Here is a 121896-nt window from a genome sequence, read left to right on the forward strand (position 1 = left end):
TGTGATTGAAGCTGAAGAAGTTTTCAACAGGAAGAACATTGCAATAGATGATTCTATGAGTTAAACACAGGTCCTGTCGAAGGCAGCGGAGTTCTAAATTTTCTAAACCCAGGATTTCAAGTCTGGTGGCATAAGGTATTTTGTTGTATTCGGAGGAGTGGAGAACTCTTCTTGTAAAATATTTCTGGACACGTTCAATTGTGTTGATATCAGAAATGTGGTATGGGTTCTAAACAGGCGAGCTGTATTCAAGAATTGGTCTAGCAAATGTTTTATATGCTCTGGTTAGTTGTGTAGTGTTTTTGGAAAAGAAGCTATGTAAGATTAGGTTTACAACTCTTAGAGCCTTTTTTGTGATGTAGTTGCAGTGGGCTTTGGCACTTAGATCATTTGATATTAAAGCTCCAAGGTCTTTAACAGGGTTAAAGAATTCTGGGAGTCAAAGTCAATACCCCTTAAAAGGTTGATAAACCCTCAAACCTCCCCTCCCCAAATCTTTTAATCAAACATTTATGACTGGTTACTTCATATACAGCCATGAAAAAACCTCTTTGTATGAGTATTGGTATCTACTCTCTGATGTGAAAGAGGGAAATGATTTCAGAACCAAACCGCAATTCTTCTCAAGAAAAGGTCACATATTCCGTACTATATAATTTGTGTAATGGAAAAGAACAAATGTATTGTTGACTTTCTGGCGAAATTATGTGTCCATGACAGAAACCAGAGGATCTAATTAGATGTGATAAATTTACCTCAGTGGCATGTTGTTATGATAATCTGCATTTGTGGTTCTGGCAACTCTCCAATAGAAGAGTCAGAGCTGAAGAAGATAATAATTCAGGAGTATCTGAATGGGTACATAGTATTAAGCTTTTATTGCCTATAGTGTAACACCTTCATTCTCCACAACACAAGTATGCTCTTTCATACTGCACAGTAGCTTTCATTACTGTATTCACCTTTGTGACTTGGATGTATTCACCCTCTCAACATAAGTAAACGTCATTATCTTGGCCCATTCAGAGGTGGTTAAGACTGTAGTACTCTCTTGATGAAACAGAAATAAATCAATGGTCATTGAAAATAGCAGTGGTGAGAAATAAAATGCAGAACACCAGTTTTAATTTCTTTCTTTCTTTTTGCACCTCTTTCATTTTGATTTCAACTGTAATATGCTAGGCGTGCAACAACAATTTCTTCTGTTACAGTAATATAAGGAGATAACCATCAAAGTTGACTTTGGCTACAAATATTATTTTCTCCTTGGTTTTTTTTTAAATAATTATAAAGCCAAATCAAAACAGGTTCTTGAGAGAAATATAATTTGCACCCGGAAATGCATTTGGTTTAGAGCAGAATGTATTTATCCTTCTGTAAAGGATATGGATATCATGATTTAAATATTTAGTTCGTTTCACATGGGAAATTCTTTCAGTCCAAAGAATCAACAAAAATAAATTGTGAAAAAGCACAGAGAAGTTTATCCCCCAAGGCATCTTTTTGAAGTAAACATTCTAATGATCCCTATTTAAATAGTAAGAATATCAGTAGATGTGGGTTATATCGACAATATATACCACTGCAATGTGTCAAGAACCTGTGAAAGCCTGGGGGAAAAATGGTGACATTATTTAAAGGACTCCTTTAAAAAGGAGGTTTGGAAACGCATAGAACTTCCTTCTTTCTTCATTGGTGAGACGGGCCATGCAAGTATCCTGGAAGAGTCAGATGAACTGAGGTCCTTCGTACAGTTACTCCTCAACATACAGCCATCAATTTAGTGACTGTTCTAAGTTACAATGGCACTGAAAAAAAACTGACTTACAACCAGTCCTCACACTTGCAACTGTCACAACATCCCCATGGTCACATGATCAAAATTCAGGCACTTGGCAACTGGCATGTATTTATGATGGTTGCAACATCCCGGGGTCAGGTGATTGCCATTTGCTTCCTTCCCAGTCAGCTTCTGACAAGCCGAGCCAATGGGGGAAACCTGATTCGTTTAACGACTTCATGATTCATGTAACTGCAGTGACTTGCTTAACAGTTATGACAAAAAAGGTTGTAAAATCAGGCAAAACTTACTTAACACCTGCTTTGCTTAGCAACAGAAATTCTGATCCCAATTGGGATCATAAGTTGAGGAATATCGGCATGGAATTTTGACACCTTGACTATTACTTCAGCAAGATCCCCATTTAAAGCAGCAAACGGGCATGTATTTACTGGAGGCCATTTTGCTTATATATTGAGAAAAAAATCCCAATCTTACAGCTCCTTGCTGGTTATATAGCACTATAAAAATGCACCAGTAAGAGGGAAAAAACTCAACAACTGTAGCTTCAAAGATGAGTTTTACTCTCTCTCTCCCACTCTCCCTCTCCCTCTCCCTCCCTCCCTCCCTCCCTCTCTCTCTCTCTCTCTCTCTCTCTCTCTCTCTCTCTCTCACACACACACACACACACACACACACACACACACACAAACACACACACACAAACACACACAAACACACACACACAGAGTTATCAGATGCAGGCGTTTGTTTTGGGGGTAAAAAGTTTGCTAGAGAGGAGGAGGGCAATAGACTCAAATAAAAAATTATTTTTTAAAAAAACTTACTTTCATGTGTGTTTCACAGACAGTATCCAGTGCCAAAACAAATTTCAACTAAGGCCAAGTTCAGAAATATGCCAGATTCCACCCTGCTAATACAATGGACACTCCAAGAAGAGTATCAATACAACTTGTTAGAATATATAAATACATGAGGTTCCCAAAATGTGTAATTGCTCTAGCATTAGAAAGTATACAAAGCCCTTTCGGGTCCCAGGCTTGTTAGACTGGGGATATATGACAAAGCAAACGAGATCTTAGAGCCCAATTACAAATGCGCTGACTTAATTTAGTAGTGAGAATACCCTTGTCCCAGCACAATACTTGCCACTTACTGCTGGCTCATGAGGAGATAAGATACAGACATTCAACAAGACCAACCTAACACACAACCTGAAAAAAGTCTGCAAGAAAAGGTCCCACCATTTTTCTGCCTTGAGCCTTACCGGGAAAGGCTGCATAACATCGCCTCATGCCACAATCCAAATGCATCATGGACAGCTAGAAAATAAGATCAGCATCACAGCAATGGGAACAGAAGAACCGTAAAAATAACCATAGAAATTTCTCTTCTCTCTGATTACAAAGATACAAAAATGTATAAAACCCTTCCCGCACCCACATCTTGCAGCCATCCCACCCTGTCGTGTTTGCACAGAGTACAGAAAAAAAGGAAGATTTCAGTTGGTCCAGTTTGGAGATGCTATTAATGGTGAGTTTCGCCCATGGTGTGGTAGCTCCCCTCCTTCCCATTAGGGTGTCCCTTTGAATGGGGAGAGGGGACCTCTAGCAGCACCCAGACACCTTTCTTCCACAGTCCGGTGAGTCCATCGTGCTCATTCTCATCCCACCAAATTCTCCACCACCGAATGCTGGAGGAGAGCATAGTTGGTCTCGGCTTCCACAAAGCCTCCCTTCTTTCTTTCTTGCAGGCCCTCTGAGGGATCCGGGTCCTCTGCTGGAAGTGCCTGGTCCTGCAGTGCCTCTTGGTTCTTCTCACAACAGCTGGGCCCCTCAGGAATGACCCTCACTTCTTGTTAATCTTCTCAGGGGGGAAAAAACAAAAGGCATAACTGAGACAGCTACTTCTCTTGAGGAAGTTAAAAAAACAAACAAACCAACACTGCATTCAGAATCAGCTACAGTGATTAGTGAGGGTGCAGAAACACCCCTCCACTCCCAATGTGGTGACAAACATGGCGGGAAGATAATAAACAGAACTAAAGAAGAATTAAATAAGTACACTGTGGGAACGTAACCCAGGCCACTAATTCTTCTCCAAACCACATGTCAAAATAAGGCAAAAGCATTGCATTGTGCATTGTCAATGTGGCTGAAATGCACAATAGCCTCATACAGTGGGGAACATAAACTGAACACCCAAGAATGGCCAGAGGTTTTTCTTATCTCGTGGTCAAATGGAAGGAGAGCCTCTCTCCAATCACATCTACCATTCCATCAGGCAGAAGAGGCATGCTCTGGGTCCTATCTGCCAGGGACCGTTGTCTGGCAGGGTCAAGAAAGGAGGACTTTTCTACTATGGCATCCCCACCCCCCCACAAAAAAAATTATCCTTCAAGGCAGGGGTCTTCAACCTTGTCAACTTTAAGACTTGTGGACTTCAACTCCCAGAATTCTGGGAATCCCAAGACACAGTAAGGTAAGGGATTGCCTTCCTTCCAACTCCCATCACCTACCAACTTCTTCCCCCAATGGGCCCTTTTGGCTGCCCTGCATCCTGTCTTGCCCGGTCCCAGCTACCACTGCCACCCTGCATTCTGAAAAACGGGGGAAGCCAACTTGCCACAGGCAACTTGCTATGGCCAATTCATCACAACCAACTCACAGTGGGACAACACCCCATGGCCAACTCGCTGCAAGACAACTTGCAGCAGGACAATTTAACAATTCAATTTAATTATTTAAAATAAATTAACAAACATTTTAATTTTTGTCATTCACATTTCATTCTGTCCCTCCTTTTGCATCCTTTCTTTAATGATTCTATTCCACCATTTCTTTGATATTAGTGTAACTCTTTTCCTACAGAAAATTGTCCCGTGGTGAGTTGACCATGACAAGTTGTCCATGGCAAGTTGGCTGTGGCAAATTATCATAGACCCCTGCCAGGCTGGGTATGTCTTGTCAGGGGCAACAAATTGCAAAGCTGAGTTAGGGCAGTGGGACAGAGAGTGGCAGGGGGTTCCAAGGGCATTGATGTGGGGGGGGGAGATAGGTGGGCAGGGGGGAGTTGCGGCACCCCTGTGGACATAAGAGTGGGCAGGTTGCCAAGTGGCCACATTTTGATTGTTTGGCCATATGGGTGCTACAATGGCTGTAACTTTGGGCACAGGTTGTAATTCCCTTCATTCAGGACTGTCATGAATGAATGGTTGTTAAGTACAGGACTACCTGTAAACTGAATGAAGGAATAAATAAATGACCAAGTATTCGAGCTGCTTTTAGTTAATTTACATCCATAAACATAAACAGGTAGGTCTCAGAATTCTCCCAGGGCATTTTAAGATTCTAAGGATGAATGATCTGTTTTAATTTATTAGTGAGATTTACTATCAATGTGTATGCTGGATTTCTCTGGAGTATTTGTTGCCAGCTACTTTTGGCATATGTCTATGGAGATTCTCAGTCATCCAGGTCATGGCTGTCTCAAAGGTGCTTTTTTCAACAGACAATTGGACTTTCTGGTTTTTCTTTGAAGACATTTTGCTTCTCATCCAAGAAACGTCTTCAGCTCTGACTGAATCCTTCCATTCCCCACCATCCAGTCAGAGCTGAAGAAGCTTCTTGGATGAGAAGCAAAATGTCCTCAAAAGAAAAGCAGAAAGTCCAATTGCCTCTTGAAAAAAAACACCTCTGGGACTACTTTTGGCATAGCTACTTTTTTTTTTTTTGAATTTATATCCCGCCCTTCTCCGAAGACTCAGGGCGGCTTACACTATGTTAAGCAATAGTCTTCATCCATTTATATATTATATACAAAGTCAACTTTTATTGCCCCCAACAATCTGGGTCCTCATTTTACCTACCTTATAAAGGATGGAAGGCTGAGTCAACCTTGGGCCTGGTGGGACCTGAACTTGCAGTAATTGCAAGCAGCTGTGTTAATAACAGACAGACTTAGTCTGCTGAGCCACCAGAGGCCCTAGTTTGAGGGCATTTAAAAATGTGGTTATAGATCACAGAAAATGAAGTGAGGTTTTATGGATCAGCCAGCAGCGTTATTGAGCATCTTCCATTGTGTCAGGACACAAAGCCTTGCAGTCAAAACAAGAAAGAATCAGGAGCTGACATGACAGAAAGTGCTCAGCAACAAGATAGTCACATTGGGATTTAGGGATTCACAGAGAGAGAAAGGAACATCTAGTAATGTCCCAACTATGAATCCCCTGAACTGTAGTTAGTGGTGCTGGAGTTTAGCATTTCACTAATTATAATTTGCAGTATTCTTTGGAAGAAGCTATGACAGATATGGTGAATTATAAACAGTTGGCATTTACACTTTACAGTTTGCTGACTGCTAGTGGTGACTGCAGATTGAAAATTCCCACCAGGAACTAATTTTTTGGTTTCTTTGTTTTTATTCTGTGTATGTCATTTTATAGACATTGGCCACTAAATTATATCATTTTCTGAAGGACCTCCCCCCCCAAAAGGGAAACCTGGCGCTATTCTCTTCTTATCTCTCCCCACGGTGTAAATGACTTTACATTATGATGTAGTAGCATTATTCTAGTATGTTCTGGAGGGAGTAATTAGACTGCATCCATAATGTGGAACACTACAGAAGTAGTGGCAGCAAAGGAAAAAAAAAAGCAGTGCTGCTATGCAGTCCTTTGCATAATCTTGCAGCAAGCGTCTGAGGAACCATCTCACCCCAGTGGGACTAGTCTACCTCACTCGCACCAGTGAAAGAGGCCTGCTATGGACCTCTTGTACTGAGGAATTCCATTGGACAGGGTCAAGGAAAAGAGACTTTTCTGCTGTGGCCCCGACCTTGTGGAACACTGTATCTATCACCAGAGGTAAGAATTGCTCCCCACCCTTTTGGCCTTCTGGAAGGGAGTTAAAACTTGGTTTGGGTGGTTGGCTTGGGGTCCCGAAGGCAGTGCTTGGTGCTGAAGGGGATTTTTGGGGTAAGAAGATCTCATCCCTGTATTGTCTTGTGGTTCTGGTTTTTTGCATAGTTTTAAATTTCTAAATTGCTTTTCTATTTATTTTTCCATGATCTGTAAGCCGCCCAGAGTTCCCTTATCGGGGAGATGGGTGGCCTATACATTTAATAAATACATAAATAAACTTATTAGGTCTTGTGCTGAAAGCTTCCCAGCAAGAACTTTCAGTCGATCCTGGTATGTCAGACCGCTTTGGATCATGGTGAACTTCAATTATGATTAGCATTTTGAATACAGGTCATGCAGAGAGAGAGAGAGAGACCTATGATAAGACCAAAGACCTCTTGAAATGCAATTACCTTTGCAAGTCCTTCAACCAGAAAATTAAGCTTCTTCTAATTTAGCATGTCTTGTTCTTCAACAAGAGGGTTTAAATTTTGAAACATACTCGTTTTACTTGGGTAGTCAGTAGAGGGGAAACACTTACTCAGAATCTGGTGACAGCTCGGAAATACTGTGGGATGTTGCAGACCGAGGTGGTGAAGTGCATGGCATGGAAGGTGTAGAAGATGCCTGTGCCACAGAAGGGGTGGGGGTGGTCTGTGGGCCTGAGGGGGTACTGGATGACTGCACTGACGACAAAGCCGAAGAGTTAAAAGAGGCTAGGATAGAAGAAAGGATGTCTAATTGCTCTGTGGAAGGGTGACGGCTAGGGATTGCTTCTAGATTTTCTCTAGAAGTTGGTCTTCTGGAGAGAAGTTCAAGATTTTCTCTAGATGGTTGCTGCCTAGAAAGCGGTTCAATATTTTCCCAAGGAGCCTGCCTGCCAGGCACTATGTCCAGATGCTCTCTTGAAGTATGCCTAGTTGATGTTAGTTGGTCCCTTGAAGGTTGCCCTCTAAGAAGCAGATCCAACTGTTCTCGAGAAGTATCTCGGGCTGGCAAGGTGTCCATTCGATCTCTAGAGGCCTGCCTAAGAGGCATTGTATTAAGCCATTCTCTAGAGATTTCTCTTACTGCCCCACTGCAGTCTAGCTGTTCTCGTGACCCAAATCTACAGGGTAAAGAATCCAGATGGTCTCTAGATGTCTGCCTTCTGGGTAGAGTGTTCCTGTGATCTCTTGGATCACGTTCAGTAGCTATTTCACCTATTTTTTCTCTAGACCCATGCCTGCTGGGTATGCTTGCAAGGTGCTCTCTAGATCCATGTTGATCGAGGATTGTGTCCAGATGTTCCCTTGACCCAGGCCTGTTCATAAGGGCATCCAATTGCTCCCGGGACCTGTGCCTGCTTGCCATATTTTCTAGGCATTCTCCAGAGGTGTTTCGGCTCAGTTGATCTCTGGACATCTGCCTTCTCATCAGCAGATTAAGCTGCTCCCGGGACGAGTAACGACTTGCTGGCTGTGAGAGGCTGCCTGTTCCAGAATAGATTCTGCCATAAGAAGCAGCCGGGACCACCCTGTGACCCAAGGTGGAGGTTTTATACCAGGAAAGATCATTGGTCATTCTGCCCACAGATGACAGGCCTTGCAAAGTTGGAGGGTACTGGAGGCGATTCTTCAGGATGCCTACATAACAGAGTAGAAGCAAGTGAGAAGTCTAAGGCCCTCTCCTCTTGGAATTATTTTCAGGTTTTTTTGTATTGAGGTGATACACATCCCTGCAACAATTCTTTCTCTCCCATTTCTATAATTTTACTCTATTCCTCCTTATTCTGGATCAACTTTAATCTGAAATGCATACATGTTTTTCACTGATTTATTGCTCCTCCTCCTCCGCCTCCCCCTCTCTTTCTGCTTTGCCCAATCCTTGACATCACTGTCAGTCCAAATCATATTTTTCTGACTCTTGTTATCAGGCTCTATCTTGTTTGGAAAAGCAATAGCACTTAGACCTATATACAGCTTCACAGTGCTTTACGTCCCTCTCTAAGTGGTTTACAGAGTCAGCATATCGCCCCCAACAATCTGGGTCCTCATTTTATCCAACTCAGAAGGATGGAAGGCTGAGTCAACCTTGAGCCTGGTGAGATTCGATCTGCCAAATTGCAGTCAGCCAGCAGTCAGCAGAAGTAGCCTGCAGTACTGCACTCTTAACCACCGTGGCTCATAGTTGCCTTTTCCCAAACAGTCTGTTTCTCTTGTCTATTCAAAGCCTTCTCTAAGACCTCCTCTTTTAACAGCATTTTAAAAAGATGATTCAAACCAATATCTCTTCCTTTGCTTCTCTTCCTTAAAAAAACAAAGGTGAGGAGGAAGGAAGGGAAAGGAAAGGATTCCTTGCGGATTTTACTTTGCTAGTCATTGCTGACTATAAGGGGGGGCACTCATCTCCCATTGAAGGTGAAAGAGAAAAAACAATAAACCCACCCTGATTGCTTCCCGCTACCTGATCCACAAATGACTATTCCTGTTTTGCTTTAATATCTCAATAAACATAAAATTATTCATTCAGCCATTTTATATACAAAAACATGATTTTTTAAAAATCAGAGCAAACATTTATTAAGGAAAGAAGAAAGGAAGGAAGGAAGGAAGGAAGGAAGGAAGGAAGGAAGGAAGGAAGGAAGGAAGGAAGGAAGGAAGGAAGGAAGGAGCAGTAGCATGATGATTCAGATTCTAGATTCTAGCAACTTGACATAAGAAATTTAAGGAAGCAAGACAAAGGAAAAAAATCTTGGTGCCTATTTCCATATCTGAGAAAATGTTGTTCTGGAGCTTCAAGCTATAAGGAGGAGTGTTTTTCAGAATGATGCAGTTCTGAATTAAAGCTCATATAGCAACTGGTAACTTTATGCATTTCTGAGGAGGTACTAGCATGTACTTTCCCTTCCATATAAGTAAACTGATGTGCCAGTGGACCTGAAGGCCTGGTGTTCTGCATTTATGAGCCTCTGAGAAGGGGGATATCTGAGCATTGTTCTGCAAGATCCCAAGTGATTACAGATAGTCCTTATTTAGTGACTGCTTTGTTTATTGACCAGTTATGACAGTAATGAAAAAAAATATAATCCTCATATTTCTTCACAGTTCTTTGAAGAAAAGCGGAAATAAGATTATAAATATACTCATGGTTTTACTTAGCAACAATTTTGGTTCATGACTGAATTGTTGATCCTGACTGTGATCACTAAATGAGGACTACCAATAGCATGGAAATCTATTTGTTGTATGGATGTGTTTTCAGCCACTCTTTCTGCATACATACACACTTGAAGCAATGACTCCAAATGTGAAGAAACAAAACAACACTCTGTGGAACCTCTGGTGCCAGAGTTCTGAACATATTCACCTGCATATTGTTATATGCTACCAAGTGTAAATAAACAATGGTGTTCCAAAGAATTGTTTTGAAAGCACCACTTCCATGCTGGGGGTGGGGGGTGGGAAGAGATCCTGTCTCTGCTGTCTTGTTTTCCTAGACCCAGCTGTGTTTCCTGGATGTCAGGGAAGAGCTGGAAGTGATGTTCCTTTCAAGTTCCAACTGAGTTGTCTTATGCCACCTATGATATTTGCTGTGAGAGGGGCATTTGTCTCCTATGTGGTTGCTTTCCTTCCTTTGTTTAGTTCTGAAGGATACTTTCTTCTCACAGACCTTCTTGGCAGGGAGATTGGTAAGAGGCTATTAGCCTGAAAGGAATGGCTTTAGAGCCGTGCTGAGACAGATAGTGGGACTAGGGTGGACATCAATGAAGCTGACGAGTAAAGAACTTGTGGAAAATGGAAGAGTGATAGAAGGGAGGGAAACTTCAGGGACAAGCACCTCAAGAGAGAAGCTTGTAAATTCTGATGCAAATCATGCATTGGATTCCTGACCATTTATCATTTCCTCCCTTTGCTCTCAACACCCTCATTGCTGCCTGCTCCACAAATGGGGGAAAGGCTGCTGATGTCACGAAACCTTGTCAGTGTTTACCTGGTCCAACGGCTCATGGGATATCATGCATTGTCTGGAGAAATTGATGGGGGTCCTGCGTTCCAAGAATAGTAACTTGTTACTCTGTTGATGAATGACTGATAGTTGTTATTGAGCTGTATTGTATAGACAGGTTCCTTGCCCACACATTTACAGCCAGCACACCTGCAGTGATGGTCACTGCTTCAAAATGATAGGCATGATCAGGTGACTGAATGGCCACTCCTTTTTACCTGAAAGTGACTACCTACCTCAAAAGTATCCTGCAAACAGCCATGTAAAATAGGTTAGTCCAGGGGTCTGCAAATTTGGCTCTTTTAAGACTTGTGGGCTTCAACTCCCAGAATTGAAGTTGAAGTCCACAAGTCTTAAAAGAGCCAAGTTTGCAGACTCCTGGGTTAGTCTAAGAGAGAGTAACCCCAAATTAATTGTAGGCTGATTATGCTTTAAGTCACCTCACCTTTTCTCTGCCGTTGGGTCTGAGTGAGAGAGTTCTCATCCCCACTGGTTAAAGCCAAGTCTGGCTGGTTATTGTTGGCTGTATCCTTATTAACATCAAATCCAAGCTTCCTCTCTGAGCCCCATTTCTGGAGAGAACAGGAGTGCACCTCACATTCTCCCAGTGCTGGCCAATAGGACATCAGATCATTACCGTCAACATCTAGGGAAGAACATTGCAGGTATACAGAGGGAGAGCACAGAACATCTCATAAATTAACATAACACTTTGCCACAGTATATTCTCATTCTTGAGTTGATCAAGTTGTTTTCAATGGGTGGAGTGAAATTATTAGGACCTAGCATATTATGCTTCAGAATTACTAATTGCCCAACTATATATTTCACACTTATACTACAAAAATATACTGAACATCTCCTTGAGAAGATCACAACCTTTTTTTGCAAATTTCTATAGTTGTTATGAATTCTATATGCAGAGGAGCCATAAATTAATCAAGTTTATTTGAATACATACTTGTATTTTACTTTACAATAAAATGGAGTTCAAAAAGATCCGCATGTATACTTATTTATTTTTAACTCACTTCCAATATATTACGGAATTATGAATTCCAAAATTTTGGAACCTATCGAAGTATGAAGAAATTTGCATTTGTTGTACTTTGTTGTACATTTGTTGTACTAATATAGTCTTAGTCAATGTTGAGAAAGTCATTATTCTTTCTGTTTCTCATGTGATGCTTTGCAAAATGGCCCCACAATGCTAAAAGGAGCACCAAACAAAGAGCTTTGCTTCATCATAAATGTCAGGAGTGTTTCTGATATATTCTAGTGTTGCTCTAGACCAAACTCGATTTCATTGAGGGCCTCATCAGGGTGCGTTTCACCTCAGGGTGGTGGTGGCCAGGGGACATGGCCAGTTCAATGTCACTCAGGTTGAAGGCACCTGTGTTGGCCCGAGTGTTTTTCCAGTGAAAAACGAGGTCTGTTTTAGCTGACAGAGAGTTGCAGGAGGCTATTGCAGCCGAAAACAGAGCTCAGGAGGGCCGTGCATGGCCCTCCCGAGCTCCATTTTTGCTAGCAGAAGCACCATGGGCCAGTCCTTCACTATTTCTAGGGAGGCCCCTCGGGCCAGATCTAAGCACCTGGCGGGCCACATCCGTCCCCCCCGGGCCTTGAGTTTGACACCCCTGCTCTAGGCTGACATAGTATTGGTTTAATATTCACAGAACTGTAAACAGAGTGATTACAAAAAGACAAAGAAGTAAATGTGATCTTGAATTATGAATTCCAAAATTTTGGAACTTATCGAAATATGAAGAAATTTGCATTTGTTGTACTTGTGTAGCAGCAGCTAAAAAAGATGTTTGCTCCAATGGAATACCTTTTTACATCTTCTATATATGAGCTTGCTTCCTATCAATGCTCTGGGAAATATGATCAACGGGATTCCATTTGGCTGAGATTTAATTGGCTGTTTAAGACTTGAGGCCATTGTACTATTTACTTAATAGTTCTAACACATTGTCTTTTCATTTTATCCTTTATGTTTCTTCCTTTGCTTTTTGCTCTGCATTTTTGTTTTCTGATTTATCATAAATATACTGTGTTACTTTTCTTTTCCTTTTCTTAATAGGTGAAAGACATATAAACGTATAATTATACATATATGTATGTTTGTGTATATTGTTGTTATTGTAAAATATAGTTATGTTGTACGAGCCTCATACAACATAACGAAATGAAATCCAGATGAACAAAACACAGTTCCTGAGTTCATACGCCATGCTATGTCTAAACAGGTTGATTGCAACAAGAAGCTAAGGCAAGAGGTGAATTCCCTCTTCAAATCCCACATTCAAGTGAACCTTGACCTTCCTACTCTGATGTTAGCTATGCTAGCATGTTGTGTCAACCCAGCCCCTGGCCATCCTGAGCCCTGCTCCCAACCAATCCCCCATGACTCAGCATGTTCTCAGAGTCCTGGGACTTGCCTTTGGGTGCAGTATCGCTAGGGTTGGTGAGGAGCCTCTCACTGTGGGCTGCCCTTTTGAACGGGCGCTGGAATCTGCCCCGGAGATGCACGTTTTCCTCACTCTCTGAAGAGGGAATTGAGAGGCTGCGTTCTTCATCTAGGGAGAGGTCACTGTCGGAATCAGAGTCTTGATCTGGATAAGATAGGGGATATTTGAAGAGGGGGAAGAAGAGTAAGGAGGAAAAGCTTCCCCAGATATGAATCACCCAAAAGTTAAATAGCTTGCAAAATTGAAAGGGTGGGTTGGCCTCATAATCTACATTATAACCAACATTCATAATCACAAAGCATGTCATCAGTCACAATGATGCCAAGTCAGGTCAGTTTCAGTAAGAAAGACCTGGTTAGGCATAAACCTGTCCTTCCTTAGGAAAAGCTGCGGATACTCACAGTCTTTGATATCAGAAATATTTGATAGACTAAATATCAGTGATATTTCTTGTCAAGTTGGGACTTCTGCTTTAGATCCTGGAACGAGACCCCTCTCTTTTATACCCATTAGAAGTTACCCTTACCTGGACCTGCATCACGATGGAACATGGCTACGTCAAGGTCAGTCGGGCCAGCATGGTTGAGCAAATTGTGATCCAGAGCCGAGCCTTGATGTGCTATCATGTTCTCTCTGAAACTCAAAACACAGAACATACATAGATCCACTGAGAGCTGGCAAAAAAGTTCCAGGTACTTCTGAGTAGTTTCAGAGCCAGAATCTATTCTAAGCCCTAAAAAAACTGTTGTGCCTTAGATAAATACTGTTCAAAAGCAGCAGCTACCATTCTATCAGAACAGGGAAGGCTGGTGTGAGGAAACAACAGTAATCTTACCTATGCTGCATAACAGCAAAGGAAGCTGATATGTAGCACACAAGCAATGATTCTATTGTTCTTCATGAATTGGCACTGCCATATGTCACAAGTTGGTGACTTGCTTCCTTCTGAACTCCCATCCTGCTCCTCTTGGGGAGGATAGAGTTCAGGGGTGAAATTCAGCAGTTTCTGACAGGTTCTGGAGAACCAGAAGCAGAAATTTTGAGTAATTTGGAGAACCGGCAAATATCACCTCTGGCTGGCCCCAGAGTGGTCTGGGAAGGGAGATTTTGCAGTATCCTTCCCCTGCCATGCCCACCAAGCCACTCCCACAGGACTGGTAGTAAAAAAAATTGAATTTCACCACTGGTGGAGGTAGGCAAACAATTAAGCCATATTTTAAGTACATATGTATCATCTTTTAGTTTACATTATAAAAACACAGGGCACATCATAGTACCACACACACAAATCCCATTGGTAGAGCAATTGTATCTGCATCAGTTTTCAAATGACCATGAATAAAAAGATTTTCAGTATATGGTTCAATTTTAATGAATATTCATGTGCTTTCTTTCTGGAGAGAGATGTCGATGGAGATTGCCAGTCATCCAGGTCATGGTTGTCCCAAAGGTGCTTGGAGAGAGGGCATTCCAAAGAAAGGGCTCTTTTCTTGATTCAAATCAAGTCAAAGTCAAAGGATGTAGAGCACGTGACATAGTTTGGAGAGCCAAATTCTCCAAATTAGTGGTTACAAAGATCTATAAAGGGGATAGATAGTAAGGCATTCTCCTGCATTCCAATCCTAAATTGTTTAGGGATTCATAAGTAAATGTCAAATATGTAAATGTGACATATTTGTAAAAATGGATTGTAGATGTGGTGATTGATTTAAAAGGGGAATTTTACATAATCATGGTCATAAAGCTAGCTATGGCTACAGGAGAGTAAATTGGCTTGCTACCTTCAGGGGCTACCTGACATTTTGTATAAATTGATGAGAAACGACAGCAGGAAAAGGCTGCCCCTCTGCTTATTAGTTTCTAAAGCCATCTGACTGGTTAGTGCGGAGAAATGAGATGATTCAGATAAGTTCATATTTATTATCTTTTAAAGGGTGAAAATATATGTGAATGGGGGTGGGTGCGAGAGGAGAACTTTTTTAAAAGTTGTGATTGGGTCAGAATCACAAAGTTTGCTTCTTTGTACGATTCATCTCCCTCTGTCAACACCCATTTTGTATACCTACTAGGCCTCAATGAAACTCTAGCTGAACATATATTGGGGATTGGAGGGAAGAACAATCAATGGAGCTCCTAATGATGATATTAGTGCATTATTACCTAAGTGGCTTTCAAACCCCTGCTCACATGCAGAACACAATATTTAAGGCCCAGGAGTCTGCTATGGATTCTAAAAGAAATGGTACCCTTACTAAGCCACAGTCAATTCTCCTTAGATTTATTTATTTACTTTTAAAACTTATCCCACCTTTCCATAGGAAAAAAACAAGGTGCCAAATCATGGATTCAGACATGACTTGGAGAAGCTTCCTACCTGAGGTAGCCCCGCTGGCTAGAATGAGTACGGCCTGAGCGCACGCTGCTAACAGATGAGATTGTGGAGGCTCCCAGGGTGATACGAATGAGACCACTCTCCTCAAACAGTGCTGTGTTGTTGTAGGCATTGTGGCCCTGACATGGAAGAAGAACATAGGAAAGTGACAAGAGGGATCTATTTGACTGTCTGTATATTATATTGACTGTTTCCTAATATGATTTGATTGCTTATTTGTTCCCTATGACTATCATTAAGTGTTGTACCTTATGATTCTTGATGAAGGTATCCTTTCTTTTATGTACACTGAGAGCACATGCACCAAGACAAATTCCTTGTCTGTCCAATCACACTTGGCCAATAAAGAATTCTATTCTATTCTATTCTATTCTATTCTATTCTATTCTATGCTATGCTATGCTATGCTATGCTATGCTATGCCATGCCATGCCATGCCATGCCATGCCATGCCATGCCATGCTATGCTACGCAATGCTACTCTACTCTACTCAGATGACAACCTGCTTTGAGCACCAGCTTCAATAGTAGGAAGAAGGCCTGAGTCACTCAAGAATATCAAAGCCTATAGTAATCAAGTGAATAAATAGAACAAAGTGTAAAGAATAACTAGCAATCAAGTGAATAAGGCACTGCTTAAGGACTCTTTAGGGGAAAGGTCTATTTGAATGGGGAGACGTACAACAAATGAACCTCTTTTTATCTCCACCCAGTCCATACCTGGCCACTTCTGGGAGTTTCTTCGCCTTTCTTGGCCAGGCAGGCCCCTTTCCAGGCTTCCAGGAATTCCTTGTTCAGTGCACAGAATAGAATCAATGTTGCCAAACCCTGCAGAGAAAAAGAGAGAGAACCACTCAGGATCATGGGAGATACTTCCAGACAGTAGCCTCCCCTGGATAAGTATGCTTCTTGTCTACGGAGATTCTCAATCATCCAGGTCATGGTTGTCCCAAAGGTGCTTTTTTCAAGAGCCTTCTTGCATGAGAAGCAAAATGTGTTCAAAGAAAAACCAGAAAGTCCAGCTGCCTCTTGAAAAACCACCTTTGGGACAAGTATACTTCTCCCCACCTCTAAACAGATTTCTTTAGATAGAAAAAGATTCAGGAAATACATGGGAGAAGAAGACATGACTTTTGTTTTGTTTTGTTTTGTTTACTTTATTGTCACACAATGAAATTAAATGCCATCTTCAGTGTACATTATAACTATAAAAAAAACATAAACACACATCCTTCACATTCTATACAATTGAATCAGGAGTGGATTTCAAAACCCATCGCTACTGATTCGCTTGTGCATGCACAGAAGCATCCGGGTGACTGGGTGGAGCCTCACGCTGCTTCCGGTTCACCCAATCTGGGGGGAACCAATAGCAACCCACCGTTGAACTGAACTGAAATAAATATTGCACTATTGTAAATAAAATAGTGGTCGCCCTAAACCACTAACATAAAGCATCCAGATCTGATTGCCTGTATCACCAGACACAGGGCCATTTATATTCATGGCAGTCATTCTCAGAGTCTCAAGCCAGGATTTAGACTTAGCTCAGCCTTCCAACCAATACCATTCATGAGATACAGAGGTGGATTAACAAAACTGATCATCTAGCATCCTATCATATGAATGTGACAAACAAAATATTCCTCCCTATTATATAACCCACATATAGGAATAAGAAAAAACTGTAGCCCTCCAAGGGTTGTTGAACTCAATGCTCAGCAACCAAAGGTGAGCACAGACAATGGTGAGAAATGCTGAAATTTGTAATTAGGCAGTTTCCAGAGGGCATCTTCCCATCCCCGTGTGTTTAAGCCGTGTTATTCTTAAATTCTGTAGCAAAAAGAAATGTAATGATTTATTTTCCACTAGAGGGAGAAATTGGCTTACTTAAGAACAATAGACCAGAAAAAAAAAATCAGAACAGAAGCATCTTAATCTCCTGTATGCTTGTAGCACTCAGTAGAGTCAGAGAAAGAAAGTCTTAGTAAATTAGCAAATGAACAGTACTGAAACAAATTGACAGCCAGTTATCATCAAGTAACTTACTGTAAACTCAATGTTTACACTAATAAAAGCATAAAATGCATGCTAAAACAACAAAGTAAATACAAAAAGCTAATGCAACAAATAAAAGTGCAATAAAAATGCAGATGAGTACAAATAATGGCATGCTTCAGTCCCCAAGTGGCCTCTGAAATACTTTGGTTTTGAATGATTTCGGTATTGTCGACAGAGAGGGTGCTAATCTAGTTTCAAGAGGGAAGGTATTCAGAATATGGAGACTGCACCTGCAAAGCATTGTCTCATTTATCTCAGGAAACTGGAGGACTTTTCTGGGGTACATGTAAGAGGTGTACAAATCACCTCTATGGGGAGAAAGAGGTCATGCAAGTAACCAGGTGCCAAACCATATCAGGTTTTATAGATTAAACTCTTTGAGCTATACCAGAAATATACTGGCAACCAATGCAGTGATTTTTCAGTTCAGTATAGGTGTTATACAGGGGTGGGTTTCAAATTTTTTTACTACCGGTTCTGTGGGTGTGGCTTGGGTGTGGCATGACTTGGTGGGCGTGGCATGACTTGGTGGGCGTGGCATGGTAGGCGTGGCAGAGGAAGGATACTGTAAAATCTCCATTCCCACCCCACTCCAGGGGAAGGATACTGTAAAATCTTCATTCCTTTCCCAATCCAGGGGAAGGTTACTGCAAAATCTCCATCAGCTGGGACTTGGGGGGCAGAGAATAGATGGGGGCGGGGCCAGTCAGAATTTTTACTACCGGTTCTCTGAACTATTCAAAATTTCCGCTACCGATTCTCCAGAACTGGTCAGAACCTGCTGAAACCCACCTCTGGTGTTATATGATTATTGTGACTCTGGTCTAGCAACGTACAAGCCACTGCATTTTGGGCCGTTTGGCGTGAACTTCAAAGGTAGCCCTCATATAGAGTGTAGTGTTGTAATCCAGCTAGTGGTGTTAAGTGCACAAGTCACTGTTGCCAGGGCTTCCTCTGGTGCAGCAGCTGAAGTTGGGAAAAGCCCTCTTGACCACAGCTTCCCACCTGCCTATTTAACAACAGCCGTGAATTCAGGTTGTAACCCAAGTTATGGACTCCCTTTTTCATAACTGGAAGTTATAACTGGAACTGATAGAGAATCCTTCTACATGACCAATAGCTCTGCCTTGCTTCATCCTTCATCAACATTAAGATATAAAGTCAAGATTTCCAGAGCATTTTCAGCATTTTATGTGATGAAGATGTAATGCTGTGTATCACCCGTGTGCTGACTATGTCTTGCCCTAAATTAATAGATTATCCCTCCTAGCGGTCTCATATAGATGCTAAACAGGACAAGAAGAAAGAGCCCACATGTGAACATTCCTTGGGCGGATCTTTCTTTGCTACCAGCTGGAATTCTGTCCTCTCAGGAAGTTGTGGACCTATTGAAGTACAGTGCCCCTAGCTCCAAGGTTTCACAGTATCAAATATTACTGAGAAATCTAAAAAGATTGAAAAGGATGCACTCCCTCAAACCAGAACCCAACAAATATAATCAATTACACTGACCAATGTCATATCCACCCCTGGCTTGAGTTTGAATCTGGGCTGATCCAGTCCAAATAATCTGCTTCTTCAAGAGTGTTCTATATCAACTCCTACCCTCAAAACGACGCTACAGAGCACTGCATACCAGAACAACTAGACACAAGAACAGGTTTTTCCCGAACGCCATCACTCTGCTAAACAAATAATTCCCTCAACACTGTCAAACTATTTACTAAATCTGCACTACTCATCGTTCCTATCACCCATCTTCTCCCACTTATGACTGTATGACTGTAACCTTGTTACCAGTATCCTTAAGATTTATATTGACTGTTTCCCTATGACTATCATTAAGTGTTGTACCTTATGATTCTTGATGAATGTATCTTTTCTTTTATGTACACTAAGAGCGTATGCACCAAGACAAATCCCTTGTGTGTCCAATCACACTTGGCCAATAAGTATTCTATTCTATTCTATTCTATTCTATTCTATTCTATTCTATTCTATTCTATTCTATTCTATTCTATTCTATTCTATTCTATTCCATTCCATTCCATTCCATTCCATTCCATTCTATTTCTGGCTTCTCACTAAGAGCAGGTTGGGGACCAGACCAGAATTGTTCAAAATTGGTGGATCCTTGGAGTGAGGGTACCATCCACACATTCAAGGAAGGTGGCAAACCGTCATCCCTCAAAGAGTGTTGGCCACTTTGGGGGCCCCACCCATTACACTCCTCGATAGTACCTTAAAGGAGCCATGAGAACATGAATCAAGTTTTTAAGTGGCAGAGATAACAACTAGAAAGCACCCCCTTCACTTCACTATACTCCATAGGTGGAAATGAATTTCAGACAACATTGTAACACCAGATTATGTTAATGAAGAGTCGCTAATAAGTGAATGAGAGCAATTTTATTGGCACAATATAGTTTCAGTGACCTGGCTACAGCTCTTTACAGCCATCCTTCCCTAATAGGGAATGGGCAATCCTAAACAAGGCTACTGAATGCAATCTACCGATGCAGTAAAAATGGAGAATCATCTGCATTTTACTTTTCCTATTGTTAGGGTGCAAGTTCAAGCATGAATTCATACCCACATTCAGTCAAATTCACTCTTCATTTTCCCCTTACTGGCTTCTGCTATTTCATCTCTTAGAGATTTTCCATTATGACTGTTACTTTTAAAAAATATATTTAGATTTTATTCTTCCCTTCCTCTTCACTTAATCCTCAGTTGCTCTTTCTAATGATAATTAAATACTGTATATGCAGCATTTTTATTTCCAATTGATAGACTATCATCCTTCATCCTTCCATTTGCTATGTGATTGGTGCTTGTTGTCTAATGATACTTATGAAACTAAAAATAAATAAATATTGTGCTCCTTGCTGCCTTCTGCGAATATTCAGCTCAGTTTGCAAATTGGTCATACTGTACATCATTAGCCCAGAAAAATGGAGCAATCAGCCTAGCTCAGCACAGAAGACCACCCATGAAAACATGCAGGGAGATTTGCAGACACAGTGCCTTGGATCCAGGAATAGTTCAATATCTTTAGCATAAGTGAAGGAGAAATGTTTCTCAGACAGCAGCTTCAAGGTTTGTCTGGAGAACTGCTGAGGATTAGCGAGCTCTGTAGGAATAGTTGCCAGCAGAACAGAGACACCTTCCTCTCTTGACGGCTTCATAGTTTTCACCCAACCATCAACCTAGTCGAGAGAGTTACCTGAAGACTGCAGAGGATAGTGTAGAGGTAGTGGAAAGCCAGGACACTGTTGTTGATAGCCAAGAGACCAAAGAGCCAAGCAGTGCTAATAACTAGAAGCAGAACGAAGGAGCTTCGCATCGTCATGCTAGAGACAGACAGAGAGAAAGAACCCCCCAGAGAGGCAGACATGGAAATTAGAATATGTGGTTAAACAACAGGTTGCAGAAAGATCAGTAGCGTTAGCCCACTCATCATAGTTCAGACATGGACCCATAAAACACACCAAGAAATGTCCCCAACATACATGGCTCAAGCAATAAACGAGCAGTGTTAAGACACACAAGTTACTGCCTCCAGCAACATCATTTTTTGAAGAGGCAGAGGACATCTGGAAAACTGGAAAGCAGAATTTTTCAAGACTGACAGTAGGCAAAGTGTTTTATATTTTTAATTAGAAGAGGGGGAAAAAACATTTAAGGAGAAGGTGAACATTGATGAACAAATGTTTGCAACAAAGTTACACTGCAGAGCAAGTTTTTGCCTTAGCAGATCATTGTAATGACTGTAGTTAATACTCACAGCACAGCTTTCTTCTTGGCTTCCTTTTGTCCTGGTGAGCAGAGCATTTTTGCCACCAGAAGAAACATAACCCCATTCATCTGGAAACAAAGTCGGCGGTTAGTAACAGTAGCTTTGGCACTAAGCAAAACAGATCAGTCACCAACTTTATCCTCCCTATGCCATTCCCCCTCCAGACATACCTTCCTTGGAAGGAATATCTGGTATAGCTAACATGATCAGACCCTGAATACAAGCCTTCTGTGCACTAATTCCTTTCTAAAATAGATCCCAAAAAGTATAGAAAGCACAACAGAGGAGTTGTGGAGTCCCCCAGTCCTTCCAAAAGATTCATTAATGCTAGTCTCCAGGAGCAGCATGAGAGAGATGTTAAAAGGAAAATGAAGACAAAGTGGTAGAAAGTAGAAAAAAAGAGCATGGTGCAAAAACCCATGTAGTCATGGCAAAGAATGGAAGCAAGGGGATGGCAAATCAGGGTGCAGATATGCTGAGAATGGAAAAGGAAGGGCTTCAGCCTAGCATCCTGGCTAAGCAACTGGACGCACTTGCATGGCTCCAACTATTCAGGAGTTTTGCAACTTAATTTATATTAAATCGACCACGAGAAGTGCTTACCAGAATATAAATCGACCACGAGAAGTGCTTACCAGAACGACAAGAGCTATGGGCCCTGCAAAACTCCAGATCAGTTTGTCATGGATGGAAATCCAGCAGAAATCTGGGTTCCCGTAGCCTTCTGGATCCAAACCAACTGATAATCCTGATTTAAAAAAAAAAAAAAAGATAAATTCTGTACTACAAATTCCATGCTCCTGATCAAGGTATGTTGCCTCTGGAAATGCTCCTTTTTTCCTCCTTGGATTTTCTTGGTTCTGATGAAGAAAAAGCTGGAATGTTGCAAGCAGAACCATCCACAATCTTGCTTAAGATTTCATTTATCTGCACAGATACTGAGAATCCTTATCTGTGGCATTGTTCCTAATCACCTCATAAAAGTAAACTGGATCTTGAACTGTGAAAATTGAGAATACAATGAAGAGTCTTGGCATGTTTTAAGGACTGGCAACCAATAAAACATAATTTGGGAATGAAGGATTTATATCCCCTAAATTTGGACAGCTTTCCAGCTGCAACAACTCTCCCTCCCTCCCTCCCTCCCTCCCTCCCTCCCTCCCTCCCCTCGTACACAAACACTACAACTGGTGTCATCTTCAACCAACTATGCTGGCTGGGGGCGGTAATTAGGAGGGCAGTCTGAATATATCTTGACAGCAGAAGCAGGGCGGGAGACCACAGCTTTACAATGCAGGTTTACAATGCCGTGAAAATATTTGCAGATCCCTCGCATCCTGGACATAAACTGTTTCAACTCCTACCCTCAAAACGACGCTATAGAGCACTGCACACCAGAACAACTAGACACAAGAACAGTTTTTTCCTGAAGGCCATCACTCTGCTAAACAAATAATTCCCTCAACACTGTCAGACTATTTACTGAATCTGCACTACTATTAATCGTTTCATAGTTCCCATCACCAATCTCTCTCCACTTATGACTGTATGACTATAACTTGTTGCTGGCAATCCTTATGATTTATATTGATATATTGATCATCAATTGTGTTGTAAATGTTGTACCTTGATGAACGTATCTTTTCTTTTATGTACACTGAGAGCATATGCACCAAGACAAATTCCTTGTGTGTCCAATCACACTTGGCCAATAAAAAATTCTATTCTATTCTAACATATCTACTGCAGGACCTATACTGCCTTTCTGAATCAAGCTTTTCCGATCCAATGTTGGGACTGTAACTACCAATTTTCCAGAATAGGATTTTGAGGATTACTAGATGAGCCGTGGCCTGTGGTTCATCGTTTCAGATATATTTCCTTACCAATTTTCTCAATATCTTCAACAATGGCAGAGCTTCTAATGCACTTGAAAAGTTCTTAAAAATTCAGTCGAAAGTAAGCCCATGTTTAACTGTGAAGCACAGTCGTTGACCATAAAATGGGAAATATTTTATGACATTTTGTATCAAGTCATAAAATGTTTTACCACAATATTATGTCATAAAACTTTTTATAAAATTTGCCGAATTTCAATTCCACAAGAGTCATGGGTCCTGGATTTTGCACACATTCTGTATGTTAACCATTCTGAGTTATCTTAGTTTAAAAAAATTGCCCTGTGAGGTACCTTTTCACCAAGTTAAAGGTTACAGACATAAGAGCTTTAGTAGCATAGAGATCTATGGAGTGTGCTAGAGTGTGCTTTTGTTTTAAGCGCATCTGTTACTTACCAGTGATTATGGCAGGGACCCCCCAGCCAATGGCATAATAGAACCTCATAGCTCCATAGTTAATGTTGCGAGCTTCAGTCTGCATGCGGTAAATATGAAGGCCTTGCACAAAGAGCCAAGCGAAAGTAGAGAGAAAGAAGTAGTGCAGCAGGATAGCGATCACAGTGCAGAGGAACTGAAAAAGTAAAATCAACATCATCCAAACTAAGTCCTCTAAACATTATGCTTCTAGATGACTAATTTGTTCTGGAATTAATATTGCAACATTCTTTTCTTAAATTTTTCTTTGAGCTCAGGGGTGGGTGGGGTCTGTGAGATTGCAGTGCCACATTCCCTCTGACCTAAATTGTTTCATTGACATGATTGACACTGGTGCACAGAGTGTGATGTTTGGTACTGACATCTACAGAGGAGGACCAGGAGCAAGAGTCATTTCTGGGGAGTATACATTTGCTAAAACAATAAACAAGTAAATAAAATGATCAGACGTGTATCATGACTTACATCCGTGGGTCAAACATCAGACAAGTTATGTTTGATACATACAAGTATAGAATCACAACATTTATGCATTATATCACCATGAACATTATATTTTGGACATCACCACAGCTAGTTGCAGAGACTGCTGGATACTGAATGAGGATTTCAAAATATCCGATCATAAAATGAATGTCTAATAAATTTATATCCACAATCTGGGGAAGGTGTTGATATATTTATATAGACTTTTGAATATATGAGCAATTTGTCCAGTTCCAAACTCACTAATTTTATAACTCCAATTTCCTACTTCTCAAGTTCCAGGAGATGAGATTTTCTTAGGCCTATTGTTTTCCATCCAATGAAGCTCCCATTCGCTTCCTAATATGTTACCCACCAGGACTCTTACTTCTCTTCTTTGTTCCATCTCACCTGATTTTCAGTACGATTGATACCGAAGAGGAACAGTAACTCGGAGAAGAAGAGAGTGACAGAAATGTTGCAATGGATTCCACGAGTATTGGACTTGAGACCTTTCAGGCATATCAGAAAGAAGAAGGTCAGCAGCAGACATAGAAGAGAAAGAGATGTCAAGGAATAGGTCACAATGGCCAACGTCTCCAAGTCACCTTCCAGTTGCTGTAAGAAAAATCCGAACACAAGAGGATAAGTCAGGTAGTTTGTTGGCACCATGGATGTCTATTACATCAACATCTTAAAATCATTATTCCATCACAATGAAGAAAACAATCCATCAAACTCATTACAAATAAAGCTTTGTATTAAAAGGTAATGCTTCTTTCAAGTCAAGTTTGACTAATGTCAGGTTAGTTTGTGAACACCTCCATGTTGTTTTCTTAGCAATGATGTAGCAGTGGTTTGTCACAGTCTTCTCACAGGGTGTCTCTTTGACTTATCAGTCTAGCTTTTAATCTTGATGTTCTCTGATAGTTTCCCACCCAAGAACTAACTAGGTTTGAACCAGTTCAGGGAAAGGACCTAGGAAAGGCCAGGCAGGTGCTGCTACCTGCTGAAGCATAAATCCGTATATATATTGTTTAAAATATTTCTATCTCTAATTTCTTCCTTATAACCAATGGTGGGTTGCTCCCTGTTCGCCCTGGCTTGGGTGAACCGGTAGTGGCAGCGGTGGGAGGCTCCGTCATCAAAAATGATCTGCACATGTGCAGAAGCGTCTGCGCATGTGCAGAAGCACTGTACACTCATGAAGCGAGTGCACGTGCCTGTGCACTACTGATAGTGAACTGGTAGCACTGGGTTTTAAAACCCACTACTGCTGATAACAACTCTGCAAATAAAAAATACATATGCATCACATAGCATGATAAATGGCGATGGATGCAGCAAGAAGAACAAAAGTGTCAGTTATGATCTTTCTAAGAGTAGACATAGAGACTAGACATAGAGTATGCATTGTTTACTCAAGTATATGTCCTATTCAAGAATGACAAGCAACATATTAAGACACATGCACCACATACACATGCACCAATTTCAAAGGAAGAAAATACAGGAGGAAGTCTAATTCCAGATTTAAGTTTTGATAAAACAAATTGCGCAAGTGTGCTAATACATCTCTTATTTCTCCTCATAATGATAAGGCAAAGTAGCTTGCTGGGTTTTTTTCATACTTACATCCATTGTCCATTGGAAAACCACTTGTCTGAAGTGGTGTAGAGTTTCCTGCCTAGGCAGGGGGTTGGACTAGAAGACCTCCAAGGTCCCTTCCAACTCTGTTATTCTGTCCTTAAAATTATTTCTTTAAACTGCCATCTATCTAACTACCAGTATGTCCTTTTTTCAGCTCTGTTCTTTCAGGACCAAGTGAGATGCAACACAACACTTATATATACAATGGATACACAAAGTTCTGATTTTATAACCAAAAATGAAAATTGTGAACATAAGTGAATTCTGTTTTTCCCAATGATCTTAAACAGCAAATGTTGTTAAAGGGTTTTTTTTTCTCCCCATCTTGTAATAATACGAGATGTAAACAAGGTTGTGGGGTGAAAAAAATGGTTCAATATTAATTACATGGTAAGAAGAAGTTACACATTCTCTCATGTAGTAAATTTAGTTCAACATCCAATCAGCAAGCACATGAGGGACCAAATACCGTATTTTTTGAAGTATACGGCGTACTTTCCTTCCCTAAAAGTGGGTGAAAATTTCGGTGCATCTTATAGACTGAATACGGGCCTGTTTTTGGCCTCCTGAACCTTCTGTGAGTCGCATTTTTGCCCTCCCGGCCCCCAGAAGCACTCTGTAGTGCTCCACACATCCCGGTTTCACAAAAAATGGGCCCGTTTTTAGGCTCCCGAACCCTATGCATGTCAAGTTTTTGCCCTCCCTGGCAGAAACACTCTGCAGGCCAAAAATGGGCACGTTTCTGGCAAAAATGGGCCTTTTTTTGGTAAAAACTACAGAGTGCTTTTGGGGACCGGGGAAGGCAAAAGCATGATGTGTGGAAGCCAAAAACTATTTTTTTTCTTGTTTTCCTCCTGTAAATCTAGGTGCGTCTTACAGCCCAGTGTATCTTATAGTCCAAAAAATACAGTATATTCTATGATTACAGGTACTGTAGACCTCAGCTTACAACCACAATTGAGACCAGAATTGTTGTTGTTAAACAAGGCAGTTGTTAAGTAGGTCATGACCGATTTTTATCTTTTTGCCCTGGTTGTTAAATGAATCATTCCAATGGTTAAATGAACCATGCAGTTATTAAGAGAATCAGGCTTCTTCCATTACAAAATGTTTTATAGATGGCATTCCCCCACCCCCGGCAAGATTGGCCAAAATGTTTCCCAACAAATCACCAAATTGCTGGAAATGTAACCACCAACAAGGGGCCTATTACCACATGTGGTGGACATGTCCCATAGCCAGGGATTATTGGACAAAAATAAAAAAATGGTTGGAGGAAATTGTTGAACAAAAAACTGATATGAAGCCAGAGTTATTCCTTTTGGGTATAATAAATCTTTTTTTTTTCATGTACCCTGAGAGCCTATGCACCAAGACAAATTCCTTGTGTGTCCAATCACAGTTGGCCAGTAAAAAAATCTATTCTATTCTATTCTAAAAGGTAATATAAGCAAAGAAATCCAATACATCATGCTCCATATAATCACCGCAGCCAGAATCGCATTCACCCCAAACTGGAAGCAAGAAAACACTCCATCAAATGCAATGGTTATAAAAAAGGTGCTAGAATATGCAGAAATGGACAAATTAACAATGGAATTAAGGGACAGAGAGGAAACAGTGTATTATGAGACATGGAACAGGTGGTATAATTGGCTTGAAAAGGAGTCTAAAATTAATTTATAGTGAATGTACAGAAAAGATAATAAATGGATAAAATGTATATTTTAGGGTGTAGTAGACATGTAAATATTGTATATATTATAAAAATAAGTACCGTATATACTCGAATATAAGCCGATCCGAGTATAAGCCGAGGTCCCCAATTTTACCCCAAAAACTGGGGTAAACTGGGGACTCGAGTATAAGCCGAGGGTGGGAAATGAGGCACCTACCGGTTGGGGAAACCCTCCCTCCCTCAGCTGAGAAGGCTGGCGGCTCCCCCGCCCCGCCCTCTCACTGCACCGGCAGGGCTTCCCCGCGCCGTCCGGTAAAATGTGAAAAAGAAAAAAAACTCGAGTATAAGCCGTATATACTCGAGTATAAGCCGAGGGGCTTAAAAAAAAAAAAAACTCGAGTATAAGCCGTATAGACCCGAGTATAAGCCGAGGGGACGTTTTTCAGCACAAAAAACGTGCTGAAAAACTCGGCTTATACTCGAGTATATACGGTAACTATGAAATAAGAATGTATATCTATAAAATAATAGGCCTGTGGATAAGTTGAAATTAAGAAAAAAAATCTGATTACGGAAAGCTGTAATAGTGTAATTGTGATTTTAAAGGTTAAAAATGTTGAATAAAAAATATTTACAAAAAAAAAAGCGAATCAGGCTTCTCCCATTCGCTGCTTGTTGTGAGCCAGTTGGAAAGGTCACAGATTGTAATCCTATGACTCTGGGATGCTGCAGCCATTGTAAATACAAGCCAAGTGCAATTCTGACCATGCAACAATGGGATGTTGCCACAGTTGCAAGTCTGAGGACTGGTTGTAGTCACTTTTTCCGGTACCATTGTAACTTTGTATGGTTGTAAATTAAAGTGTACATCTACTCTACTGGGGCATTTTCTTCACTAGTGTCTTCACCCCAGAGGTGGGTTTCAGCAGGTTCTGACCAGTTCTGCAGAAATTTTGAATAGTTCAGAGAACCAGTAGTAAAAATTCTGACTGGCCCACCCCCATCTATTCTCTGCCTCCCCAGAACCAGCTGATCGGGAGGAAATGGGGATTTTACAGTATCCTTCCGCTGCCATGCCCACCAAGCCATGCCCACTGAACCGGTAGTAAAAAACCCACCACTGCTTCACCCCTATAAAATACTTTTTCATGTGCTGCTGAAGAGCAGATGCTCTTTGTTTGAAGAAACCCAGTTACCTCTCGGTGGGAGCTGTCCATCAGCACCCCAAAAGTACCGAATTGGGAGCAATGGCAGCGGACATGAGTGGTGTTTCGGTGCACAAGTTCACAATCCCGTGCCGTCCAGAAGCCAGTCGGCTCAATCCTGCAGTTACAAAGAAATCCATAAAAAGATACAGTTCAAAGGAAAGATTGTTAATGTTTGGGTTTTTTTTAGAGACAAGCATACATCGCAGTACAGATACTATAATGAGTGTGAGATGATGACTATTTAGCATTTATGCCAGATATGGCTTCCATTATCGTAGGTTAAGTCAGGGTTTCTGAACCATAGCAACTGGATAGACCTTAATTGGCTGGGGAATGTTGGGTTGAGTTGAGGCCTCTAGGAGTAGATGCCTGAATTTGATTAATTACATTCTCAACAGAGTGGATTCCACAGGCAAGACCAAAGAGAACTAATAATCTTGCCACTATGCTATCTTAATTCACTCCACACCTATAGTCCGTAGGAGACAAAATTCCAAAACACACCATAAAAAAGATAAAAGAAAACAAATCTATCTCCTTTTCTGTTGATAAGTAATTGTTATTATGCAGGCTGAAATGAAACTCAGTTTTCAGTTTAATTCATTATGTTAATGAGTTTGAAATCTGTATAGACATTTCCATCTGCATTCCAAATGAGTGGTATAATGTTGCATTACTTCACTGGTTTAAATCTAGAAGCCAATAACTTGTTAGAATTCTGTCCCTTTTTCCAAAAATGTTTCCACGTTCAGTGCAATCCAAATTGCTTCAGAAACTTCAAATAGATCAAAGATTTATATCAGTCTGGAAATGGATAAAATATATAAATTATATTATAAATTATATTTTTCATTTTGAGCATCAACCTCCTTAATTTTGTCCTTTGGCCTGACAATTTGTAATCCTTAATTATTAGTGTCTGTTTCTATATTATATACAGGTAGTCCTCAACTTACGACTATAATTGAGCCCAAGATTTATATTGCTAAGGGAGATGTTTAAGTGAGTTTTGCCCCATTTTATGAGTTTTCTTGCCATAGTTGTTAAGTGAATCATTGCAGTTGTTAAGTTAATAACAGTTAAGTATAAAATAAAAAAGCTGGTGATTAATAAATTCTGAATCAGTACATCTCATTAGCCTGAATTCCAGAAATATTTTCCATTGTTTTCGTTTCTTCAACTTATACTAGATTTCTTGCCAGATTCCCACTGTTTAGTACTTTTGGAAAATATTCTAATTGTTCGTAATCACTGGTACTTTACTTTAACTCCTTTTGTTCTTATCCAGATGTATTGAACAGGTTTCCAATATTCAGTGACCTGTATTTTTTCACAGATACACAATACCTTCGCCTACCATGCCAACCCACCTCCTTAATCTTGGGTCTATTTTTTTAACAGATAATATTCTCTATTAGTTACAATTCCAAGTAGTATCATCATTTCCATCATATTTCTGCAATATCTATATGGCCAAAACTATTTCTCCATGTTGGGAATTCCAACTCCTTATCAGTAAAATGTTTACACTCTGGAAATCAGAAATGATATTGCTGTGAATCCCAAAACATAGCAGTTCTCATTCTTTGGAAATTATTCATATTTAATGAATTACCTGAGGTCACTGCAGTAGAGGAGAATTCAGTGAAAGCATTTTCCACAAACTTGCTACATCATACCCATTCATATAGCAATGCTCATGCAATATAGCAATGCCCATTTAATATAGCAATGCCCATTCAATACAGCAATACCCATTCAATATAGCGATCATTGAATTAGCTGTGAGCAATGGGATTTGCAGTTCAACTTATCTGGAAAATACTAGCCGGGGAACAACAGAGTATAAACTATGTTTTCTATCTTGAAGGACAACAGTCTGGACCATGGCTTCCATAAGTCTTTCCAGAAGCTTGAAGATACATGGATACATGGCTCCATTGAAGAGGGACTTGACCCACAGTCAACTTACTGGCTAGAGTGATTCCATTGAACGCAGAGGGGCTTGCTGCGATTGGCTGTCTCAAGTAGGCGGAATTCTAGCATGAGTGGCTCTTCCAAATTGTTTTGCAGAAAAGTGTGGTTGCTGAACAGAGATACAGTCACAATGGGGGAGTTCATCACAGGGTTTTTGGGCAACCTGTATGGAACCAAGAAGCCTTGTTACTTGGCAACACCATCAAGGCTGGATTGTTTCAGACAGCGATACTAATATCCAGTGTCACAACAATCCAGTTGTGATATCGTTGATCACAAACAAGTTTGCCTTTATCCATAAAACAAATCACAGGCATTTAAATTTGGTAGGAACATGCCTAGAGTTCTGCAAAGAACTCAGTAGAGAAGGAAGATTAATACCTAAGGTTGCGCCGATCCACCTGGTAGCGGGCAGGCAAAAGTCCACCCAGGGTGCGATAAATGATGAGAATGAGGATGGTTACAGCAGGCTCAGGTTCTTGCAAAGAGTGCTTTGGGGGAGGACTTTCCATTGTGACATTGTTTTCAGTATTAATTGATGCAGCTACTGTCATGGTGGGAGCTGGAATCAAAACAACAAAACAAGAACGAATCAATAACACAGTTGCCCTTGAAGAAAGACAACGACCAAGGAAGGAAAGACCTGAGACTGTTATTTCCCAAGAATCTTAAATCAACCTTCCCAATCTGCCTGCTCCTGATGTGTTGGACTGGGAAAGATGGGAAATCTAGTCTAACATATCTGGAAGGTGGTTCCAGGTAGGATAAGTTAGTTGCATATTCAGATCTCAGCTGTATCTTGGGAGCATAATAGGCCACATTTAGTCATTCTGAAGTAAAATGAGTCCCCCCCCCCAAAAAGAACTCTGGAAAGCCATCTTGCCAAATAAATGCTATAAGGCTGAGTAGGTGGTACTTCCTGATCAGGGACCAGCAGTTCAATTAGGACCTTCTCTAATGGCAGACAAAGCTTCTGGCTCATGAGCTATTAGTCACCTATGCAAGAAGTTAAGTCACAGATCATTCTTCATGTCCAAAAGGGACATGAAAACCCTCAACTTTGCATTTTCTTTCCTCTATGGCATATCTCAAAGAACAGCAAAAAAAAGAAAAAGAAAAGAAAAGATAGTTTCTAAAACAAATTTTGGGAAGCATGGGGAAAGGATGTTATTTCTTTCAGGGGTTTTTTTTTGGGGGGGGGGGAACCAGGCTTGGGGGAGTTCAGAAAAAATGGTCACTTACCTTCTATTTTGTGGGGGGTAAGGATGGAATGAGGGAGGACTATATGTGTGTGGGGATCCCACATGGCCTGGCCACGGAAGAGGGTACTGTGATAACGTGGATAGCGTCTTCTGAGATGGGTGTGATTCTCCATGCGATCAATGTTGAGCACTGTGAGGGGGAAAGGAAAAAAAGAGGCCTCAGGCATTAGGTCTGACAGACATGTGCCATCTTCAGATTTAAACAGAGCTTAATTGTATCTAAAGCTGGGGGGTAGAAATGGCAGGCTTCTTTCCTTTAGGAAGAAGAGGTAGTCCTTGCTTACAGACTGCTTTGTTTAATGTTCAAAGTTATGACGTATAAATGAATAGCTTTGCAACTAATTCTCACATGCAAGTCATGTGATTTCCATTCAGGCACTTTGCAAATGGTTACGCATTTACAACCACTGCAGCATCCCATAGTCACTTGATCATCATTTGTGTGCTTTGCAACTGGCTTGCCACAATCAGAGTTAATAGAGAAGGCGGAAGTAAAATTTAAAGCTTTGGGCCCACTTAGCAACCTAAGGGGAAATGAGATCATAAGTCTCTCACAGCCATGTGATGCTTTGTTTAACAAACGCAGCGCTTATCAACAGAGTTGCTGGTCTCAGTACTGGGCACTAAGTGAGAATTACTTATATATTTTATGTTCTCAGGCTACTTTTCAAAGTGCTTTTTTAATTGTAGAGAGCCACACATAGAGAAAATTCACTGCATCAGGATTATTATACAAAATAACATACCTAAAATGTAGATGGGAACACTGAACTGAACACTGAACACCAAACTGAAGAGGAAGTTGTTCATTTCAAAGCTTAGCTATTCAGTTCACAGCTCCAAAAATAGGAGAAAAATGTCATTAAAAAAAGTGCCTAGTACAAGAACTTTCAAGACATGTGCAGACTTGAAAAACTGCACAAAAATATTTATATTTCAGAAATTTACATAAGCATGTGTATGAATATTTGTGTTGATTTTTTAAATGGGCCAAACAGAAGTCCTGTAGTCAAATACATATTTCAATAAAAACAGAAATGAAAGACTTTCCAGTCTGTTTAATGCTCTTTAGGCATTCATCCAAGCGTGTGGTGAGAGAGCAGGGCCACACACCAAGCCTGTGTACTCTAATAATCTCGATCTCCATATGTTCAACCAGATATCCAATGGATAACAGTATTTGTATTGCTTGATCCTGTGGATAGCTTTCTGCTCAGATTGCAGAGTACAGTGGAGATATTCAGATTCATACAAATTGCACATTTGCACAAGGCTGGGAAGAGTCAGGGACAGGGATAACATTTTTGCATAAGATCCTTGTGTGAGACTGTAGTTTACTTAGGAACACTTTACATATGAGTATGAAGTTACCCCTGTGAGGTATGAATATGTACACGTCTATATTTAAAAATAACTCTGGAAGTGACTCTCACTTTGCAGAAGCTTGCCTACAACATTAAGAAGAAATATGTTATTGTGCAGCTTAAAAAATATGTCCATTTCTGATCTCAATTGACTGAGCTTTATATGCAATGACAGAAGCGTCTGTACTAGGATTGGAAGCATTCATCAAAATCTTGCATCACTCTAATGCAATCTCTGCCCCTTTCATGCATGTGTGCAATACCTCAGTGCCAACACGAAAGGAGTGGAGTTTGCATTACAATGGCAAAGTGCTGCATTTGTCATTTGGCTTCCTTCCCTTCTCCATGGTTGATCCTGCCATGAATTCAGGAATGTATCATCCATCCCTTCTAAATGGCGGATGCATCTGCCTTGCAGCTTCTGAAATCAAGTATTCTTGTGCTACAGTACAAGTGTGGGGAGCAATTCCCTAAAGCAAAGGGCAAGCAATGCCCTGTGGAATCTATTTATACAACATCACTTTGCAAATAATCAGGCTGGCAGTCTCATGCCGACCAGCATAGCCAGGAATGGTAAATTAGTATGTCTGATCTGTGCCAGCTGACCAGAACCATCACCATTTTGCTGGCTATTGTATAGAAAGGGTAGCTATCATTTTTCCTTTCCTACTTCCTCCTGAACGTCTTTTTCAAGCCCTTCTTCCTCCTGGACATCTAACGGCCTCTTCATCCCATGTGGTAGAAACAGGTTGAGATGCTTCTTCTTTCCAGTCCCATTCAAATAATAATCCTGTCTACTCGCTTTGGATAAAAATGTAAGGCAGCAGAGAATCTTTGATAATACTTTAAAAAGTCCTGTTGTATCCTAGCACTGAACAGTTCAGCAAATCCATAGCTGCCTGGCAGCCAAGGATTCCACAGTCATGGATTGCTGGAGAAGCATGATCAGTTCGTACTGACCTCAAGAGGGACCCATGAGATATTCTTTCAAAGTTACGAGGTGAAGATTTCCTCCTGGCTTCTACTTACCAATATTGGGGGTCACCACACCAACAGGATTGAGGTAGGTGAGCTTCATGTTGCTGGCCAAGGTGCCTGAATAGTCTTTCAGTTGTTCCATCAGAGCTGCTGTTCCCTGATCATTTTGCAACAAGGTATCCCAGTGTTCCTGGTTTTCCAATGCAAGCACTGAGCTGCCAGCTTGGAGGAGGTTCTAAAGAGAAGATCAACGTTTAGGTGGATTTCAGTCAATATAACCACCTTCTCCATGACCTTTAATCACAGAAACCCCTGGATACTTTGCTAAGCTAAATAAACCCCAACAAGTTTAATGGCATAAAACAAAAGGTTGCTGGCTTTCTAAACATCTTTTCCAAACAAAAGAAAAATGTTGCTCCCAAAAGATTCCTTTTGGTCTTAGCATGTAATCATTTTGTATGAAAAAGAAAAATAGTATATCAATTGGTTGACATAATCTTAAACTAGAAAGAAGCAGCTAATTACTGGTACTTAAAAAAAGATCCCACGGATAAGCAAACCAACAACCAAAGCTATCAGGGTAGAGTGTTTTTAAATTATCATTTCTAATTGCCTAGCTATCTTTTTCCACACCTATATATATTTATCCCGAGGCTTTGAAAATTATGGAAACCTAAAGCTACCGGGTCTGATCTGTAAAAAGCCAGCTAGTCACTGCTACCGTAGATGAAAGCAAATAAATAATGAAAAACCAAACTATTCTTAAAAGGATTTAAACCTGGGGTCAGGGTGCCTAATCTAATCAATATTTTCTTGGGTTTCATTCCAAATGAGGTGTAGAATGAAGATAAAGAGTGTGAAATGCCTTTTCCAAGTTAATTTGTGGCACCTACAATGTGCTTGGGATGGGGCAACAGGTATTCCTAGCTTAAAAATTTGCTGTTCTTTTTAGATCTCTTATATAGATTTTGCTTGGTTTTACACTGTTTGGATTTTAATTGCATTTTATATCTTTAGATGACGACTTGTACTATCTTGTAAACTACTCCAAAACTATAAAAACTATATTCAGGAGCACAGAAATATTGTTTACAGGAGAAAAAGCAAGATGTTGGGGAATCGTAGGGCAGCAATTGCTGTAGCTAATGGCCACTAGTTTAATATCATACAGCAGGGGTGTCAAACTCGCGTCATCACGTTGTCATTACGTGACATATTGCAACTTCTCCCCCTTTGCTAAAAGAGGGTGGGTGTGGCTAGCGCGTAACGCAACTGGCCCACAGGCTGCAAGTTTGACACCCCTGTCATACAGGATTCATCTGTGGATTTATATGTATATAAATAAATGTTATCATAAGCATTTCAATACAAACCAAAAAAAGGTATTTTTTTTTCTCAATGATTCTTAAGGCATTAGAAATAACCGCATAGCACAGCTGACAGGACACATTATTTTGAATTCCTAGAGGTCTTCTAACAGTAGCATATCCTGTGCTCACTTTACTAAAATTATACATAAATATCCACACTGTTCTTCAAGGGAAAAGCCTACTTAATAGGATTCTGTGCCACTTTGACAATATCACAACTGAAAAGGGGTTTCTTACCTCATTGAAGTGAGCATCCTGGGTAGCAGTCAGCCCAAAACCATGTTGTCTGCTCTCAAAGGCCATCAAGTGGGAAAGCAGGCGGTAGGTAATATGAATATCATTCCCAAAGTAGGACTCCATTTGTTGCGTCACTGCCCGTAGTTGATGGGCCAGCTTTTTTGCTTCTATGGTGTTCAGTTCTGTTTCGTTCTTCTCCAGGCTTTCCAGCTATCAGAACAGAAAATAAGAAGAGTATAGTGATGTGGTGGCTTAGTGGCTAAGATGCTGAGCTTCTCAATCGAAAGGTTGACAGTTCAGCGGTTCAAATCCCTAGTGTTGCATAACAGAGTGAGCTCCCGTTACTTGTCCCAGCTTCTGCCAACCTAGCAGTTCGAAAGCACATAAAAAAATGCAAGTAGAAAAAATAGGGACCACCTTTGGTGGGAAGGTAACAGCGTTCTGTGTGCCTTTGGCATTTAGTCATGCTGGCCACATGACCACAGAGATGTCTTTGGACAGCGCTGGCTCTTCGGCTTTGAAATGGCGATGAGCACTGCCCCCAAGAGTCGGGAACGACTAGCACATATGTGCGAGGAGAACCTTTATCTTTATTCTCTCTTTGCCTCTCAGAAGTGATTTTTTGTCTCCCTCTCCTCTGTTAAACAGGGGTACATTAAACAGAGATAAAGGAAACTTCTCAAGTTACTGATGGAAATCTGAAATCTGGATTCTGGACTCTGCTATACATCATTGGCAGAAAGTACCACGCGAACTGCATTCATTATCAGTTGGCTTCTGAGATGCTGGTCATCACTTTTCAAGCCTTCTATCATTCAGGGCCTGAATATTTTTGTGATCTCATTATCTGAACTGAACTTCCTTGTCTAGTAATTTTTGGGAGAGATAGTTTGATGATGGTCCCACTGTCATTTCATTTATTTGATTTTTTGATTTTGGTGGTTGGACCTTCTTGCTAATAGCCTTCTGTGTTGGAACCATCTAACCGCCTTCCTGCTACCTTTTTGAAAAACCATAAAAAATAATCCTTCAGAATGGAATTTAGGAGGAGTTCTGGCATCCCCATGGCCATATGATCAAAATTCAGATACTTGGCAATTGACTCATATTTATGACGGTTAGAGTATCCCGGAGTGATGTGATCACCTTTTGCGACCGTCTGAAAAGCAAAGCCAATGGGGAAGCCAGGTTCACTTACCAACTGGGTTACTAACCTAGCAACTGCAGGGAGTCACTTAACAACTGTGACAAGAAAGGTTGTAAAATGGAGCAAAACTGACTTAGCAAATGTTTCAAATAGCAAAAGAAATGTTGGGCTCAGTTGTGATCGTAAGTTGAGGACTACCTGTATTGCTATTAAATGCATTTATTTTTGTTACTCTGGCCCTTCCTCTTATTAATATAGTAAGCATTAATAAGATGACAAATGATACATATGTTGTTAATATAAATATTAGACTTTCAAGGGGTATCCACAGGCAATGATTTCATTGTGGGAGCTAAATTCCTCTTTATTACTCAAACGCCCTCACCCAAAATAAATATCTGGCTAATTATACAAAAAAATAGAAGAGGCTCTCTGCAAGGAGGCAGTTTTCCGCTTTCTTAATTTCAGATTAACTGCCTTTTGGGACTCAATTGAGTGGTGAATTTGTTTTCCCAAGAAGGCACAGTTTATAGCCTCATTCATTTTAATCTCAAAGACAAGCTTTGTACTTTGAATGCTCTATTTATACTAACAACCACCGCTTGGACTGCTAATAGAATCGATTTGCCCAGTTTCCCCAACCTTGGCTTTATAGAAAGAATTTTCACATATCCTACCTAAATTAGGGTGTTTTTGTATTGAATTTTCAGTAGACAATCTCATAGAAATACCACATTTCTGGAAAAGTACGGTATGAGGGAAAACAGGTGAATGTAGAGAAAGAAGGAGAGACGAGAAAAGAGGGAGGGAGGGATGGAGAGAGAGAGAGAGAGAGAGAGAGAGAGAGAGAGAAAGATGTACCAATGTCGAGAGCTCCTTGAAAGCGGGTGAAGTGCAATTAAACAGATCCGGTTCCAGCCAGCCTCTCTCCTGGTCACAATATCGAACCGCTGCACCTGAGTCAAGACAAAATGCCAACTTAAAAGTGGAAATGTACAAGTGCTAATTGGAAAGGCTCTTTTCCTGTGGTTGCTGCGCAGGAAAAGATCGTCAGGGCTCAAACAACAGCACTAGACCAACAGTGCAGTTTTGGCAATGGCGTTTCGGCAATTTCACTAATCCTAAAGACCAACCAATGAAGGGAACAGATCCAGAGGAGGATCGAAGGACCACACACTTCAGCAGCAGCTGTATGTTGCTCGCTGTGATGGCAGCTTTGATTTCATTTCCACTAGTTTAGGTTTTATGAGACTCTCCCAAATGCTGAGTTTAAGATACGATATGGCACAATACCATCTAAGTATTTGGTGGTGAAAGAAAGAAGGAAAGAAAGAAAGAAAGAAAGAAAGAAAGTCATGTGATATGTGAACCTGCTATTTCCAATAATTTATTTCAAAACTGCTGGAAGCTTTACTGAATACACATATATTTACTTGCTATTTTTTAAATCAGTCTCTGAATGCTACCTTTCTTTTTCCAATTTGTGGATGCTTGAGAATGAACTGTATCTTACAGAAATTGGAGTTGCCAAAAGAAAACTTTCGTTCCCGACATTTAGATCAAGTCAAGGGTTATTGAAATTCAAAAACACATATTCCATAGCAAATTTTTTTGATTGGAATGTTTTGTTAAAATAGCATTAGCAATATTTCACTGCTGACGTAGCTCATTGTATGGAGTAAATATGGTGAACACTATTGGTTTAAACTTAATCTTTGTCTAAGAATGAGTAAATTAGGGGAGGAAATTATGTAATACATTCAAAAGGAATTATGCAAGAGAGTGCTAGAAATCTGTCTCTAGATGTACATAGCTATGGGATTTTTTTAAAAGAAGAAAGTGTTTTTGTGCATTCAAGGTAAACTCACAACATCTCTTCCTATGTGTGCCTGTATCCCCCTACACTACTATTGCTGTCATTACATGTTGTACCAAGTGGCAAGATCTGAAGAGGGTCATATTCACTTTAACATGAATAGAGTGCCTGCTGTAAGTACCAACATCACTAGAGTTCTGGAGAAAATGACTCCAGATTCTAGACTTTGCCACCCAATGTAGCAAGTCCAATGACTGAACAGATAAGACAGGTGCACTTGACATGTTAGCATCCATACTGTGAGTGCAGCCTCACATTTCCATCCGTAAGTATTAATGGCTCAATAGAACTGGACAATTTAAAGCATAAAATTTTAAGCACTGACAAGTTTAGCATGATTTTTTCCCAGTTACTCTTCTGTGCCACATCACGATCCCTGGAAGTTGCTTTTTACGCAACAAAAACATTACAACAATGAAAATAGTGTGGGATATTTATGAAGGAATTAGCCAAACCAGTGCCTGCATTCCTCTTTTTCTTTTTTGAAAAGGCTTAACTATTCTACAGATTCAGTATTTATGAGTCTAAAACAAAGAAATATGACAGTCCCAAATACTGTTTAAGATCTAGGATGCAAGGGTGCAAGATATGTCCATATCTGCAGCTTTCTAAAATATTTAAACACCACTAGGAGCACAAAAATAGAAGATGCAGCCCTTCTATATCTATCTATAACTACACAAAAGTAGCACAGGTGCCTAATGGGGGCACTGTGGCATTCGTAATGCTAACATCAGTATCAGAAACAGCGACATTTTGTGCATGATATGCACCATCTGCTATCCCATCAGGGTTGCTAGAAGTGTGTTCAGCAGTGATCTGGATGGGAAAGACATTTATACAAGAACAATTGAATGTTTGTTAATTTCAAACGTGGCAGGTCACTTCGCGGCTTTACAAGATGAAATGTGTATGTTCTGCTAGGGTCAATCATCAATAAAGGATGAAATCCTAAAAAGACTGACATATATATATGTTTTCTGAGGTTTTTGCGGGTGTTTGTATGTTTGGTTATTCGGGTTTTCTCCCGCGTAAAATTAGAAGTGTCTTGGCGACGTTTTGATGAAGTCTGATTCATCATCTTCAGGCTTCAGCTTCGTGCTTCTAGGAGCAATGTGTGATCACAGCTGTTTCTTCCTTTTTATAGACTGTTTCTTCCTTTTTATAGACTTTATATATATAGACTGGAATTTATTATAAATACAGATACATTAAGATTAGGAGATGGAAGACTAGGATTAGGTATATTTAAAGGTATTATTATGATCAACAGGTTGTAAAAAATATACTGGAAAATATAGTTTTTAAGGACTATAAATTCAGGGGACTTAGAGATATACCACAATCCTGGGATTGATTAAATCTTATTGATAACTGGTTTTATTGGTATTTATAGAAAGTTGAGAAATTGAATATGTGGTGGAACTCTGAGTGATAAATTCGGGAAAATAATAAATATTGATTGATACACAAAATAATATATTATAATTATAACGAGCACATTAAGGCTAGAAGTTAGAAGAGAAAAATTCTGTATATGTAATTGTATTATTACTGTGAACACTGTGTGAAAAATATGTCAACCCAGTCATTATACTGTCCACAAAAGATGTTGGTTGTTAAAGAAAAACTGTAAATGAAACATATACAAAAAGAACAAGAAGAACTGATGAGACTTATTCTGGGATTTTAGAGAATCAAAACTTGGACTGCACAATTTGGTCACAAAACAATGCCCAACAATTTTTAAAGAAACTTTAAAGAAAAGAAACTTTTTGAGCAGAAAGAAAAATGTTTTGAGCAGAAAGACATCATCCCTCAGTTAGCCAGCCTGATTATCTGAAGAAAATATCCTTGTTGTTAAAATATGAAAGAGATAATGGTGTCCAAAACTGAGTTTACAAAAGAGCAGACAAACTTCTATTTGTTCTTATAGGAAAAAGAATTGTCAGTGTGCAGGCTTGTTCAGCTTCTTTCCTTCTTCACTGGAAAGTGGCAGCTATGACAATTTCATTTGTGGTTTTCAAAGGTAAACCCTACAGCAGGGATTGGCAGTGTGTATAATATTTTGATGAAATGAAGCAGCAATTTCTCTACTTTTCGTAACCAGTTGAACTCAAGACAGCAAATTCTATAGAAAGCAGTTCACTTCTTCATGAAAGTCCTACTTAGTTTCTTCAGGTTTTCAACAACATTCGAGTGCCAAATGTCACTCTTCTTTTAACTAGAGCCCATAAGCAAGCAGGGGAACCAAATGCATCCGCCACCAAAATATGACATCCGTCTATTAGAACTCCAGACTTCCCCAGCCAATTAAAATTTCTATAAACCATAAAAAGCATCAAGGCACTACAAATAAGCGTGAGCAGGTTGCAGATGACTACAAGGGATTTTCTGCAGATTAGTGTTTTGTGACAAGGTAAAGAAGCTGAAGGTCAGGCAGGATTACAAAAAAACCAGAGCCAGGCAAGGCAATCAAAACAGAGCCAGCAGCCCGTGGAGTATCTGAGGGAAATGTGGATCTGATGGTGCCTTAGGCAGGAGCAGGGAATGGAAAAGCCACACAGAGCAGTGCTGACAAAGCAGGAGGGGAAAAGGGGAGAGCCACAGGCCTTACCTGTACCTCGCAAACCTGCACAAAAGAAAAACGTGGAGAAAAGGGACAACATTAAAAGCTTTTAAGCAATATGTTTGATGGAGAATGACCTTCCCTGGAATGGGTTTCTGTACTATAGGAAATTCCAACTTTTTTGTCACATTTAGTGGTGTGAACCAACATGGGATTCCAGCTCCCAAATATTTCTTGATTCAAGCAGGCAGTGGGTTAAACGAAATGATTGTACTACCTATTCTGTTGGTAAACGTTCTGGAGAGTGTGTGTTTTGGGAGCAGGGGGGTAGAATATCATATCCTTGGGCCTAATAGACCAAGTTAATCTAAGGCAGTACCAGCACACCCAGATTTGGGAATGCATATAGTGTGTTGTCCAATTAACTGCAGCCCAGGAGCCGTGATGGTGTGATGGTTAGAATGCAGTATTGCAGACTAACTCAGCTCACTGCCAGGAATTCGATCCTGACTGTCTCAAGATTGACTCAGCCTTCCATCCTTCGGAGGTCAGCAAAAGGAGGACTCACTTTGTTGGGTCATATGATGACTCTGTAAACCTGTTAGAGAGTGCTATAAAGCACCAAGAAGTGATATACAAGTCTAAGTGCTAATGCTATTCCCTCCAAACCATGGCTAAGAACAAAAGGAAGACAATTAGGATCATTTCCTGGCATAGGAAGTGAAAATATGTGAAAATTTGACCCATTTAGAGGTCAAGATGGCATCATGTTGCCAATAATAACAGCGGGAATATAAAAAAACCTAAAGGCCTCCCTCTAATAAATCCTTTTACCACCAGCCTTCCTTGCTAATGGCTACCATGACTGGTGCAGTGGCTTTAATAGGGGCTTTGGTGGCTATTGCCATCTCATTCTCAGAGCAAAGTTTTTTTAGACGTTTCATTGCCCACAGTCTACCAGGGCTTGGAAGTTGCAGTAGCCCTAATTGGCTTCCTTTGTACTGCTATCCCCATCACCAGTAAGGTAAGAGGAGGAAGTAGTTATGGTAGAGGAACCTCTGCTACTGAGAGCTTATTAAACTATTAGTTAAATTTAATCCCTGTGAGTTTTAGCATGAGTTCGTAATCAACAATATGGTACCATTGACTATAGCAATCAATCAAATAAATTGCCAGGAAAACACTTTGGGTTTTACTTCAAAAACTCCAAGGCCTTCAAACCTATGTTAACAATATTAATTGCTGACAATCGGCCAGTGCTGAAAAAAGAAGCTGTGTGGAGAGAAGAAAGACATGGAGTGCCTTAGTGAAAAAGGAATGTGTACTGTAGTTCCTTGACAAAGCTGAAATCCAATGGGATACAGCTCTTCTGTCCATAAACTTTATTACAACAGGAAAGCACTTACCTAGTGAACCTTTTGGGCAAGGCAGTATAGCTGGCAGGCCAAACTTGGTTTGAGGCCACCATACTCCAGCTTTCAGAGACTTCGGGCAAGCATCATAGAGTACTGTGGAATGAAACAGAGAAAGCAAATCAATTGTGATCCATAAAATAGCATTCCATGAATACTCACAAGACAGGGACAGGGAGAAACCGCTTCAAAACCAACTTCTGCAGTGTGTGCTGTGGCCGGTTTGGACCGGTTTGATTGAACCGGTAGTTTTGACAATCAGCAGGCCCCACCCACCCCACCCGTCCCTTCTTTATCCTGTCCTATATTTCCTTCTTTCTGGCTCAACTCATTCACTAGGCACAGCTGATTTCCACACCTCCGCTGTTCTACTTGCCGGGGCTGCCTTAGAAGGTAAGCAGCTGAGCTTCAAATTGCTGTATTTTGAATGCTACGTGCAAGCGCGTTAGACACGCACTCACAGAACCGGTTGTTAAACCTGTTGCAGCCCACTACTGAAATTTTATTATATTGAAAAATGTATGGAAACCTTATGATTAAATCCAAATTTTATTTGGGAAAGTTTTAGAATAAATTGAATAATGATTAGGATGCAAAAAATAAAGTGATGTGTTCTACTTTGGAACAATGTATAGAAACATAAATTTTGTATTTGTTTTCTGATTTTGTATGTGTATATTTCTTGCAGCTAGAACATGTATAGTAAGTGAACCGAAGGATGATTTTTTTTTAATACAAATGAGTTTTTCAAAAATAAGACAGTTGGGGAAATGGTTAAAAATAGTTATTTTTAAAGAGAGGCATATATTACCAAAAAAAAAAATACTGAATTTTCTGCAATTTGGCCTCAGGAAACGAATTTGGTATGGTGTTCTGTGTTATCTTTGAAGGGATGCGGTGGCTCAGGGGCTAGGACATTGAGCTTGTCGATCGAAAGGTCGGCAGCTCAGCGGTTCAAATCCCTAGTGTTGCCATGTAACGGGGTAAGCTCCCATTACTTGTCCCAGCTTTTGCCAACCTAGCAGTTTAGAAAGCACATAAAAATGCAAGTAGAAAAAATAGGGACCACCTTGGTGGGAAGGTAACAGCGTTCCATGCGCCTTTGGTGTTTAGTCATGCTGGCCACATGACCACAGAGATGTCTTCGGACAGCGCTGGCTTTTCGGCTTTGAAATGGAGATGAGCACCGCCCCCTAGAGTTGGCAACGACTAGCACGTATGTGTGAGGGGAACCTTTACTTTTTTCTGTGTTATCTTTATTGAAAATACATAGTTAGAGTAGCTGACTCTGTTTTAGAAAAGCCAGCCTCCTATTTGAAATTATTTCCATTTTAGAAGTGTGGAACTTGTGGCTTTTAAAAGTTGCTGAAATCCATCTCCAGCATCCCTTATCTTGTCTATGCTGGCTCAGACTATCTGGAGTTATAATTGAGCTACATGTAAAGAGTTATCAGTTTCTAAACTTTGCCCCAGCTAAAGGGCTACCCAGTGCACATTATTAGTCAATTTACTAGCCTAATGAAGAAGAGAAGGACGAAGGTATGACATGTTAGCAATCTTCCCATGTTTGAGGAGCTGTCCTTAGAAAGGAGGAGTCAACCTATTCTGCAAAGCACCTGAGGGCAAGACAAGAAGCAATGTATGTAAGCTTAGCAAAGAGAGAGACAATTTAGAATTAAGGAGACATTTCCCGGGAGTGAGAACAAAATTAGTGGAATGGTTTGCCTCCAGAAGTTGTGGATGCTCCATCACTGGAATTTTTAAAGAGATTGGATAGTGATTTGTCTGAAATGGTATAGGGTTTCCTGCTTGAGCAGGGGATTGGACTAGAAGTCCTCCAAGGTCCCTTTCAATTTGGTTATTCTGTATTTTAAAGATTCCCAAAAAATGGAGAATAGGAGGAGTCTCAAAGCCCTTCATCAACACACACACAGTACTCGCATATCTGAACAGGTATCTTATTACATTCATACATTGTATTTCAATGTCGGTTATAGCAGTTATGTCCTATATATGTCCATGAATGTATTTTTTTAATTTGGTTTTTCAAATTTGAGGCTACCTGACTGCAGAAATTCTGGGCATCTTACCATCCTTCTTTTGGGTAATGTGTTTCTTTTTTTCTGACAATGTGAAAATAGTCTTCAACTATATTAATTATTGGGTCTGTTTTCCAGAAAAATAAAATACTAAAGACAGTACATCAGATATTTTAGACTTAAAAGGGAATAACTGATCTCTAAGATTGCTTCCAACCCTGTCATTTTATAGTTAATTTTAAATTGAATGACTAAAGCTATCTGTCTGTCTGTCTGTCTGTCTATCATCTATCTATCTATCTATCTATCTATCTATCTATCTATCTATCTATCTATCTATCTATCTATCATCTATCATCTATCTATCTATCATCTATCATCTATCTATCTATCCATCCATCTTCAGCACACACTCACCCCGGCAGCCACTGGGAGTCACCTCTGCGAAAGGATTATCACAACTGTTGCATTGTCGGCCGATCACACCTGGCCGACAGTGACACTGGCCCATTTCCTGATCACAGGACCGTGAGGAAGAACCAACGGGATAGCAGTCACAAGGCAGGCAGGTGTCACTCCCTTTAGGGTGGTAATGGAATTCCTATTGGAAGAAGGGAGAGGGGCGGGGAAGGTGGTTAGAGAGCTGGGTCATAGGAGGAGGAGCAGTAGGGGAGAAGGATTGACAAGACTGCAGGCAGGGGGAAAGGGCCAAAATAAGGAGCCTAGTGAAACAGCAGGAGAAATGGGGAGGCCTGGTGGGATAAAAAGAGGGCCATTATTAGGAAAGTAATGATAGCCAATCCAACCAGTAAGATTAGGAAGACATAAAAAGCAGCACAGACAGATTTTTCTTAGATTACAAAAAATAAAAATAAAAAGGTTGGTCCCTTTGGAGCTCCTACGGTGCTTTCAGATATCTTCTGCTATGGCTCTTCCCCATCCATCACTGTTTTAAGGCATCAGAATGAAAAGCCATTTCCCTACAGATTCATTCCCACAGGACACTCAACCACTTTAGATCTCTTTTCTGAGTCCTGCGACATTGGACTGAGGACAAGGAGTAGTGTGTTGACATGGCAGAAAGACAGGCTGGGAGAAGAAGGAAGAAAGGAAGATGGACGAGACCCCATATGGGTTCCAAAAGGAGGGCAGAGAAGAGACAGAAACTAGACATCAGGGAAAGCTGTAGACCCCAAAGCCAGGTATGAATGGAAGGTGAATGAAGAGCCAAGAATGGAGATGAAAGGCAATACTGCAGGTGACCGGCAAGTGAATCGTATGTTGCATCAGAATCTATCAATTGCAGAGAGTTCCAGAACAGGCATATCTCTCCCCTCACCTTACAATGACATTGCCCGTTGGTTTTATTACAGTCCGGGTCAAATCCCTTGGCCGCATCGCAGTTGCAGGGCCCACATGTTGGATTCCCCCACCAGCCCTTGGGACACTGTTGATCCATCCTGCAGGGAAAAAAGTCAGGTGGATGGATGTTCGCATCCAGGCCACTGGTTCATTGTTGGTCTTGCAGCAAGATATGTTTGCGATGGGATGTTTGATAAATTTCAATTTTTTAAAAAAAATGTTATGGGCATTGTACTTTGGCAGACTTCTAGAATGCAAGGGAGTATGGAAAAACCATCCCTTTCTGTGTTTGTCTGAAGGGAGGGAAGCAATCACAAAAAGTGCCCTGTTGAGGCCAGGAGTTCTCAAACAATGAGGTTCTATGATCATGTAACATTTGTCTGACACCTCTGACCACATGAATAAAACTAGTGATGGGAGGGGGCTAGGACTGGACAAGAAAGGAATGCAGGTAGTCCTCATTTAGCAATTACAGTTGGCACCAGCAACTTGGTTGTTAAACGAAGGAGTTATCAAGTGAAACTGTGTTTAGGGTCTTACTTCAGCTTTTGTTTGCTTTTTACAGACCTGTGAAGGTTAGAAATGTGAGGACTGGTCACCTAGTTTAATTTTTCATCACTGTTGTAAAATTGTGAAAGGTCGCTAAGCAAATCCCAGCTAAACAAGGATTACCTGTATACTTTTCTAATAACTGAATCTGATAGATCAGATAAACCAAGGGTAGTGCTTCACAGTTTTATAAAATATTTTTTCATTAAAAATTAACAAAGTAATTAAAATTCAAACCATATTTGAAGAGTGAGCTTGCTTAGTTTTTCATTATTCCTAAAATCTGGATTTTTGAGACGCTCCTGTGTTCGTTGTTGTGTTCATTGCATATTTGCTTTGGACTGATATTTGCTTTTTATAGAAGCAACTGTAAAAAATATTTTAATTTTACTGTGGGCTTCTCCAGGAAAATTGGGAGCGACTTCTGAAAAGGATGCAGCACTGCATGTGCAAGTACCAAAATAGCTGCAACTTCTATTCACATTTGATCATGACCTCTATGGGTTGCAACCTACAGTTTGAGAACCCCTGCCTTAGGCATTTTTAAAAGTTAATGTTAACAGAACAAAATATTTGCCCAATCCAGAATTAATTAGTTTCATCTCTGTCTTTGTGATGTCACGATGAAATTGATTCCTATAATTTGCATGTTTCTCAGGACTGATAGGATCACTGTGGAACCCACAATCAACAGATGTAACTTCTTGATTTTTTTATTTACTTGTTTTGTTTTTGAATGGTGCAGAAGCAACAGAACACTGGACAAATAATAGCACTAAACAAGCATTCTTAGGGAAAATGCTTCAGTCTTGCTCAAAGCATTGTTTTTGTTCCCAACACAAAATGCAGACATTTGACAAAGCAGCAAATAACAGCAACCATGTACTCCTTGCTCTGGGTCAACAGAAATTGGGGATATGGTCTATTCATTGACTGGAAATGGCATGGACAGCAACTCTAAGGGATGGCTCCCTGAACACAAAATTTCTTTTTCAGATAACTGAGTATATTCAGCATGAATAAAGACATATGTCATTGGTTTTCATTATTTTTCATTAATATTCCCAACTTTCTCCCCATCCTCCCATTAGACTAAACAATCACCCAAGAAAGAAAAATATTCTCAAAACAATCATTTAATTTTGCTTGTGACAACTGGGCAAGAAGGCAATGAAGGATGATAAAATGCAGAGACCTGTTTGCCTGTTGCCTTCCTTATAGCCTGTCATCATGTCTTTTATTACCAATTACGCACATTGAAAATACTGGCTAGGGGGTATACTATCAAACGCAGGAAACATTTTTTTTAACCAAAGGTTTATAGACGTTTAAGGTCTTCTTTTTACACGACAATTACTACCATCTTCCTTTATTTATTTACCTATTTATTTGCTTGATTTATATAGCTGCCCATCTCACTTTCATGCAACTTCTATATCACATCATAATATCCAATCTTTACTCTATTGCAGGACCTATTAAGCTGAACACAGACCTCCTGACCATGAATAGCTTGAGACTCTTCTATTTTGGCTATTTTCAGGCTATTTTCAGGATTCTCAGGCTTGAGACTCTTCTGTTTTGGCTATTTTCAGGAGCTTTCAACATGCAAATTTATTGTGTCAAATGTTATCTAAGTCAGGTGTTAGATGAGAAGCAAAAAGATACCCAGAGAGAAAAAAATTATGATCAGAGGCTAATTTCCCCATCATTCTGCCCCTAACTGCTAGTGACACCAGAGTCCCCGGAGTAGAAAATTCTATCTCAACATGAGAATAGCATTTCTTAGATCCACAAGAGGCTAAAACCCACAAACTGTCCTTGATCTCACCTGTGCTCACAGTACTGTCCAAAGTGATTTTCTCCGCACTCACAGATATAACCATGGGGAGCACCTGGCTTTCGCTTACACACTGCCTTGTTCTTGCAGGGGTTCAGCTGGCAGGCATCCAGACAACTCCCACCGTAATATCCTAGAATAAAACACAGAGAGTCACATCTCAGCATTAATGCCTCACATCTCCACCATAAAAGTTTTTTAAAGAGGGGCAACATGAATAAACCTGTTTTTTTTTTATTAAACTGGGTCATAACAGGGCATTGTGAAGCCTATACCCATTCACTTTCCCTTTTCTTTTCCCAGCCTCAAAATCATCATCACCTCTTAACCACCCCATAATCTCTTGCGGGGTGGAGTCTGGGCAACTAAATGCAGCTAGCAGAATGTTTAATGGCCGGATGCCCTTCCTGTCACCAATACGGAGTTTTGTTCAGCAGATATATTCCCATTGTGCCCAGAAAAAGAAATATCTGCCTCTACCTAGGATTGAACTCCCAGCCTCAAATTACACACACACACACACACACACGTAGGTCTTGGCATATTCGGGTCTTTTGCCGTGTAAGGTTGAGTGTATCTTGGCGACGTTTCGATGAGGTTTCACTCATCATCTTCAGGCTGGTGCTTTCAGCTTCGTGCTTCTGTGAGCAAAGCTGAAAATCCCCCTGCAACTCAGACTAATCTGAGCACAAACAAGCCCCCACCCAAACAGGACACACCCCCAGCCAATCAGAGCACAAAAAAAAACCCATCCAATCAGAGCACAGCCAAGCTCCCACCCAATCAGTTCAAACCCCCACTAGCAGTTAAAAAGGAAGAAACAGCTGCAATCACACATTGCTCCCAGAAGCATGAAGCTGAAGCATGAAGATGACGAATGAGACTTCGTCGAAACGTCGCCAAGACACTTCCAATTTTACGCGGGAGAAAACCCGAATAACCAAAGACCTACATACAAACACCCGCAAAAACCTCAGAAAATTATATATTTATTTATTTATTTATACATACATACATACATACATACATATATATATCCAAAGGCACAATAAGTATATTATTTTGGCTTATTTGATCACTGAACTGGATATTCATTCTAATTTCAGAATGGCTAAGTGTCATGTAAATATCTTGGGGAATGAAATTATTGGGAGATGAACAAAAGGAGGGGGATGATTACACATTCAAAACTAAGCAGATATTTCCCTCATGTTGCCTACCCCACTCCACATCCTTCATTCTCTGTAATTCCTGGTAGATTTTTGTCAAAAGCCAACATTCTGAAACTACTGTGTGTTCACATTTAAAAGAAAACACCATTGCGGAATAAGCTCTTTATGTCTACTCTTCTGGGTAGAAATGGGTGGCTTTATTGGGGCACAGGGAGAATCTTAGGGAACAGCAATAATAGGAAAGACAAGGTGGAGGGTACAAAAATACATGATACAAAATATACAGAAAAGGACCACAACATGAAACAAAATGGAACAAGAAAAAAAGGGGGGAAATAAACACCAAAACAAGATTTGTAGTCTCGACTGTTTATCCATCTCCTACCTGGCTTGCATACACAGGAAAAGCTTTGCCACTGATCCTGACATATACTGTTGGCAGGACAAGGGTTGGATTCACAAAGATTGGGCACAGTACATCCTGCCTCAACGTTCACGGTACTGCTGGGCTTGGGCAGTGCATTTCCCATGGCTGTGTCACCTAGGTGAATTCCCTGAAACCCAAAGGAAAAAAGGAAAACAAAACTCAGGTTTTGCACCAAAAGTTTGGATTCTAGTGGAAAGAACTTCAGAACCCTGAATTATTTAGGCTACCACAGCCTACCAAGAATACTTTCTACTGACATTTAGCTCCCCATTGCAATGGATGATTTAGTCAACATCTCCAAGTGGGGGCAACAGGGTGGAGAAACTACTGAGTAACTTTTGCAAAATTTCTCATGGTTTTCTGATTATTCAGAGATCATAATTATCATGAAGCAGAAAAGTCTACTGCCATTTTAAAAGGAAGGATGGATGGATGGATGGATGGAAGGAAGGAAGGAAGGAAGGAAGGAAGGAAGGAAGGAAGGAAAAAGAAATAGAAAAGAAAAGAAAAGAAAAAAGAATCAATGACAATTGTTGCCTTTGGCTTCTGAAGGAGTTTTAATTTCCTTAAGTGAATGCTTGCTCATCTCTGAATAAAAAGATAAAAAAATGGAGAAACCTTGACATTTGGAAGTTTGCTGGAACTCACCTGGATGCAGCCTTTGAAACCATGATGCACTTTACCAGACACTAGGATTCCCCCAACATGGAGATGTTTCACCTTCAGGCCTTGAAGCTCATTGCCAATGACCACCGTATCCTTTAGAAAAGTAATACAAGGAATGCAAATGTTATGTGTTCACCACTGTTTACTTGAATCTAGGAGTTAACTAAGCTTTAGTTCCCCATCATCCATACTCTGTGAAATGACGGAAACAACATTTCCTCAAATGCCACCAAGAAAAATGCAGACTAAAACAGGGACATCAGCTTTGATCCCAAATAGATAGATAGAAAAAGAGTTAATTGTCAAACTGAGGGACTTGAATCTATCAAAAACACTGTTGGAGAAGGGAAAATATAGAACTACAGGGAAGAATACAAGCTCTAATCTAGATAGTTTTTTCCCCAGTGTGGATACTTTCCCCTTCAGCCTCAAAGCTTACCTGGTAGAATCCAAAATCGAGACTGAGGGTGATAATGTAACGTCCATCGTGGCCACTTCGAGCATCTTGCAGATGAAATTGGAGGTCATGCCAGACCCCATCATTCAACTGCATTTGATCCAGAAGAATCTTGGCAGTGCGTCCAGGTCCCCTATTCACCATGAAGGAGAGCAGGCCGGAATCCAGCTAAAGATATGGTATAGTCAGCATGGAGCAAATTCTGTTTTATGAATAAGGCTATGACAGTTCAGGCACTTCACATAATTCTTCACAAATGCTCTACAAGCAGATGGTGAGGTTTTTTTTAGCTAAGAGTAAGTCTTTCTACTCTAACACTAAATAGAGCAGTGCAATTAAATACGATATTACAAATCTGGGTCCCAGTATTCCATTACAAAAGAGAACTATTGCTGCTATACTTGTTCCAAATCTGATACATCCAAAGAGCTCAATTTAAAAACAAACAGATAGGATTGCCTCACAGAACATCTGATGCACAGATCCAGAGCAGCTACAGTGTAGGTACCTGACAGAGTATGGTGGTGAACTGGCCAGCATTTGCCTGAAGTAACACTCCATTTGCCTGGCGTGTCCGGAATGCTAGGCCCACATACCAAGGTGTGGAAATCTTAACTTCATTCCTGAAGTCCCAGAAAAGGATGCTGTTGCCATGGAAATGGTGAGGATGATGCATAGCTAGAGAAAAAGACGATAGAAGATGCTGGAATTCAGTGAAGCAGAAAGAAGCTCAAGGTGGGGGAAGCTTGAAGTCCCTACTTTTACTGATAGAATCTCTGAATCACTTCAGAGACATTTATATCATAATTACCTGCATGGGGTCAGAAATATAATCTCGCTTAAAATGCCCAGGCTCCTGTAGCAGGAACTGAGGAGTATGAAATACAGATGCCGAAGGTTTTGTTCAATTTGCATTTTGAAACAACCAACAGATTGGCACATTTCCAATTAACATGCAAACAGATTGGAACACTGTTAACCCCTCAGATTTCACACCTTTGCATTTTGCGATGCAGTTCTTAGCTCAAAATGCATACCAAACTGCATATAAAAATGCGTATTTTAAGATGGAATATGTTCAGAAATCTTGAGAGAAAATACATTCAGACTATGTGTTTTGGGAGAAAAGATTTTCTTAAAAAATGTATGTATTTAAATAGTATTTCTTCAAATGGCAAATTACTGTAAGAAATGATAGAATTATATAATTGCTTAGAATTATGGATGTGATAGGGAAGATGTAAATGTTTAAATAAATAATAGGTACATGAAACTGGTAAGAAATAAACTGTCCACTCCTTGTAGAGAGGCAAAGTCATATCTGAAAATCTACAAAAAACCCACAAAACTTTTAGAACTTCAGACCATAGAGTTTCAAATGACTGAGATATTTTTTGTTCTGTATTTTGTATTATGTTTATGAATACCTAAGTAAACTACCATGTGCCTATTTGGTCTACAGGAAAGAGCACATAAATAGGTTGAATTGTGCTTTCTTCCAGCTTCAAAATGAAATCCTTTCTGAGTGTCTAATGTTTTATCAAGCTACCATTGATGGACTGAGGTGATGGGAAGTTAAAACTCTTTTCTATCCAAAGTTTGCACTAGGAGTTCAAAAAATGAGTCCAGATAGAGTTGTTGTTGTTGTTAGTTGCGAAGTCGTGTCCGACCCATCGCGACCCCTGGACAACGTTCCTCCAGGCCTTCCTGTCCTCTACCATCCTCTGGAGTCCATTTAAACTCATGCCTACTGCTTCAGTGACTCCATCCAGCCACCTCGTTCTCTGTCGTCCCATTCTTTTTTTGCCCTCAATCTTTCCTTTTGCCCTCAATCTTTCAGATAGATAGAGTAGGAATTCCAACTTTTACAAAATTAACTGGGAGTTTAGTAGATAAGGTTTTCTATGTAGATAGACTCTATTGATAAAACGTCTAGCAATTTATAGAAGACTAACTATTGATCATGAAATATCTCTTGGAACTTGAGAAAATATTTAACAAAGCCATTTCCATTTATGTTTCTTTTTGACAGATTTCAAGAACACTATCAGCTATCTTTCTCTGAAAAGTAAGCTTTTGGTCACCTGGCCACTTCCTTCCTTTCTTGGGGCCCTATTTTCTAGTTTATATTCCCATTACAATGTCAAACCATCTTCTCCTATGCTCAATTGTCCATTCAGCTTGCTCTGTATTATACTCACCATGTCTGCAGTCCTTGCCTCCAAAGCCTATGGGACACTCACATATAAAGGAAGACCAACCCACAATACAGGTGCCACTGTTCTTGCAAGGATTTGAATCACAGAAGGAGTGCTTGGCATGACAACCTGCAGACATGACAGAGGAACAGCACAAGTGGATATAAAGGACCAAACAGTTAACATGGAATAATTTCTCTTTTAGCCTTCACCCCAACTTTTCTAGACTATGAAAATATGCTTTGGAATCTTCAGCTTGATGATAGGCGGAAATAACTTCTGTTACCAAAAATCCCTGGTGTGAAATATTATCATTATTTCCAATTGGAAGGATCTAGACTTAATTATAATTAGGGTAGATACACTGCAAACAAGCAGCAGAGACCTCTAAGGCAGAAACCTAAGGATTGAGCTGGTAATTCATTCTTGACTTGGCATATGAAGTATGTGATTCCCAAGACATTCATAATGGAGATGGAGAAGGTAAAATTCACACTAGATGTCTGGATAAGATACAGTGTCTTTTGCCATCTGGTCAACTTTTCTTGTGCCAGAATTCTTAGTGAAAGAAGTCAGCTAACACTGCTTTGGTCTAAGATGATGACTTGGGAAATCACAGTTGTTGTTTCTTTATTTCAAGAATTTTTAATCCAGGTATTTCTGATACTGGATTGGAAAAAAGAGAAGATGTAGAAGAGGAAAGCTCATGTATTAACGATGATTAAACAGTTGACCTTACCTATGGAAGTCCCATTGTTTGCGATATAGGAAGCCAGGTCAATGTGTTTACTATCAATGTACAAGTCTCTCATACAGCCCACAAACTCTCTGTGCTCCACTGGGAAATTTTCAGGCAGATTGGGGACCCCTCCAAGCAGCAAAGGCCCTGTAAGGTCCAGAGATCTGGAGGAAAAAAAGACCCAAGAGTAAAATTTGTAACAGTTGCTCTACACACACACACACACATGCACATACTCACACCCCAATGCTACAAAGACATCATAAATCTGTTTTTACAATGTTGCATTTAAGTCCAAAATGGAAAAATGTGGTCAATCAGCACGTTTTGTTTTGTTTTGTTTTGTCCGGTTTCCGGCCCGGTCACAGTACAGAGACAGCTTTGGTCGCCTTGGTGGATGACCTCTGGAGGGCCAGGGATAGGGGCTGTTCCTCTGCCCTGGTCCTATTAGATCTCTCGGCGACTTTCGATACCATCGACCATGGTATCTTGCTGCACCGGTTGGAGGGCTTGGGAGTGGGAGGCACCGTTTATCGGTGGTTCTCCTCCTATCTCTCCGACCGGTCGCAGACGGTGTTGACAGGGGGGCAGAGATCGACCACGAGGCGCCTCACTTGTGGGGTGCCGCAGGGGTCGATTCTCTCGCCTCTCCTGTTCAACATCTATATAAAGCTGTTGGGTGAGGTCATCAGTGGTTTCGGGGTGAGTTACCACCTGTACGCTGATGATACGCAGCTGTACTTTTCCACCCCGGACCACCCCAACGAAGCTGTCGAAGTGCTGTCCCGGTGTCTGGAAGCCATACGGGTCTGGATGGGGAGAAACAGACTCAAGCTCAATCCCTCCAAGACGGAGTGGCTGTGGATGCCGGCATCCCGGTACAGCCAGCTGCAGCAGCAGCTGGCTGTCGGGGGCGAGTTATTGGCCCCAATGGAAAGGGTGCACAACTTGGGCGTCCTCCTGAATGGACGGCTGTCGTTTGAGGATCATCTGGCAGCCGTCTCCAGGAGGGCTTTTTACCAAGTACGCTTGGTCCGCCAGTTGCGCCCCTTCCTTGACCGGGATGCCTTATGCACGGTCACTCACGCTCTTGTCACTTCCCGTTTGGATTATTGCAATGCTCTCTACATGGGGCTGCCCTTGAAGTGCACCCGGAGGCTGCAGCTAGTCCAGAATGCAGCTGCGCGGGTAATAGTGGGAGCAACTCGTTGCTCCCATGTAACACCAATCCTGCGCGGCTTGCACTGGCTTCCTGTGGTCTTTCGGGTGCGCTTTAAGATTTTGGTCACCACCTTCAAAGCGCTCCATGGCTTAGGGCCCGGGTACTTACGGGACCACCTGCTGTTACCTCATGCCTCCCGCTGACCCGGACGCTCTCACAGAGAGGGTCTTCTCAGGGTGCCGTCTGCCAAACAATGTCGGCTGGCGGCCCCCAGGGGCAGGGCCTTCTCTGTGGGAGCTCCTACGCTCTAGAACGAACTTCCTCCTGGACTACATCAAGTGCCTGATCTTCGGACCTTTCGCCGTGAGCTGAAAACACCCTTATTTATTCAAGCGGGACTGGCATAATATTTTTAATATTTTTAAATTTTTAACTGGGGTTTTATTATTTTAGGGTTCATAATTTTACATTTTAAATTTTTTAAATGTTGGCCATTTTTTCTAATATGCTCGGTTTTAAATTGTTGTTTTAATTGTATATTTTTGTGTTTTTTATCTTTTGGCTGTACACCGCCCTGAGTCCTTCGGGAGAAGGGCGGTATAAAAATTTAATAAATAAATAAATAAATAAATTTTGTTTTGTTTTTTTTTGCTAATGCTTATTGAAAGACAGAATCCACATAGCCAAAAAACTAAGGTATATGAAGAGGCTATTGCCCATCTTTACTGAGTATACACAACCAGCTAGCTGCTTCTGAGTGCGTATAAGCCAGAGATCGAGATGTATTCTTCTCCTGCCACTAACAATTGTTGACAATTGGGTGGCCTAAAAATTTGATAAATAAGTTCCATTTGGGGCATGCTAATTCTGACACGGTGATAATGCTGAAATCCTCAGGATAGATAACCCTTGACAAACCTCTCCATTTATCTGATTCCCCTTGTCAAATCATCCACATTAGTGGCTATCATAATGTCTTCGGACAACAAATTCTACAAGTTAATTAAGCAGTGTGTGAAGAACTGAGGTTTTCTGTCAAAAAAACTTCACTGGATATCCCCTAGCCTTGGCCTTTTGAGAGAGGAAGATCCACTAATATTTAGTCAATACTGGCAAATTGGTAATGTTGGGTTAAAGTATTAGAGTATTTTGTTGTAAAATAACTTTTTCTCAACCACCTTAAGTGCTCAAGCCCAAGCAAGTCTATTGCCCCACCAAGTAGGAAGTTTCAAGATTATGTGCCTGACAGAATAGCATATTTTCCCCACCCTCCACCCCGGGCAGGTATGGAAAAGCAATTCAAGACAAGGTCACCAAAATTCAACTACAGTTGCTTTGCAAGCTCCCTTAGTTAGGCAACGGCTGAATAACTGCCTGCAAAGGTGAAAACATGGCTCACCCTGCAGAGGTTACATATCATGGAGCTTCCTCTTTCCCTTTTCCAGGGCTCACTTGAGCATGAACTAGAGCAATGATGGCTACCTTTTTTTCTTGTTGTATGCTGAAAATGCACGCATGCGCATGCTGGCACCTATAATGCAATGTGGAGGGGGGGCGTGCATGCGTGCACGATCCCCCACCTCCCCCCACCCCCGCACATGCATGCATGTCCCCCCACCTCCCCCTACCCCCATGCATGTACGTGCAACCCGCCTAGTAGGCCTCCCTGCAGCCTCCTGGGCCCAAAAACAGGCCACAGAGGGGTGACGCCGCACCCGCTGCGCTCCCCCTGCCCCCTGTGCATGTGTATCCCCCCACACCCCATGCATGCATGCATTACCCCCTAAATATGCACATGCATCTCCTGCACATGAATGTGCATCTCCTGCATGTGCCCCCCCATGCATCCTGAAAATCAGCTGGCCAGCAGGAGGCATGTGCACACGCGTGGTGGAGCTGAGCTGGGCCATGGCTCGCGTGCCCGTAGAAAGAGCTCCGTGTGCCAGCTGTGGGACGCGTGCCATAGGTTTGCCATCACGGAACTAAAGTGAAGCTGTGAAAAAAATACGTAAAGGAAAACAGGACAGCACAGGACAGGGAAATGGACTCAGCACCTTTTTACTTTAGCTGAAAAGACGAAAGACTCACTTTTTGGAACTGGACTGTACTCCCTCTGCTGCACAGGAATAGTTCCCAATCTCATTGCCAAACTGTAGTGCCAGAGAGCTATCACATTTATCCACTGTTAGAATGGCCACTTTGTCTGTGGAAGGTCCTTGCACTGAACCCAGGGAGTTTATTTTGGGCTGCAATGATAAAGCAAGGCTGAATGGGCATTGCCTTAATGCCAATGGTACATTTCATCTGGTTTAAGGAACACTCCACTATCCTAATTCAGAATTCATCTAGATTATATCTTTCTACTTAATTTTTTTTAAAAAAATAACCCTACACTTAGAGAACTAGCATACGTACACACACACACACACACACACACCCTGGTGTTTCTTGATACTCCATAGGAAGAGATATCGCCATATTTGTTTAATCATTCAATAGATAGTCAGTGTGGTTTCAAGTTTCCCCCCACAAGTAGAAAGTTTTATACATGGTTGCCATTCTCATGGGAATGAAAAGTCTTTATTCTGTGTTTCTTGCTTTAATACACAAAAAAGAAAAAAAACACAAAAAGAAAAAGAAAACAGAAACAATAAAAACATTCAGGAACTTATTCAGCTTATTTTAAAATAAATCATAAATAAAGTAAATCATTAAATTTTGATCACATAAAAATATTAATTAGTATTTCCATTTCATTGGTAAAGAATCCACTTATAAAATTTAAAAAAAACAGCTCGTGTATCTGTGAATTTGGATTGTACTATTTTTCTAACACTGAATGTACCTTCTTCGTTGTTTCCCAGCCCCTGCTTGAAAATCTATGTTTTTTTTCAGATAGCTATATAAATGTAAGTATATAATTGAAAAATGGACTTACATGTTTAAACTCTGTTGATCTTTGCAATGCCATACTAACAGTCTTAAAAACATTGTACCTAAATAGGGCAACATGAGGACAAGCCCAAGGTGAGATAATTTAATAGTGTGAGATCACTACAATGTACTTTCTCACACTCCTAGCCTTGGGGTCCAATTGTCCAGTGACAGCAAAACTCAGAGCACTGAAAGCAAACCTATGACACACAAGTCAAAGGTGGTACACCACAATGTTTTGGATGACACGTCAGTGTTCACCAACACCCAACTGTTATTGAAAGCATGTCGCATTCTCACATGGTTTTCACGGGCTACAGAAGCCATCCAAGAATGGAGTATACTCTCAGTTGGCTTCTGAACCCAGTGGAAATTATGTGAGAGACTGTGCTCTATTGCTTAACATAGTGTAAGCCGCCCTGAGTCTTTGGAGAAGGGCAGGATATAAATGTAAACAAAAAAAAGGGGCTTCCAGACCCTCCAAAAATCACACAAGAGGAGGTTGTACTTTCATAAGTTTTCAGAGGCTGCAGACGCCAAAAAGGACCATTCTCCAAAGCTGCTTCAAGAAGGAAGGCCTTGTATGATCTGGAGCAGCCTTACTTTCAGAACTTGCCTGAAAGTAAGTGGCATATGACAGATCCTGAGGAATGCTGGGCTACAAGGGAAATTGTGCCATTCCCCAAGGTTCACATGCCTTGGGGAATGACACAAGGCGGACTTTTGGGGTGTCAGCAAATGAGCTGGGGCTGAAGTTGAGGGGCTAGGGCTGCTGGGCCTCTACTTCATGCCCTGCCTTGGAGTTGTTGCCAAGTTCCATTGTTTGGGATAGCCGAGAGGAAACAAAGACAATTCTGTTGGGGATTGTGTTTGTGTGTGTGTGTGCGTGTATGTGTATGTGAGAGACAAGCTAGGAGAATCAAGTTGGGCATTTTCGGATTTTTAGAAATACTGAGCACAAAAGGTTCACCACCATTGACCTGGAAGAAATGCAAAAAGTGCCAGCGGGGAAGAATTTGATGGAGTGCTATTGTTTTCTTTGTAGCATTGTGTTATTTGTAATTTGTATGTTTACCAATTATTTACTCTATTTACTTAGCTCATTTACATTTCACTGCCTCCTGTGGAAATCATAGTACCAAAAGGACATACAAGCATTTTTTTCCAGGCTAGCATTGGCCCAAACCAATTTGACTTATTTTTATCAATGTTTTTACACCGAATACCTCAGACTATGCCAGCCCTTATTGACCTGGCTTAGGTTCACCCATCTGCTAAGTCATAACCAGGTTTACATCATTTTGCTTTTGTGTGTTGTGTGAACCTGGCCATTTTCATTTGTACCCAAATGAAAATATACTCAAATGAGATCTTCTCATTATGTGTCAATGGTTTGTCTTACAAAACATAGTTTAGTATAATGTTGAAGGCTAGTCACTTTCTATGTGACCAAAGAATTTGGGAGGTGTCCTGGGGGAAAAAGAAGACTGAGCACATGGAAGACAACTTGTGCTCCAAACGCAAGCAGGGTGAAGAAGAAAACTACCACAACACAACAATGTTTGTGCCTACCTTGTTGTAATAATGAAGTTGCACCGTATGCCATTGACCGTCACTAACCCCTCCTGGTACAGATGGAGAAACAACAGTGCTTGATTCCCCTGCAAGGCAGAGGGATATTAGACCCACAGCAAGTAGATTGGGATGACATTTGTGTCTATGGAGATTCTCAGTCATCCAATTCATGGTTGTCCCAAAGGTGCTTTTTCAAGAAGCAACTGGAAGTTCTTGTTTTGTTTCACTTCTGATCTAAGAAGCTTCTTCAGTTCTTCTTCAGAAAAACCAGGAAGTCCAATCGCCTTTAGAAAAAAAACCTTTGGGACATGACATTTGTGTGTTCTTCCTTCTCTACTCATGGGGGAAAAGCCCAGATCAGAATTGCAGCCCATAAGCTGTTAAAAAAGTAACACTCTTTCCTATGTAGGGCAATCCTGACCCTGAAGATGATCCCAAGAAAAAAGAAAAGAAAAGAAAAAAGAATGCCCTAAATTCTAGTATAAATTCCATTAATTTGACTTTTTGATTAATCCAAGAGAGCTACATTAATGTTTGGCAGGAACACCATTCGTCAAAGTCTGGTTATATAAATGTTCATATGTCAATACTAGTGTGATGACAATACTACCAAATACTAGCGTAAGCCAACCTTATAGGAATGCTCTGTACACACACACAAATACACAAGGAAAAAAAAGAGGTTGCTTGGATACACAATACTCCTTTAATGTTTTCGGCATTAAAAAATCCAGAATGTTGTGAAAGAAAGCATATTGATTTTACACTTGGTATCAATATTTATGAGCATTACTCCATCTGGATTCATTAGGGAAAGTAACAAAATTGCCTTCCTTATCAGTGTTGGCTATATGATCCCTGTCTACCAAATTGTCCCCTTTACAGTGCAAAACAGAGGAAGAGCACCTGGTGTCCCACTTTTCAGCTCTATTCGGCTACTTTTGTATACATAAAAATGGCTTATGTATGGAATAACCAAGGGCTACCCTCTTTCAGATTGTTTATGCTAGTTACCTACAGCACTGTTCCAAAGCTCTGCACCTTTTGAATGAGATTTTAGAGATAGAGAGATAATGTAAATTCTCGCCTGTTGTTCCTTCCTGCCCCCCCTCTTTTGCAGTTAACTGTTTTTGATGTTTGGTAAATCAACACCAAGGTATATTTTTTTCGCTAGCTGAACTTTCATAAGGAAAACTGTAGATCTCCACTTCTTAATCTGTTCTTTTTCTTACTTGAAAAGGTGAAAACACAGCAGATCTGATTTTTATTTTCTGCAACTAAGCAAGGAAGAATGCTGCAATAATGAGACTGCAGTCTGCCTTACTGACATTTTTAACTCCCTGGAAATGAAAGCCAATTTCTGTAATAGTGACTATATAAATATAAATATAGTGACTATATTTAGGTGATTTTCTGTTTTGGACTTCATCTTTAAAATTGAATAGCCCATCATATTTTTCTGCATAATCAGATAGGATCTTGTGAATAAAGGATGTGGTTTGGAGTATTATGACAGTAAAGGTTTCAAAACGCAGCTTAAAACAGAACATGGCTTCCAGCATTAACATTTGTTCTGACAGCACTTGAATCTTTGTAACCTGTAGACTTGATTTGAGCAGGTGACATACAAGCAGGTGAATTCAGAGCTGCATGTATACTAGCTTGCCACCTTCCATGTTCCCCCCTTATTGTGTCATTCAGACATACATCTTTATGTTGAGAGACATATAGTTTTAAATTTTTCTGGTTATCATCCCAGAATCAGTGAGATGACCCAACTAAAGTACAAACTGGCATTTTTGTACAGATCATCCATGCAAATTTAATAGGTGCAAACACATAATCTGGTATATTAGCCTACAGACTAATTCTCTGCAACCCTTGCAATTGATTAAAGCAAACATTCATACAAAGATTAGCAACACCTGCCAACTACAAATTTGCATAGAAAGGTTTTCTGAAAGTTGAATTATGGACCACATTAGAAGTTGCAGGCTGAACTGCTTTTTTTTGAAATGAAATACCTGAAGGTTCACCAACCTCCGAAGCTTCAAAATTAGAACACCGACTGCCCATTGTCCACAGCAAATGACTAGTTCAAAAAAACAGGAATGTTGAAAGAGTGTCTAGTGCAAAATACAGTATTTTGTTTCTTTGTGTTTGCCTGGTGTCTAAATTTTCCCATGGTTGGAAATGTGACTACCACTTTGTAATAAAGGACTATTCTATTTGGCAAGGGACTGTCAAGGGTCCCAAGTGTCTTCATGTGCTGCATTAGAAGATGTTTTCATATAATTCATCAGTAGTTACTTCTATAAGATTCTCAACATAAAAAGTCTATTTTATAGTGGGTACCATTCTTTCATTATTACAATGGCAGCTTCTTGAGGACATGAGTGAGGAAAGCATGGACCTATCTGCCACACCCACCTGTAGAGTACTTCAGCTGGACCTGCCCATCGACAATCTCTACAGCCAGAAAGTCATGCTTCTCGTTCAGACGTCCATTGTAAATTAAGAGACCACCACGCTCTACAGTGGCAAATCTAGTGATGAAATATAAAGAGTTAGAATTTTCACACCTAAGCAAACTAGATAATTTTTTTTTTGACAAAGTTAGGACCATAGGTGAATGATAAATCTTCTGAATTTTTTATACAATTTTTCCTGGTACCGTACTCAAGTCAGCTGGTGTAATTGCCTGTTGATATTATGACTGCAGAAAGAATTATATTACTAACAAATCATCAATGAAGAGTAGATCTGTCATCTCATCCCCCCACCCCCGAACTGACGAGATAGAACCCAACTAATCACTGTACCACATTTTAAAGAAACCTGCACTTGTTGAATTTCTGCTTGGTTTATATTTGAGCATTTGTTCAAGGAAAGTGAAAGTTGCCAACAATTATAACCATTCTCCTAATAATTTTATTTTTAAAAAATCTCACACATACGGAGATACTTCGAATGAACTAATATCTTAGGAATTTCTCCCTCCCCAATATGAAAGAGAAATCTAAATTGAAAACCAGAGCAAATATATAATGGAGTTCAGCAAGATAAAATCCAACACCATCAATTGCAGAAAAAGGCATTTCTTACATAGCTGCTTCTTAGCAGAACTTACGAAAGAGAAAGGCTCAGGTGGAACCTCTGGCGCAAACCTCGAAACATGACAAAAGATTTGGGAGGAAAAGAGCGTACAGATACTTCACAGAAGGGTTTTTCAAAGCCCCCGGGTGGACATTGACATTGGAAGCCTCCATCTGCAGAGTTGGTGCAAGTGCCTCCATTCCTACACACTCCAGGAACACAACGTCCTGCCCGGCTATCCACTTCACAATTATCACCTGTTGGGAGAGAAGAGGAGAAGAAATGAAATGATCAGAGGGCCTCTGAGACAGACTAAGGCAAAAGTTTTTGTTGTGGTCCATCAGCAGCCTATAGCGATAAAGCTGAGGTGAGGCCAGTGCCATCAGGAAGTGAGGTGCGGACTCCAGAGCCTCCAGAGACTGATAGTAGTGAGGCAGAGGAACAGAAGGAGCCTGTTCTTGATGCACACATGAGAAGTGCTGCCAAAAGGCAAGAGCAGCTCAAGTAGAGAGGACAACTCGGGAGTAGGGCCAAGAGATGATTGGCCCCTCCCATAAGGCTTAAAACAGACCAGCACAGGTGTTTCAGCTTGCCGGAAAACAACATTGTAGCTGTTGTGACCCAGGTTCCTGGACTCAGACTCCTGGAGGAGGATGATTCAGAAAGTGAGGAGGAGGAGCTGGCAAGGCCTGCTTCCCCTGGGCCCTCTCCCTCCCTGGCACCCACCCAGGAGGAGGAGGAGGGGCTGGCAAGGCCTGATTCCCCCGGGCCTTCTTCTGATTTGGCAACGCCCCAAGAACAATTTGGCTTGATGCGACACTGCGCAGATGTGACCAGCGTGTGCAGCAGAGGAGGCTTTGGGACAGGGTCAGAGAATGATGAGTCACGGAGCGACACCCACAGGGTATATAAAGCAGGAGGCGGAGCTTCCTGGCTTTTTGTGTTGGACAAAGCAATGAATTTGCACGGGCAAACTGTTTCATGGTTAGAAGAATCCGTAAGTGACTCGTGCTTTATCTATAATTTTCTGGTTATCTCCAGGAATTTTGGCAGGCGCGTGGGGAGACAAGTCCAGAACATCTCTGTGCCAGAAGGAATCCAGCCAAGTGTAAATAAACTTGTAGAAGGCCTTTGACTGACTTTTTGTTGGGAGTGGTGGGAGGGGGAAACAGAACAGTAGCTGTGTCCTCTGCTTTGTGAATGTTTTTGTGACTTCTGGACATTTATCAGGAAGGGCCTTTGGCAGTTTGCCTAATTGGACTAAGGTTTGTGATAACTGAAGAATTTGTGTTTGGGAGGCATTTGTTTTACTTTGAGGTGAACGATGCTGGGAATGAATAATTCCCAGATGTTCGAATAAAGTTTATTTTATCATGGACTGAGTTTGTTGCTACCTACTTGGGTCTGGGTCACAACAGTTTTACAGTAAAAGAAAGAACTCTGGTTCCTGTCATATATACTACATTATATTCTGCTGTGTTGCATTACGTTACATTATGTTACGTTACGTTAAAACCATGCTATGCCATATTTGTATTTCTGGTGGGATCTCAATGTTCTCTCCACCATTTGGTTAAATGGCTACATTTCATCTCTATAAAACTACTGTACCTACTAAGATGGTTGTCTGAAAAGGCTATTAGATCTATAAGGATTCCAGATGGCCTAGGAACGTTTGTGATTAATCCTACAAAGGTTTCTATCAGTACCCTAGCTGTTACATGGAATAGGGTGTTTGTTGAAGTAATTGACACTATCGCTCCCCAGGGTCCCCTCCAGTCTGCTTTAGAGGACTTGAGGAAATTTAAGTGATAAGACAAGAGTGTAAGTGAACGACAATGTGGTTCAAATTTGATAAGACAGTGTGAAGCCAATTTGAAATAATAAACTTTGATGAGAGCTGCAGCAACTCCCCCACCTCCACTATTTCTCTGTGCTTATTGCCCCCGTTTGCAGCCTGTTGGATCATTTCAAATTGGGAGAGAACTGATTCACATTACTAACCACTTCTTTCCAGAATTTGATCCCCAAATTCTAATAAGTTAGTTTAGAGTAGAATAGAATTCTTTATTGGCCAAGTGTGATTAGACGCACAAGGAATTTGTCTTGGTGCATACGCTCTCAGTATACATAAAGGAAAAGCTATATTTGTCAAGAATCATAGGATACAACACTTAACGATAGTCATAGGGAACACATAAGCAATCAAATCATATGAGGAAACAGTGAATATAAATTGTAAGAATACCAGCAACAAGGTTACAGTCATACAGTCATAAGTGGGAGGAGATGGGTGATAGGAACGATGAGATTAATAGTAGTGCAGACATATGACAGTGCTGAGGGAATTATTTGTTTAGTAGAGTGATGGCATTCGGGAAAAAACTGTTCTTGTGTCTAGTTGTTCTGGTGTGCAGTGCTCTACAGCATCGTCTTGAGGGTAGGAGTTGAAACAGTTTATGTCCATGATGCGAGGGTTTGTGATTTATGTTTGTGTAAGTGTGTTTGTTGGCATGAAATATGTTCTGGTCAGACCATCCTGGTTGCTGCTAGTGAAGAAAAGTGAATTATGGGACTGTCTGGTAACATTTTTTACTTAGTTGGATCAATTTGAGTGTTTGACACATGGCCAAGTTGTTTGGAGGGTATGTTCTAAAATCATTGCACTAGACAGAAATTGTTAGAAAATCCCTTTGTGAACATAAAAAAGACCACTCTGAGCAAAAGCTGGATGTCTCTTTATCTAAAGAAAAAATCAGATTAGACTTCCAAAAAAGCCTGTGCCACAACACCTTACAGCATCAAATTGAGTTTGGCTTGTGATGAAAGCTTATTAAGATCAGGCACGGTTAGGATTGGATAGAGAACCACTGGGATGTCCCAGAATGGCAGTCTAGACTGTACAGAAAAAAATATATAGAAAAGGTCAATGGCAAATCATGTCCATATTATTGTCCATGTGGCAACATGGATGTTACATGCAAGTACAGATGGGATTACCAGCAGGGATACTTGACTCAAGAGAGTTTGTACTTTGAAAAAGCCTGCACTGGGTCTTTAAAAAAAAGTAATTAAAAGTCAATATTCAGACATCCACAATTGAATAAAACGATTGAAAAAGTGATGGTAATCCTGGAGGAAATACTGCAATTCAAGTGCGATTTCTCCTGATTGAATGGCCAAGTTTCAGAGTTGGCTGCAGCACCGGAAAATAGAATCATGATTTCTAAACTATTTCTCTTTCAGTCTTCCTTGAATTAGTGGTTTTTGATACTGTGGCATGTTTCTGGATCCTCTCAGAGATCAGGAAATGAAGATACTGCTTTGCTTTGGTACCATTTATCTCTCTGTGGTAGATTCCAAATGGTGTGACTTAAAACAGGTCTCCCTCAAAAGAGATGCTATTTTATAGGATCCTTTGGATTACATTCTACCTCCAGTGGTTTTCAACAGTCACATGAAATGGCCGGGGAAGCTTGGCGATGTGATATTGAAAGGTGTAGCATGATACTAAAATCTACCTATGATGATTTTGTCATCATCGCTACCATTCTCCATAAATGCAATTGTGAAAAAGTGATAGAGAGAAGAACTATGAGATAGTTTTAAATTGTTGAAGGTAGAAGGTATCCATTTAGAAGGTATCCATTTCAAAGACAATATGCAATACGACAATCATGCTTGTGACTGTATAGATGGTATGATTTGTTTCTGGCATTGGCCATTAACAGCGATACACCCATTAAAAGTTAAACTATAACTGCAACCTACAGATTTACTCTAAAATATATAGCTTCTGGGCAACTGTACCATATGAAGTAGGGCTGTATGTGGTGGAGCTAGAACTCCCTAGTCATGGTGGCTAAAGGCAACTCCAATATATCTGCAGGATGTCAAATTGGGGAATATTGTTCTTGAATCATTTAGCCCTGCCTATATTGTCATTTGCCTGAATAGCCATGTGATGGCACTATTTACCATTAAGTATATGTGGCATTTGCAACCAAACTATCAGCATTCACATGCATCATCCTTCTGACAAGCCAAACTCCTCACAATCTTCACCAGTCAAGGTACGTCAGGTAGCCTTGTCATATTTCTTTTCAATAAGAATGAAGAGTGATAGAAAGGAGTTTTCTCTTTGCAAGTGATAAATTAATTACAGTATGCCGACAATGGCTCATTTTTTTGGCCAATGGACAAAGTCAAGAAGGTGGCTTCATTTTGGCAGTCTAAAGTTTGATCTAGAAGGAGAAGAAAGAGAAGGAGGAGAAAGAGTAGAAAGAGAATGAGGAGGAAGAGGGGGAGAAGCACAAGAGGCTGAGGCTCTTTTACACAACTGAGCTTTCATTCTTTCAGATGATGTACTGGAAAGCTTCATTCAGCATAGTAGAGATGAGGTCAGACAACTGTTTCAATTGCTAAAACTGAGTTTAGTCTTCTTTAAATAAACTTATATTTAACTGAATCATACTCATGATTAAAAATAATCTACACAAGATAGCAAAAACCTCAGAACCTTATATACCACTTTACAGTGCTTTACAGCCCTCTCTAAGCGGTTTATAGAGTCAGCATATTTCCCCCCAACAATCTGGATCCTCATTTTACCCACCTCGGAAGGATGGAGGGCTGATTCAACCTTGAGCCTGGTGAGATTTGAACTGCCAAATTGCAGGCAGCCGATAGTCAGAGGAAGTAGCCTGCAGTACTGCACTCTAACCACTGCACCACCCCAGCTCTTAAGGAAGTATTAGAATATGGAAGTAACTACTCAAGATGACTTGAGATTTTATGTGGCTTTAAAGAGTGTTCCAGAGCATAGAGGCCACTATAAAAAGGCCCTTGTATTTCCAATTGAGAAAATATTCTGCAAAAATTCTCCTTGAGATGTTCAGACAGGACAGATAGAATCAACTCTGGCAAGGCGGTGCCTAGGAGTAATTATGTTGATATCAATTTCCAAAGAAAAGCAGCAAGGGTAATGGGACCAGTTAATGTCCTGCTGATTAGCTTTTCAGAAGCACTTAGCTGAGAAACTGTGATGGACTAGACGGGCATTTAATCAAATCATGTAGACTACTTTTATCATGCCCTTACATCAGATCATTTCTAAGCAACCTGCCCGACACTAGCACCAAATAAAGCAACCCAAATACATAGGCTCCCGGGACTGTTGGGACATAAAACACAGCTCTTTCTATTTTTATTTTTTTTTGTAAAAAGTTTTATTTTCATTTTCCAACAACCTATTCAATATACAGTCTCTTATTCAACATTAGTCATTAACTTTCATTTGTTACTTATTCGGACCTGCCCAGCTACCACTTCCTTCCTTAACAAACCTTTCCTCCTCCTTTCTCTACTTTCTTCTACTTTCTTCATCCTTCCTCTCCTTCACTTTTCTACATCCTCTCCTCCTTCCCTACTCTTCTCTTCCACCCTTTCTAACCCTCTCTTTTTCCCCTTTCTTCTTCCTCTCCTTTCCCCCTTTTCTACCTCTCTCTTTCCTACCTACTTTCTTCCTTCACTCTCCTCTCCTTTCCATTCCTTCTGAAATGGCAGCTGAGCAGCCCGCTTTCATTTCAAATTATTTCTATTTCTTAATTACATATCTTCAACCATTCCTTTCCATTGATCCTTCATCTCCCCCCCTCTCCCCCCCCCCGAGACTTCCCAGAACAAAGTACAGGGTATAAAATTAACAATCATAAATTAAAATACAACATAAGTCAAATCCATAGTGACTCCTCTCTCTAAGACCTTTACTCCCCTTCCAGAAACAAAAAAGTACATTCTTCTTCCAGTCCATTATATATCAGTCCATTCCACTCCTAAAATCTTCAGAACCTTCCAATTAAACAGCTCTTTCTAATACCTTTAAGAAAGGTGGAACATTGGGTGTAATAGCTTTCATTCCTGTTTTGTGCTTTGTAGCTTGCCTTAGTCAGCATGATCCCACTGAGGATAATAGAAAAGAGCAGGTGATATGATCCAGAAAGGAACAGAAGTTTATATGCCATGATTGCATTGTCTCCTACAGCTCAGTGCATTAAAGATGTAGTAACATTTCCAAGTTTGTATCCAGGCAACTGTAAGAGTTTCCCTGCTGCCCAACGGTAGCCCATCCTGAAGTGCTAGATCTTATTGCTGGGTTGCTGGTGGGTTCTCCCAGGCTTACGGTGCTGCAGGAGTTCAGTTGTTATGATCTTGGGATGGTGTTCAGAGGAGCTCAGGACAGTCCTGCATTTGTCCCAGGTTATCTCAGCTATGTCTACTAGAGATGGCCACTTGTTAGATCTAATGTTTACTTTAGAGCAGATGGCATATGATCTAGATACGGGTGGGGGAGCCATTGTCACTAATTCCTAACTGTGTTCAGATCATTTTCTAATTACGATGCACATTACTGAAAATTCTGATCTCAGCAAGGATCATTTGGCCCTATTCGAACAGTCAGCCCCAGCTGCTTGATAGATCCAGATGGCTTTTTGAAAATGCTTGGAGATTTTCTCAGCAGCCTGGTAAACAGTTCCACTTTGTATCTGGAACAAGAAGGTAACCAGGGCATTGGATGTGATTGTTTCTCTCTTGAATGACTGATCCTGAGGGGCAACCTGGGTTTATCAAGGAGTTCCAGCAAAGGAAATAAGCGAAGAGATGATGATGGGAGAAGCAAATTCCTTTCAGTCAGAGCCAGGAATTTTCTCCATTTTGTTCTTGATGTCTCAAGTTAGGTCCACAGGGGGATGTCAGGAAGGGACAGGGAAGGAAATATATGACCCCTTGACCCCTTCTCTAAATGGTTGACCTGAAAACCTCTTCAGGGTTCATTATTGCTGATTTGGTTATCTCTTCGTAAGACCAGTACAGAGGAAAGCTTTTTGCTCCTGTCAGTGGCAATCTCAAACTCCTTTTGACAAGGGGAGGTTTGATAGTTTGAGAAATTGGTCCCTCGTTTGCTGTTCCTCTCCACAAAGTGTATAATTTTTCCTTGTCTGCACAGTAAATGTGGGAAATCAAATCCTAAATGATGCTTAGTCTGGTCAATGATATCTTAGTAACTGTCTCTGCAACAAACATCATTGAAATGTGCTTGCTTCTCTTTCTCTAATGTTCAGTATGCCTACGTTCTTTCAAAATGCTAAAACGGAAGAAATTCTATCTTTTTAATACCCTTTTGTGTTATTTTTGTCTTCCTTAAGCATTTTTAAAATATATATTTAGAATTAAATACAATGTAATTTAGAATATAAATGGGGGTTTTGTGCATTTTTAATTTAATCTACTTTGGTTTTTAAATGTTTTTTGAAAAATATTTCAAAATATGTGAAATATGTATCTTTTGAAAAATAGTTTATTTCCATGAGTAATTTAGTACAGGATTTTTTGCTTTGCTTTCCCCCCTCACTATATACCGGTAGTTCTTTTTAAATTTGGTTTATATTATATATAAACCTCACTTTTGTCTTTATTTTGGTTGTTTAACTTTACATTTACATTTAATGCACAATCTTTCCCATTCATGTGAAAAATATGGAAACTGAATTGCCTTTTTAAAATACATTTACATATTACTATAGTATTTGATTTTAGATTTTTTTATTAGAATATGCATTTTTGTAAATATTTTCTTGGGTTTGCCCTTGAATTTTCCTTTTTTAAAGAATGCCTCCATCAAAACCTGTATGCATTTTCATATCATATATTTAAAAATTTATAGTGGTGCAGGCATTTCCCCTGATGTATGCCTCTCTGCAAACAATTTTCTCTAATGTATGTTTTATACTATGCAATTTTCTCTTGTGTATATATTTTTGCACTTTTTTTTGATGGGGAACTACATTATAAAATACAATTTACAGAAGGGTGAAAATGAATTGTACTGTATTGTACAATACATATATTAGTTCAAAAGTTCAAAAGCAATATATATGCTAGTTCAAAAAGTAAAAATTGTATGAGTGTGTTTTAACAGGCAAACCAAATCTATTTTCCTTTCTTGCTGAAAAAGCAAATAGCCATATCAGCAGTATCCAGTATTTTGCCTGGATACAAATTATAACATAAAATGCCATTTAAAGGAGTCTGAATTCAGAAGCAAAGATCCCTTAAGACACTGCTACCACTGATGGGCTGGGCAGGAGAATTAATTTGCTTACATCTTGTATTGAGCCTTTCAAGTCTTGAAGGTTCTAGCAATGGAGCACAGCTATTGTCTACTTTTGACTGAAGAGCAGCACCCTGTGGCAGACCTCAAAGTGGTCATTTTGGAAACATGGGACTTTTGAAAGCACCATGTAGTGAGGAATTGCGGAATTGACATACATTAAAAAGTTTCAAGCAATTTGAGAAAGTCTCAACAAACAGAATGGATTTATCAGTTATTAATTGATAAGATACTAGCAGTCTACATCATATGTAATCTGCAGGACCAACTTATTTATTTATTTTATTTATTTATTTATTTGATTTTTATACCGCCCTTCTCCCGAAGGACTCAGGGCGGTGTACAGGCAAAAATAAAACAATACAATATACAGATTAAAATACCATTTAAAAAACTTATTTAAATTAGCCTGAGATTAAAAATTTCCTTACTAAAAAACCCCATTTAAAATTAATAAAATTTCCCCTTAAAACTAATTTAAGCCAGCCCCGCGCGGATAAAGAGATGTGTTTTTAGTTCGCGACGAAATGTCCGAAGGTCAGGTATTTGACGTAGACCCGGGGGAAGCTCATTCCAGAGTGTGGGCGCCCCCACAGAGAAGGCCCTTCCCCTGGGGGCCACCAGCCGGCATTGTTTGGCGGACGGCACCCTGAGAAGTCCCTCTCTATGGGAGCGTACGGGTCGGTGGGAGGCGTGTGGTAGCAGCAGGCGGTCCCGTAAGTACCCAGGTCCTAAGCATTTCTGCTTCCTAGTTGCCTCCACCTTTCCCATATCTCCTCAGTGCAGCCACTCTGTGCAGCGGATGACATGAAACATAACTCATGACAGCTGATGCCTTCTCATAAAATTTGTTAGTTGGACAAGGTATTACCAGACTCCCTCTTGTTTTTTGCCACCATGGACTAATATGGCTCTTCTCTTGTCTAGGCTGGTCCACCCTCTTCCATTAAGTGCACAGTTTATGGAGCAGTGGGGGGGAGGGGACACTGGCCTAGCCAGCCTGCTCAGCTGAATCAAGCCTGTGGATCAATGCAATGACAGATGTAGCAGCCAGATGACTGTCCCTTTAAAGAGATGCTCAGTTGGGGGCGGGGAAAGGATACATGTGGAGAGGGAAAAGGCTGCTAGTTTCTCAGTTTGGTAAGACTCAATGAATTCAGTAGGCCACAGCTTAATGTTGTTTAGTTCTTTACCTGCCTGGGCTATACAACCTATTATATACCTGTGTGTCATTTGTTTTCTACTTGGCTTAAGATGGGCAGCTATACAAATGTTTTAAATAAATAAATGCAAACGGTGAAGTTCCTGATTAGAGGCTTGGTGTTTTGTTTTGTTTTCTTATTAGGTTTGCAAAGGTTGAGAAGAAAAATTACCCCCTAGAGCCTCTCCCTCCATCTGGAAATTAGATTTGTTTTAAATCAACTGCAAAGAAGTTAGTTTGCAGATGGTTATGGGAGCCAGTTTATGAACCCAGAACAGCTGTATCATATCCTGCAAACAAAGCAGGTTGCCCAGTTCTGCTTGGGCCTCTTTGAATTGCAGAGTACATTGCCATAGGAACATACATAGATCAGACGCGACCCAGTTTTTGTGTCAAATGTCACAAATAGTAATTCCCTCACCCACCCACCCACCCCCAGGAAAACAAACAAACAAACAAACAAACCCACAGGATGAGAGGTTAAAAATTGCTGTATGTAAAGTATTTACTAATTAAAGCAGACAACAATTGGGGGAGAGAAAATTGCATTTGGAGACCCATATCCATATCCATCAAATGTTTGCTTTAATAGGCAAACAAGTAGATCAGGGTGTCAAACTCGCATCGTCATGTGACGGATCGCAACTTTTTTCCTCTTCACTAAACCGGGTGTGGGCATGGTTGGCGCGTGTTGCATTCGGCCCGCGAGCCACAAGTCTGAAAGCCTTGAACTAGATTAAATATATATCTTGTACTTTCCTCTGCTGCTGCATTAGTTACAAACAAAGGACAAGATACCACAAAAAGATGCATGTGCCCTTTGGAAAGCTAGAAGTACCGTAATCTCATCAGGGTGGTTGGACAGGCCGTTATTGTTTATAGGTCCTACTTCCTCCCCATCCACAGCTTGCCTTTTCACTTTCTTAAAAGTTGTACTCTGCTGTCCTTTTGCTCTTCTACCAGCAGTATCTGTTCAATCAACCCCAGCTTCTCTGGGCAAGTCCAGAGGAAACCTGTCACATTTTAAGTGGACTCTCCCCCCCCCTCCACTTTTTGTTAAACAGCATGCTGGCCCTTTCTTTGTTCTTCCTGCACTGGTGGAAGAAGATGGGAAGACAAGAAAAATAGAAATGGCCAAGATGTTTCTCCCTGGGAAGACAAGAAAAATAGAAATGGCCAAGATGTTTCTCCCTGCACAAGTGTCCTTCTCCCTCTGTGCAGGGATCATATCAGAGGTGTTATTCAGCGGGTTTGGGTGAACCGGTAGCAGCAATAGCGGGTGAACCGGTAGCAGCAACAGCGGGTGGGCCTGCCCACCCACCTGGACATAATGCCTTCCTTTTTAGCCATGCTTTCGAGGCTGGTGCATGCATGCACACGAACAAAGCGCATGTACAGAAGGCTGGGAAGATGCGTGGAAGCCGTTCATGTGCATAGCAAGTGAAGTGAGTGTGCACGAACGTGGCAAACCAGTGGCAACAACTTGTGAAACCACCTCTGGATCATATTAATTAGTAGACTAGGCTACACAAAAATTAAATTCAGAGTAAATTAGTTATGAATGCCAATAATAGCATTTTTCCTCTTTCATAAGAGATAAGTATAAAGTGAACAAGTACCGTATTTTTCAGAGTATAAAATGCACCTTTTTCTCCCCAAAAAGAGGGTGAAAATCTGGGTGCGTCTTATACACCAAATGTAGCCCTGCCCAGCTTCTCAAACAGAGGTTTCAGAGGCTGAAAAAAGCATCAGAAATGAAGCTTCAGAAAAGAAGCCCCCAAACAGAACTTCAGAAAAAAACAGAGCTCCAGAGGCTTTTTTTCTGAAGCTCTGTTTTGGAGGCTTTCAGAGGCAGAAAAAAGTTTTTTCTGAAATAGAGTTTTAGAAGTTTCAAAGGCACAGAGCTCACAACCAAGGAACCTGTTGCTAAACTTTACCTTTGGGAACAGGTGATTGGAGGTATTCCGGGAGGCTGATCCACCTGCCAATCAGCTTTTTTCTTATTTTCCTCCCCAAAAACTAAGGTGCATCTTATACTCCGAAAAATACGGTAGGTAAAAAAAATAAACAAGTTATGACATAACTTAAAAATACAGTTTAGCTAAAGACTACAGATATGCTGTATTGGCCCAAAGATTCAACTAAAGATCAGTCCTTAATGTATGACCACAACTGAGGCGAGAACATCTGTTGCTAAGCAATGCAGTCACTAAGTAAATTGCATCCCAATTTTACAACTTTTTTTTTTGCCATAGTCATTAAATGAATTGCTGTATTGCACTGCAGAAATGCTGCAGTGATATGATTGGTCATAAGTATTAGAACTTATAGGCCGTTAGTCAATTTTTTAAAAGCACTCTCATAAATTGGAATATTTATTAAATGAATGATGGTAAGTCAAGGATTACCTTTAATCCAATGTTCATTGACCAAATAGAGGCCATCCGGGTACATCTGGGAAGTCTAAGGCATAGAGAGGAAGGTGGCTAACTTCCTCCCCATCAGCTGGTATTTAAGGTCTGTTGGAGGATCTTGTATCAACTGACCATTGATAGTACTGCCTTGCTTGAGCTTTGCTGATACTACAACTTCTCATTCTTTTCATTCCTTATTTCTAGTTGTATTCCTGAAAAAATATCACTCAACCGAGGATTCCCCCACCCCACCCCACCCCAGGCAATACCATGTAAAGGATTAACTCAGCAAACAGGAACTAATTATGGGTAGCAGTTGGAATTTATATTGGCAACTGGCAGACTGGACTTTTGCTGTGAAACAAAATGAGACAGGTTGCAAACTGCTGAAGACGCTTTCAAGAGAGACTTAGAAGTATGAAACTTATCCTGCATTTAACGATAGCATGAGTGTTTCTATTCCTCTGGTAGTTTATTTTCAGCCTTATGAATTACTCAAGAAAAAAACACAGTTGTGCTAGGATTTTGAGTAAAGACAACTTTGCCTTTTTTAATTTTATTTTCAAGAGTAATTTACCGGTAAGTCCCAGCCAATCCTGTTCCGCCCACTATAATGATCCGAGATGAAATTAACTTATGAGGGCAGACGTTACTGCTTTTTTATTGCTGGCTGGGTAGGGAGCACAAATCAAACCGAAACAAAAACGAACAAAAAGAAATATTTTACTTATATCTTTCTGTTCTGATGTCATATTACAATCTTTGGCTTTTGTGGGATTGCTTTTATTAGCGATCTGAGAAATGATTGGATCTATAAGAGACAGCAAGGATTGGTTGGGATGGCTTGTGATAACTTCATCCACAATACAGTACATTATGGTTCTTTAACTTGATGGCTTTAGAAGTGTCCTTAAAGACACCTCAATCAGTCCCCCCTTCACCCCAAAATACTCAGCAGAAGCTAGCCCAGCCCAGTACATCGATCTCTTTGTTTCCTGTATAGTGAAGTTTACCAATATTGCATACAAAAACATCAAATTGCCTGAACCAGTGGTGGGTTGCTACCGGTTCGCCCTGTAGCCAGACTGTAGAAAGCCACATGAAAAGGATGCAGATTTCATCCAGCTAGACATTGATCTGATCCTTTAGCCCAATTTCTCTTGCCATACTATCTTGGACAGAAAATTTTATTTTATTTAACATGTGGCATCTACAGAGGTCATGCAATCACTGATATAGAAATTTAGTTTAAATATTGTGTCGATAGATAGATAGACAGACAGACAGACAGACAAAGGCAGAAAGAGACAGAGAGATATAGCTATATAGTGATACAGAGATATAGAGATAATATAAGCGGACAGTACAATATAAGAGATAATATACCCTGTTTCCCCCAAAATAAGACATCCCCTGATAATAAGCCCAATTAGGCTTTTGAGCGCATGGCAATAAAGCCAAGTGCTTATTTCAGGATTCGTCATCGACGGTAGCTCGGGAGTTCTTGGCTTCCATGACGGCCTTGGACCTGACTCAAGTAGTGGATGGCCCCACTCACATCGGGGGTGGCACACTGGACCTGATTTTTGTCTCTGGTCAGTGGTTGAGAGATCTGGACTTAAAGGAAATAGTCATAGAACCTTTGTCATGGTCAGATCACTCTCTCCTTCGCCTGGACTTTCTGACCACTACCCAACACCGCAGGGAGACGGAACCATTACGTTGGTACCGTCCCAGGCGCCTGATGGACCCAGAGAGGTTCCGGACGGAGCTTGGGCCATTTCCTGAGGGTCTGGCTCACGGCACGGCAGAGGAACTAGCTGCAGCCTGGGAACGGGCTGCGGCTGGGGCTTTAGACCGTGTCGTGCCTTTGCGGCCTCTGACCCGGCGTAGATCCCAACCGGCTCCCTGGTTCTCCGAGGAGCTGAGGGGGATGAAACGCCGGAGAAGACGCCTAGAGAGTTCCTGGAGGTCCAGCCGTTCAGAGGCTGATCGGACACTAGTTAGATCCTATACTAGGACCTACCTAGTGGCACTGAGGGAAGCGAGGCGCTACGCCTCCCTCATTGCGTCGGCAGATAACCGCCCAGCTGCCCTGTTTCGGGTGACCCGCTCCCTCCTTCACCAGGGGGGGCGGGGTGACCCGTTGCAGGGACGTGCTGAGGAGTTTAACGGTTATCTATACGATAAAATCGTTCAGCTGAAGGACGGTCTGGACCAAGATTGTAGTGATTCGGACGGGACGTCTGAGGGCGGTCTTGGTGATGTTGTGTGGGATGAGTTTGACCCTGTGACTCCCGAGGACATGGACAGGTTGCTGGGTAGATTGAATGCCACCACATGTTTACTGGACCCGTGCCCCTCCTGGCTGGTGCTGGCCACTCAGGAGGTGACACGAGGCTGGCTCCAGGGGATTACGAGTGCTTCCTTGTTGGAGGGAGTCTTTCCGGCCGCCTTGAAAGAGGCGGTGGTGAGGCCCCTCCTCAAGAAGCCTTCCTGGACCCGCTGTTTTAGGTAATTATCGCCCAGTCTCCAACCCGCCGCGCGAAGGTTGTAGAGAGTATGGTGGCATATCAGTTCCCCTGCACCTGGAGGAAACTGTCTATCTGGACCTGCTCCAGTCCGGCTTCCGCCCGTTACAGCACTGAGACGGCTTTGGTCGCGTTGGTGGATGATCTCTGGAGGGCCAGGGATAGGGGTTATTCCTCTGCCCTGGTCCTATTAGACCTCTCAGCGGCTTTCGATACCATCGACCATGGTATCCTGCTGCGCCGGCTGGGGGGATTGGGAGTGGGAGGCACCGTTTATCGGTGGTTCTCCTCCTATCTCTCCGACCGGGCGCAGACGGTGTTGACGGGCAGAGGTCACCCGCGCGCCTCACTTGTGGGGTGCCGCAGGGGTCGATTCTCTCGCCCCTTCTGTTCAACATCTATATGAAGCCGCTGGGTGAGATCATCAGTGGCTTCGGTGTGAGGTACCAGCTGTACGCTGATGACACCCAGCTGTACTTTTCCACACCGGGCCACCCCAATGAAGCCATCGAAGTGCTGTCCCGGTGTTTGGAAGCCGTACGGGTCTGGATGGGGAGGAACAGGCCCAAGCTCAATCCCTCCAAGACGGAGTGGCTGTGGATGCCGGCATCCCGGTACAGTCAGCTGAGTCCGCGGCTGACTGTTGGGAGCGAGTCATTGGCCCCGATGGAGAGGGTGCGCAATTTGGGCGTTCTCCTGGATGAACGGCTGTCTTTTGAAGACCATTTGACGGCCGTCTCCAGGAGAGCTTTCCACCAGGTTTGCCTGGTGCGCCAATTGCGCCCCTTTCTAGACCGGGATGCCTTGTGCACAGTCACTCACGCCCTTGTGACGTCTCGTCTGGACTACTGCAATGCTCTCTACATGGGGCTCCCCTTGAGGGGCATCCGGAGGCTACAGTTAGTCCAGAATGCAGCTGCGCGGGTGATAGAGGGAGCCCCTCGTGGCTCCCGAGTGACACCTATCCTGCGCCGGCTGCACTGGCTACCTGTGGCCTTCCGGGTGCGCTTCAAGGTGTTGGTGAATGTCTTTAAAGCGCTCCATGGCATAGGGCCGGGATACTTACGGGACCGCCTGCTGCTACCGAATACCTCTCACCGACCCGTGCGCTCTCACAGAGAGGGGCTCCTCAGGGTGCCATCGGCGCGACAGTGTCGTCTGGCGACACCCAGGGGAAGGGCCTTCTCTGTGGGGGCTCCCGCCCTCTGGAACGAACTCCCCCCAGGACTTCGTCAACTTCCGGACCTCCGAACCTTTCGCCGCGAGCTTAAAACCTATTTATTCATCTGCGCTGGACTGGGTTAGTGTTTTAATGGGTTTTAATGAGTTTTAGTTCTAAATTTTAATTCTGGCCAATTTTAATAAGTTTTTTAATTGTATTTTAATTTGTATTTATAGTATTGTATTTTTACTTGGCTGTGAACCGCCCTGAGTCCTTCGGGAGAAGGGCGGTATACAAATTTAAATAATAAATAAATAAATAAATAAATAAATAAATAAATAAATAAATAAATAAATAAATAAATAAATAAATAATAAAAAAAAAAAGACAGGGTCTTATTTTTGGGGAAACACAATGTTAAATTAAGATAAAATCATTTTGTTATGATAAAATCATAACAAAAACATCATAGTATGAAGCCATACAATTGCAATGGGATAGTTGTTATAATTCGATATTTAAGGAAGCTAACCATCTAACCGCTTCTGATACGGCTGCAGTGATATCATTCCAGGTGCCTTGAAATTTCCTGAGGGGATGTTCTTGAACTATTGGATAGGAAGAGAAAACTAGTCTAGAAAGCAATCCGGAAAGTTTGGCCCAGTTCAAAATAACAGTATTTGGTGAATGTGACACTTTTCTGAGTAAGACTGCTATGGGCAATTGCAGAAATACCCAATAAGACTTTCTATATACAGAAACAAACCATCATGGAAAAACAAAACAGTCCTCACTACAACAAGAGTACCTGAAAAATCGTGTAACAAATTATTAAATTACAAATCTATCATGATTGTTGGAAAATTTCTTGACATGAAGGAAGTGGTAGACAACTATGCTTCTTACCATGATTGCCTCTTCCTCTTCATCAATACATAACTTAATTAGCTTCTGCTTATAGATATCTGATACACAGCAAAATCCTTCACTTGCTAATAGATTTCCGATACCCTCTTTCCACCAAAGAAGGGCAGAACTAACTAATTCCCAAATTAGTTGCTGTAGAATCAGCATTGCTGGGGTCACTAGAGAGCAGAGCCTCTCCTTAACGGTGGGTGTGAAGCAGAGGCAGGTTCTGACCAGTTCTGGAGAACCGGTAGTGGAAATTTTTAGTAGTTCGGAGAACCAGTAGTAAAAATTCTGACTGGCCCCGCCCCCATCTATTCTCTGCCTCCCAATTCCCAGCTGATCGGAGGAAATGGAGATTTTGCAATAATCTTTCCCTGGATTAGGGAGGGAATGGTGATTGGGAATGGTCCCTCTGGAACGAACTACCTCCAATGTTGTGCCAACTCTCTGACCTCAGAGCCTTCCGGCGTGAGCTGAAGATTCTTTTATTTCATCGAGCAGGACTGGCCTAATAGTTTTTAATAGTTTTAAATTTTTTTTTTAATGGGTTTTAGCAAATTTTTACATTTCGGCCAATTTAAAATTAGTTTTTTAAAATTGCTCTTAACTTTTGCATTATTGCTTTTACTTGGCTGTAAACTGCCCTGAGTCCTTCGGGAGAAGGGCGGTATAAAAGTTGAAATAATAAATAAATAAATAAATAAATAAATAAATAAATAAATAAATAAATTTTATAGTATCCTTCCACTGCCACACCCACCAAGCCACAGCCACAGAACCGGTAGTAAAAATTTTTGAAACCCACCGCTGGTGTGAAGTCTCTCACACCCAAATAGAGCCATTAAATAGGGAAGCATTTTCGAAAACATGTAGCCAATCGCCCCAACTCCAATCCCAGGACAATTAAAGACTGACCTGTGAAGTGCTGGCGACAGATGCAGGTGTAACCTCCTTCCTTGCGGGTGCAGATTCCGCCATTGAGGCAGGGGTTGGAATAGCAGAGGTTAATCTCCATTTCACAGTAGTCACCAGTGAAGCCTTGAGGGCAGCGGCAGCGCAAGCCTGTGATAGGGTGAATGGGTCGGAAGAGGGTGGACAGGGAGGCGATGAAAGGAGACGAGCTGTCGAACCTGAGCACCGAGATGCACTTCATATAGTTTTGGCAGGGCTCACGAAGGCAAACGTTGTCATCGAAGGGCAACACTTCCAGCATGGAGACTGAGGTGAGGGTCATGCGTTTCATGTACAGCTGTTCCTGAAGCTCTTCTGAACTAAAAAAGTGGCCACTCCGGGGTGACATTGCCGAGAAACTGACATTCAGCACCTGTCCTCCAACGTCTGTGTCATTCTGGATGTTGAAAATGAAGACATCCTCCTTGGGTGTGGCCAGCACAGTAGCCACACCCTCTAGGAAGTTGGCGAGAAGAGGTGACAAGAAACGCTCCTCCCACATGTTCTCTAGGCGCACCGTGATACTGTTTGCCAACATGTCTTCAGTGATGACAATGACACGCAGGACACACTGGGCGGTCACACTGTGGATCCCATCTGCAAAATGGAGAGGCGAAGGGATTAAAAATAATGTTCTCAAAAATGTTCCTATACAGGTAGTCCTCAACTTACAACAGTTCACTTAGTGAACATTTGAAGTTACAACAGCATTGAAATGACCATTTTTCACAATTATGACTGTTATAGCATCCCCACGGTCATATGATTTACATCGAATGCTTGACAACTGACATATAATTATGATGGTTGCAGCGTCCCAGGGTCATGCGATCCCCTTTTGCAAACTTCTGACAAGCAAAGTCAATGGGGAAACCAGGTTCACTTAACAACCGCATTACTAGTTTAACAACTGCAGTGATTCACTTAACAAAGGTGGCAAGAAAAGTTATAAAACGAGGCAAAACTCGCTTAACAGATTTCTCACTTAGCAACAAATTTGGGGGGCAATTGTGGTTGTAAGTTGAGGACTGCCTGTAGTACAATTTAGTATACAAGAACATGAAACTGTCATTTGCCATACAACCCACTGAAACTTTTGTGTTAGTATTCATATGTGAAACCAATCATATGATGGGGAAAAAATATTACATTAACCCCAAGCTAGTACCTTCCAGAATATGGAACATTATTCAAACTTATCCATTTCAATTTTTGGTAGTTTTCTGATTGGTGATTATTGGAACTGTAGATGATTCATCAGGGCAGCTACCAGGTTGGAGAAGGCTGGCATATGCTTGCCTAGACAAGTTCAGCCAATGCATGCGATGATATGGACTTTATGGATAAAATGGTCAGGTTTTATAGTGTTGCAAAGTTGCACCCTTGTGATAATTTCAATGTGACCTAAGATTAAGAGGAGATCAACCCTGACTGCTCTTTAGAAGGCCAGATCCTGAAGATGAAACTCAAATACTTTGACCACCTAATGAGAAGGAAGGACTCACTGGAGAAGAGCCTAATGCTGGGAACGATTGAGGGCAAAAGAAGAACGGGAAGGCAGAGAATGAGGTGGCTGGATGGAGTCGCTGAAGCAGTTGGCGTGAGCTTGAATGGTCTTTGGGGGATGGTAGAGGACAGGAAGGCCTAGAGGAAAGCTATCCATGGGGTCACGATGGGTCAGACACGACTTTGCAACTAACAAGATTAAGATTATCACACTACGTTATTTCAAACACTGTTTTGAAGACTGGCTTACTATGAAGAGAGATTTGTCCAGGTTGAATTGTCCACATCAGACTGAGCTGAAATTGTTATATAAAATTTCTTTAAAATAGGATTCCCACTAATGACCTTCTAAAGTTGTTACTCATTGTGCTATCTTCATAGCAATAATGAAGATAGGTTTTATATCACCACAATAATGGTTGGGTGATGCTAAAAAATATGCTATAGAGTCTAATAGAGAAATGGCCCATATATAGAAACACACACACACACACACACACACGCGCGCGACAGCTACCCCAATACCTGGATGAAGCCGTCTATCTAGACCCGTTCCAGTCCGGCTTCCGACCCGGGTACAGCACGGAGACAGCTTTGGTCGCATTGGTGGATGATCTCTGGAGGGCCAGGGACAAGGGTTATTCCTCTGCCCTGGTCCTATTAGACCTCTCAGCGGCTTTTGATACCATCGACCATGGTATCTTGCTGCGCCGGTTGGGGGGATTGGGAGTGGGAGGCACCGTGTATCGGTGGTTCTCCTCCTATCTCTCTGACCGGTCGCAGACGGTGTTGACAGGGGGGCAGAGGTTGACCGCGAGGGACCTCACTTGTGGGGTGCCACAGGGGTCGATTCTCTCGCCCCTTCTGTTCAACATCTATATGAAGCCGTTGGGTGAGATCATCTGTGGCTTTGGGGTGAGATACCAGCTGTACGCTGATGACACCCAGCTGTACTTTTCCACCCCAGGCCACCCCAATGAAGCTGTTGAAGTGCTGTCCCGATGTGTGGAAGCCGTACGGGTCTGGATGGGGAGAAACAGGCTCAAGCTTAATCCCTCCAAGACGGAGTGGCTGTGGATGCTGGCACCCCGATTCAGTCAGCTGCAGCCGCGGCTGACTGTTGGAGGCGAGTTATTGGCCCCAAAGGATAGGGTGCGCAACTTAGGTGTCCTCCTGGATGAACGGCTGTCATTTGAAGATCATTTGACGGCCGTCTCCAGGGGGGCCTTCCACCAGGTTCGCCTGGTTCGGCAGTTGCGCCCCTTCCTTGATCGAGATGCCTTGTGCACGGTCACTCATGCGCTCGTTACCTCTCGCTTGGATTATTGTAATGCTCTCTACATGGGGCTCCCCTTGAAGTGCACTCGGAGGCTTCAGTTAGTCCATAATGCAGCTGCGCGGGTGATAGATGGAGCTCCGCGTAGCTCCCATATAATCACCGCTCCTGCGCAGACTGCACTGGCTACCTGTGGCCTTTCGAGTGCACTTTAAGGTTTTGGTTACTACCTTTAAAGCGCTCCATGGCTTAAGGCCTGGGTACTTACGGGACCGCCTGCTGTTACCACATGCCTCCCACCGACCCGTACGCTCTCACAGAGAGGGACTTCTCAGGGTGCCGTCCGCCAAGCAATGTCGGCTGGCGGCCCCCAGGGGAAGGTCCTTCTCTGTGGGGGCTCCCACACTCTGGAACGAACTTCCCCCGGGTTTACGCCAAATACCTGACCTTCGGACATTCCGTCGCGAACTGAAGACACATCTTTTTATTCGCGCGGGGCTGGCTTAAATTGAATTTTATTAAATTTTAAATTTTATTAACTAATTTTAAATGGGGTTTTTAGTTCATTGTATACTTTTCAGGCCAATTTTAAAATAAGTTTTTTAATTGTATTTTAAATTGTATATTGTACTATCTGTTTTATTTTTGCCTGTACACCGCCCTGAGTCCTTCGGGAGAAGGGCGGTATAAAAATCAAATAAATAAAATAAATAAATAAATAAACACACACACACATGTGTGTGTGTGTGTGTGTGTGTGTGTGTGTGGGTTTGTGTATGTATATATATGTGTGTGTGTGTGTGTGTGTGTGTGTTTTTCTATACATGGGCCATTTCTCATATATATAAAAAGATTTTCATATATATGAAAAGATCTGAATTCTGGAATATGTAAAATACCACTATATCTTAAGATCTCTGATTAGAAGATCACAGAGAGGAAATATATCACAGAAAATGCTTCATCCTCTCAAAAGGACAAAATCATGAAACAGAATGATTTTTTCTAGATGACATTTTGTGTGGATTGGCTCTTCTAACTTTCAGAGTCCAGTATTATGTCCACTATAAATTGTTACTATTAAAACCCTTTTATGGTGCTGACATTGCAACCCTATCATCAAATAGGGAGCTGTTTCTCAGGACGTGCCCCCTACATCAAGATCTACAATTACCAGAGCAATGAATTGTTCACTTTATGTAAGACACACTATTTTCATTGATTTTTCCTGCCCACCCATGGGCAGGAACATTGGTCCCAAGGGTCTATTTTTCTTCCAAAATACAACTCAATGACAGTCTAGCACAGGGGTCTCCAACCTTGGCAACTTTAAGACTTGTGGACTTCAACTCCCAGAATTGGGAGTTGAAGTCCACAAGTCTTAAAGTTGCCAAGGTTGGAGACCCCTGGTCTAGCATATAAGAGAACAGAACAGAAACAATGAATTCCCAGACATAGACTGAAGGTTGTTCTCACCTATAGAAGCAAAAAGCATTGGAATGGAGGATGGACAAAGAGAGAAAAGAGTGTAAATTATTAGCAATTAATTTTACGGTTACCAAACTGTCAACTCAAAATAAACTGACCTTGGCTTGCTGGTCAGCGACTAAGGGCAAAATTCTACAAAAATTCAGTAACAAAAGTTTGTGATCCTTCAAGTAATTTAAATCATAAGACATTTTTCATCTGTACATTTTTTTCATGGCAGGGGTATATTTTATTGATTCTCAGCAAAGGGCTGGGGAAATTTATAGCACTAAGAAATGTTTTACAGCAACCCAACAGGAATTTGCCAACCGAGTGCTCCATCTTCAGACTTAGTAACTTGTATGCAGTTTGTCACTTGTCTTGTACAGAGAATGGTTTGTCTCCTAATCACATTTTCTTGCCTAAGGATTGCTGGTTGGAAATTATATTTAGGGAGGGGATATGGAATGTGCTAGGAGAGGAGAAGCATAGAAAGTCACACTATTTACTTCAGCAAAGGCATTCCTAGATTTATAAATTAATGTGAACTTTGGATACATTAATTTAAAAGTCGTATATTGATTACTTTTCAGACTAATATAAAATGCAAATAATCAGTCAGATGGTTTAGTTCGGCAATCTCCAAATTAAGAGCCTATGTGATATAGTAGTAAAAATAACTAATGTATTAAATTAGGATCAAAGGAATACGTTTTCAATAACTGGTAGATAACATTATCTCTGCTAATTAGTCATGGTAGGTAATTACCCATCCCCAATTAGTCATTCCTTTGAGATGTATGTTTTGAAAAATTCATGAACCTCACCCAACCATTTTTGACAATCCGTCTTTAGTTTTATTATTTTTCTGAATGTACAGTGATGTAAATTGATTCCCGTTGTTAACCATTAATTTTGTTGTCAAAATAAAAAATGGAAAAACTGAAGTATATTTTTCTTTGAATCAAAAGTACTTAAAGATGTGGAAAATTGCTTTGGCCAAAAAATAAACAAAGCAGCAAGAGCTTAGACATTTAATTAAAGATTGTTTTATTTCAATATGTTTTCTGCCAGATTAATTTTGGCTAGAAATATTTAATAGAGATGTTCAAAACATTTACATGTTTTCCATAAAAGTACACCTGTTTGTATATGTAGGCATCTGTGTGTGCAGGTGCACATACACACACATATCCATATTGATATCTATTTTGAAATAAATATATTGTTCTACATAAGCTCCACATAGTGACATTTTGTTTGCTCAGCTAGTAAATAAATAAACAGGAATAAGAATAGGAAGCTGTGGATGCATTGGAGATTGCTTCTTTGCCATTTTGGGACCTTTACTAGCTCTGCATCTCCAGGGCTACCTTCTGCAAGAAAGACCATGGACCAAACAGGCTCTGCCAACTAGCCTGTGCAGCAGTATATACAGCAGGGCCGTCAACACGATTATTTAGGAGCTCTCCTAAGGTATGAGCCCTGGACCATCTCTAGGGGTGCCATGGGGTAGAGCAGGAAAAAAACTCCTTTCCCAAAACTTCTACAGAACTTAGTGCTGGCTCCAAACTTGTCATTGCTTGGAATGATGAAACAAGCTGGACCTCTCCTTTAACTTTGGAGTCATCTTTTTCCAATGCTAGTGATGGGACCACAGCTTTCACTTCTCTGAAAAATGATAGGCTATGTAGGCGGTGCAAATCATGTCAGATAGAACTGTCGGCTGTCTTCACCCATACCTTGCTTCTCTCTACCAGCATCTGCTGCTGAAGTAGGACAAGTATAAAGATAAGGCTAAATGTCTATAGAGATTTTCAGTCATCCAGATCGTGGTTGTCCCAAAGATGCTTTTTCAAGAGGCAACTGGACTTTCTGGTTTCTCTTTGAAGACGTTTCACTTCTCATCCAAGAAGCTTCTTCAGCTCTGAAGAATTAGGTAGCTCTGAGCTAAAGAAGCTTCTTGGATGAGAAGCGACATGTCTTCAAAGAAAAACTAGAAAATCCAGTTGCCTCTTGAAAAAGAACCTTTGGGAAAAAAGATAAGGCTAGTTCCTGGAGCAGCCTTAGACCAGACAGAAGGCTGGTAGTATAACTAGAACAGGGGTCTGCAAAGCTGGCTGAGGAACTCTGGGAGTTGAAGTCAAGAAGTCTTAAAAGAGCCAAGTTTGCAGACCCCTGAACTTTGGTTTTACTTTGTCTGAAATGACATTCTGATGTTCTTCTTTTTGAGTGGCTATGTGCACAGATGCATCCTGTCACTTTGAGAACACGGGACTCTTTCTTTGCTGGGTCCCTCTCTCAAAATTTTCTCTTTATGCCCATAACAATAGCTGACATCAATCATTGTATGGGAAAAATAGGATGGGGGTAGGAATCCAGCCCCAGGATGACATGCTTGTGATAGAACAGTCCCTCTCTGGGAAAGAGGTCTCGGAAGAGAAGATGTCCAGTGCTCCAGGCCATCTTTCTTTATACTGTTATTTAGACATAGTTCTTTATTTTTTCCCCTCCAGCTGAGAAATGGAAGGATAGACTTGTAGCTATTTATAATCAAAATATGGGTTCCTTTCGACAGTTTGGAATACTTAACTGGCACAACCACTGCATTATCAGGGCTCTGCAATCCTATATACTAACAGCAAACTTACATGTCTTGAGTTGTGGTCTTAATGTAGCTAAAATGATGGTGTACATGCACGAGAGGGAGACATCTACAGGCTTAAGAGAATGTAGAAGGAAGGGAGAGAAGAAGGAGGAAGGGAGGAAGGGAGGAAAGAAGGAAGGGAGGAAGGGAGGGAGGGAGGAAGTCTAGAAGCAGAGAGAGAAATTCATTGAAAACCTGATCTATCAGATCTTGATTAACATTGAAAGGAGGGGAGGGAGTGAATGAAGGAAGAGGTTGGAATCTGCTCTCTAAATAGACCCAAATAGAATATTTATTAGAAAGCCTTGCTTCAGAAGAATGTAGATTTAAAGGCCAACATATACAGGTAGCCCTCAACTTACAACCATTCATTTAGTGACAATTCAAAGTTATAATGGCACTGAAAAAAGTGACTTATGACCATTTTTATGACTGCTGCAGCATTCCCAAGCATTCACATGATCAACATTTAGATGTTTGGCATCTGGCTCACATTTATGATGGTTGCAGTGGCTCAGGGTCCCGTGATTGATCCCCTTTTGTGACCTTCTGACAAACAAATTCAATGGGGAAGCCAGATTCACTTAATAACCATGTTAATAACAACTGCTGTGAGTCATTAACAACTGTGACAAGAAAGGTCATAAAATGGGGCAAAACTCACATAGCAACTATCAGAAATGTTGGGCTCAATTGTGGTCATAAGTCCAATTAATGATTATAATTGACCCTGGAATTATGGTCATGCTGGTCATTAAGTGGGTCATCACATGAATGTGCCTGATTTTAAGCAAACGTGGCATTTGTTAAGCAAATGTGGTGGTTGTCAGATAAACATCAGTCATTAAGCGAACCCATTGTTCACAATGGGTAATTTTTGCCAGAAACTGGAAATAAATGCTGGTTTTCGACAAAAAATAATGTTGTAAATTGATGTCACATGACCACAGGATGCTGCAAACAGCCATGAAGACAATCTAGCTGTGGAGCACCCAGATCGGGATCATCTGACCATGGGGGGAGGGGGCTTGTAGCAGTGGTGGGTTTCAAATTTTTTTACTACTGGTTCTGTGGGCATGGCTTGGTGGGTGTGGCAGGGGAAAGATACTGTAAAATCTCCATTCCCACCCCACTCCAGGGGAAGGTTACTGCAAAATTCCCATTTCCTCCCAATCAGCTGGGGTTTGGGAGGCAGAGAATAGATGGGGGTGGCAGGGCCAGTCAAAAAATTTTCTACCAGTTCTCCGAACTACTCAAAATTTCCACTACTGGTTCTCCAGAACTGGTCAGAACCTGCTGAAACCCACCTCTGGTTTGTAGCCATTGGAACTTGAAATTGGTTTGTAAGTACCTTTTTTGATTCATTGTAACTTTAAATGTTTGCTAAGTGACTGGTACCTGTAGTTGTAAACTGGGTAGGCTTAAGCCACCTTCAGTATAAGGTAATCTCAGTTTGGCTAATGATATTTAAGGGGTGTTAGTCTGCCATAAAAAAATTCTCATTAATTTATCTATCTGTGTAAAATATCTAATGGGGATTAGCAGCGGAATCCCTCTTAAAATATACATTAATCTTCCTGTAATATTCATTTTAATAACATTAATCTTACCCCAGAGACTTAATAGAAATTTCAGTCATCGAGTTATTTCTACTGAAATTGCATCTACACACTTAACCCATTTAATTCAACATATTGTGATATATTTCAGGAAAGATATAAAACCAAGTATTTTATAGAGTCTATCCAAAGGGTGAATCCTAATCTCTTGCAGTAAGGGGTAGGCTGAAAATAAAGCACATCATTAGAATTTCATAAAAGTAAGGAATTAAGGCAACAATGAAAATAAATTCAAGGCAGGCAACTGGGGGAAATGACCCACAAGACAAATGGGTTTTTTATGCACACATTCTGAAGCAAATGAGGTTCTCAATAATTGGAACAAAAGAAGAATCAGAATAACAAACAAACTTGCATCTCTTTAAACTGTGATTGATAAACTGCAAAAAAGCAGTTTTGAACATTTTGAAGCATTTATCTAATTCCTAAAAAGTGGCAATAGCTCAAGTTAACCTTATATTAACAAGCCTGGTTCTTACACTGAGCAAGGCAGAACTAAGAATCCTTCCTTTGCAGGCAGGATTTTGTAGGTCTGGGGCAGAGTGGATAGGCCTAAATAAATAAATAGACAGGCAACAAAGTGGTCTGTCATCAGTGGGTATTTAGGTAGCTACCTTTCGTATGATAAGATTTGCTGTATTTTTAACTTGTCATATTAGTACGCATGCAGTAATTATTTCCTGCTTTGCACCCACATACGCATGGACATTTGTTTCATTGTTTAGCAATGGGTTTCCTCCATTTTGGTGAAGAATTGTAAGGCCACCTGAGAAAATCATTTGAGCGAATGAATGGATAGGAACAACACAATCTAAGAGTATTGCATCTGGCCCTCTTCCCTTAATTCTAGCAGTCTCTGAATATCAAGCAGAACATTCTCTGCATAGCACAGCTGGAAAGGGCCCAAAGAAAATGTGTAAGTTTAATAAACATTTATGCTGAAATTAGTGTATCTAAGAGTGAGTCATCAAAATGGGGATTTTTTTTTACATCTAAATCCTTCTAAAGCAGCAGTCCCCAGCCCTTCCAGCTTGGTGCCCTGGCCTGGCAGAGGTTTGTGTGAATAGACGCAAACATGCGCACAGTTCCCTTCGTGCATGTGGGATGCGTGAGCCATATGAATGGCTCACACACGAAGCTCCACTCATGCGAGTGGCAGGGCGCTTGCACACAAAAGTCCATTTGTGTGAATGGAGCTTTGTGCATGAGCGCAAGCACCGTCCGCTCACATGAATGGAGCTTCATGCATGTGTGCTTGGCCATCTCTCCCAAGGCCCAGTTTCGAAGAGCCTGCGGCCTGGTAGTGGGCTGCACCCCGGGGGTTGGGGACCTTCTACTTTTGCCTCTATTGGCCTCCTCTCTTGTGTCACCTTCCCTATCCTGAAATTTAGTTTATAAAATCTTAGGCAAGAATTTACAATCTTATTCTATGTTATACATTAAGGGCTAAATGAGCAACTGTGAATGAAGTGAATTTGTTAATGCCCTTGTTTCAACATGCAACTTCAACATACTCAATGTGTAGAACATTGACCAGAGCCAGTTTGGTCTAGTTTTTAGATGTTGGTCTAGGGCCGGGGAACTCAAGTTCAAAATCCTTCTGCCACAGAAGCTCATTGGTGACTTTGGGCTAGTCATTTTCCCGCAGCCTAACTTATCTTTTAGAATAGTTGTGGTAAATAAACATTGGAGGAGGGTATGTTAGATATGCTACCTGAAACTCAGGGGCAAAAAAATGAGATATGAATCTAACAAGTGAATAAATAAGCAACTGTGATTAATAATCAAATTGGTGTGGAAAATATGAATGGCAGATATTGTCCACACCCTTTTTACAGACAATGCTTCTGTGTAGATTTGATTGTAAGAAAGTGGGATGGGTGGTGGGGCTTCAAGTCCATGCACTTTTCTTGTCAACAATTTCAGAATATTTTCTTTTTAAGGATCAGAGAGAGTCACCCAGCTGGCTTCATGCTGCAGGTGGACTAGAATTTATGGTCTCCAAGCTTCAAGCAAAGGAAATGATGAGATATTATATTTAAAAGTCTGGAAAAGGTTTGAACTAGACACTGGAAAGTAATATTTCTTTAGGAAATCATAACAGTGTATGTGTCTGAGCTATGTTCTCCTTGTGTTTTAGAGATGAAACTTAGCAATGAAATATGGCTTAAGATGCAGTCTTGGGTTCTGCCACCTATCTTTGTTTTCTCAATAGATTTGTGACTGGAAAAACTCCAGGGTTATGAGAGGAGAAGAATGAATATATTCAGGGCAGCACAGCAGGTCAATCCCTTTAGTTTTCTAGGCTGACCTTGTCTGACTAGGTTAAGCCTAGTTAGTACTTGGATAAATGACCTCCAAGAAACACTACAACTAGGGAAAAACTAAAGCAAATGCTTCTGTACTGGTTCTAAGAAAACTGCACAAACATATTCATAAAATCTCCAGAAGAAAAAGACCAAATGTAGAGGGGTCTTTACCTCAAAAATGGGAGCTGCAGACTGGCAAGGAATGATAAAGAGTTTCTCTTGATGTGCTGACAGAACCTAAACTTTGAGGCAGAACACGCAGTTGTGTCCATTGGGGAAATGCACAAAGGGATTAATGCTTTGCTTGTCATCTTGGACAGCTCCCTTTACACCTGACTGGAGTTGCAAGAGAGGTTTCCCTGGACAAATTCAAAATAATTTTTCACACCACAATGTGTGAAAGAACTCTCACATACCATCCTCCCGGTTTCAGAACAATCTTTTTAAAGCACTTTCTTCGAACTGGAGATGTGTTACATTAGTTCTCACAATCCCTTAGTCCAGTGGTGAAATCTGAACCGGTTTACTACTGGTTCGCTGGCTGCACATGCGCACTGTGCGCGCGCATGCGCAGTGTGCACCTGCGCAGTGCACACCAAAAGGAGGCAAGGGGTAAGTAGAACAGTGTGTGGGGTATGTGTGTTTGTGTGTGTGATCAGTTGTGGCACACAATTTTTTTTAACTTTTAAAAGTATTTTTTTAAACCTACTTGGCTGAATAGATTGTATAAAAAATGCTTTTAAAAGTAAAAAAAAAAGCACTGATGATCAGGCAGCTCAGCCGTATAGGTTGGAAAAAAATGATTTTAAAAGTAAAAAAAAAGGCTCTGACTATTGCGCGGCTCAGCTGTGATTGTCAGAGCCTTTTTTTTTACTTTTAAAAGTAAAAAGGCCTCTGGTGGCTCAGACTGCTAAGACAGTCTGTTATTAACAGCAGCTGCTTGCAATTACTGCAGGTTCAAGTCCCACCAGGCCCAAGGTTGACTCAGCCTTCCATCCTTTATAAGGTAGGTAAAATGAGGACCCAAAATTGTTGGGGGCAATAAGTTGACTTTGTATATAAATATACAAATAGGATGAAGACTATTGCTAACATAGTGTAAGCCGCCCTGAGTCTTCGGAGAAGGGCGGGATATAAATGCAAATAAAAAAAAAAGCATTTTTTCCCAACCTATTCGGCTGAGCTGCCTGATCATCAGAGTGTTTTTCTTTTATTTTTAAAAGCATTTTTTAAAAGAAGTGGCAAGCAGGCAAGCAGACGATTGGGTGGGCATGGGCGGGAGGTGGAGGGGGCAGGGATTTTTGCTTCCGGTTCTCCAAACCACCTGTCACCATCACTACCAGATCGTCCGATCCGGCCCGAACCGGGAGCATTTCACCCCGCCTCAGTCAACATGATAGCTATACTGTCTGAAGATTACGGATGGCAATAGAGACTCTTCAAAGAACGTTCCATAAAAGAAGATGGCTTCAAGCCCCCTTCCGATTAAGATTCTGTGATTCTGCTATAGTCAGGGGTGGCCTTCAAATCAATGGAAGTTGTGAGAACTGCTGTAACAAATTAGGCCCAGGATATGATGTAAACCACTCTCTACTATATTTAAGGATCAGACAGGAACAGCCTATCATGATTACTTTGGGGCAAGGCAAGCCTAATAAGCGAGGTTGTTCCCCTTTCAAGCTCTGACTGGAAAAGGTCTCTTAAGAAAAAGAAAACTCGTTCTAAGAGAAAGAGAGAGAGGAAAGAAAAGGAACACTGACCCCATAGCAACCAACTCTTGCTACAGAACATTCTTCTCTGTCTGACTTAGATCTGATTGCCTCCTTTTCTCTTTGCAACTGCTGGGCCAGACAACTGCTCTTTGAATTTCTCTAGTGTGTTTGTGGTTTACAGATTTAATGATGGCTGCTGGTTTTTTTGCCCCCTGCTGTTGCTACTGCTGTTTCTGTTTGATTTTTGTTTGTCCTTTAAAGAGTGATATTTGTTTGTCCTTTAAAGAGTGATATTTCAACCCTGCAAATATCCAAAAGGATCCTCCGGTGCTGACCCCAGGGACCCTGGAACTCAGGAGATAAGGCTGGGGAGGCAGGAGAATCAGAGAGAAAGCAGAAGGATCAGTGCAATGAAACAAGAGCTAATCTCTTTAGTAGCAAGCTGGGCTGAGGTGCGGAAACTCGGAGAGCATTAAGGACTCCATATTTCAACCCTGAGCTATAGAGATATTCTCTGCTATAGGCTGATGTGCTTTGCTCTTTTCTATCGTCCTCTTATGCAAAGGATTGGCGGGCCTTTCTGACTCAGGGACAAAGCTGGAGTATGCATATGTTCAAATACAGAACTGGAGTCAGCCATTTATTCTTCCCTGATCGGTTCCAGGATTTGCCAGAATTTGATTCCAAAACGACCAACGTTCAACCAAAGGCCCTGCGGCAGAGCATTTGAAAAACAAACTGAAGAATTTTTGAGCGTACACAGAGTGCATTTTCCTTTTTAAATACACAAAGGGAGAAGGGTTTTCTGTTTTTAAAAAATGGCATTCTGTGCATTTTGAAGCAGTATATAAGTCTAAGGGCTAGTGCTAAAATCTTCAGATGATTCAGGACATGACAGGTGTTATTTAGGATGACTCTTATGGACACTGTCTTGGAGTCCTGTCAGCTTTTAGGTTAAATTCAAAATTTCAAACTATGAATTCAACACAATATGCTTCACCAGAATTGAAGTGATACAACTGACAGAATGTTTGGTTTCTGCATCTAACAGGGGAAGGGCATCGCTCTGTCCTTCTTACACATCCAGATGACTTGAGTTGGCTCACCACAAGCATGGGGACAGTGTTATAAGTGCTGCCCTCCATCTGTGGAGAACAAAGCCTTTGAGAAGAGAACACCTGATGTGGTAGGGAATTCACAGCCAATGTCTCTTGCTTGCTGATTCTTTCTGAACCATCCATGACTAATTCCTATCCTTTAAAGGTGCAAAGTCCAAGCCCCCAGAGCAAGTCAACAGCAAGAGCTGTCGGAAAGACATTTTCACTGTCAGGACATTTCAACAACATTTCACTGTCTTATTTCATCTGTTATTTTTATTATTAGCCTCTTTAATTGCTGTTTGTTGATTAAAAACAATTTCCCAGAAATATTGTTAGGTGTACATCCTGTAAATGAATGGCTTTTTTTTTTTTTTTTGGTTTTCAAGTCTGTTCAAAAGAGGAGGCTCTCCAAAAAAGAATCAAACCGGGGTTTCTAACATTTTAGAGAAAAGAAACTATGAGTCCCTTGCATTTAAGGTATAAAAAAGTAACTTAAATTTTATACATATAATTGGCTAAAAAGTAAGTCAATTTGGTAGGTATGTTGTAAATAAGGGGAAGTTGGGAAACTCCCAAATTAAGAAAAAGAGCAGCTCAAGATTCAGAAGAAAATTAGATCCATCCAAATTTGAACCTTGGGTACTGATACAGAAATAACCCACTATGAGAGAATGAACTGAAAGAGTGAGAGTTGTTGCAATTGATATTAGATCTACTATATTTAAAAATCTGGTAGATCATTGTTGGCAGCATAGAATTACATTTTCCTGTTCATCTGCTAGCCATGAGCTGAAAGTATTGTAATGCTCTCTACATGGGGCTCCCCTTGAAGTGCACTCGGAGGCTTCAGTTAGTCCAGAATGCAGCTGCGCGGGTGATAGAGGGAGCTCCGCATAGCTCCCATATAACACCGCTCCTGCGCAGACTGCACTGGCTACCTGTGGCCTTTCGAGTGCACTTTAAGGTTTTGGTTACTACCTTTAAAGCGCTCCATGGCTTAGGGCCTGGGTACTTACGGGACCGCCTGCTGTTACCACATGCCTCCCACCGACCCGTACGCTCTCACAGAGAGGGACTTCTCAGGGTGCCGTCCGCCAAGCAATGTCGGCTGGCGGCCCCCAGGGGAAGGTCCTTCTCTGTGGGGGCTCCCACACTCTGGAACGAACTTCCCCCGGGTTTACGCCAAATACCTGACCTTCGGACATTCCGTCGCGAACTGAAGACATATCTTTTTATTCGCGCGGGGCTGGCTTAAATTGAATTTTATTAAATTTTAAATTCTTATTAACTAATTTTAAATGGGGTTTTTAGTTCATTGTATACTTTTCAGGCCAATTTTAAAATAAGTTTTTTAATTGCATTTTAAATTGTATATTGTACTATCTGTTTTATTTTGCCTGTACACCGCCCTGAGTCCTTCGGGAGAAGGGCGGTATAAAAATCAAATAAATAAATAAATAAATAAATAAAAAGTGGAGGAATTCTATAACGCTGTCGTTCCTAGTCTGCTGTAGACTGACGGCTGCTATAAACCCCTGCAGGGGTAAAGGAATGGTTAAAATGATCCATCCCAATGATCTGATGGTGTCTAATGAAGCCAGTTTTCTAAATGCACTTGGGGAATTTTCTATCTTATCATCTGACAATATTGCTAAACCTTTGGCTGATCTGCAGAGAAGGCCTGGGCTGTTGACATTGTTGGCCCTCAATGCCTCCTTTCCTTTTTAAAGAACTCAATTGCACATTGGTTTATCAAGGAGCTAAGAGAGATGAAGCAAAGGGCTAGCATAGAAAGGGAGGAGGCTCTTATGTTGGATTGAACCAGGAGTGAAATTCAGCAGGTTCTGACAGGTTCTGGAGAACCAGTAGAGGAAATTTTGAGTAGTTCAGAGAACCGGCAAATACCACCTCTGGCTGGCCCCAGAGTGGGGTGGGAATGGAGATTTTGCAATATCCTTCCCCAGGAGTGGGGAGAGAGTGGGTATTTTGAATATGCTTCCCTGGGAGTGGGGTGGGGAATGGAGATTTTGCAGTATCCTTCCCCTGCCATGCCCACCAAGCCACACCACGCCCACCAAGCCACGTCCACAGAATTGGTAGTTAAAAAATTTGAATTTCACCACTAGGCTGAAAATAGAATGGGCCCCTCTTAGCATCCTACCCTGTCATGGTGGGTATGGAGAAAAGGGATACTTCTCTGCCTTCACTGTGTCAGCACAGAATACAGCACACTTTTCTATAGTGTGCAGTATCTCTTCCATCAAGATGCTGAAGGAGGGAGCCGGAACAGTTGGAAGCTCACTGTGAACAATTTATATCAATCAATCAGATTCAGCTTAATCTAGACTCCAGCGTTGGGTCAGGTCACAGGAAAATAACCTTGGCAGCTGCTTCTCAGGTTCATCTTAATTCTTTTCAGCTTGTAGATCTTATGGATGGGGATGGGGTATAGGGAGAGAATGAGGGGCCATCATTTGCTTGCTCAGGCTTTACCCACCAGAGCTAATTTCTGCTACATTAAGGAAGGTGATTGATATCTCCTTGAATGCAGGATGTGTCCCTGCATACCTAACGTTAGCAGCTTAAAAGATATTGACTGAAAAAGCCTTCTCCTGAACCAAAATAAATTGAGATGGGTGGCCATATAAGTAAATTAATAAATAAATCTGCTACTTCGGACTTCTGGTGGCTCCGCTCTCTCCGAAGGACGCCCTAAGGGCGCCCGCGCTGGGATTCTGTAAAAGCCAGCGAAATCAACGGCTGAAAGTACCTTCCCCGGTAAGGGGAAGGGAAAGAGCAAGAAGAAGGAAAGGTAGAGCTCTCTCTAGAGGCCCCGTTTGGGGAACTCGAAAGGGAAAGTTCCCTGGAAATCCTTCTGTACAGCTCCAGCCCCAGCGTGTTTCTGCTTCAAGCAGACAGAGAAGAGAGCGACCACTTCTGCTTCAATTGATTGTTATGGATATTTATAAGCAGACGGAATAAACACAGGAGATCAGTCATTTAAATTGCAAGTATTAAATCTGACTTCTATTTTTTCTTTTAAAAATACAAACAAATTTTTTTCTCTCATCTACAATCAACACAATGAAATAAAATGGCGTTTACTTGTTGAGAAAGTGAAACTGAATGGAGATTTTATCTTATTGTACTGGACTGTGGATTGTTGGATTATTTTAGTTTGTTTAAGTATTTTATAAGGGGATTTTCAGCAAGAACTTTGCCATGAAGGTTTTTTCAGAAGAATGGATTCGTGACTTTATACAGGATTATACAGAAAGAATGTATTTAATTACTCAAAAATACGAATTGGAAAAAAATGGAGGCATTTTGGATGAGAGTTTGGAGGAAATTAACCAAAGTAATCAGGACTTGGAATATGGAATGGATGTAAAGAAGCCTTTTTTAAAAAGTTTGGATGAAAAGCCTGAATTTGTGCTACAGGAGGCTGTCTCCCGAAATGGAAAAATTCACAGGGTTAATGCTTTCCAAGAGTTCTCTTTTCGGATTGAGGGAATATACGGCAGTAACTCGTGGATTCTTGGACATAAGGAACTATTAGGAAATATTGTGACTGACTTTTCAAAAGGAGTAATGAAGGAAAGACAGAGACTAATGCATCAAAAAAAAATGGCAAGAGACAAAAGTATCATTCTTGAAAGATTTTTTTTTTTTGAAATATTAACAGAAAAAGATATTAGCGTTCCTGAAAGACAATACGTAAGGATCTGGAAGAAATGGGTTGATTATATGTTTTATAACTATCATAAAAGACTAGATATTTGGATTTATACTGGATTTTGACGAGGAAGGACTAAAGTTGAATAGATATTGTAATTTCCCTGTATTGAAATTTTATAATCTGTTGTATTGAATTTTAAATAGAATATTCTCGAAAGATCTTATGTAAGAAAGACTTGGGGGGGGAAATTATATGGTTATAGAAGCTACAAGGGAGATATTCTCTGAACTGGATTGGATTTTTATGCTTTAGCTGGTTTTAAATACTTTAGGATTAATTTGTTCTACTGATCTATATATTTTATTACTGTTTATTGTTAATTTTTTGAAGGATTTTGGTTATGTAAGGAGGAAGTCAGAGCTAGAGAGGGAAATTGGTATAATAGTTTTGGGGGAAAAAATTTTTTTTTAGCATATGTTTGTTTTATTTTTAACTATACCTTGTGCTTGTTCCGGGAAGTCAGGGGGGAGGGGGGAGGGGGTTTGTGAAGGGAGAGGGGTTGGGAGGAAAGGGGGGGGAAATTTTTGTAAAACTTTTTGAATAAATAAATAAATAAATAAATAAATCTGCTACTTCCTCTTGGGACTTGCTCAAAAAGTGTCCGACTTAGGCATCTACTGTTTTACGTTTAGGTTGTTGACCTACCTATGGTATCTCTCAGGACTCTGTCTTGCCATCCTCTTTGCTGTTTAACATCTAAATGAAACTGTTGGGTATAGTTATTTAGAGTTTCTGAATGGTGCACTATCAGTATGCTGATGACAGTTGGTTCTGTTACTCTCTAACCTTCTAACTCCAAGGAAGCAATCGGTACTCTTGAAAATTGCCTAACTTAATAATGCGCTAGATGAGAAAGAGCAAAATGAAATTAAATTAAGGCAAGATGGAGGTAAAGGAAAAGCTGGGTTTTGGAAGTGTGGTTAAAGCTCATGGTGTGTGGGCTGTACTTCCTCAGAAGGAACAGCTTTCCAGATTTGGAGTGTTACTTGGTCCTGAGCTAGCCATACTGCATGCGGCTGATATGGCAAGCCACTTATATAGCTACTGCAAGAACTGTGAGCCTTCCTGTTAGACTTTGCAATGGTTATCCATGCATTGGTTACAACACACCCAGACTACTATAACATACATTATCTGGGGCTTGAAATATGTCTGGAAATAGTAGTAGTCACTAAATATGGCGCCAGGCTGCTGACTGTAGAAATTATGGTATCACAGTTAGTCTATATTGACTATCAGTTGCCTTCTGGCCTCAATTTAAGATATTGCTGACCTTTGGTTTGATTATCTCTAGGATCATGTTTCTTGCTATAAACTTGTTAGTTACCTACCTGCCACTAGAAGCAACTCTTCTATTGCCAGAAGCTCAAATCTCTTTTATACAGAACATGGTTTTCTCTTGTGTGGTTCCCAGGCTTAAAAAGGCGCTCCCTAAGAAATAAGTTGGCTCCTCTAAGAATATGATAAAAAAATACATATCTTTCATCAAAAATGTTATTTATTTTTATTATTTTAACAATAGACTTTGATTTTGGTTTTATTTTAATCTGTATTACATTTGGTCCTGTTTGTAATTTGCATTTTTACTATTGTATGGGCCAGCCTGAATATTATATTAAACAGAAAAGATAGAGAAGAAACAATAAATCCTAAATGTTGTATTCCGCACACAGTGCAGAGACTGCTGAAAGTCATGGTATTCTAGAAGCATTTATGTGTTGCAGAGACTGAGGCCAGTTGGGTGGGGGGAGAGAGAGGGGGAAAGAGGGAGAGAGACAGAGACTGAGACATGGCGGCAACATTGAGAGAATTAAAAGCTAACTGATGTGATCATTAGATCTCCTCCCTCTAAGGAGGCAGACTATAGTTTTTACTGTTACAGTCCTAGCTCTTCTCCCACTGATTTGTGGTTGTTTCATCTATGTTTGAGTGCTTATGCTAGCTAGGTTATATATTCCTGCATTATTACTGCTTTCTTTGGATAGGAAAAGAAAATGTGCTTAGAGTTTGGTTTAGTCTTCTGTCTGCTGTCAACCGTCCTTTTTTTTGTGCTATATGATTATTTGGTCAGCCTGAATTCTAAACCTGGCTTTGTTGTTTCATAACTTTTACTCAAAGAAATGGTTAAGAACACAGCTGTCAAACTTACAGATTGTCCAGTCCTCCACGTTAAGTGAATTGTGTAAATGTACAATAAAAGGCTTGTGCTTTTCTTTGCCATGTCATTAGATGACATTCTTTGTTTAATAGCCATGCTCTAATAACATGGCAGGTTGTTAAGTTTAAACAGAGAAGATGAAATAGCACATTTGGGAAACTCTCTGTTTAAAGTTACCGATACTAAGTACTGCAAAGTAGTCATTAACCATTTTCAGCAAATGGTAGCATCTGACTGGCCTCAGATTGTGAAACTAAGCAGAGTCTGGTCTTAGTTGGAGTTCCAAATAGAAATATCAGAGCTGTAGGCTAGATAGGTCAATTAAAAAACACAACATGAAAGCAGTGGTGGGATTCAATTTTTTTTACTACCGGTTCTGTGGGCTTGGCTTGATGGGCATGGCATGGTGGGAGCGGCTTGGTGGGTGTGGCAGGGGAAGGATACTGTAAAATCTCCATTCCCTCCCCACTCCAGGGGAAGGTTACTGCAAAATCCCCATTTCCTCCCGATCAGCTGGGACTCAGGAGGCAAAGAATAGATGGGGGCAGGGACAGTCAGAGGTGATATTTACTGGTTTTCAAAACTACTCAAAATTTCCACTACCGGTTCTCCAGAACTGGTCAGAACCTGCTGAATATCATTTCTGCATAAAAGACAGCAACTGCAAATCTCTTCAGTACTGTTATCAAGGAGCTGATATAAACATACCCATGAAAAATTAGGTATTGAGTTAATTTGAAATTGTTGTACTCAGAAGCATCATAGTCACTCTTTTTTTTAAAATTTAGGGCCTGATGATCAAGGAGCTATTTAATTGGCTTCCTTTCCTGGAATGCTTAGAAAAATGAACCATAAAACCAAGGCTGAAACTCCCTTGATCACCTTCCATGGGGTTTAAGGAACCCATAATACTTTACAGCAGGAGTGTCAAACTTGATTTCATTGAGGGCCACATCAGGGTTGTGTTTGACCTTGGAGGGGTGGGGTGGGTGTGGCCAGCTCAACTTCACTCATGTTGGGGGCGCCTATGGTGGCCTGAGTGCTCTGCCGAGCTCTGTTTTCAGCTGCAAGAGTCTCACTGCAACCCTCTGCCAGCAAAAACAGAGCTCAGGAGAGCCGCATACGGCCCTTGTCAGCTCCGTTTTTGGCTACGGTGGTCAGATTGACTGAAGGATCCGGCCCCTGGGCCTTGAGTTTGACACCCCTGCTTTACAGATTTAAGGGGCATATCAAATGAGAGATCACAATCTTAAGGATAAATGCTGTTCTTACTTCTGAGAGTTGGCCTTTAAGCTGGTGGAACATAGGACAGATTGACTGAAGGTGGAAGTTAAAAAGATCCCATACATTTCTAGTCCTGATTAGGGCAAATTGTGTTCTCAAAGCCATCCGAGGCATTGCAATCACTACTCTTCTTTCTTGTATTAATGAATTGACAGTTCAGAGGGAAGAAATTTATCTAGAGCAGATGAAATATTTGGAGGTAATATTTTTAAATATTAATTACAATGTGGTATACAGTTCTGAGTAGCTCAGGGGGCTAAGATGCTGAGCTTGTCGATCGAAAGGTTGGCAGTTCAGTGGTTCGAATCCCCAGTGCTGCGTAACAGGGTGAGCTCCCGTTACTTGTCCCAGCTTCTGCCAACCTAGCAGTTCGAAAGCATGTAAAAAATGCAAGTAGAAAATAGGGACCACCCTTGGTGGGAAGGTAACAGCGTTCCGTGCGCCTTTGGCATTTAGTCATGCTGGCCACATGACCACAGAGATGTCTTCGGATAGCATTAGCTCTTTGGCTTTGAATTGGAGATGAGCACCGCCTCCTAGAGTCGGGAACGATTAGCACATATGTGCGAGGGGAATCTTTACCTTTACCTTTATATAGTTTTGAATATTTTTGGAGTGCCAAGAAGTCTCCTAATCAGCACTGGCTTTGCTGAGACTTACATACAGTAGCTTCTTCTTTTTTTTAAGCAACAGGTTTATAGACCTTGTGTTGACTGAAGAACATTGGAAAGAATGCTGCTACAGCTGTGATTTCTTAAGTTCATTGCAATGCAAAATGCATTTTCCCCTTAGAGATTTGTAATAACAATCATGCCAAATAAATTATCCTATTAAAAATATCAAATGAGTAATGGTGACATTTGGCTGCAACTAGGGTTACTAAAATGAGAAAAAGATTTGGTTCATGGGGCACAATCTACCAGAAAGATCTCCCACTGAAATACACTAGTTGTGTTCAAAAGTCATTATGTACTGGACTTGCAAGACTATGGTTCTTTCTATATTAGAGCCTGTTAAAATGTCTGAGATATCATTTTTCTGTCATCAGCTGAAAGAAGAATTAAAATGGTAAAGGAAAGGATAGGTTAGAGCAGTGTTGGCTAACCTTTTCAGCACCAAGTGCTGAAACAGGAGCATACGTGAACCTTTTCTGCACCCTTCTCAGCTTGCCAACAACCTATAGGGGGAGGGAAGGGGAAGATACAACTTAAGTCCTGGACATCAAGATGCCAGCCTTGAGAACCAAGGATGTTTCGGCAGGTGGTTATCAGAGCCAAAACACTTTCTCAAAACAATACCAGGAGGCTCAATTGGACAATGTAAACAGATCAAATTGAAGGGAGGGAGAGCCTGAACTTTGACTATGTGGGTTTGCATGGGAAATGGCCAGATCTGGCTTTGCCCACATCAGTGCCAAAATGATGTATTCAATAAAGTTTTGCATTAAGAGATTGGATTATCTAAGCCACGCTTACTTTGGTTGGGTTCGTCAGTCGGAACCTTGACAATGACTTTATTAATATATTTTTATTTTAAGAACTTGTATCCTTAAAAGAAGTTATCATAACAAAAAAGCTAAATCTTTACCTAGAAGTGCTTTGTTCAGCAAAATCTCTCTTTCATTTACTATTGGCCATTATATTCAGAGTTACCTTTTCTCCCCCTAGAGTACTGCTTCCCTCCCACCCCCTTATTTCCTTACCGTTTCCTCCCTAATCAGGCAATAAATTCATGAAGTGAACAAATGACATCCAATAAGGAAAAAAGGGCTAATATGGAACAACCTATTTCACCTTGGCTGTAAAATTTGCCATAATTTTTATACCCAAACACATTTCTTTGGAATTCAGGGACTGGAACATCCTCCTAAAGTCTGAAAACTAATGTGACATGAGAACTACACTTCCCTACCTGGATAATTGGTTTGTATAACAGACCTACGAGAGAGAGAGAGAGGGAGGGAGTGGGGGGGAAAGACTCTTTCCTAGAAGATGTTTTTTAATATCTCTATATCTTCTAAATACTTGCAATGCAATCCTAGCAATAGCTCAAGCCTTTCAAGTAACTCTCAATCTGTTCTGTTAAAGGGCAGCAGATGGTTAAGAGAATGAACCTTCCCCCTCCCCACCTTTCAACCTACATACAAAAGGCCCAACGTTGTCTGGAAAGCATCAATGCACGCCCCCCACCCCCCAAGAGTAATTTTAATCAGCTACTCTGAATAAGTGCAGTGCCTGGCAATTGATGAAGAGGTGGAGCTGGTGAATATTCACCCTTTCTGGTAGTCTGGAGATTTCCTCACATGTAGCTTTCAAGTGACAGCAGCAGTTGGTTTGGCACACAATAGTCAGTGTGCAAGTAGCTTATCCCTCTTCCACTTTGAATAATACAAAGACAAATGTTCTGAGGCTTGTGGGCTATCCGGTTTAGAGACCTGGGGAAAAAGTCTATTTTGTGGCTCTTTGACTGAATTTCTCCCAGGAAGGAAGCTCTTCTTGGAGAACTAATATTTTATTGCATAGTTCACATAGCGCGCATAACCAGCTTATTCTCCACTCGGATATCTCTAGTCAACTCTTGCAGCACTGAGTTAATGAAAAATGATTTCATTAACTGGGTAGGATCAACTAACATTTTAGTTATTTTTGTGATGTGTCTGCAGCAGCTGTTTAAAAAAAACAAACCAAATCCAATCATCAAGATGAACCTCTGGTCATTGATTAGAGTGGGCCACCTGGCACATACTTCTTTAATGCAAATCCAGGGAATAGCATAGAGGTTGTTTGGGTGCATTTTTCCCCCTTCATTTTGCTTTAGCAAAGAATGATGCTTAAGTTGGTTCAGCATCCTGACCAACAGTATTTGGGAAGAGGCACTTGGGATATGCATATCTATTGATTGACCTGGAAGGCACATCCAGGTTCATCTAGTTTCTCTCTCAAAACATACACACGTTAAAAAGTAAGAAAGGTAGTTATCAGGATGGGAGCAAGGCCTCATATAGTGCACGCTTCTGGGTAGATGTTAGCATTGTACAGTGATCTTGTCCCTCTGTGTCAAGCCCTTGTAGTCAGAGAGGGGAGGGGCTAACTCATGTGTAACACAAACACATCTGACACTAAAGATGTAGAAAACCAGCTGAAGTTTATTCTTCCCATATCCTTAAGATTCAGGGTCAGAGGTTAAAAACAAAACAGACTCTTTGGAGTGCCAGTAATCCAAGCCCATGCATACATTAAAAAAAACTGTTTTAAATCTAAAATAGAACAGGCAGCATAATTTGAGGCTTGATATCCTACTTCACACCAGTAGACTCAATTCAATTCTGACAGAACAATTTATCAATGGAATAACTTGCCTACTGGAATTATGCATGCTCCATCACTTGAGGTTTTCAAAAATAGACTGGGATTAGATCAAGATAATAAGGTCTCCTACCTTGAGCATAGGGTTGGACTAGAAAACCTTTGAGGTTCCTTCCAGCCCTATAATTCTAGATTGAATAGACACCCCAGTCTCAGCAAAACAAGAATGCCTTCTTGATGAAACTCTGGCCCATGTCATTCCTCACATAAGGAATCCCAATACAGGAACCAGGTCTATTTTACAATATTGTACAGTAGTTTGTCCATGACAAATGAGCTAGGTCCCAACCAGCTACATAGACAAGTGGGTAATATGTTTATACAGAGCATGATAAGGAAATTTCCAATGTTTCCTCTGCAGGTTTGTCTTTGTCATTGTGCTCTGGTATCTGCTATCTTTTCTCGCCTTCTTTTCCAATTCCCACACCTGCCTTTTAGGTAGAGCAGCCATTAAGCTTAGCCAGATCTGAATTCACTGGCAATTACAATCAAGACCTGTTGGTTTACTTACAAGGAGGCTGATGTTTTCCCTTCATTTCTCTTTCCAATAATATGTACTCAACTACTAATGAGCCCTGGCTACATTTATATCTGTATTGTAGGTAGGAAGCACAAGTTCTGTCACGTGCCAAACCTTCCTAAAGCATTCAGAAATAATTTAATCCTGTAAAATTTAATCCTGTACAAATATTTGTACTAATGAGTTACTTTCTCTGCAGTTCACATGCAATAGTAATAGCCTTTAGAGTCCATACCATAGAGAGTGCTTTACAGCCCTCTCTAAACTGTTTACAGAGTCAGCATCTTGCCCCCAACAATCTGGGTCCTCATTTTACCGACCTTGGAAGGATGGAAGGCTGAGTCAACCTTGAGCCAGTAAGAATCGAACTGCTGGCAATGCTGCATTCAATGCTGCATTTTAACGACTGCACCACCACGGCTCTTGCAAAAGTCATTTGGGGAGATTCTAATTTTGGGCCACCAAAATTTCCATATATTGAATCTGGTAAATTATAGTTCACCCAGGACCACTGGGCTTCATTCACCCCAAAGAAGACTCAATTCTTGATAAAGCAGTGCTATTACCATGAATTTTTAGCAAGTATAAACTCCTAATTAACTCCTAATATGGACCTTCTAGAAGGGAAGCACTCTAGAGCAGGGGTCTTCAACCTTGGCAACTTTAAGACTTGTGGACTTCAACTCCCAGAATCCCTTAGCCAGCAAAGCTGACTGAGGAATTCTGGGAGTTGAAGTCCATAAGTCTTAAAAGTTGCCAAGGTTGGAGACCCCTGCTCTAGAGGATAGATACTTTCACAATGTGTTATATTAATTTAATTAATTAAAGTGCTGCCTCCCTTGAAAACATAAATGCAAAGATTAAAACATTCAATCTGGGAACACTACCAAACACCAGTTCAATTCACAGGGGTGGTGGTTGTGGGGAAAATAGGAGGAGGAAGGTATGTTGGATATATTTGCTGCAGTGGTGGTATTCAGCCGGTTCTATCCGGTTCAGGTGAACCGGTAGCTGCAGCTGCGGGAGGCTCCACCCACCTGCCCAGATGTCATCACGTCCTGTTTTTGATGCTCTGCGCATACGGAGGTGGTGCGTGCGCTCATATTTGCCAACTGGTAGCGAAGGTAAGTGAATACCCCTGGTTTGCTGTCTTATTTGTAAAAATATTGAAGGTGAGATATAAATAAATAAATAAAAATAAACAGTTAGCCTAAATAAATGTAATTTTTAGATCTCCTTGAAACTAACCATCCTGGAGCTCTAAACAAATCTGAAAAATGAGACCTCTTTATAAAAATACCTAGCAGAAAGTGAATTCAGGCCTAAAATATTTTGATTGATTTCAGCGGAATAATGCATATGGTTTTTTTGATGGCATGACAGCAAACCCATGCTGGTCATCTAAATACCTAATGATGTTTAGAGAATGTCAGCTGCTTTGTAATAAATGGAAATTCAAATGGCAAATTATCGCCCCTCTCTGAGATATTTTCCTACTATAATGGAGAATTCTAGCTGCAAAGGGATGCTGATGGCATGCTGGAATTGCTTGCAATTATTCAAGTGATCCACCAGACTTGTTCAGTACCCACAGCCACTTAGGAGTTGATCATCTAGTTTCTAGCCTTTGCATGAAGGACTATATGAATGATTTGCTGGCTGGATGCAATATCTGAACACAGAAAATATTTATTCGCATTAACATATATTAACTTTCAGAAAAAGCTTATCCTATATTTGGCATGCAGTAATGACATCTTTAAGGGGATGTGGTAGCTCAGGGGGCTAGGACGCTGAGCTTGTCAAGCGAAAGGTCGGCAGTTCAGTGGTTCGAATCCCTGGTGCTGTCGTGTAACGGGGTGAGCTCTCGTTCCTTGTCCCAGCTTCTGCCAACCTAGCAGTTCCAAAGCACGTAAAAAGTGCAATTAGAAAAAATAGGGACCACCTTTGGTGTCCATGCGCCTTTGGCATTGAGTCATGCCGACCACATGACCACGGAGATGTCTTCGGACAGTGCTGGCTCTTTGGCTTTGAAACAGAGATGAGCACTGCCCCCTAGAGTCGGCAGCAACTAGCATGTATGTGCGAGGAGAACCTTTACCTTTACCTTTAATGACATCTTTAGGTATTTTTATTTTTGGATTATAGGTGTTGTTGAGACATATATTTCTATCCACTTTAGACCAGTTATCTAACTGGTAAGCATTGTAACTGTTGTGCTATCAGGAACCAGTATAAGTACCACCTGTAACCAGAAGCCTACAACTTTTTGCTTTTGGTTTCTATTCAAAATATACCATAATATATCACAGTCTGCTTAGTCAGAGCCTGTGATACAACTGCATCTCTTCTGACTGATCAGAGACTTAAAAATGGAGGATTTCACATCCAAGGCCTACAATATCGAAGGAATGATCAACAAGATATATCATATACCTATGAGTAATCTTTTATAGAACGGTTATAGGAAAAAGGAAAAAAACACCACTTCTTGTCATCTAAAATCCCCAGGGGAAATAATACATTCCTACATATCATCCATGATCTTAGTAAGAGTTGCTTTCCTGTCACAAGCCTTGGTTGGGCTGCCTGTTCTGTTTTTCAGAGAGCTCCCCAATCTGAAGATGCTGCTCAGAATTGACCACAAGGGATGACACTGAAGTATCAATAGAGGACATGGACTTTGTAACAGAACCAGAAATCAACTCTATCCCAACCACTACTCAGCCTAAACCATTAAAGGATTGAATAAGGTCAGCCACAACATCAAGCATTCATCTTTCAATGTTATATGTCATCTATCTATCTATCTATCTATCTATCTATCTATCTATCTATCTATCTATCTATCTATCTATCTATCTATTAAATATATATCCTGCCTATCATTCAGAAGCTCAAGTTAGCACATACAACATTCTCTCTTTCATTTTCTCCCCTGGGAGTAGGTTGGGCTGAGAGAGAGAAACTGCCCCAAAATCACCTGATGGTTTCCTTGGCTGAGAGTAAATTTGAACCTGGATCTCTCTAGTACCAGTTCAACAACTATACCACAGAATTGCTAATTGTGCCTTTCATCATTCTACATAAGAGAAATAAACAGCATTCTCAATACAAAACAATAATTGTACATAATTCTGACATCAGAAATTGCAACATTCAGGGCATTCGATCAATGAATTTAAAGTGGCTATCCCTTTCAAAGGAATTTTGAAGGTGAATCTAGCAAAAACCTGCCAAATTTATACTTACTAAAAAGTTCCATTCCGTCATTTGCATGGAATAACAATTATTTTTAATTCCATCACATATATTAACTATCAGTGCCTGGAAATTTATTAATCTTGAATGATCACTATAATTTAAAACATATATTTACTTTTATTTTAATTGATCCTTTTATGTTTTCTCCATTATAGTTATTTCTCCTCACTTTTAACTCTTACATGACTCTTCCCTTTACATAGAGGTTTGTTTGTATGCATATGTGAATATAATGTTTGCACTGCAGAATATTCAGTAGTTTTTAAGACACCAAAAATCTCTGCTGGGAAGATTTATCTGGAACTACAAGTTTGAGCCTTAGGCCATAGGCTCCTCAAGCAATTTTCTTAATCACTAGAGATATCTGCCAAAGCCAGGTGGATGCAAAGGAAACAGAATTTCTTCACATCTTACATAGCAACTCTATTAGTTAAACAGGAACCGGATTTGGCCCAAGAATCGGAACCAGTTTTCCAGCTTTACTTGACCAAGCTAGATAGATGACATCAGAAGCAGAATGGAGCTTAACTGATACCACTCTTGTGAAATAGATCGATATCCATATTAGCTGCTAACCACAGTAATTCTAGCTGGGCACCAGGGTGAAATTGATGCCACATGTCCAAAGCATGCCCAGAGGCTAGAATTAATGAAGGGATAAAAAAAAAATCTCTTCACTGGAATGAAACTTACTTATATCCTAATATCAGTGTTGCCTTTTAAAACAAAAAAAAATGACTGCATCCTGTTTTGCAAGCAAAGGAATGTATTTCTGTTACAGTCTAAGACTGTCATGCATAATTGAGTAATACAGCAAAGCTAGGATTTCTATCCATTAAGATCCATTTCACAAACTGTCCCTTTCCTTTCTTTCTAAGACCTGGCTAATTGTTCACTGATTTCAACCATTAGGTTGATCCTTGGTTCCACTGTATCAAATTGGAACAGAAACTGTTCCATAGACAGCTGAATTGAAAACATAGGCAATCATAAGATATAAAAATCTGCAAGAAATCAGTTGTTCTCCAACGGAAGGGCCGAAACATCCCGAATAACTATCAAACCCAGCCAGAGGCACAGGGCTGCCCCTCCCCTCCCCTCCCCTCCCCTATTCATAGCCTGAGGGGTGGTTTCTTTGCCTAATGCTCTTTCCATGTTCTTTGCCATCCTGAGCTTAAGCTTTTCTTTCCTCATTTTCACACTGGAAAAATGATAACATCCTCATGTGTTGTTCTGAGTGAATTTAATGCAAAGCCTGAAAATGTGATTTCTTCCCGCCTTTGTGCAAGGCTTAAGTGCATTCGGAGGTTGAGTTTACTTGAGTGCACCCTGGCAGGCTCCTGGAAAGGTCAGTGTAGTTCTCCAATCACCAGCCTGCATGCCTCTCCCTCCTCCCACCTCCCTCTGGGGGCATGAATATAATATTGCACTACCCTGCAGTTACAATTAACCCCTGAGGAACCCTAATCGAGCAGTGAGCCTGAGTTGACTGCCCTGAACACGTCCGCCTGTCCTGTCCCCATCTTTGGAAGGAAACAGGGGTTGCCTTTTCCCAACCATTTCCCCCTATTAATCTCATGGCAGGAAGAAAAAGGAGACAGTTAACTAGGATGTGGAGATGGCCATGAATAATGCAAGTCTCCCTAGACACAGCTGAGTAACTAAGGCTGTGAGATACAGATGCAACCTTCTCCCCTCTTTCTCCTCCTAGAGGACTTCCTGTACATGCTTTCTACCTAAGGATCTTTTTTTTTACATCATTAGCAGGGCTGGGTTCTACTTAACTTTACTATGGGTTCGCAGCGGGATAATACGCGCGTTTTCTTCTACGCATGCGCAGAAGCTTCCTGATGATGTCAGGGTCAGTGGGCGGAGCCTTGCCCCCCCCCCCCGGTTTTACTACCAGTTCGCAAGAACCGGTACCAACTGGGGGCAACCCACCACTGATCATTAGGGATCAGTTATAAAACATGCCACTTATTTGTTAAAGTGACATTTCCACCCACATTCTATAAAACATCTCAACGTGGCTAACATCCAACCCTGCCAATTAAAAATGCAACAACATTTAAACTTTTACAAAGCACGAGGTACCACAGCACTACCTGAAGAACGCAAATGCTGGACTCATCCTCCATCCTAGCCCAATGCTTAAAGAAAAGGCTGGGTCTTGATAGTCTTCCAGAAGGTAAGCAGGATAGGACTTCCCTACATCTTGCAACCATAATGGAGTGGTAGCCTTATAGGAAGAGTTTAGAACTGGAAGACTTCAGGCTATTTAGAATCCTATTCTTGGCCTTGTACAGTATACATTTTTCTTGGCTGTATTTGGCTACTATTGTAAACCCTTTTGATTCAAAGTGAGAAATGGTTGTAACAGCTATTTCCAAGGTAGGGGAATTTTACAGAGATATATGTATTTGCGTAAATGCAGAGCTCATATATTATAAAGATAATATGAGTTTCTATCAGCATATCCCCACAAATCCAGATAATTTGTTGGTATTTACAAGAATTGGTATGTAAATTTATTTTCTAAATAGATTTTAGAAAAAATGGACAAGGCAAATGACCAACCAACAAATGATTATTTTGCATGTAACATGAAATAGAAGCAGATGAATAGTGAGACTGAGCAGGGAGGACAAAGAAATGATTATGGCCAAGACATAAATATTGATTATGGCCAAGACATGGTAATCAGACTCATCACATTATTTAATCAAAAAGGGCTACTTTAATTAAATCTAAGCAAGAAGCCAAATCTTGCTTATGAGATAGTTGAGGCCTGGGCTAAATCTTCTAAGATACCTAATGGTGGAAACTGTTTCCTTCTTGCAGTATAGAAAAGTGATAATTTAAGCATTTGGCTCACTAGCTGAATCCACGTGATAGCCAAAGCAATATCCAATCAGTCATCCGGAGGGGGGAGGAATCAAATTATTTTGCTTTTTTGGAAGATAAGATAAATAAAATGAAAGACAATGGCTTTTGAAAAATGCACCTGATACAGAAGCTTTAGATGCATTTAGCAGATATATCCAGCAATTCATTCTTAAAAGGAAATGCATTGGATGTATAAATGGGCCTAGAAGTTGTGTTCTACATCCCAAGAATCTTTGCTCCTTAAGTCAGATCTGTGACTCCTGCTGTTTATTAGGGGAAAGAAACTGTCCAAGCTGAGGCATTATCTTCATTATGAATGTATGTTTTGGGGCTGAGCCTTTCTCTTTAAGGAATTTAATGCAATGCATTCTCCAAATCATGTCCTGCACATTTATTATCACATAAGCAATGTGTTTAGGGGTTCACCTGATCATAAGATCCTCAGAACTGTTCCAGCAAATCCCCCAAGCACATTGAATAAATGGCAATAAATGTGCAGAGTGTGATCTTGGGAATACATTGCATTAATTTCCTTGAAGAGAAAAAGCAAGTTGTAAATGGTTTTAAAATGATAAATCTCTTCATGCCATCCAAATACTTCAAGCCTCTCCCTCCCTCCCTCCCTCCCTCCCTCCCTCCCTCTGTGTGTGTGTGTGTGTGTGTGTGTGTGTGTGAGAGAGAGAGAGAGAGAGAGAGAGAGAGAGAGAGAGAGAGGGAGGGAGAGAGAGGGAAGAAATATAACATTTAAGAACAAATTGCAAGTTTTCAAATCTATCACAGTTTCTTCCCATCCAGACAAAGAATGTTTAAGTACCAGGCAAATTACATCAATCATGCTATCGATGTGAAACTCTGATCACCTTCATGTTATTGGCTAGCCCAGAGGCAAAATAGGGAAACATAATCCAAAATGGCAATTTTAGCTCAAAAACACTGTACTTGTTAATACTTTTTCCCCCTCAGAGTAATTCTTTTTGCCTTTTCCCGAATTCCAATTATCTGGTAGGCAGAGAAAGCTGCAGTCAGACAAACTCCCAGTTACACCACTTGTTGCTAACTTATGCTTCCTTTAACTCAAAAACCATAGAGGATCATTATAACTTTCCAAAGGTCCATATTTGGTTAGACTATTCTTGCTATAGCATGAACAGAAACAGAGAAACGAAGCAGGCAGCATCCCCATTCTCTGTGCAGCAGGCAGGTTTAACTTATCAAGTTACATCCTTTCTCCCTTCCTTTGTGTGCACTTTAATCTAATTTAGACTGTAAACTCTTCAGGGCAGGAACTTGGCTCCATCTAATATATTATGAAATGAGTCTGCCATGAGATAACAGGAAGCAATCAAATCTTGCTTTTTTGTGCCCACTGAGCTATTACACCCTAAAGGAAACTAGGAAAAATAAAAATAAAAGACCTGCTAATATAATTAACTATCGAAGTCTCTTTACTCGCTTCCTTTCTCCCATCTCTGATTTCCATAAATTTAGAAAAAGCAAATAAGCTGTTTAATTTTTTTTTAATAATTCAAGGAAATCCAACTTTGATGCAATATATTGAGAAAATTAAAATCATCTTTACCTGTGACAGTCACCAACATGGAGGCCACTAAGGGACGATTGTTGTCCAGTTTACGGCTGAGTCTAAGTTCTCCACTAGTCTGGTTGACAATTAACAAGTGCAGTTCATTTCCTCGTTCAAAGGTGTAAAACAGTCTATCAGACACATCTGGGTCATAGGCAGGGATCTTCCCTATCACACCAGAAGGAAAAGTGTTGGATTTGTTGGAGATATAATTGTTAAAGAGGATCTGGAAATTTTTCAGAACGGGACTATTGTCATTCTGGTCAATGAGTTTGATGTGGACTGTAGCTCTGCTCACAAGGGGGGCGGAAGTGGCTTGAACCACAATGACATACTCAGGCTTGGTCTCATAATCCAAATCAATGAGAGCAGTGAGCTCACCCGAAAATATGTCCATCTGGAAGATTTCAGGGATATTGCCTTCCACAATTTGATACATAATCTGGGCATTGGGTCCTTCATCTGGATCCAGGGCTGTGATCTGGGCCACAACAGAACCCACAATGCTATTTTCCTTCACAAAGATTTCAAACTCCTCAGCCGGAAAGACCGGAGCATTGTCATTAATATCTTGCACTGACACTTGAATGTGGACAGGGGTTCTTTGGGGAGGCATTCCCCTGTCCACAGCGTAGGCTGTAAGTTCGTAAACAGGAATGCTTTCCCGGTCCAACCTGCGGATGGTTCGAATAATCCCAGAGGTGGGCTCGATAATGAAATCCCCATCGCCGTCCTCTCCATTCTGGAATGTGTACTGCACCCGTCCATTGGCGTGGGCATCCCTGTCAGTGGCAGAGATCTGAAGCACACTTGTGAAGGGAGGGCTGTCCTCGGAGATGACGCCTTGGTAGTGAGCACTCACAAACTGAGGGGCATTATCATTGACATCATTCACCATGATTTCCACGTAGGTGGTATCTGCTTTCTGGGGGATCCCATTATCTTTCGCTGTAATGGCCAGGGTGTAGGTGACCTGGTCCTCATAATCCAGCTCTGCCTGCAGGGTGATGGCACCCGTGTTTGCATCAATCCGAAACTGGGGGATATTGTCTTCCAAGTAGTAGATAATCCTGGCATTTTCTCCAACATCATCATCTGTGGCACTGATCACTACCACCGTGCTACCAATTGGACGGTCCTCATTAACGCTTACTGAATAATGGGCACTCTGGAACACCGGCCTGTGAGTGTTGGCGTCTGTAATGTTGATGTGAACATGGCAGTTGTCATGCAGGGTCCGGTCAGAGGCTGTCACGGTTAGCACAAACCGCCTCTCTTGTTTGTAATCCAGGGGCAAAGAGAGGGTGATTAATCCCACTCCGCCTTGAGTACTGATAGCAAAACGGTTCCGTGTGTTCCCACCTGTTATCTGATAGCTGATGGCACTATTCACGTCCCGGTCAATTGCTGTTACACTAAGAACACTAGTCCCCACCGCAGCGTCTTCATTGAGGCGAATGAGATATTCTTTCTGGGTAAATTCGGGCCGGTTATCATTTACATCCATGACAGTAATGGTGACACTGGCAGAAGCAGATAAAGAGGGAGAGCCATGGTCCCGGGCTTCTACCCCAAAAAAGTAGTGCTGCACAGTCTCTCGATCCAAAGGGCCACTCACAGTAATCCAGCCCGTGGCACTGTTCACTACAAAGGGGGTATCCGAAGCGACGCCAGCAAGCTTGTAGTCAATGCGTGAATTCTCTCCATAATCTGCATCCACAGCCTGGATGTGGATTACTGAATGGCCCAAAGGGGCATTTTCCAAGACAGATATTTGAAAGGGGGTGCTGACAAAGATAGGAGCATGATCGTTAATGTCCACTACTTGGATGCTCACCATGCCTGTGTTATTGGACAAAGGAGGACGTCCTGCATCCTGGGCACGGATCCTCAAGGCATATTCTCGCTCAACTTCAAAATCCAAAGGAGCTACCACCTGTATTTCCCCAGTCACACTGTCAATTGAAAACTGGCCCCTACTATTACCACTGATGATGTTATAATGAACTAAAGCATTGTTGTCTTTGTCTAAATCAGTGGCGGTGACCCTTAAAATTTCTGAATGGGGCCTTATATCTTCTCTTACCTGGACTATATACCGCTTTTCACTAAATTGTGGGACGTTGTCATTTTCATCAAGAACTGTTATATACACTCTAACTGTGGAGGATAGAGGGCCGGGCTCCTTACCTTGATCATTTGACTCCACTACCAAAGAATACTTCTCCATTTTCTCCCTATCTACTTGCCCACTTGTAGTGATCAACCCTGACCGTGAATCTATCTCAAAGACAGAGTGAGCGGCTTGTTCATTAACAAATCGATATCGGATATGGGCATTGGGTGGAGAGTCCACATCGGTGGCCCTCAGCTGCAAAATGGGATAACCTTCTTCTACATTTTCCCGGATCGTCTCTCTGTACTCACTCTGCTCAAATACTGGATTATGGTCATTTCTGTCTGCAACCGTGATTGCAACCATGGTGGTGGCAGAGAGACGGGGAATCCCATGATCTATAGCAGTCACTCGGAAGTAGTGTAGGTCCATATTTTCCCTATCCAAAACTTCCGTGGTACTGATGAGGCCATTTTGGGAATCAATGCTGAACAGTTCAAGAGACCTGCTGTTCATCAGAGCATCCATGGAATAGACCAGCCGCCCAGCATCCCCCGAATCAGAGTCTTGGGCTGCCACCGTTATCACTGGTGTGCCTGAAGGCTGGTTTTCAGCCACCTGGACTTGGTAATTATACTGAGGGAAGAGGGGGTGGCGATTGGCTGCCCTCCGAACCCTCAGCAAGGGCAGAGGCGCTCTTTCCCTTCGCCTCCTTTTCTTGGCACACGTGGAATAGGTTATTTCACTCTGCAGAGCTGGAAGAATGGCTTTTAAGGGCAGGGAGGGAAAGAATTCCGGGATGGACGGAATCCTAAAATTTACCTCAAAACAAAGGGTTTGTAAACAGCCTTTGGTAGAGTCGAATAGACGGAGAGAAAAGAGGAGCTCGCGCCTTCTCCGGTCTCCCAGAAAAGCACAGGGAGCTGTCCGAGCTGCTGAAACCGCCGAAAGAGCTCTCGCCCAGCCTTTTCTGGTCCAGGTACAAAGACAGCATCGCTCTGGGCTGCTCCCACAGCCCTCGCCGGCGCAGCAGCTGAGGGGAATTCCACGGGGCACCGGTTGCCCCAGGCAGAGCTGAAGGCAGGTCAACAGGGTGAACCACCTGCAGAAAGGCGGACGGGCTCCCGGGCGGGAAAAGGAAGCCAGTCGCATAATCGGCAACCACGGAGGCATGGGGGGACCGCCGCTTTTTCTCCTAGCTCGGTTGGCCGAGCGCTCGGAGCTCCTCAGTAAGGAGCGGTCGGTGCAGTTCTGAAAGCGGCGCGATGGCTTTGTATACAGGTGGAGCCGCCGGAGACAGGCTGGAGTCCTGTTAAAACGGGTGGGATCCCGGCGATTTTTGGAAGGAGCCTTCATCCAATTGGACACCCCATTGTCCGGCTGGCTCCAACCCTTCCTAGGGCGTTGATTGGAAGGGCTTGAGTAGACGCCCCTCTGCGCGGAATCCACCCCAACCACAGCGAGCCTCGCGAGGCATCCCCAGGTAGTCCGCGCCCGGCTTTCTCCGAGCCTTGCCGGACTCGGGGGATCCGGAAGAAGTGCGGAAGCATTTATAATCCACAAGCAAGGGGGAGCGCTGCCCGGCTCTCCCAGGGTGCCAACCGGGCAGCGGATCGTCCTTTTTCCCCAAGGTGGGGTCAGGGATCCACCACGAGAAAAGCTGCTGTTCTTCTTCCCTTGCCCCGCCAGGGATTGCGAGAGGGAGCCCACGCAGCACCGATCGTCCTCCCGGAGCCTGGCGGACGGCGAGCTTTCCTTTAGTTCCCCGAAGAGAGCGCAGCCCGGCCAACCACCGCTCGGCTTCTCCGGCTTCGCCCGGTGGATGCAGCCCAAGCCCCCGCTGCCCGCCGGCTTCCCCAAGCTGAAGCGAAACAAAGGGAGAAGCAGCAGCAGCAGCAGCAGCTCCAGGCGGCGATCCTGGCGAGGACGGCGCTGGTTTGGTCCCGGAGGTTGAGGCGGCGGTTCAGCCATGGTCCCTCGGCCCTTTCCCCGCCCCCCTGCCCGGCTGCCCTGGCCTGGCGCTGCTCCCCCGGCCCCGCCTCGCCTCTGCCGCCTTGCCAGGTTCGGCTGCCGCCGCCGCCGCCACCATCTATCTGGAAGCGGCGGCGCTGCTTTTCCCGTGGCTCTCACCGCTCCGTGGCGACGGCGGAGGCAACAGCATCGCCTCCTCCCGCAGCCTCAACATGGCTCCCGGCTGCCCCGATGGTCCGTTCCGCCCTCCCTGCTACCCCCCTTCTTGTCGCCCGGCCGTGGTAGCGCCCACCCGTATAGCGTAGACGGGTGAAGCAAACCCCTCCGCCATCTTCATTGTGGGCAGGTGGAGGGGGGGAGGAGAGGCTGGGCGGGAAACGGTGGCGATCGTCTCGCTAAGACTGGCGAAGGGATGTGTGGATGTGTGAAAGGCCGCTAAAATCCGGGGGGTGGGGGAGATTACGAGAGGATCGCGTCTGGATTCAATAGGGGCGTTCGATCGTAGAGGGAGCTGTCCAACGTGCTGATTTAGAACTCCGGGATCCAATCAGGGATGCCAAAGCACTTGACGGCGAATCGGTAGAGGAAGGGTGTGCGATCATCCAGGAGGGTGTTTGGTCGCATGGGCGTGTCCTAGAGACCCTCTTCTACCCAGGGGTCTTGGGCACGCCCCCTTCTAGCTGTGGTGGTAGCGCAGGTACCAGAATCCGCAGCCAGTCATGGTTGACTTACACCTCTGGAGGAAACCTAATGGAGCAAAGCTGCTTTAACCCTATTTATTCCTCAGTTTATTTTGCCCACCTTGTCAGGTTAAAGAGAGTCTCCCCCTTCTTTAGAACAGAACAGAACAGAACAGAATAGAATTTTTTATTGGCCAAGTGTGATTGGACACACAAGGAATTTGTCTTGGTACATACGCTCTCAGTGTACATAAAAGAAAAGATACCTTCATCAAGAATCATAAGGTACAACACTTAATTTACTTTAATACATTTACATGTGGGCAAAGGAACCGAACCTTATATAGTAAATTAAATTTAGTAAGTGTAAGGATTCATAGAAGAAAAGCGTTGAACTGTGGGCTCCTTGGTGCTCTCTGAGCTTGGTTGTTTTTTTGCAGACCTTTTTATTATCCAACTAGGTAACACCATCAGTGCTCCTGTAAGGACTCAATTGAAAGGTTCTTACTCCTGTTGTAGAATATGCAGTCTTTACCTTCTGTAGATATTATAGTGCTAATTGTTAAAAGAATAGATAAATGCGATGCAATGCAATTCTTTATCAGCCAAGTGTGATTGGACACACAAGGAATTTGTCTTTGATGCATATGCTCTTATGTTTTCTTGATTCTATTATGTTTTCTATTTATTCAAATACCTACATCTTTCCACATGAGCCTAAAAAAAGGGATGATGAAGATTATAATGATTTTAAGGGTTGCACCGAAGAAGCACTGTTTTAATTATTTGTTTCATTAAAACAAACATTTTTTCCTGCTTCACACAAAAACCTGAAAAATGACAGGCTACTGTAATAGGAAAGGTGCAACTTGGGCAAAGTCTAATTTTTTTAAAAAAAATTGAAATAACTTTCAATGCTTGCATAGTCTAACATGTTCCAAGGTGCTAATATTCTGACAGGAGACAAAGCATTTTAAGTATAGTCCAACAATTATAACCATGCTCTTGGATGATACATCCTGCAAAGACAGCAAGTACTTCATTTGGTTCTGTTTTATTGTGTGTTCTACTAGCAAAAGTTAAGACATGTTCTAGGATTTGATCAGGGAATCAGTGTAAGGAAAGCAAAGTGGACTTGATATGACTCATTATTAATAATGTTGATTAAATGAGGCAAAATCATTAAGATAGTATAAAACATTGAAAGAATAGAATGGGCAATTTAACGTGACTTTGATTGTTAGAAACCTCAAACAGCAACTTCTCTTTGACAAGTTCTGTAGTTGTTAAGCTGTCTCTCCTCTATAAAACACTCAAGGTTTTTTTCAGAACACTGGATACTAAGTTCATTCACAATTTGCTACCGGTATTGTGTGTGAGCTACTATTGCTTAATATCCTTAGAAATATTATGACACCTGCTTCAAAGGAAGACAGAATCAGGCTGCAACTCTTCTAACAAAATTAGGTGTCTCCATACCTACAAAATACATATAAGGTTATAGAAAGCATGCAAGTAACACATAGAAGGCTGACCTGAACACCTTCGCTTCTGCTTTGAGTTAATTGTATGGGGTATTTTTTCTTTCTTGTTTGTTTTCAATATTAGGGTTACCTGATATTTCAATCTGTTGCAGATTGAAAAAGCAAAGAAAGTTTTATATTTCTTTAGAATTGTCTGGATTTTTGCAGCTGAAATCTGGCAGTCCTAATAAAATTTCTGTAATGATTTTTTTTCTGAGGCTGGGAAAGAGGCAGGAATTGTGGAAGATATTGAAGATCCAGCACATGTAAAATTCCTCTCTTATTGGGTACATCTCTAGCTACATCACCTATTCATGAAAGAGAAAGAAAAGAACTCAACCCATGTAAACTCAGAGATAAAGGGAATCCTAAACATGAAAGTATTTAGTTGTCAAGGGTCTTTGTTTGTTTGTTGTTTGTGTGTTGATTTAGTATTAAGAGACTTCTGAAAGATGTCAAAGGTATTCAAATTAGCCTAGAGGATATAGCAAGGCTGGTGTTAAGGCAGAGGAAGAAGTAAGTAGAAAGGTGGACATAAGAAGATGGTGAAGAATAAACCTGCAAGGGAATGTGCAGTAGAGCAAACTGAAAATGGATGCTTCCTGGTTGTGAGCTATAGGCTATGGGTGTATCAAAGCGTATTTTGGGTTACAGTGGCAAATCATTTTAGTTCCCATTAAAGAATTAAAATACAATTCTACATTAAATTGTTTTTGCATCAGGAGCTGAGAATTAGGAAAAGGAACAATGAGAAACAAAGGGGAGGAGGGAGGAGTTTATATTGCTGCTTTTAGAAAAGGTGGTAAAAGAATAAAATAAGAAAGATGCCTGTGCAGTATGGAAATAGTCCTGCAGATATGAGCATAATTTGGCCAGATTTAAAGCACGCTAATTAAAATCAATGTATCACATTTGTAGGCTACTCAGAATGACTCTGGGCAACAGTCATATTAAAATCATAAATAATCAGTCCAGAAAGTAAAACCACAAAAAGGAAAAGATGCTCACAGAAAAAGACAACAGATACAATGAAACAATAATAGCCACAAACAGGAAACTCAACCCATAACCCTATACCATACCTTGGCCCAATGGCTAAAGAAAGGTCCAGGCCTTAACAATTGTCTAAAAGAGAGAGGGTCCACGCTCTTCAGATTTCTGGGGGAATGCTATTCAGTGCTAGAAAAAGCCCACCTCCTGGGCCCCATCAGATGAATTCCTTTAATAGACAGCACTTGAATCATGTGAACTCTATCAAATATTATGGGATGGGTAGACATTATAGGAGGAAGATGGTCCTCCATGTATGAATGTTATGAGAAGCTTTACAGGTGACACCAGCATTTGAACTGCACTTTGGAAGTCTGTTAGTAACCAGTGTAGTTCACAAAGCACAGGTATTCTGTGGGCATACCATAACATGCCCAAAACTGCTTGTGCCATTGTATTCTCAATGAAATGAAGTTTCTAAGTGGTCTTCAGGAGCATCACTACGGGGGGGGGGGAGTGGAAAGGGAGAGAGGGGGGAGGGAAGAGAAGAGAAGAGAAACAGATGATGGATCACACAGATTTCTGTAAAAATCTTCCTGGTCACAGCTTCCATGTGCTCCTCAATAGAATAGAATAGAATAGAATTTTTATTGGCCAAGTGTGATTGGACACACAAGGAATTTGTCTTGGTGCATATGCTCTCAGTGTACATAAAAGAAAAGATACCTTCATCAAGGTACAACATTTACAACACAATTGATGGTCAATATATCAATATAAATCATAAGGATTGCCTTAAGAGTTGCTATGAGGATGGTCTCCAAATTGTGCATCAGTTCTGTCTGGAAAAGTGTAACCCAGTAAACCTAAACATGGAGAATACCCAGAAGTGGGAAGTTCATGAACTTAGAGCCACTTTTTCTCCATCTAGGTGTCAAACTCACCGCATCATGTTGCCTTCTCATGATGCTTTGCGACATTTTCCTCCTTTGCGGAACTGGGCTGGGTGTGGTTTGTGCATAATGCATCCAGCTTGTGGGCCACCAGTTTGACACCCTTGATCTTGAACTTCACAGCTTCCAGACACTGGGAGAAGACTTTGGCAACATCACTTGGATGGTCAAGAATCCAGATATCCAATTGAGGATCTTCGGCACATTGATAATCGCTGATCTTGGTTAACAAATGTTAAAAATTTTAATTACAGTAGTAAAAATTAATACAAACTATCCTTAAAGAAAATAGAATGGAAAGAAAGAATAAAAAGTTCAGGAAAAAAATAAAGAAAAAAATATAATAATGAAAAAGGAAAGAAATATATAAAGAAGTAATTTCCAACCCACTTCACAAGGTATAAATAAATGTAGTAACTTAATCCCCTGTAAGAAATAGATATTTCTTCATCTCATATCCCATCATTTATCTATAACCAAATCCATAAACATTAACTTTTTAATCCCCATGTCAGCAAAAAGTCCATAAAGGGTTGTCAGAAAGTTGCAAAAAATGTATCCCCTTTACTTCTAAAATTTTTAATCTTTAATTCAATCAAATATTAATGAATGGTTGATTTCTCTTCAATTTTTCTTTATCCCACTGCACAGATTTTTTTCAAGACTAACAAGACTTTTTTTATATCCAATAAAAAAATATTTTCTAAGTCATTCTCTTGGTTTATCATTGGCATTTTC

The 121896-nt window shown here is 41.3% G+C and overlaps 1 protein-coding gene across 1 annotated transcript; it reads right to left on the reverse strand.

Annotated features, from left to right (window-relative positions):
* Positions 1-2470: 2470 nt before the first annotated feature.
* Positions 2471-117225, reverse strand: CELSR3 (cadherin EGF LAG seven-pass G-type receptor 3). Its single transcript, XM_058167159.1, has 35 exons — positions 112923-117225; positions 80456-81088; positions 63188-63410; positions 62488-62603; positions 60055-60143; positions 57637-57794; positions 54387-54550; positions 53651-53776; positions 51958-52127; positions 51432-51617; positions 50975-51085; positions 50285-50453; positions 48719-48860; positions 46316-46436; positions 45394-45577; positions 42932-43033; positions 37942-38036; positions 35934-36143; positions 34378-34561; positions 31965-32114; positions 31104-31284; positions 30718-30885; positions 28734-28860; positions 24621-24827; positions 23706-23880; positions 22047-22159; positions 21403-21479; positions 20839-20965; positions 16272-16379; positions 15534-15670; positions 13686-13792; positions 13130-13303; positions 11134-11334; positions 7243-8326; positions 2471-3667 (listed from the first exon to the last, which is right to left on the reverse strand). Exons 1-35 carry the CDS (start codon positions 117010-117012, stop codon positions 3637-3639), a joined length of 10440 nt encoding a protein of 3479 aa, XP_058023142.1. The 5' UTR covers positions 117013-117225; the 3' UTR covers positions 2471-3636.
* Positions 117226-121896: the final 4671 nt, after the last annotated feature.

Source organism: Ahaetulla prasina, chromosome 2, assembly GCF_028640845.1.
Source record: "Ahaetulla prasina isolate Xishuangbanna chromosome 2, ASM2864084v1, whole genome shotgun sequence".
Taxonomy (NCBI): Eukaryota; Metazoa; Chordata; class Lepidosauria; order Squamata; family Colubridae; genus Ahaetulla; species Ahaetulla prasina.

Excerpts from the sequence above, each read along its gene's own strand:
- CELSR3 (XM_058167159.1), bottom strand. The coding sequence starts at position 117,012 with ATGGCTGAACCGCCGCCTCAACCTCCGGGACCAAACCAGCGCCGTCCT. Across the intron at positions 48,861-50,284 it reads TTCCTGTGTATGCAAGCCAG|GATATTACGGTGGGAGTTGT; the intron begins GTAGGAGATGGA and ends GTTTTATTCTAG. Across the intron at positions 36,144-37,941 it reads TCAAGGAGCTCTCGACATTG|CTGGAAAGCCTGGAGAAGAA; the intron begins GTACATCTTTCT and ends CTGTTCTGATAG.